The sequence below is a fragment of the Microtus oregoni genome, unplaced genomic scaffold (assembly GCF_018167655.1).
Source record: "Microtus oregoni isolate MIOR12 unplaced genomic scaffold, Mior012 000012F_ref0000307, whole genome shotgun sequence".
Taxonomy (NCBI): domain Eukaryota; kingdom Metazoa; phylum Chordata; class Mammalia; order Rodentia; family Cricetidae; genus Microtus; species Microtus oregoni.
The window spans coordinates 30,887,405-31,000,071 of record NW_024543071.1 but is presented as its reverse complement, the minus strand read 5'-3'; the positions used below and the strand labels follow the sequence as shown (position 1 = coordinate 31,000,071).

At 44.1% G+C, this 112,667-nt stretch overlaps 1 protein-coding gene across 1 annotated transcript; it reads left to right on the top strand.

Annotated features, from left to right (window-relative positions):
• The first annotated feature begins 15,487 nt into the window (after window positions 1–15,487).
• On the top strand, window positions 15,488–60,718 carry Rcl1 (RNA terminal phosphate cyclase like 1). Its single transcript, XM_041661463.1, has 9 exons — window positions 15,488–15,700; window positions 33,132–33,203; window positions 35,257–35,432; window positions 38,246–38,320; window positions 38,805–38,929; window positions 44,564–44,689; window positions 47,256–47,412; window positions 50,368–50,471; window positions 60,016–60,718. The coding sequence occupies exons 1-9, from the start codon at window positions 15,565–15,567 to the stop codon at window positions 60,164–60,166; spliced, it is 1,122 nt and encodes a 373-aa protein (XP_041517397.1). The 5' UTR covers window positions 15,488–15,564; the 3' UTR covers window positions 60,167–60,718.
• The last annotated feature ends 51,949 nt before the right edge of the window (window positions 60,719–112,667 follow it).

The following is a 112,667-nucleotide window of genomic DNA, read 5'->3' as shown; positions in this document are numbered from 1 at the left end:
AGATTCCCTGGAACTGGAGTTGAGATGGTTTGAACCACCATGTGGGTTCTGGGACCTGAATCTAGGTTCTCTACAAGCAAATGGAACCATCTCTCCAGCTTCAAGATTTAGCAAAATCTTTTACTATATAGCCTTGTTTAGAAAATAACCATGTGGGGAAAGTGACCATAACCCAGTCTGAGAGCCAGTGCTCTGTGCTCTGTTTGGCTCTGTACCTCTCCTCTAGGAGTCTCCCCTTCCCACTTTCCTCTCCTAATGAAACAAAACAAAAGTGTTGTGGGGGAATCCATCGGAGAAGACCACTTGACATGGGTGTAAGCCAGTACAAAGTCTTTATTAGCAAGCCGGCAACTACACTGGGTGTTTGGGAACCCAGTGTAGCCTCGAGCCTTTCTCAGGGTGAAACACAAAAACCATGTTCTAGGTTGACACACTTCAGTTAACAAGAATGGTTAGCCAGAAGCAGAACTACAGAAGCAAAAAAAAAAAAAAAAAAAAAAAAAAAAAACTTTACCAGAACTACGGACTTTGATGGATTAGGCCTTTGTTCTGGTTTGGCAGGTGGTGCAGCCTACATGCTAAGATTTATAGCCTAAATGGCAGTTCCATCATGGAGTCAGTTGTGCTAAGGTCTGGGGCTGGGACACATTCCCCACTGGTCTTACTGAGTGAGTCAAATCATGGGTTCATCCTGCTTAAGTTTAAGGCATAGGGTCCTGCTGTTAATCCAATCAGAATGAGAAAGGCCTAGTCAGTATTGACAGCAGAGCAGTTAGCCAGGGGGACCAAGAGACCAGAGACGGCTATCAATTAATTTTTTAAGCATGGCAAGATTTTTTTCTAATTACTCCTGATGAATTAGCATAGAAACAACAGGTTTCTCTCAAAGCCAACTTTCCTTTATCTCATGAGAAGCAAGTCTAAGCCTCTCTGATTTTGTAGGGTCATTTTTGCAAGGAAATCTGTCGTCCTAATTTAGAAATGGAAAATTTTAATACCTCTATGTCCTGATCAACCTGTCTACTTAGTTTGCAAAGCGTCAGAACCATCAGTTCATGCCCCCCAAGTTGTCTTAGGGGCTCAGTAAAATTGCTGTTATCCAGATGAATTAACTCATAAGGCATACTTGCAGATATCAAGTAAGAAGTTAAAGGTTTTAGATATTAGACAAGTTTTAGCTCCTCACAAAATCTCTAATATTAATTTGAGCTGCCCCCAGTTACAGTGAGTTTTGTCGGTCCGTCGGCTAACAGGCTGGTTGGTTCATATCACTATGTAGGATGGGGGCCAGGTGGCTAAGCACAACCAGCATCCTAGCTGACTTTTGGCTGAGAATGATTAACTTTATCCCCAGGGTCCCTTCCTGTGGTGTAGAGTCTGATTCCCCTGGTTTTTCTTGTTTCCCTAGGCCAGAATCTTTTTCAAGGAATTTTTCTGGAAGCCTCAATTTTACAACCCCAATTTTTGTTTAAGGGAAACTCCCTTGTGTCTGACAACTAGGGGGCCTAGCCACAAGGCATGCATAGAATTGTAAACTCTGTACTTCTATCTCAAAGGATAGATTTCCCTATTTTTTCTTTTTTTCTATGTAACAAACGCTTAAAGTTGGTATCAAAAAGTAAAGGGCAGATGGAATAGGGACTGCTGGTCTGTAGTCACATTAGCTAATACCTTCCCTGTATCTGTGTTCTTTTTCCAGTCCAGGTCTGAGGGTGGTGGGGGCTGCACCATAACACTGTATTCATACCAAACACAAGTCTCAGGAGGTTGGAGAAGGGCAGAGAGTGAAAGGGCCTGAGGCCCAACGAAACCTTAATTTCAATGGGTCCATAGTCAGGAGATCATCCAGTTGCCAGCCGCGTCTGTGGCTTCCACTCTCTTGACTGGGGTGTGGTGGATCCATTGTGTAATGCCAGCTCCCTTTACAGCCGTGGGAGTGGAGAGTATCATCATGTAGAGTATTTCCCAGGTTGGTTTCAGTGCCCCTGTGACTACCTGCCTGGCCCAGACAGTGTCACTAGACCGGAGCAAGGGGAAACTGGTGATGGACTCTGGTGTCAGCTGGATCTCTCAGATCGTTCGATGAATAGCCTTTCTGGAGGGCTGGAGGGGCTGTAGTGACTTGAGAAAGCAACGGTTGGTTAGAGAGTTCTGCCAACTGCTGGCTTCTGAGCCTGGGAAGCAGTGAGGGAGGTCTTCCAAAAGGAGGTCTATCAATCCTTTGTTGGACGCTGATGAGAGTTTTGTTAGAGGTTTTTTGTTTTGTTTTGCTTGACCAGAGCTTTGAGTTCTGCACAATAGAGTTCTTAATCTATGTCTAAAGCTTTAGCTATTAATTGAGAGGTTTTTGGTCATGAGAGCCAGGCCATTGTTGGACCCCATGCTACAGGGAGACCAAATCATGGGACCAGTTCCTGGAGGAGCTTTTTAGCTATTATTTGAGCAGTTTCAGTGGGAATGCTTCTTTCTACCAGGAAAAGGAATCTATAAAAACTACCAAAGCATTTCATCATGCCACAGCAGGCCGGATCTCTGGGAAGCCAGTTTTGGCAGAGTTTGCTGGGGTGTTGGTCTCTCATTTTGACCCCTTCCTGAGTAAGCACTCTCTGGATTCACTTGAGCACAAACCTGGCATCTGGCTGAGGCATCCCATGCTAGGTTGTCCAGTCTAGGGGTAGCATACTTTGGTCTGAGCAACTCAGAAAGTTTTATGGACCCCAGATGAGTTAGTAGCCTGGTGAAGGTCAGGTCCCAGAGTCCTGCCAGGTGTTTCTGAGAGAAAGATCTTTCTCTTTGGTGTCCTCCATCAACCTGTGGATTTGAGTTGTCCATTTTTTTTTTTATCATGGAGTCTCAGGTAGCACTGGGTCACGGTGTGCTATCAGAATATCAGAATGTCAATAGACGGCATTGATCTTAGGGCCATTTGTCCGGCAGCCAGGTCAGAAGCCTAGCAGAAGACAGCCATTTGTCTAATAGCTTCTAGGAGGGCCAAGGTTTTTTAAATATCTTTTTGCCTAGTGATGAGAAGTCCTCTTTCTCTATAGATCACGCTGTGGACACGCCACAGTAAAAGAATAGCAACTGTCCATGTATATGGCGGTGGACTTGCCTCTTCCCCGTCTGAAAGCTTGGGTCAGATCAGGCTGACTTCTGGGATGAGGTACCTGGTTTGGGCCCAAATGGTTTCGGTTAAAGCAATTATTGCAGCTCCCACGTAGCTGGCTTCAGTTTTCATTTCCTGACAGACATGCTGGAGCTCCTGAGTCATTGGGCAAGAGGGCAGCTGAAGGGATGGCGGAGGGTTTCTCAAGCTGGACTCGAGTAGGGCCTGGTGCTGGGATGCGCAGTCACTGGACAGCCAGTGTATGGGTGCTCTTCGGAGGGTGTTTGAGTATGAGATCTTGATCCAGAGTCAGCTTGTTTCCCCACAGCTCTTAGACAGTGGGTCATCCTATGGTGACAGGGTCCGGTAGTCTGGACAGGTATGTCACGGGTTGCTTTCATGGCCCCAAAGTTTGTTTAAAGCCCCTTTTCTCTTTTGTTTCCTTGGCAAATGGTTGAAAAGGTTTGGAGACATTTGGAAATTCTAGGGGTGGAGCAGAAGTCAGAGCTGCTTTTAAAGCATCAAATGCCTTCTTTCAGTCCCGGTCTAGAGCAGGGGTCTAGTGCCCCCTTTTGTGATTGTGTATAGAGGCATTTCAATTTCCACAAACACTGGCCTCCAGAGGCAGCAATATCCAACTGCACCTAGGAACTCTCTTAGCCTGTCTTTTAGCCTTTGGAGTTGGAATACGAAGGACGGCAGCAATCCTTTTCTGAGACAGGCTCCTTGTGCCTCCCCTTAGCAGGCTGGCAAGGTAGCTAACCTCTGATGTACAAAACTGTACTTTCTTTTTTTGTTTTTTTTTTTGTTTTTTTGTTTTTTTGAGACAGGGTTTCTCTGTGGTTTTGGAGCCTGTCCTGGAACTAGCTCTTGTAGACCAGGCTGGTCTCGAACTCACAGAGATCCGCCTGCCTCTGCCTCCCGAGTGCTGGGATTAAAGGCGTGCGCCACCACCGCCCGGCTAAAACTGTACTTTCTTAGCTGACATTTTAGAGCCCAAGGTCTGTAACTCTTGAAGCAATTTCCCCAGTGGCCCTTTTATAATCTATTTTCCAGGAAACCTCTGAAGGAAGGGCAGAAAGTCTGCACTTAGCATCTTTAAGTCCTGGGGCAACCTGGTCCAGGTATGTCGCTTGCTGTAACCTCCCACTGGGTCTGTCCATTTAAAAGAAAAGATGGGTTGACTCACCTCTGCCCATGGGAGGTTGAAGAATGTGTCTGTCATGTCCAGGACAGTGCACATCTGCTTCTCTGGAAGAATCAGACTCATGAGAATCAGAGGTCAAGAGAGGAGTATTCCAGGGTGACTGGCTGGGCACTAGGATGCCTGTGTCTTCAAGTCAGGCAATACAAACTGCAATTTCCCCTTTTGTTTCCAGGGTCATTGGGTATTATTTAATATGGATGGGGGTAGCTGAACAATTATAGGAGCTTGGTGTTGGGCCAGTCCTGGGTGGGTTGGTTCCTTCTGACAGAGGCTATGACACCAAAATTTTGCCAGGTATCTGTAAGTCTTACTGCATCTCATCACCAGAGAATCTGACGGTGACTTTAACTTTTTTTCTAAAATCTGGGGCTGGCTGGGTAGCAAAGGAAATATTTTAGAAGTTGTCTTTAATCCTTTAAAAAGAGCCTAGTGAAAATTGTTGATATTCTTTTTGGTCAGTGTTAGACAAAAGGGAAAATCGGTTCTATCTAGGCTATGTTGTTTGGCTACGATCCCCCCCCCCCAGCCCAGGGGTGTTTGTTTGCTTATTTTGTTTTGTTTTTTCTTTTTCTTTTTTACTTTTTTCAGAGAGTGGTGAGTTTTATAGACTACCTGGTTAAAAGGAGATGTAAATCATGCAAGAGAAAAGAGTAGAGTTCTCTCTTTTTCTTTGGGCTCAGCCCAGAGGAACATTTTCCCTTCCCTGGTGTTTCTTAGAGTAGGCATTGAGCAGAGCAGAGAGTGCTCACCTGGCGGAACCATTCCCTCCCTGTGTGCATTCCCTTTAGACGGCAGGGGCCCTGGATGAGAGGCCAGACCTCTCCCTACCTCCATATGGGACCAACCTTGACCATAGGCAGGAAGCAAGCAACCAAACCAACAAGTGCTCCTGCTTTGGAGACAGACGGGTGGAGGATTTGGGTCCCTAACAGAAGAGGGCACAGGTTTTAAGCTGGGTGTGGGGAGGGTCTCACACCAGAGAGATGGAGGTACATAGAAAGACACACAGAGACACACACAGAAACAAAGTAAAGGCAGCCAGTGGTGACCACCACACACTCATACACCTGAACAGACAGAAGGAACCCATGATGTCTCACGTGGATCCCAGACACTGGATCAACAGCCACATCTGACCTCTCTTGTGTGTCCAAACAGAAGACACCTTAGTCAGACTTACACCCAAGGGTGACAGATGAGGCATCGTCCTAATTTCCTTCCTTTTCAGGTGAAGGTGTCAGGCCCTTCAAATCATTAGACAGTGATTGATTCAGAGGGAACCCTGGGAACCTGGGACATCTCAGGTTGCACAGTTCCTAAGAGTTCGCTGACCACCAACTACACTCTTCCTTGATCCAAGGGGCTCTGAGATCCCCACTGTCTTGAGGTTTGGTCTCTGGATATCACTGGGGTCTCTAGGAATGGTGTGGTGTATTCATCTCGGACATGGGTTTAAGCCAATAATAAGTCTTTTCTAGCCAGCTGGCAACTAAACTGGGTGCTTGGGATCCCAGTGTAGCCCAGAGCCTTTCTCGGGATCAATGTTTAAGCCCCAAAACCACGTTCTGAATTGACATATTTCAGTTAACAAGAATGGTTTGTCAGAATTGGAACTAGGGAAGCTAAAAGGCAAGGTTAGTACATTTTGACACTTTTCCAGAACTATACGGGCTTTGATGAATAAAACCTTTGTTTTAGTTTTGGCAGGTGGTGTTGTCTACATGCTGAGTTTTACAGCCCGACTGGCACTTTCATCATGGAGACAGTTGTGCTAGGGTCTAAGGGACTACCAAGGTCTGGGGCCCTGTTAGAAAAACACAGTTTCATGTTTGTGAAAGTAAATATGATAGTCATAGTGATTTGAAAGAAAATGGCTCCCATGGGGAGGAACACCATTAGGAGTGTGGCCTTGTTAGATTGGGAGCAGCCTTAAAGGAGAAAATGTGTCACTGTGGGGGTGGGTTTTGCGTTCTCCTGTGCTCAGCTACTCCAGTGACACAGTTTACTTCCTGCTACCTGTGAATCCAGCTGTAGAACTCCTAGCTTCTTCTCTAGCACCAAGTCTGCCAGCACAGCACCATGCCCGACCAGGATGATAATGGACTGAACCTCTGAAACTGTTAGCCACCCCAATTAAATGTTTTCCTTATAAGAGTTGCCATGGTCACGGTGCCTCTTCACAGTAATAGAAACCCTAAGTAAGGCAATAGATAATCACTTGAGAGAGTAACCTCAACCGTAATTGTTGAAACAGCCAAAACAAGACCCCTTCTTAGCTGAGAGCTGCCATTTGTGGTATTTGCTAAGAACGCAAAACTCTGTTAACACGTTTCCTTTTGTACAAATGACCAATTTGTATCTGAGAAGATGGGAGCTCTTGTGTCGTGTGTGCTGGACACGGAAAATCTTGAGGTAAAAGAGAAATAGGGCAGGAAACAAATTCATAAATAAAGTGCCTGTGTCTGGATGGTCTCATGCCTGATGTTCATCATCTCTGGCCCGGGGCAGTTCTTTGGGACGCTGCATTGGAAGAAGGTTCATTTCGACTTTGGGAGAATTAGGGAAGCCACATGTTAAAGAGACGAGTCTCTAACTGTTCTCGGGTTTTATCTGTAGCACCCAGCAGATCAAATTTTACAAAATCCATTAAGAGCATATTAACATCAGAATCATGACTAAGTGGGAGCTTTGCATGTGTAATAATGGTCAGTCCTGCCCAACATTTTATGTCTTGTGTTTTCTTAGAATTTCCTCTAAATTTAATGCCTTGCTTTGTAGAGCTTTAGTTATTTTTTTCCTAACCTTTTCTTTTCCTTTCTGTCTTAGTTAGGGTTTCTATTGCTCTGATGAGACATCATGACCACGACATCTCTTAGGAAGGAAACATTTAATTAGGGGTGTTTTAATCCATTATCGTCATGAGGTTTAGTCCATTATTGTCGTGGCAGGAAGCGTGGTGGCTCAGAGGCAGACATGGTGCTGGAGAGGTAGCTGAGAGTTCTATATTTGAATGGACAGGTATCAAGAACAGACAGTGAGCCACTGACCTGGCTTGAACATCTGAGACCTCAAGGCCTGCTCCCAGTGACACACTTCCTCCAACAAAGTCACGCCTCCTAATAGTGTGACTCCTTCTGGGAAACAGTTTTGTTCAAACCACTGCACTTTCTTTTCCCTCCCTCCCTCCTTCCCTTCCTTCCTCCCTTACTTCCCTCCTTCCTTTCTTTTCTCTCTCTTCCTCCCTTCCTTTTTTCTCCCTCCCTCTCTTCCTCCTTTCCTCCCTTTCTCTGTCTCTGCCTCTGTCTGGCGCTCTCTCTCTCTCTCTCTCTCTCTCTCTCTCTCTCTCTCTCTCTGGTGTTTTTGAGACAAGGGTTGCTTTGGGTAGCCCTGGCTGTCCTGGAACTCCCTCTATAGATCAGGCTGGCCCCAAACTCAGAAATACACCTGCCTCTGCCTACCTAGTGGTATGTCTTCCTTTTCTTTTTGTTTTGTGTTGTTTTTGAGACAGGATCTTACTATGTAACTCTGGATGGAACTCTCTATGTTGAACAGGTTGGCCTCAAACACAGAGACCTACCTGCCTGTACCTCTTGAGTGCTCTAGCCAAGGCTGACTTAAACCTTTCTCCATAGACTGGCCTGACCTTGAATTCACAGCAATCTTCCTATTGCAGCCTCCCAAATTTCAAAATTACAGGTGTGAGCCACCACATCCAGCTGATTTGGGATATGTTTAATTAATAAATAATGTTATGTATTAGGATAAGATCTGATGAATGACTATATGAATACATAACAGCCAAAGTCTAAATATTTTGCATCTCTTATCAAGCCAACTCACAAATATTTAAATTGTGTTGCACTTCTGATTGGCAATCTAATAAAAAAGATGCTTCAGAGAAAAAGCAAAAAAGGCTGTGTACAAGAGCAGAGCCATAGACAATTTCTTTTCTTTCAAATTTATGTGTATGTGTGAGTGTATGCCACATGTATGTGGATGCCCATGGAGATCTCCTAGAGCTGGAGTTCCAGGTAGCTGTGTGCCATCTAACTTGGGTGCTGGGAATTGAACCCAGGTCCTCTGCAGGAGCAGCAAGTACCTTAAACCACTGAGCCACCTCTCCAGCCACGTCCATGGACAGCTTTAGTAGTGGTTGCTCTCTCTGTCAGTGGGAGTGTGTTAGCGCCTTCTGATCCAAAGGACATGTGGCATCTGTGCCATTCCTTCCCTCCCTCCCTCCCTCCCTCCCTCCCTCCCTCCCTTTCTTCCTTCCTTCCTCCCTCCCTCCCTCCCTCCCTTCCTTCCTTTCCTTTTTACTTTCATTTGCATTTATTTTATGATGAATTTATTCCCATTTTTGTGTCTTCAGGGATACCTTTTTCACAGTCTCCTCTTCTAGCTTCGGAACAATGTGCTCTTTTCAGCGAGGATCAGCTCAGTGTGGCTCGTGTGTGGGTTAATCCAGTCATGAGCTCTGGAAGTTTAATGACACATTTTGAATGATTCGTTCACCTAGCTACCGTCAATGACTGGAGAATCTACATTTCTGAATTTTAAAGCATGTGCAACAGAAATTCAGCACTCTATTTTGGGCCGCCAACCCTGCGTCCAGCCCCACAGTTTAGCATGTACACACCTACCGACTCCACCATCCTATCGCCAGCACACATTGCTTCTTTAAAGAGACACTTTTTCAGGGCTGGAAAGACAGCTCAGTGGTTAAGAGCACTAGAGTTCTGTTCCAGCGCCCACGTAATAGCCCCTTGCCTGCTTCTGACCTCCAAAGGCACCAAGAGCTCATGTGGTGCACACATGAGGCAAGCACTCATACCTGTAAGATAAAAACAAATCTTTTAGTTGGACAGTGGTGGCACACACCTTTAATCCCAGCACTCAGGAGCAGAAGCAGGTGGATCTTTGAGTTTGAAACCAGCCTGGTCTACAGAGCGAATGCTACACAGAAAAACTTTGTCTTGGAAAAAAAGAAAAAAGAACAAAAAATGCTCGGTGAGTTTTTGGATATGCATGTGCTTGATGGCTCGAACAGTTTCATGGGTTTCTTAAAGTGAGGACAAAGATTTGAATGTCTTTATCTGCATGATTTTATAGGGTTTTCTGGGTAAAGAGAGTAGCGAGAACAGTCCTCTCAGATCACCTCAGGCCACTTACAGGAAGAACTGTTCTTCTTTTCATTTTTATCATAAGACAATAATAAACATGGCCTAATTAATGTGACTCAACACCACATAAATACTAGCTGAGTACAGGATGTCTGTGTCAATACTAAATGCAGCAGCTTCTGGAGAATGCCTGCCCTCGGCAATGCCAATGTGCTTTAGGGCTTACTGACTTAATCAGCAAGGTTGTTGTGCCAATTGTCAGGTTTCTACTATTAGACTATGGTTGTCACTATTTTCTTTATGTCTAACTCACAAGTCACACACTTTATTGAGATTAAAGCCACATCATATACAACTCCCCGTTTTTAAAATTTCAAAGTACACATGTGGTCCCTGGCTTTAAAATGTATATTCCCAATGTTGTATCACATTTATGTTTTTTTAAATTCCAGAACATTCTGTCACCCCAGATTAGAACCTCACACCTCCCATCTTTCTCAACTTTCGTCCCCTATGAACTACTACCACTACTTGACTTTCTTTCCGTAATTTTTCTGTTTTGTACCTTTCATATACATGGAATCATAAATCTTGTGACCTTTAGTGTCTCGCTTCTTTCGTTTAGCTTAATGTTTTCTAGATTCATCTCTACTGTAGATATTCCTTCATCATTATGCGGAAACACCATTCTGTCTGTTCACTAGCCAATGAACATTTGAGTTGCTTCTAAGTTTTGGTTTTTACAAATGAGAGTGTGGTAATGGAGGTTGAACCTAGGCCCTTGCCTATCAGGTGTTTGGGACAGGGGGAGGGGGATGGAGAGAGAGAGAATATAGGGAGAGACAACTGGAACTGGCATTTGGGGGGTGGTGTGGGAACCTAGCAGTATAAACTCCCAGGATTCTACAAGGGTGACTCTAGTGAGGATTTCTAGTAAGGGAGGGTACTGGAGCCTGAACGGCCATCTTCTGTAACCAGGCGACTTCCAGTAGTAGGATGGGGACATCAACCCAAACACAAAACCTTCAATTTGCAATCTCTCTTGCCTAAAAGACGAGCTAAGGCAATGTAGGTGCAGAACTTGGGAGTGACCAACCAATGAATGACTGGTTTAATTCGAGGTCTATGCCGTGAGAGGTAGCCCATTGGAGAGCTTCTTCAGGTTCCTCCCCCTCAAGCTCTGGGAACCCCAATGGAAGAAGGGAGGAAGATTTGTAGGAGCCAGAGGACACCGGGAGAACATGGTCTACAGACATCGACTAAGTAGGACTCAGAGGGGCTCACAGAGACTGAACTGGTGACCATGGAGCCTGCGTGGATCTGTGCTAGATCCTCTGCATATAGTTAAGGTTGTGTAGCTTGTTGTTTTTGTGGTACTCCTTACATTGGGAGTGAGGGTGTCCCTGACTCTTTTGCCTGCTCTCAGGACCCCTTTCCTCCTAGTGGGTTGCCTCGTCCAACCCTGATATGTGAGGGTTTGTGTCTAGTCTTATTGTATCTTGTTATGTGGTGTTTGTCTGAAATCCCTGGGTGGCTTTCTCTTTTTCTAAAGGAAAAAGGATGAGGCATGGACCTGGAGGAGAGGAGAGGTGGGGGAGGAATGTGAGGAGTGGAGGAGCGGAAGGAGCGGGAGGAGCGGGAGGAGCGGGAGGAGGGGAAATTTCAGTTGGATGTATTGCATGAGAGAAGAATAAACTTTAAAAAAGAGGAAACAAACAAACAAAAAGTCCCAAACAAACAGAAAGACACCAAATGTGCATGTGTGTGGTGTTGGAGACTGAACCCAGGGCCTGGCACGTCCCATACAATTGCTCTTCCAATGAGCCAAGACCCAGCTCTTGGTTTTTAAGACAGTGTCTCACACTGTAGCTCAGGCTAGCTTTCAACTCATGATTTTCCTGCCTCAGTCTTCTAAGTGCTGGCTGATGAGCATATGCCACTGTATCCTGCTGTATGTGGCTTGGGTTTTTTTTTGGGGGGGGGGTTTGAAGTGTCTATTATGTAGTTGTGGATGTCCTGGAGCCTGCTATATAGATCAGGCTGGCCCTGAATTTACAGAGATCCACCTGCCTCTGCCCCCATATTCTGAGATTAAAGGCATGCACTGCATCACCTGGCTGTGTTTAGCTTTTTAAAGAAATACCAGACTAATTCCTACAGTGGCCACACTACTTTACAGTCCTTTCAGCAATGTTGCACCATCTCTCCAGTCCTGAACATAAATTTAATTGACATTTTTTCCTCTAAGTACTTTGAAAGCTTTCCCCTTTCTGTTTGGCCTTGATGGTTTCAGTAAGAAATCAGCCGTTCGTTCCACTGAAGACCACCTGTGAGCAGTGAGTATCTTCTCTTTTGCCACCCTCAAGGTTCTTTCTCTTTCCATAGTTTGGTGATATTACATCTTGACACACATCTCTGAGTATGTTCTACTTGAAATTGGCTGAGCTTCTTAGATTCGTGTATTTAATCAAAACTGGAAGCCATTGCCCAGATTTCTTTATAATTTGCTATTCCGTTTTCCCTGACTTCCCTCTCCCAACTCCATTCATGTGTAAGTTGGAATGTTTAGAATTTTAAGACACCTAATAAATCCTCATTTCTTTTACACTTCTCAAAGCAAAGTCCAGAGGCCAGAAACATCAATATCTCCTGGGAAATACAAATTCTCAGGCCCTACCCAGACATCCTGAAGAGCCACTGGTTATGAGACAACCTGTTTTGTTTTTACACAAAACTCCTCAAGCAAATTTTAAGCATATATTTTGTGTGTCTGTGTCTGTGCGCACGTGCACGTGTGTGCATGATATATGTGTCATAGGCACAAATGCTGCAGCATGCATGAGGAAGTCGGAGGACAATTTTGAGTTGTATCTCTCCTTCCACCTTTACACGGGTTCCAGGGATTAAGTACACTCAGGTCAGGTCACCAGACCTCCCTGGTAAGCCCTTTTACCAGCTCTCCCTTCAAGGCAAATTGACGAAGGCCAAAGTTTAGGAATCAATGATTTTGATGCTTTCTATTTTACTCATTTACCTTTCTTTAAATCAACTGATTATATATATTACAATTCTAGTCAAGCTATACTGTCATTAAACTACTACTAGGTGCTAAGCTTTGAGAATACAATGAAAAATATTGACCTTTTTCTTGTCATGGTAAACTGTCTCATCATAAGAAAATCTAGGACCTGCCTTCCCTGGCTGCAAAGTGTGTTAGAGAGACTGGCATGACCAAGTGATAATAAAGGGCTATAGAGTATATGCCCAAACAGAGTTTAACTAGTCATTGTAAGGGCTTGAGGAGGACTGGACACAGAAACGCACCCTAAAACTGGAATAGAATAAGCATTAGTTCCAGACTGAGGGAGAGAAAAAGCCCTGAGATCCATGACGACTTGAGGAAAGGAGATGATGAGATAGCAGGGTGGGTGTGGAAGTATGGTTTTTGAGCAACTTTTTTGTGTAGTAGGAAGAATTTACTTCTACCCTGGCTCCTAAGCCCAACGCCCTATGACAGAGTCCAGTAGGTTCTGTCCTTATTGTCATAGAAGTGGCCACAGAGTGAGAGATTTGTGTCATTTGTCATTTACTTAGGCAGAAGGATCTATGAACAGATTAATAAACTGTACATGACAATGTAAATAGAGGCAAAATTCAGCAGAGCTTCTGCCTATGCATAGTCCAACTTGCCAGCTAGCTTGGTGTGAAGACAAAATCAGATCCCATATGCAAGACTCTTCTTGTGGAAATTGGCTGCGGGCATGCAACTCAGCAATATCATAGGAGTATTTGTTGTGGCTTGCTAACCCCCTAATGCTCAGGGATGTGTAGTTAATTATAGCTTATCTAAATTGAAACAACACATTTCTACCACAATCAATCATTTTCAGTCATTTATTATTGTGTAACAAAACTTCCCAAGCCCATAGCCTAAACTAGTGGCAATACTTCGTTTGTGGCTATGCAATTTAGGCAGGGCTCAGTGGAACAGCTCATCTGTGCCTCAGATGGCACTAGTTAGGGTGGCTCCAAAGACCAGTCAGAGGGTAGGTGACAAATGAAATCATCTGAGGACTTACTGGAGACCCTGTCTGGCAACGGGGGCAGCTAGCAATCTTCTCTCCATGTGACTTTGGTTGTATTTTCCAGCTGTGTTGAAGCCAGTTCTTCTTCTTCTTCTTTTTTTTTTTCTTACAAAAGGTTCAGAAGTCCAAAAGAATAGACAGATAAGTGGAGTTCCCATTTTGACTTTGCTATTTACTGTGTTGCTCACAACAAGCCCCTTCTCCCCCTTCTGACTCTCAGTTCTCAAATTTTATGTCTGGACTTAGTCTCAATTGCCCAGAAGAAGATGCTGAGGCAGGACTTAGAGAGGACATAATTTATTTGAGAGTTAATTCCAGCACATATCAGAAGGAAGTTGGGAAGAGATACAGGGAAAGAAGCTAGGAAATGATGCTTAACCAAGAAAATACCACAGTCAGTAACAGGAGCTTAAAGGACAGCACAGAGTTACCTCACCTAAGAGTAAAGGGCGCCTGGGTATAATTTCCCTGTCGACTCTAGTCAGTCATTGCTTAAAGACAGCAAATTCGAGGTGGACTTGAGAAAGTCTGGAGGCAGAGATGAGGTGCTGATGGACCAAAACTGAGCAGGTTAGCAAGGAAAGCGGTGAGGTCTGAACGAATGTGAACATTCTTCATTGAATAATAATGGTTTTCTTAAGATTATTGAATAATTAAACGAGATAACGTTAAAAAAGAAAGAAAAACATCCATTCCTGGTGCAAACGCACTCCTGGTGCTTTAGTAGCCCACATAACAGCATTTAGAGGAGCCCAGGAGGGTCCTGGAGCTTTTCCAACGCTGCCCACCAGACCGCTATCTGCCTAAGGCAGTCTCACAGAACGGCATTACCATAAGCCGGTTAGCCTCCACCGCGGACTTCAGGGCTGATCCCCAAACTCTGTGCCTTTGCTCTCACTGCCAACCTTCAGAGGCTCCTCCGGGGTTTCCTCATCACTCTCACCCGCTTAGGATGGTCACTCTCTTCAGCTCCCTTTCCCATCCTCCACTGTGCTTTCTGGGACTCAAGTTCTGGTGTTACCGCCCACAAACGGTTGCAAACCCAACATTAAGATACTGGGTTCCGAAATTGTTTGTCATTTGATAGTTTTTAATAGAGGAGTGAAAATAACTCAATATTTAGGAAGGTTTTGGAGCGCAGGCTTGGATGACAGGAAAGATGGAAAAAGCAAGACCTCCCCGCATGCATGCGCATGTATGTCTTGAAGTTGCCGCAAATGCCCATTTTGAGACGTGCGAGGTGAAGGATTAGTCTTGACACCAAACTCGAAGACTGTTAAACGAATGGGCAGATAAGAAAGGGACAAAGCGAGGCACCTCATTACAAAATAGACAGTGACCTCTGGTCTAAAGGCTTGGGTCCTAGTTCAGGCAGCCTCTGCCAGCTTTGCATTTTCCCGTAAATGCAAGATTGTAAAAAAAAGATTGTAGGCTGCACCTCCCGGATTACTGCTCAGACCCAGACTGTGAGAACAACAGGGTAAGCGCGCCAACCCTGTTCTCTCATGGATGCATTGGGAAAACGCGGGAGCGGCTAGCATCCTCGCCCAGAGGCTGCCGCAGATGCGATGCTAAGTACCAGGCAGCTGCGGGCACCCAAGCGGAGCCATTGCTTTCTCTAGCTCTTAGGCCCTCCCGGGAAGCCGCACACAGACAGACAGACCCCACCGCCGTCTGGGCGCCGGGCTTTCCCGCAGCGCTACGCGTCCTCCTGCCGCGCGCTGTTGCTGGGGCCCGGGCACCGCCCTCTTTCACTACCGGCCAATGGCGGAGGGGCAAGAGCACCGCCCAACTACAGAGCGGGCCAATGGTGGTGCAGGAGCGGCAACGCCCTGCTCCCCCACGGACCAATGGCAGTGTGCCCCGGCGCCCGGGCCGCCCCAGCCAGGCGAGGAGGCGGGCAGGCGGCCGCTAGCTCCGCCCCGCTCCCCTCTGACCCGGTGTCTAGTCGCTCTGTCTTCCTGTTCCAAACCACGTGGACGCGTCGGGGGCCGCCGTGGTCCCGGTGGCGTTCCCAGCTCCCGGCCCTCCGCGGACTGCGCGCACATGGCGACCCAGGCGCACTCCCTGAGCTACGCGGGGTGCAACTTCTTGCGCCAGCGGCTGGTCCTGTCCACCCTGAGCGGGCGCCCGGTCAAGATCCGGAGGATTCGGGCCAGGGACGACAACCCGGGCCTTCGAGGTGATTGGGGAGGGGGGCGTGGAGGGCAGGGATCCCGGGTCGCCGTCTCGAGCCGTCGCGGGGCGCGTGGGAGGGCTGGGGGTCGGGCGGAGCGAGAGGCGGGTCTGGTCGGAGCTGCGCCACGCGTGGAACGATTCCCTGCGGCTCCCGGGCGCGGGTAGTAAACAGCTACACGTTTTCCTGGCTGGCGTGTTGCTACGAATCATAGGCGTCACCCACGCACTTCCCTCTCTTGAGACTCTTGCTTTCGCCATAAACCTCTCAAAGGAGAAAAAAATAGTTTATTGGACCGACATATAGTAGTGAGTGAGTGGACGGACAGACGTTTGGGGAGGAAAGTATCCCTGGCTGGTTCCCCGTTCTCGTCCAAAGCAGGTCTCTGAAACCACTGCCCGCCTTGGACACCAGTTCTTGTCGCCATTGTTTCTCGGCCCCCCACATCTCTTCGGGAGTGGATTACAAGATTTTATTTTTAAATGATGTGCTTGTTTCTATTGGTGACTGATGTGCGCAGTAGAGGAGCTTTGAGATTTTTTTTTTTTTGGTGTGGTTTTTCGAGACAGGATTTCTCTGTGGTTTTGGAGCCTGTCCTGGAACTAGCTCTTGTAGACCAGGCTGGTCTCGAACTCACAGAGATCCGCCTGCCTCTGCCTCCCAGGTGCTGGGATTAAAGGCGTGCGCCACCACCGTGAGGCTGAGATGGGTTTTTGTTTTGTTTTTAAAACGTTGTTTCATGCTGCCCAAGCTGGGCTCAAACTTGTGGAGTTGAGGTTGACCTTCAACTCCTATTCCTTCTGCCTCCACCTCCCGAGTGCTGGGATTACAGGCCTGCTACATTTCGCTCAGCTGAGAAAATTTTAATTCATAAATCTAATTGTCTTGACTTCAGGAAAAGGAACACCAAACAGTAAGCTATAGACTTCAAGCTCTTTTATTTATTTATTTGCTCCACAGAGGCAGATGGGTTAAACCTGTCATTTGGACCCACATCTCATTAAATGGCTTTGGTTTTTAGCTGTTCCTCTAGTATTTATGTACACGTTCAAAAGTGTCTCTTTAATCTTAAGAGACACATTAAGACTATTGAATCAAAACCTTCCTGTAGCCTGAGGTAGAGAGGGCCTGGAGTTGGTTCAGGAGACTTTCTGGGTCAGGCTGATGTGTTTAACTTCGCAGAGCCTCTTGTGATAGATGGCTAGACCAATTTCATCATCTGTCTGAATCTGTTTTTTTGATAATTTTGTTTCTGCCACTCTTGAAATTTTGTGATGGAAACGGAAGGCTAGAAAGTAAGACACTAGAAGGCTTGGTAAGGTCAGGGTTAAGTTCCTGTCCTCCCTATATTGCTGGAGAAAACACTGGGCTTGGAGACCCACACCTATAATCCCAGCACTCAGGAGGCTGAGGCAGGAGGATCACAAGTTCAAGGCCAGCACAGGTGAGTTTTTGTCTCCAAACAAAAACTGGAAGGCAGAGGCAAGTGGGTCTCTGTGAGTTAAGAGGCTAGCCTGGTCTACACAGTGAATTCCAGGCTAACCAGGGCTACATAGACCCTGTTTAAAGAAAGAAAAAAACCCGAACAACAACAAAAAACAGATTAACAAACAAAAACTGAAAGCAAACAATAAAAAAAAAACCCTCAAAGTTGAGGTGGAGGCACTGAAGAGTTAGTGGTCTTTCCCTCAAATCTCTCACCACCCCCAGTTTTAAATTTGGTCCTTGGGAAAAGTTAATGCTTGGTCTGCTTTGCTGTGTTTTCAATACCAGATTAGCCTGGAGACCTTGTTTCTACTCTGACCACTGGGTGCAGAATTTAGCCCAGGTGGGCTTTCTCACAGATATAATGCTCATAAGATACAATTCCGAGTTGTATCTTATGCCCCAGTACAGTGTTGATGTTTCCACAAACTTGAATGGAACTCGCGTAGGAGCCTGTTTTTTTTTTTTTTTTTTTTTTTCAAAAACAGGACTTGACCCTGGCATTTTTCTGAAAGGGTAGGGGATCTGGTACCTGGGGAGGTGGTTTTTTTTTTTTGTTTTTTTTTTGTTTTTTTTTTTTTTTTCGAGACAGGGTTTCTCTGTAGCTTTGGAGCCTGTCCTGGAACTAGCTCTTGTAGACCAGGCTGGTCTCGAACTCACAGAGATCCGCCTGCCTCTGCCTCTCGAGTGCTGGGATTAAAGGCGTGCGCCACCACCGCCCGGCGGAGGTGGTTATTTTATGGGATGCGCCACTGTAGACTATTGTTCTCTTTACCTCATGTCTTAGGGTTCTGTTGTAATAAAAGACTATGTCTGAAAGGAGCCCGGGGAGGAAAGGGTTTATTACAACTTAAGTTGTAGTCTATCAGGAGGGGAAGCCAGGGCAGGAACTCGAACCAGAGACCAAGGAAGAACGCTGTTTACTGGCTTGCCCGGTTTGCTTTCTTACACACCACAGGACTACCTGCCCAGGGGTGGCATCACCCACAGTGAGGTTGCCACCTACGTTTATCATCAATCAGGTAGATGTCCCACAAGCTTACTGATAGATAGGCCAGCCGATGTGTTGGGTGCACTTTCCAAATTGAGAGCCTCATCTTCTCAGGTGACACTGGTTTGTGTCAAATTGACAGAAAAACCTAACCAATGTACTAGTCCTCAATGTACTAGTATAATAGAGACCGCCATCTAAGACCTTGTGCTGATTTAAGGGCTTTGGAACCTTCTAGCTAGATGCTTGTCTGTTGGGGAATATTATTTTCAGGTGTGTGACTTTTGTTTAACTCTGTGAAGCTGTGTTACTATGCCTGTCTAAAACTGATGGTCCTAATAAAGAAATAAAAGGCCAATAGCGAGGCAGGAGCAAAGATAGGTGGGACTGGCAAGCAGAGAGTATAAATAGAAGGAGAACTCTGGGAGGAGAGAACAAGGAAAGGAGGACGCCAGGGGCCAGCCACATAGCTACCCAACAACCCACGGAGAAAGAAGAAAGGTAAACAGAGAAAGATAAAAGCCTAGACACAAAAGATAGTCAGGATACTTTAAGAAAAGCTGGCAAGAAATAAGCCAAGCAAAGGCCAGGCATTTTTAATTAAGAACAAGCCTCCATATGTGATTTATTTGGGAGCTGGGTGGTGCCCACCCCCCAAAAAAGCCAAAAGAGTAAAACATCCTGTAACACTTGTCTGTCTGGTTGCTTACAGAGGGACCCAGATACATACCTCTACTTTTATTTGTAGACGTAACATGAATGTTGGTACGTAGACTGATTAAGTGTGCATAATATACACATAAACATAAACACATGTAGCCTCAGACACATGGTTTTGGTAGTCAAATCCATGGGAGCTTCATCTATCTCTGTCTGCCTCTTCTTGACTCGGATTATGGAATTTGGAAAATAACTTGAGAATAACCAATATAGTCTCCAGCTGAAATGCAAAGATGCTTGCTTAAACATTTCAAAAGGAGTGCATTTTGAAGGAGGCATGCCTCAGAACCATTCGGAAGGTTACTGAGCCTCATGTGCACGGCTTTGCGGAGTATAGATGTAGGTAGGAGTTGGTCGCTCAGGGAGCTTGTTCTCTACAAGAGGGACTTGAGTGGAATAGCATGAAGTAGCAAAGGTCTAGTGTGGTGGAGGGACTTGTTGGAGCCCAAGTTGTAAAGAAGACACACATTCTGGATGTCTTTCTATTGTGATAGTGGAAACGGTAGTGGGGATCATTATAGGTGAAAGAAACAGTTCTCTTAAGCAGTTTTTTTTTTTTTTTTAACATTCTGTATCTGTCTGTGTCTAAGAGTGTGCCACAGTGCTCTCTCAGATTGTCAGATTGTCCTGTGACCTGTGTTAGCATGCGGTCATATATACATACCCACCCCGTACACACATAAAACAAATGTTAAAGCAAGATCCATTTCTGAGCCTCGGGTTTTTTACCAGTAAAGTGGACTCAAATAGTCCTGCTTTGTGGGATTCTTATGGGGTCTAATACTTGGTTGTCATGAGCAGGGTCCAGTGAGCAGGAGGAACAGATGCTGATCGGTTTATTGTGCTGATTCTACTGAGCGGTGGGTAAAGTTGTGCTGTCTGGTGTACCAAGCCTTTCTCTCAACATTGGAAACTCCGAATATTTCAGAAGTATGTTGTTCCTTTGGAGTTCTCTTTTAGGTGATCAGTTCTACATATTTGCAGATTGTTGGTAGCTTTGCCCTCTATGATATTGACAGTATTTAGAGACATTTTTGGGTATCACTAGGGGAATTACCAAATAGGAGAGCCCAAGAAACTGCTAATACTCTGCATTAATGTACAGGATGGACCTCACAGTCAAGAATTATTCTGTATATTAGTAGCAATTCTACTGAAATGTCAGTACTGGGGTTTTAAAAACTCTGAGACATTAATAATTAAAGCTTTTGCATTATATTGCAAATTCTTAAGAGTAACAGCAGGTATTATTAGAACTGCCTAAGGAATTAGACATGGCAGTATTTATTTCTGTAACCTATCATAGAGAAGGCTGCAGAGGAAAACCCTGGGTTTCAGAAGTAGATGAGACTTGGGTCATGCCAAGCCCTGGGACTTCAGACAGAGAAGTTGATATGTTAAATAAAATTGCCCTTTTTCTGTGCATAGAAGTTTAAATAATGAGAAGAAATTGGCCTCCAAAGAAAGGTGGTTCTGGAACGGTTCCAGTTAACTCTTCAGATACACCTGGTATGGTGGCACTCAGAAACCCAGCACTCAGAAATGGAGCCAGGAGGTTAGTGGGGTCAAAGGCCAGCCTGGGTTTCTTGGTGAATTTTAGGTCAATTAGGCCAACGTTTCTCAACCTGTAGGTGGAAATTTCATGGAGGTAGGGGTCAAACGTCCCTTTCACAGGGGTTGTCTAAAACCATTGGAAAGCACAGATATTTACATTATGGTTCATAACTAGCAAAATTACTGTCATGAAGTAGCAACAAAAATAATTTTATGGTTGGGGGTCACCACAACATGTGGAACTGTAAAGGGTCGCAGCATTAGGAAGGTTAACAACCACTGAGTTAAGCGAAGTAGCTGGAACTTGTCTAAAAATACCAAAAAAGCAAAAGCAATGAAAGTATAACTATACTCAATTTATATTTCACTTTTGAACACAACCAGTTATACTGTCTCATTGTATTCTTCGCGTCAAAGAAGAAGTAATATTTCTGTTGTTGTTTCTGTCATTTTATTGAAAGTAAGATAGCCAGGATAGTTAAGTGAGGTGATGGGTTTAAGTGTTCAGCCAGCTCCAGCCAGCCTGAGGGGCTTCTTTTCCTGTTATATACTTGGATGTTCTTGATTGGCATGATACAGTACCTGTTCCAGCTAACTTTTTTCCCCCTCTCCCACCAGACAGACAGCATTTCTCTGTATAGCCCTGGCTGTCCTGGAAGTCACTTTGTAGACCAGGCTGGGCTCGAACTAAGGGAGATATGCCTGCCTCTGCCTCTGAACACTGGAATTACTATGTACACCATTACGTCCGGCTTGTCCAGGGGTCTTTACCTCTGGATCTCACAAGGGCGTAACGAGTTGGTCTAATGAGTTGGTCTAAGTAGAGAAAGCCTCATGAAAGGTAATTGTCAAATCTCCCAAACGACGCACTTGGTTTGGGTAAAATTGATAAGTGTAGGTCTGATAAGATTGCTGCTACCAGGCTGCTCATATGTTCGGCTTCGGAGTCCTCTTCTGGAAAGTTAGAAGAGTTACTTGGGCCGGTGGGAATGCTATACATGGCTTGAGCAGACATTCTGAAGTGGGAAGGTTAAACAGTTTTAATCAAAAGAACCCTTTAAGATGTGCCGAGGAAATGCTACATGCGGTTCTTTGAGAAGGAAAACAGTTTTTGATTAGCGGACACATTATAGGGGATAGCTGCTTGTAAACGAGATCTTCTAAAAGGAAGGCGAACCTATATATTTCTTTTCATTATGATTTGATAATTGGAATTGTTAATAGACAACAGGATTGGAGTGAGCCGGATGACAGATAATGACATGTAGAGGTTGCATGTTGTCCTGTTAATTAGTGCTTCTGTTGGTTGTTAATATGTGCTCCTAGGTGGTGATCTTTGGCTGCCCCAAACAAGACAGACCAAACATGTCAAGAATCTGAACGGCCTGTTTTCTATTCTTGCTTAGATGCTATAAGAACTGTATTTGGTTGGGAGTATGCACCATCTTGTTTTTTTTAACTAAATCTTTCTTTTTGAGATCATTGTAGGTTCATTAACAATTGTAATAAATAGAAGATTCTTGTACTACTTTCCTAATGGGACCATCTGTTCAAACGTCATACCGATAGTATCACAACCAGGGTATGCGCACTGACAAGGGGAGCTATAGAATGTCTTCAGGGCTGTAAAACTTCCTCTTACTACCTGGTTTTCATCTGTCCATACAGACCACCCCAGAGCTTTTGGCCTGGTATGAGAATGACACCCTCCATATGAACCAGGGTCTGAATTTGGTACCAGAGCTTGTGGGACAGGCCAGTCATTCACACAGTAGCTACTTTGTGGACCTCAAGAGTGTGAGGTTCTCTACTACCACCAATTAAAAAAGGGTGGGGGGAGTTATGAGAATTCTCAATGGATGAGAACTAGACGGGGCTTCCCCCACCCAGCCCCCACCCCTGTACTGTTCATGAGGTGGGGTTTCTGAGGCACATAGACCAAGATCTGAGGCATAGTTGACTGGTCTAGGAACCCCATCGGTCTTGCCAGCTGAGACCCATCAAGGAGCTAATAACGCCCCAGTTTTTAAAACACTTAGATTCCTTCATGCCGATTACATGGTTCACTGAGACTTGGAACCAAAGAACATCATGACAAGTGGTGGGACAGTCAACTGGATGGCTTTGGTTTGGTCAGAAGCTGCCCAGTGGCTGTCATACCTGAGTTTCATGGTGGCAGCTAGCTGAACTTTTGCCGTCGGCCTTGGCAGCACCTGGGCAGCACCTCCTGTACAAAGTGAAGCTGACTTGTCACACAGAAGCTTTGATCTCAACAGACTGTCCGCAGAAGATGACCAGCCTTGAGATGTTTCTCTGCCCCACGGGGCCCTTGCCAGTGTAGTCATTAGTATAGATGGAAGGGTCTGAGGCCTAGCTGCTGTGCAGTACTTGGTAATCAAACCTCTGCCTCCGCAGCCCTGCCTCCCTGACATAATCTACATGAGGTAGGCAATTCCCAGTCAGTGGAATGGCTACCATTCTCCCTTCTCCACACTTGAGTGCTGTGAAACCGTTTGAGAAGACAATCCTGCCTTCCCCTGAAGCCACTGACTCCTTCGGCTTCTTACAAAGAATATTTTTACTGCCTTGAATGATACCCACATCCTTCCTTGTGAGATTTATCCTCCTGGCTCCCAGTTCACTGTACTGTACACTTGAGAGTGTATTCTTCTCCTTACCTACCTGACCTGTCATCATGCTGCCCCTCCCTCAGGAAACTAACAAATCAGAGGGAAAGGGGAAAGTTGCTGGTTGCCCCTTTGTGCTCACATCTATTTGTCTCCCTTCTCTCATTCCTTCTACTCTATTCTCTCTTCCCGGTTTCGTCGTTCAGAACTGTTATATAAACTGGTGTGATGTAAGCCTTTAGTCCCAAAACTCAGGAGGTAGGACTCTTGTGAGTTCAAGGTCTACAAAGCAAATTCCAGGACAGCCAGAGCTGTTACAGAGAAAGTCTGTCTTGAAAAATCAAAAAAACAAAATATATAAAAAAAGTTTATAAATGAAATTATAGAGTATACAGGGTACATACTTCATTCAGCAACAACCTCTCAGGGGTTTCTTTTTGATACAACAGTGTTGTATGCAAAGTTCATATCTTAGAATCTTTATTGGAATTGAGTTAATAAAAACAAAAATCATGATGCTTTTGAGTTTGTTGGGTTGTATTCATTATCCTTGGCAGCATACATCTTGTGGATTGTAGCATGACCATTAAGTTTTTTAATCAAGTTTGATACTTTTTTAAAAAAATTCCTAAAATGGGCAGTGGTAGGGGCGCACCTTTAATCCTAGCACTTCGGGAGCAGAGGCAGGCTTGATCTCTTGAGTTCAAGGCCAGCCAGGTCTACAAGAGCAAGTTCCAAGATAGCAGGACTGTTTTACAGAAAAACCCTGTCTTGAAAAACAAAAAACCAAACAAAAATTCCTTAGTACAAAAATGAAATGAAAGTATTCCTCTCTTGTTCTCATTTTAAAATTACTTTTGAAGAACATCTGGCTCACTCCTAATTTTGAACTATTCTACACAGTTGAAAGATGGTAGGGTTTGTTTGTTTTTTTGTTCTCACATGTGGGTATTTTTCTTTTCTGCATGTATGTCTGTGTATTGCATGCATGCCTGGTGCCCTCGGAGGGCAGAAAAGGGCATCAGATCTGGAACTGGAGTTACAAATGGTTGTGAATATTTATGTGGGTGCTAGGAATTGAACCAAAGTCCCCGGAAGAGCAGCCAGTGCTCTTAACCACTGAGCCATCGCTCTAGTCCCATGTAGACTAGATTTTATGAAGGCTCAGTCTTTTTTTTTTCTGGTTGCATGCTAGTTTCCTCTTTCATTCTTTTAAGGCGATGCCAGGTTCTTTCAGTCTGGGCACCATTTTATATTCTCATCAGCACTGTTTCTCACTGGCAATTGAAATGCTTTTATTTTAGTCATTATGGGCCATGCTTATTATGTAGTCATTTTTCATTGTATTAATTTGCATATGCCACCATATACCTAATGTTTTCTGTGAAATGTCTTTTCATGCCATTGCCCATTTTAAAATATAATTGTTTGTGTGTTTTCTTGAGATTTCTGGATATAGCTCAGTTATGGAGCATTTGCCCTGAATATTTGAGGTTCTGGTCTTCAACACTCACCCCCCCCCGCCCCCCCGCCCCGCATCTATGGTTGTAGAAACGGGGGAGGGGGTGGACTAGGTCTTAATTTCAGTGAGTTTCTCTTCCTTTAATTTAATTTCTGCTTGTATTTTTATTTTATTCTCCAGTTTTGGGTTTGTTTTGCTTTTTTTCCCCTAGCTTCTTGAGGTGGAGTTTTGAGAAAGATGTCTCTTTTTCTAATAAAAGCATGTAGTACACAAAAATGTACATAACAATAGTACTTTAGCTGTATCCCACACATTTTGGTTTGTTATATTTTTGTTTTCTTTCAGTTTAGTGTGATTTAAAATTTTTCCTTTGAGACTTCCTTTGACCTATGGATTTCATTAGCATGACCTATTCATTAGCGTGTTTGATTTCCTAGTGTTTGGATTATTTCTTGCTTTCTTTGTGATACTGATTTTGACTTTATTATGGTATGAGGATATCACTATGATTTCAACTCTTAAATTTGTTATATTTTAAGTCTATTTTGGTATTACTTTTGTGGTCACTTAGAACAAATCATATTCTGCTGTTGTTGGTAGACTTTCTGTTGATAAGAGTCTATACAGTGGTAGGTCAGTGTTAGTTGGGACACACCTTGGCCAAGAATGCTTAGCTGTGCATAGCCTTGGCCCTCTAAATTTTGATCTCATTTTACCCCTTTTCCCAATGTAGCCACATGAATAAATCTCCTTTTCTGCTGTCCCTTTTAATTTGACTCTTTTTGCTCAGTTTTGTTTTTTGAGGCAGGGTTTCACTGTGTAGCCCTGGCTGTGCTGAAACTCACGTTAGAAAGGGTTGGTCTCAAACTCAGAGATCCACCTGCCTCTGCCTCCAAGTGCTGGCATTAAAGGTGTGCACCACAACCACCTGGCTAATTTGGCTCTTTTAAGTGGCTTATTGAGGATGGGTGGGTGGACTTGACTTGGGTAACAACTGTGACCCCGCTCCCACATTCAGTGACAAAGGTATCATAATACTTGTGTCCAAGTACCCCTTCCAGCCCAGACCTGTGCCACTCCACGGCCATACCACGTGAGCAATGCACTGTCAGAAAGGAAGACATTTTGAGAGATAGCACATTCATGGAACTTTCAGTATTTTCTTGAAATCATTGTTTTATGAGTCATTATTGTTGGTCTCTTACTTAATTTACAAACTAAATATAGATATATAATATATAGAGGAAAAATCTATTACATTCAGAACTCAGCACCGCCTAGGTGTTTTTACACTGATTTCCCCATGGCTGTGGAAGATTTCTCTGTTCTGGAACTAAGGCTTCTATTTTAGAAATAACCCTTTTGTTAAAATTAGTAAACTCACCATACCTTTCAAAACGGAATGAATAGATCTGAATTTTGTCAGGTTCTTTTCACACTAGGCTATTTGTGTGATCAGTGCTGTGGTGACCTAGACGTTCTTGTGTTTCATCGACAGCGTTTCTTTCTACTAGAAAAGAGACATTTCCCGCCAAGCTGACTAAGATGCATCCTTAGTCCCAATAGGTAACTTTAAAAATACAGATGATGTTTGTGCATCTCTTTACTTATTTGTTATTTGGGGGTTTTGATCTGCTTTCATTAAATGAGATTAGCTTGTACTTTAACTTATTTTTGAAAATTAATGTTTGTTATTGTCTTGCTGGAGCCCTCTTTCTTTATATGTTCTTTTTTGTACTTTGGAAGATGCAATTTGCCAATTTATTTTTCTTTGAATGTTGAAAAGTGTCCAAGGCCTTCACCACTGTTCTTCAATATTGGTACCTTTTCTCCTTCTCTTTGCTTTGTATCTTTTTTTAAATATTTATTTATTTATTATGTATATAATAGTCTGTCTGTGTGTATGCCTGCAAGCCAGAAGAGAGCACCAGACCTCATTACAGATGGTTGTGAGCTACCATGTGGTTGCTGGGAATTGAACTCAGGACCTTTGGAAGAGCAGGCAATGCTCTTAACCACTGAGCCATCTCTCCAGCCCCGCTTTGCATCTTTTTATGTCTTCTGTTTTGTTTTGGGTGCTAGCTTCATTAGAAGTGTGGTGATGGAGACTGGTTTGTTGTAAAAGCTCTCAGTCCTCGGGGAGCTTGGCGCTAGCTTCCTGGTGAAGTGCTTGTGAGCATGACAGCGTGAGTGTGATCCCCAGCATCCAGAACCAGGGCTGTTGGGTTTAGTTCTTTCATTTTATCTTATTTTATTTATCTGGCTTCTCTTTATTTTATTTCTTTGGTTTTCATATAAGAAAATAAAAATACACACAAAATTTGCATGTGTGAGACAAAAGTTGTGGTTTCATCTTTATGTTATAAAAGTAATAGTACTTTGGGGAAATTATTCTTATTGGTCAAAATGTAAATAATTGGTGTAGATTGCACACCTTAATTCGTAGACCACAGAACATCCCCCATTTCCCAGATTTTTCGATAGTGCTATATTTTCTTAACCATTTCTTTTTGTTGTTGATGTTGAAAATGTTTCTTTTTTTTTGTCTGAGTGTATTATGGTTGTTTTGTATGCATGCCTGCTACCTAGGGAGGCCAGAAGAGGGCATTAGATTCCCTGGACCTGGAGTCACAGACAGCTATGAGCTGCTAGGTGGGGTTGGGAATTGAACCCAGGTCCTCTGTGGGAGCAGTCCTTGCTCTTAACTGTTGAGCCATCTCTCCAGCTCTTCTTTCCCATTTCAGAGCTCTCAGTTCATCTTGTTTCTTGCTTTTCCTTCTTCTAATTTATAAAATTTTCGAGTGGTAACTTTTGCTATAGCAAACACTCCATCTGCTTTCCTGATTTGTGTCTCTGTTGAGGATATTCTGTTTTGTTCTGTAGCTTTTCCTTTGTCTGTTTACAATTTAGGGAAAATGTCATTTTCTTTAAGAATTTTGCAGGTCAAGAAATTATAAAATGTTATCTCATGTATAAAGGAAATATTTTTTCTAAGTAATTATATACATCTCTTAACTGAGAATTGAGTGTGTGTTTGTAGTTTCTTCCTAACTTTACTTAACCATTTATTGTCTGTTTTCCCGTTATTTTCTAAAGAACTTGAAATCACATTGAATATGTTCCTTTTAACCCTTCTTTTACTATACTTTGAAGATGTCTTTGTGCAGTTGAATATTCCTTTAAACCTTATTTTCTTCTCTTCCCGTTTTTAAAAGAAACGTCTTTATCCTGTAGCCCAGGCTGACTTGGAACTCTTCTTCCTGCCTCAGCCTCCTGAGTTCTGAGATTATAATCACATCCTGCAGGTGAGGCTTTAAAACATTCTTCATAACTGAAAAATTAGATGAAATCATTTTTAAACTTTTAAATTATGTGAAAAAGTATTTGGATTTTATGTGAAATTTTATGCATTAAAAAAAAACCATGCATAGCCGGGCGGTGGTGGCGCACACCTTTAATCCTAGCACTCGGGAGGCAGAGGCAGGTGGATCTCTGTGAGTTCGAGGCCAGCCTGGTCTACAGCTAGTTTCAGGACAGGAACCAAAAAGCTATGGAGAAACCCTGTCTTGAAAAATCAAAAACAAAAAACAAAAACAAAAAAACCGTGCACATGATTCAAAGTTTAGGGAGAAGAAAGGAATAGAGTCTGTCTCCAACCCCCCCCCCCCCCCCCCCGTTTCTACATAGTCATCTGCATGATTTAGAGCTTCCCTTGTTGTACCTTGGAGGTGACTCATGCTAGTAGAGTATATCAGAGGTGTCTTTGGGTTCAAGGCTGCAGTGTGCTGTGAACACGCTGTGAGCTAGCCAGCCTGCTCTCTGCAGACACTTGGGTTCGAATACCTTTGAATTGAAGCTGTTAAGTACAGTTCATTGACATGTGCTCCTTTCAGGTGGATCTCCGTGTTTGAGGCCAGCCTGGTCTACACGGCAAATTCCATAGTAGCTAGGGTCTGTGTGTATATATATTGAGACACTGTCTGGAGATAAAACAGAAAGGGACTGGGGGAATTAGCTCCTTTTTACCTTTTGTTTATTTTATTTTTTGAGACAAGGGTTGTCAGTGTATCTCAGATTAGTCTTAAAGTCCTAGTCCTTTGGCCACAGATGAGGATGTGCATGACCCTTGTTTATAAAGTGCAAACCTGGGTCTTCAAGATGGCTCATTGGGCAGAACTGTTTGTGGAGCAAGCCTGGCGACCCTAGAATACTCATAAAGGTATGGAGAGACCCGACTCAACAGTTTCCTCTGCTCTTCACACACCAGGGCGTACATGCACACATGCACACACACACACACGTGGTAAATTTAAAACATTTAAAAGAACCCGAGAAATACTTTAAGACATAAAAGAGTACTTAAGAGATTATACCATGAACCGTGTGACCCCCACCCAGATAAAGAAGTAGAACCTAGTCAGTATCTGTGCACTGGTGTGTCTCTGATGGTGGCCACATCTTGCCCTGAGTTGTGCTGTGTATTCCCACACAGTGCAGTGGCATTGTGCTTGGATTTGAAATGTTTCCTCTAAGGTTTTCAGCCACCTAAAGTTTTAGACATCAAGGAGTGATCCAAAGGGAAGATTCCAGGCAGGGAGGTGAATGGGGAACACTCCTGGGCGCCTCTGCTTATGTGCCTGGGGAACTGACTCCGCTGTTAGGGAATTTGATCTTCTGCACCAGATGATGGAGCTGTATCTTCACTGCTGGGAAGACTAGAACTAGCTCGAGTCTGGCTTTCTGAAGCGTGTTTGCAGTGACCTGGGATGATCCTGCCTGGAGGTCTTTTGAGGTGCCATTCTCTTCCTACTCATGTTCCTGCCAAGTGATCGCTTCTGACTGAGGTCATGGTTAAGGGCACCCGTGGATTGCAAAACAAAATGATTTTCAAGTCCCTCCCTTCCTCCCCCTCCCCCCGCCACTCTATTTTTTTCCTTCTCTTCCTTCTTTTTCTTAATCTTAATCTATAAGATCTAAGGAACCTTTAATTTTAGGCTTAATTCGTGAAAGCCTCTTCTCTAGAAAGCTTGGGCAAATCAAATGCTTACTTATTTTTGAAGTACTGTGCATTTACTATAAACCTAACTAGAAAGTGGCATTGTAATACAAATTGTGCCTGTTTTTAGAATAGTGTTCTATAGAAGTAACCAATTCCATCCTTCACTTTCAAGTTTTTGTGATGCTACCTGTAGAAGAACTTATTGCATATACATATAAAACTGAATCCAAAGATTCTTGAATTCTCCTTGAGACATTTGTTCTAAAATATGCCCCATCCCCCGCCAAGCCTCCCATCCCGGTTGATGCCTGACCCACACGCGTAGTATTGAATTCTAATTTTGCATAGTTTTGTTCTTATTTTAGACAGGGTCTCACTGTGTAGCTCAGGGTGTTTGTTGTGTATTCCACACTGAACTCGAACTCTTGATCCTCCTGCCTCAATCTCTCTAGTTCTAGGATTGCCAGCACACACCACTATTCCTTGCTAAATATTTTTTCTCTATGCATGATTTCTGTGGTATACATGTGCTTCCCCTAGGCATAAGCACATTGCTAGCATCACTGTCCTTGTGCTTCAGGGTCATCGTTGGTTAAGATAGGGAAGCCTTGGACAAAGTGCTATGGTACTGCAGCTGTGGATGTAATGATAGCTGAGGTGACTTACTATACCAATGGGTAGGTAGACAATATGGCTATGCTAGAGAAATGTGGGATTTTTCTAGACCTTTCCATTTAATTTCACTGTCTTTGACTGGTAGTAATTTTTTAAAAACTTAAATATTTATTTTGTATGTGTGCATGTGGCGGTCAGAGGACAACTTGTTGGTCCTCTCCCTCCACCATGTGGGTGGGGCCCAGGGATCAAACTCAAGTCATCAGCCTTGGTGGCATTGCCTTTATCTTCTGAGATTTCACAGGCCTGATTGGTAGTAATTAAAACTGAAAAATTAAGCTGGTGTGGTGGCACACTCCTTTAATCCCAGCACTTGGAAGTTCCAGTTCAAGGCCAGCCTGCTCTACAGGACAGCTAGAGTCACACAAAGAAACCCTGTCTTGAAAAACAAAAACTGGAAACTTAAACCACTGGTTGGTTGGGGTTTACTGTAGTCCATTCTGTTCTTATTGAAAGGGAGTGCTGAGTGAGACCATTCAACTGCTTGCAGAATCCTTCCTTCTGAAGTACAAATTCAGGTTTCCTAGGGGAAAGGCTTGGTTGTCAGGTGTTAAGTAGAGAGGCAACCTCGTCATGATGTGGTTAAGGACATAGTCTTTGGCAGACAGACAGGCTCAAATCCTGGCTCTGTGGTTGCTGTCATTTGAACAGGTTAGGCTAGTTGGCAGTCTTGGGTTTCAGCCTATTTTTTCTTTGAAGTGGTAATGACGCCATTGCCTTGTGATAATGAAGATTAAATGGCAATGTATGGTTGAAAGTAAACCTCCAGTAATACCAATAAGTTGTGTTCACCATTTTTGTTTGTTTTAAGATTTAATGGTGTCTTTCTGACTTTTGGTTTGGTGCTCTTTGTATAATTGCAGAATCTGCTATGTGAGGCGCTGTGGGGCCACGTGGAGTAGCAGGGCAGGGCGATGGGAGCTGCTGAGATCTATGACCTGCTCTCCTTTTGGGATCAGTTCATGTGACTTCTGGGATGCTGGTTCCTTATAGGGGTGGAGTCTGTCTAGGAGGTTAAATTAGAGGAGAGTCAGGGAGAAAGTTCGTCCTCTCTTCCACTCTGCTGGTGGCTTTGTTTGGTCTCACCGAGGAGTTGGCTGGCCTGGAACTCACTCTGCACCTAGGCTGACTCCAACCTCACAGCAGTCCTCCTGCCTCAGTCTCCCAAGTGCTGGAATTGCAGGTGTGAACTCGTTGTGCCTGGCTTTTGACAAGTTACTTGGTTTTAGATAATAAAAGCAAAATTGAGATGCTAGGCTGACGGATCAGCAGTTAAGGGGACTTGCTGCTCTTACAGAGAACGGTGTTTGGTTCTGAGCACCCACATGGCGGCTCACAACTGTCTTTAACTCTAGTTCCAGGTGATCTGACATCCTCTTCTGGCTCCAAGGGGATGCAACACAAACCTGGTTCATGTACATACATGCTGTCAAAGCCACACATACACACGAAATAAAAATAAATGCTTAGAAAGAAATTAAAGAAAAATTGAGCATAAAATGTAAACATTTTATATAAAATTAAATCTACCCACCCTTATCAATAGAAATCCATTCATTAACATTCTTTTATGTATTTGAAAATAGATGGTAATAATACTTTATGTTCAAGTACAATTTTAAAAAATTACTTAGTTTTGCAATGTATGGGTGTACATTTGTTTGCATGTGAAGGCCAGTGGTTGACATTAGGAGTCTTCCTGACTCACCCTTCCCCTTACATATAGTTAGAGGCAGAGCTCTTAGTTGAATCCAGACCTCACTGCTTTGGCTATTCTAGCTTGCTTGCTCTGGTGACCTGTTTCCATCTTGCACACTCTGGCATTACAGGTGGGTTCTCACCATTTGCACAAACAGACCTGAACCTGGTGCTTGCTAGAGCAAGCACTTCACCTACTGAGCCACCTCCCCAGACCTTCAAATATCTTCAGTAAAAAACAAAACAACAACAACTCCCCCGAACTGAACTATCCAGATAGCTGTAGATCAGAAAGGGAGAGGGGAAAAAGGGAATTCCTCATCTGTGAAACTGAAGGTGGCCTCTACTTAATCTTTTCCTAGACATTCTGGAGAAAGGACAACGTCTGTGCTTTCTGCTCTTTCTTCTTTGGCACACTAATTACTTTTCAACCATCATGATAAAGCAGCGTGGCCAGAGCAAGTCAGAGTGTTTGGGCTTAACAGTTCCAGAGTGGTGAGAGCCTCTTGTCATGGGAGGCATGGCAGCATGCAGCAGACATGGTGACTAGGGCAGAAAGCTGAGAGCTCACACGTTGAACTGAGCTGGAAGTAGAGAGCATGAACTAGAAATGGTACAGGTATTTGAACCCTTAAAGCCCTTCTCCAGTGATGTATTTCCTCCAACATGACCAAACCTCTTAAACCTTGCCAAAAAGGGCTATAAGTGTCCAAATGCCCAAGAGTATGGATATGAGGGACATTTCTCATTCAAACCACCACATTTGGTGTGCCCCCTTAAGGTTCTTTACAGGTTGGATAGTTTTGAGGCAGAGTCTCACTATATGTCGCCTTGGAGCTCACTGTGTGGATAAAGCTGGCCTTGAACTCTGATCCTCTTGTCTTAGCCTCTCAAGTGCAGGGGTTAAAGTTGTGTGCTGTCATACCAGGCTTTTTTTTTTTTTATAGGTTCTACGTGGGTAAAAGAAGCATCCTATTAGATTGATAGAGTGCTGGGTGTGTATATATATACACACATATTTGCTGTTGGATATGAGAGCTGAATTGTTCTCGTCAGTGCCCTTTCATGCCTCAGGTCCCTCAACCCATGATTGAGGTGTCAGCCAGTTCCAGAAGGAACTCAGATGTGACGCCAGAAGCAAAGGTTCCTCTTCTCAGGACCTGGATGAGACGTGTTCTCTAGAAATGGTGCCTGACGGAAGAGTTTATCTTTTTTTCCCCTCACAGATTTTGAAGCAAGCTTTATAAGACTGTTGGACAAATTAACCAATGGTTCTCGAATTGAAATCAACCAAACGGGTAAGTGTCTTCCCTCTGTTCCTAAAAGCCCTTACGTGTACTACATAGGCATTCCTCTGCTTCTCTTTTGAATGGTATAAATGCTGGATTATGTTGAAACCACTTTACTAACCATTTTCCGTTATCATCATCATGAATGTTTAGAGAGGACCTTTGAAACTAACCCAAGAGAGTGCTAAGTGGAGATTGTAAGAAAAGTTCATTACGCTGAATCATTAATATATTAGTTTCAAATGGAAAGACCCAGCATGTTTATGGTATACTTATATACATACATACATACATATATATGCATACACATACAATTATACCATAAATATAAGCATAAATGTATGAAATCTCTCAATTCTTAAGAGGCATAATAGAACTAAGGCTGTAGGTTAGTGGTACAGTGCATGCCTACCTTGCTTAAGGTCCTAGGTCCAATTCTTAACACTGGAAGAAAAGAAATAAGGGAAATACACTTGATTTAGAATAATGGACAAGTAACTATTTCAGACAAAAGTGAGCATTCAGTTTTGCATATACTTGCCATATATGTAAGCATTTTGAATTTAGTATGTACAATCATGTTGAATTTTTACAGCAAACTCCCAGATATTCTGTATTGTAAGTACTGAAGTCTTTATTTTAAAAATTTGATTCAAATTTATATAAATAAATTTCAAGAAATTTGACAATCCCTTCAGCTCCTTCCTCTTCTAGACTTTTCCTTTAGGTAGTCTGTAATGAAGTATGCACGTTTGTTTCCCAGCCGCTCAGATCTGAATAATCACACAAAAGCTATATTAATTATAATACTGTTTGGCCAATAGCTCAGGTGTATTCCTAGCTAGCTCTTACATCTTAAAATAACCCATTTCATAGGCCACTATGAGGCTGTGGCCTATGGTAAGGTTCCAGTATCCCTCTTTGGCAGCTACATGGCATCTGTGACTCTGCCTACTCTCTCTATATATCTCTGTTCGGATTTCCTACCTGGCTTTACTCTGCTAACTCATTGGCTGAAACAGCTTTATTCATTATCCAATAAAAGCAACACAGATAGAGAAGAATATCCCGCAGCAGTAGTCATGTTGCAGTTCAGCGGGATTGTGCTTTTGCTGTTGTGTTGTCCTATGCTGGGCTCTCTGTGTTATTGTGGGTTATGGTTTAGTACTTTATTGTATAGATGGGTAGTCATTATTTAACTATCCCCTCTTGATTGCATTTGAGTTCCTTGATGGTTTTTCCTTTTTTGTTTCTAGAACCATTATCCACATTGAGTAGGAAGTAGGGCAGACACTAGTTGACACCAAGAACTATCCACCTACATTCCATAAAGGCTTCTTAACCTTTTCTGGATGCTCACTCTCTTAAGGAAGAAGGCAAATTTGGAGTCACAGGTGTCACTGTACCATGTAGATGTGCTGACCTCTGTCTGCATTCAGCCACACCTAATGGAGAACTGGCCCCGGATGATATGTCCACCTGCCCCTTTCTAGCTGTGCTTCCCTTGATAAATGCTGTGCGAATATTTTTGGATTGCATGAATATGTGAAAAACTGAACTAGAGTAATGATGAGGGTCCACTGACAAAATAAGATGAGATATTTCACTAACTAATATTAAAATAGCTCCCACTAATGATGTTCAATATCTCAAGGACCTGGGTTATGTGCGTTGTGTTTGGTAACGGGGTGAGTGACAGACCTCATTTGAGGGGTGTGTGTAGGATGTAGACCACTGGTGCTCTGAGACATTGGTCCACAGATGGATGGAAGCATGGTGTCTGTCAGGAGCCTGCTGTGCTCCCCTGTGACTGTGGCAGCTTACATGGTGTAGGGAGGAGTTTGTATATTACTGGTATTAAAGTGTATCCACAGTTCATTATTGTTCAGAGCCTAGGAGCTGGTGAGTCAGCTCTTGACATAAGCTTTGGCCTCTCAGGAATGACATTTGAGGTTCCTGGAGGCCTTGGATCAGATTCCCCTCGGAAGTCACTGTGTTTGTTGTCTTGATAATTAATTTTGTTTCTGCTGCATCGTTTGTTCTTTTCTTCCTCTCGGTTAAGGAACAACCTTGTATTACCAGCCTGGCCTCCTGTATGGTGGGTCTGTGGAGCACGACTGCAGTGTCCTCCGTGGCATTGGCTATTACCTCGAGGCTCTGCTTTGCCTGGCTCCATTTATGAAGCACCCATTAAAAATCGTCCTGCGAGGAGTGACCAATGACCAGGTTGACCCTTCGGTGAGTATTGATGTCAAACCATAGTGTGATTTTTGTTTTGTCCGTTGTCACAGCCCAGTTTCTTAGAAGAAAGTCTTTTGTAAGTACAGTTTTGTTTTCGCGGGCATTTCTCCTGCCGTTTGACTTGAGATGCAGAGTTGGTTAACTTACTCCAAGACCCAGCTGGGTCAAGCCCCGTGATCATCAAGATGGAGATGATGGCTAACATTCAGGTGCCTTTCTCTGTTGTGTCTATGGACCTGCAAAGCAGATGCTTGCTGTCTCATCTTGACATGAAGCATGGCTCCGCTGGCTGCAGTGTGGGAGTCTGGGCAAGGCCCATGTGAACACTGAGGCTATAGGGCAGGAAATGACATCTGGACTCTGCCACCGTACAATCCTGTAATATCTGGGCCTCGACCATTAACTCAAGGACTTTTCACTTAAGTTTCAGGCAGAGTGGACATGAGGGTGGCAGAGGAATGTGTGAGTGTTGGTAGTTGTGGGAAATAGCAAGCTTCTCCCTAAACATGTTAATTTTCCCATAGATAGGAGGGAAGTGGTTTAATACCTAACAAAAATTTTTATTTTGCTGAGCACAGTTGTCACACAGATTGTGTTAATGTCTTGTGGGGAGGGAAGGAGTCCACACTTTAGGACCCCTTGCTGTCTGGAAGAGGTTTCATACAGCAGACAGCATGCACTCGTCACCGAGAGGCATCTGTCGTCTCTGTAGATACAGGCCACGCTGTCTTCTGAGGGCAGCTACAGGGTGCTGCGAGTCTCCTGACTGGAAAGGAACAGTTAGTTAATGGTGACTGTTCATGCTTACCCAGGTTCCCCCTGTGGTCCCATTATGTAATGTGTTTCTGGGCAGTAAGTCCTCAGACTTACTCCTCAGTTCCTGGAAACTCAGCTATGTGGACTCTTCACAGGACGCTGACTCCAGGGCACAATCTGCCGTTTTCAGCTGTGGGTGAGGGTGCTCTGTCACCTGTGGAGAATTGTAAGTCAGTGCTTCTTGCCTGTCTCCCGCATTGTCCGGAAAGTCTAGGAAATGGTTCCCTTGGCTAAATAGGACAGGAGGTACTGGCACTGTTAGAGTGTAGGTAGGTAAAGTGTCTCAAATAATGGTAAACACACTGTGCCCTCCCTCGGTTTCATACCCATTCTATAACTGCTAATGCTCATAAACACTGATCTATACAAGATTTAAAAAACACTTCATGTATTAGTAAGAACAATCAGTTGATGAATTAATTTCCCCAGAAACAGTGCTTTAACCTTTACACAGCCTGCTTAAGCAAATCTGTTCTCATAGGGGATGCTTTATTTTTGCCAGCTATAATGATAATGACCTTGTTACCTGACTAGACTAAAACAGAGGTGTCTGATTTGGGGAAAGAGTAACTTCTTCAGCCTGGAGCCTCAGGCATCTTCTCTACTCTCTTCACCTGTGGCACTGCTCCCTGCACAAAGAATGGATTTCATGAGTAATTAATTCTTCCTCATTCTCTTGGGGTATGTAGCTAGAAACTGGAGGGCAGAAGCTGGCCCTGACAGAGGTGTGTGTGCTGCGTGGAGAGTCTGTCTCATTCCGATGGGCTTTGCTACTACAAAGTACCTGGGACTAGGTAGCTGGTAAATTAAAAACTTTCTTCTCTCTGGAAGCTGGGAAGTTCAAGAGATGGTTCACTTTGTAATGTGGTAGAGGGACATGTGAGAAATTGAACCAAACCTAACCTTGTATCACAACTTTGTTTCAAAGAGAAATAAGCCACTTTCCTGATACTGACCATTGTCTGTTAGTGAAGGCTGCATCTGATTTACTAAAGTGTCTAAAAGGGCCTGTAAATGTTACAATGACAAAGTTCAACTTAAGTTTTGGAGGAGACTGTCAAGATAGGGCAATTAGGGAGAGTTACTACAGGAAGGGAAACCAGTCACTGAGTTTTAGGGAAACTCTGGAATAGACTAGTGTTTAGGTTTGCATAAGCGCTCTATATAGTTTCCCACAAGCACATGTTTCTTATGATGTCTCCCTTGTTAAGTGATGCGTGCCTCTTGTATTTGTGGATGTGTTTAGCATTAACATTTAATTAAATTAGCGAACCTTTAATAAATTTGCTGGATTCTGTCCCTGCACACCCGGTCCATTCTAAATGTGTTCCTAGGCCTTCTACATCTTTCTCCTTCTGACCACTTGGAGGATAACTATTGAATCAGCCTATTAGACTGTGGCGTCGTGGAGATAGCAAGGCTTGACACATGTCTTAGGGAAGGGAATTTAAATTGCTGTGATATTTTTGACCGGGATCATGTAGCTCATTAGAGGCTGAGCTTGGGACCAGAACTAGGGCTCTGGTTTCTTCTGCTACCACCCTTGCCTCCTCTCATAGTGTAGCCTCCCCAGGCCCTTTGGATATGGATCAGATAACAATAATTGGCAAAGTCCTGCTGCGAACTGTCGGTGCTTTTGTAATTAGGCTTCATATTCCGCCTAAGCCCTCACATGTGCGGTGAGCACCTGTATCAGAATTCTTAGGGCTCAACATTGAGGAGTTCATTTGGTTCACTCTGACCTGGAGAGACAATGGCTCTAAGTGTTAAAAAGAGTATGCATAAGTATTGGGAAAAGATTAATGTATTAATGTTATAATAATATTTATTAATAAACTAATAAATAATGCCATGTGATACCTATGAAAATGAACAGAGATCCCAGTTTGTTTTCTGTGTGAGTCATAGCTGTCTCTTGAGTTTTGTTTGCTTCTTGAATTCTTATGTACATGTTCAAAATTTAATTAAAAATTCTTATTTGAAATAACTTGTAGGTTGATGTTCTTAAAGCAACAGCACTCCCTCTGTTGAAACAGTTTGGGATTGATGGAGAGTCATTTGAGCTAAAGGTAAGAATGTGTGAGCTGCTGGCTGTATATACCTAAGATATTTTTTTTTATTTAACTATTTGGAAGAAACATGCCACATTTCAAATCATCATATATCATGATGGTTTACAGGAGTGATGCTTCGAACCTTGAACTGAGAGACCTTTAATAAATAATGGCACCCTTTAATAATGGCAATGGCACCAGTAGCCAGTGGCACATGATACTTACTCTGCAGTAGGTGCTGTTATAAACACTTTACATGTACTGAGCCCTTCACACCACACCACAGCTCTTGATTAGCCGAGGACTAGAACTACATGGAGTCTTTCCCTTTGCCTCTTTTGTCTGAGTCACCCTGGTATAATTTGTGTCCCAGAGGTCCTGAGAATCCTTGGTGTCTTCAAAGCACAGTGGGGATGATTTAACCTTCCTGGATTTGGTGTCGAGAAGCCACGTTTTCTGTGTCTACACTGTCCTGTGTCCCCCTCATTGTTTTGTGCAGATCTTGCGACGGGGAATGCCTCCTGGCGGAGGAGGTGAAGTGCTTTTCTCATGCCCTGTAAGGAAGGTCCTGAAGCCCGTTCAGCTCACAGACCCAGGGAAAATCAAGCGAATCAGAGGGATGGCGTATCCTTTGCGTTGGATCCTAAGTCTTTTCTTGCCTCGTGGAGTGAACAACTCCACTTGTTTCCACTATTTGCATCTTAGACACCAATCTCCTAAAAGCTGGGGATCCGGGACAATGGAGGATTTTGGAGAGGCTGGAATCCTAGCACTCTGTTCTGTTGTGAAGTGCGTCTTCTGTGTCCTTTGGGGGAAGATCACTTTGTACACCTCAGTGTTAAACTTCAGAATGTTTCCGTTAACTGTATCCTGCTTTGCAGATAAGGAAAAGCTTTGTTTTGCTAATAATGTCACTTAGCTAATTGGCACATCTGGGATTTAAACCTTGTCAGTAACCCCAGGCTTTTAACCTCTACATTTTTTTCCTGGAGAAAAGCAGGGACATTTGAAAGTCTTAGAGGATGGAGGCTTGTGAAGTAGGTAGGGCAATAAAGGGGGCTGCTTCAGTGAGAAAAGGGAGCCTTTGCAGAGGAAGTGGTACTCTGGGGCATGGCTAGTAATGCAGGCCAGCAGGACTTGGGTGATCAGTGGCCGTTGATGCACACAGTGGGGTAGGAATTGAGCAGGAGCCGGTGAAGAACTGAGGGCCATTTTCAGCGGTTGGTCTTTATTTAAAAGTGATTTTCATCTGGAGAACAAATTTGCATATTAGGAGGACACCTTCAGTGGTCATGTAAGAACTTGGGTGGAATATTTGGAGAGTATGGTTGTGGAGGAAAATCACCTAATGGCAGCCACTTAGTGGTAGTGGTGACAGAAGTATTGTGCCCTACAGCAAAGATGGGCGAGAGCTGCTACTGAGAGGCCGTAGAGGGAGAGCACATGGCACACACGGAAGAGGATCGGGATCATTGGGAAGGGCTTTGATGCTTCTCACCGAGGCTTGCAGGTAGGGGTGTTGCTATGACAGTAGCTACAGCAGGGTGGAATGGGGCGAGGGTGAGTTCCGTGTTACACATGCTGATTTGATGGCTCCTGTGAACAAGTCTAGGAAGGACATTGGAGTTGAGGATCTGTAGCTCTGGGGCAAGATGAGGGCCAGAAGTGAATGCTTTGAAGTCAGCAGTCATGAAGAAGGCAGAGAGGAGACTGGAACCCCAGGAGGCCTGCAGAACTGGAAAGTAAAGACTGGACCTCCTGGAAGCCCAAGCCAGCACCCGCTAAGGCGCTGAAGAGTCCGTCTTGGCAGGGAAAAACTGAAGGCCTGGAAAGAGCTTTTCTTTAGAGGTGATGGAGGCGGAAGATACATGACCTGTTCTGGGCTGTGGGGGGACAGGGAAGCAGCTGAGTTAGAGTTGTTCTGTGTAGAGTCTCCACAGGAAAGATGAGGAGAGGGCTCGGTGAAGAGATCATGCAGAATACACTTCCTTTTGAAGACAGGTTGTGCCTAGGCAAATGGCTTGGGCTGTGAAGTGCTTGCCTTGCAAACATGACCTGAGTTTGGGTCCCCAGTTGTTGTAGTGGCCTGTGTATAGCTCTGCTACTTGGAAAGCAGATACGGGATCACTGGGTGTAGTTGGTTATTTCACTGTTTTGGCTCATTGCTCTTACGGGAGGCCCACCACCCAGCTCACAAATAAATACATTGAGCAAGTACTCTGTGACTTGCTGTGTAGCTGGTGACTGGTCCCTGAAGTCTCCTTCTTTTTTCACTCCTAGATCTCTCTTCCCTGATATCTCCTTTTTATTCTCTCTGCCTGCCAGCCCCTCCCATCCTTTCTCTGGCCTAGGTACTGGCCGTTCAGCTCTTTGTTAGAGAGAGCAACCTGGTGTTTTAGACAGGCAAAGTAACACAGCTTCACAGAGTTGAACCAATGCAACATAAATAATGCAGCACATCTTTGCTTCACTAAAACAAATGTTCCACAGCATGAACAAATGTAACACATCTTAAAATAATATTCCACAGTACCCAGGGCTTGCTAGCTAGCCAGCCTGTCCTAATAAGTAGCCCAGGGTTAATGAGTCTGGTGAGCTCCTGATATGGATGGGATTGGAAGGGAGTTTTGGATAAGTTTCAGGTTAAGGTAAAAGGGGGAATGTGGTGGTGTTCCTGGCGTTGTCCTCTGGCCTCCACATGTGAGTACACATATGAGCACTGCTGCAGAAACAAACTAGAAAGGTTGTTCGTGATTTGAGCGTTCTGTAGGCTGGAAAAAGTGAATTTAGGGGAGGGGACTCTGGGACAAAGTGACAAGATGATTCGGGTCCCAGGGGCGGGACTTAGTGGTCCTCCTGCTCGCTGCTGCTCACCCTTTCGTTGGTTGACTGATGCACCAGACCTGTTCTGTCTACCACATGGGCTGTCACGAAGTTAACTGAGGTAGGCATGTGCAGTGTAAGGACTGCAGCTGTAGGTACACCGTTGGTAGGTGGTGGCTTCTCTTGTTCATAGGGTGTATGTTCACATTTACGAGCACACAGCAGGGTTTGTTCAAGGTAGAACTTTGTGGAGGTGGGTAGGAAGGGTTGGGGTGAGTTTTCAAATTGAGATGTGCTGAATTGAGGCCAAAGACGGGACAGAGATTGGGTTGGAATAAAGGTGTGACAGGAATGGCAAAGGTGTGCTGTCACAGTGTGGGGTGGTGACTGAAGGTGACAGCCGCAAGGGTTCAGATGAAGTTGAGATTTTTTTTCATGATGGCAGCCTGGCAGGAGATGCCGATGAGCAAGAGGGCCTGTTTCCTCCAGGGATGGAGCATCTGGCAGGGGGGGGGTGGGGGGGTGGGTAGCGCAAGATGGAGGTGGAGAGGCAGGATGAAGCAGTTGCCAGGATGGGCATCACTTAGTAAGGTGGCAGAACCCACACTTTCTGGAGAAGGCAGAGGTCAAGGGATTGGAAGCCTGAGATTGAAGGTCAGGCCTGGCGGACATAAGTGTATGTGCTTTAAAGAACGAGGGATCGAATGGAAGAAAACTGTTGGTGTTTTGTCTCGGGAAGTGGTAAGGGTGAAACTTTGTCCTCCCTGACTTTCCCTACTAATGTCCTTTGAACCTTCCCCATGTGGAATCTGAGGCAGGAGATAACTTGTGAGGTGCCACGTCCCTCCCTCCTGAGTGAAGCCGACAGAACTCCTAACCTGGCACAGATCCGCCCATGGAAGCACTCCTGGCACCCTGGGTCACATTCCTGTCTAGCCCAAACTCTCTAGCCCCCAGTTATCCAAACTGTCATTTACCAGGCCGCTCAAAGCAATGCAGGCTTGCTTTTCTACCTTGCCTGTTTCAGAACCTGAGGAAAAGCTGTAGTTAATTCTGTGTGTTTTGCTTCTGTGGGCTGGTTTGGCTTTTACTGAGCGCCTCCTTGTTCTCACATTGGGAGATCTGTGGTTTTAACTGGTACCCTCTCATCCCACTACTCCCAACCCCCAGTGCTGCTTTTCCCTCTTTGAGGTCTGTGACTAAGGAGACAGGTCCTGGGAAGGAGCTGCTGGTGGCTGCAGCTGTGACTACAGAGTAGTCCCCTTTTATTGGCTGCCTTCCGCCCACTCTGACAGGAGAGAGGCCACTGGCTCTCTGTTTCATGCTGCTGATCCGGAGCTCATGGTTCAGTGTGGAGGAGTTAGGTACAGAAGCTCGGGGCACGCAGGAGAGCCTGCTGGGTTGGGAAGACAGGCAGAGCCGGGGAGGTTGGGATTTGTGGCACAATCTGACTGTTTCTCCTGTCAGTAGAGAAGCTAGTTTGAGTCTTTTGGTCTTTTTTTTTCACACATGTATGTACGTGCAGTACAGCCCAAACACAGCCTCCGCTTGTCCTCTGTTTTCCCTGTCTTGTGAGGGGTAAGAGGACGCTGATTTGTTTTTTTCTGTAGTCAGATCTCTTTAGCTCTGAGCAAGGGTCTCTCTTGGTTGTACATCCCATGTACCCTGTAGTAAGGCCCCGTCACAGGGTTGACTTGAGCATAGAATAAGGAGATATGTATGTGAAAGAGCTTTGGGATCCGTGAGTGCTCTGGGGTTGTCTCGGGGTGGGGACATCTGAGCTATCCTAGGGAGAGTGGGTAGACTCAGATTCCAAAAAGATGGCACCCTCTCAGTTCAGAGACTGAGATCTGAAGTGTTTGTCTAAACTGTCCAAAGTGCATTCTGGACAGAGACATGGTGATGAAACTGGGTTCTTTGTGTACTGAAAAATCCCCTTTTCTGCTCTTTCCCCATTTTGGATTTGTCCTTTGAGTCAAATCAAATATTTATTGAGTGTTTCTGAGTACAAAAGTGGAACTGTGGAGAGTTGTGTGGGAATCGGCAGTAAAGCCCCTGCCCTCATGCAGTAAGGACAAGATGTGTCTGAAGGGAGACGTGGTACGTTCAAGTCGGGTGCTGGCTGGAGGGCTGCACGCAGGAGGCGTCTGTGGACTGAAGAGTGACGGAAGGCAGTTGAGGTGAAGACAGCGTGGATGGAGATAGGTGAGCAGGCTGGGGAGGCTGGACAGCAGGATCCAGGAGGTTGCTCTTTAGCAGTGTTCAGACCCAGACAAGGAGAGGAGCTGGCGACAGGCCAGGCCCCATGCCAGCATTTGTTTCTTAGTTCTAATGAAAATTGAGTGTCTTATTAATAGTAATTATTGAACAGCTTTATGGGAATGGGCAGATGACACTGTGCTGGAGTCCATATGGATTATCATGGTGGTGGGAAGACAGCGTGTTTTTGTTCTCATTGCTTAGTCCTGCACCTGTATCTACACATCAGCTCTAGAGAGGATGCACTGCACCTTGGAAGCAGGGTCAGGGAGAGTCTGTCTCTGTTACAAAGTTTTAATTTGGGGTTATGGGTCCACATCCTCAAGCACTGACCCTTTCTGCTAATTTCTTCCTCCATTTTTGGGGTTCCTTGTAGGAAGCAGGGTAGTAGTTTTCTCCAGAGAACAGCAAGTAGAGGCCCCTCTGTCCTCACAGATGCAGTAACTAACTCTTAAGTAATAGAAAATTTTATTGGAAAACCTGTGGTCTTTCAAACAACAGACTCCTTGGACTCTCACTTTCTGCCTCTCTGTCCCCTCTGTTGACATCCTGGGCAGTGGGCTGGGATTGACCCAGGGCCACCCCACTCTGGTATCTGGCCTGACCTTATGTTCCTAGAGAGGCTTCTTATAGCAGTCTGGCTACACAAAGATACCAGAGTGTCCTCTGGTCTCCACAGGGAGCCTGGCTGTGGTTTGAAGAAGCAGACATCGTCACACTGTAGAGTGGAACAGTTACAGAGAAAGGGTTGTTCGGAAGTCAGGGTTGGGCTGTGGGAGCTGACTTTTAACAAACAGATATATTTGGTTTTTCAAGACAGGATTCTCTGTATAATCCTGGCCGTCCTGGAGTTCACTCTGTAGACCAGACTGGCTTTCAACTCAAGAGATCCTCTTGCCTCTGCCTCCCGAGTGCTGGGATCAAAAGTGTGCACTACCACCATCTGACTTGACTTTATACTTTTCATTATAGGAGTCTAGATTCTTTTTCATCTTGGCTTTTAACCATTTTTTATAATAATGAAATATTGAATGATGGAACTATTAAGCTAAATAATAATAGTTGTATGACAATGGAATCATAAGTCCCAGCATGACATAAACCCCCTAGCCTTCTAACCTGCATCCCTCTGCTCCGTCACCCAAGTATCATGACTTCCTTAACCCTGGGCTGCAGGTACTCAGTGCGCGTATCCCCTCAGATGGCAAACCGGATTGTGGACTCTGCCAGGAGCATCCTCAACAAGTTCATACCCGACATCTATATTTACACAGACCACATGAAAGGCGTTAACTCTGGCAAGTGAGTGCCCTTTAAAAGAGGTTTCCAATGGAGAAGGCTGCACCACTCCTTTCTGGTTTTTATTTATTTATTTTTTCACTTCTCATTTTACTGGTTTGAATCTAAAGTTTTCAGGTTTCTCTCCCGAAAATAAAAACATTGGATTCTACAATTATCTACTTGGGTTAAGAAGTCGCTTTTCTTCTAAGGGGCAGCCCCTCACAGCTGTCTGAGGTGAAGAAGGGGGGATGAGTGTGAGTGAGCAGTCTGGCTTTCACACAGCCCAGTGGAAAGTGATGGTGTCAGAGGTCAGGGCTGGAAGGATGTGTACACAGAGCTGGCCCTTCCCCCTGGGGGTAAAAAGGTCATTGACATTTCCATACCTTTTGTTACTCAACCACCAGAACATTCTTCATTGAGTGTAATGATGTATCCCCAGGATAACTGTAAACATTATATTTAAAGAGAGTGTATGTGTTCTATCAATGTGTGTAGCACTCAGTGCAAACGATAGAAATGGTAACTCCTAATGTTGGCCTTTTCTTCCTGCCTTCTACCTTAGCTGTAGGTGTGGAATAGATGGGTCAGTTCTATTTTGGAGGGCATTGAGAGGGCTGGGGAAAGATAGTGGTAGCGAAGCTGAGTGTTCCAGGATAGTCTGTTCTCAGATCTCTCGCTTTACTGGAGTGGGCAGGAGGGAAACAGTGCAGGCCTGGAGGCCGTGCTGCCTGCCACCAGCTATAGTATAGTGAGTAGCGGCCATACATATAGATCAGGGTATGGACGTGATGTTCATTAGCTTCAAAGTCCATTAGAAAGTTATGTATAAAAGCAATATGCGATTTTCATTTATGTTTAGTCTTTAAACTCCAAGTTACTGGTCATAAATCATTGTTAAATCATGTCTGGATTACCCCAATCTGATCAAGTGATGGAGCCACACAAGGAGGAAGGGTCATTACAATGTGGTGTTCAAGGCCTGGAGCCCTGGGAGCCAGCACCTCTTAGTAACAGCTGTTAGTACTTAGACCATCATGCACATTGGCCCAGTTTGGTACATTGTGACTTACACAGTCATTACTTAAAAAAAAAAAAAAAAGTAATAAGTGATTTTTTTCTGTGTTGGGAAGCTGAGCTTTGCAAATGGCCAGTGTGATCCTCAGTGATGCTGTGTGCACACTGCCTCCAAGCTAGATGTGCAGGTTTGCCTTGTGACTCAAAGGCGTCTTGTATGTCGCACTAGAATTTTATACGTGTCTCTAGTGATGACTGATGTTTGTTAAATATGAGTCAGATGCTCTGGAACCTTGGCTTTGGTAGGTGGTACAAACCTCTGACTAAGTAGATAATTGTTTTCAAGAAGTTAGAATCTGGGCAATAGAATTCTTCCACGTAGGAAGTCACTACCGTGCGTGCAGAGCATCATTAGCCAGCTTTGGTGGTGCATGTCTACAATCCTAGTCCTCCTTGCAGGCTGAGACAGCAGGATTGTGAGTTTGAGGCCAGCTGGGGGCTACATAACTGTCTCTAAAAAGAAAAATGAAATAAACATAATTATTCTTCTAGTTTTTCTGGAATCATTTTGGCCAGTGTTCTGGATATAGAAAACATTTTGAGAACAGCGTTGAGCACTGTTGCAATTGTGTATGGACTGTGCCATTGAGAAAGCTTTTTGAGGGGTGTATTTACTTTGCAATGGACAAAGTTCATTTCAGCATCAAATCTGGCAGATTTGTGGAGAGGTGCTTCTTTTTCTTGTTTACGGGCTGGTTATTTATTTATTTTCCATTCTTCTGGCTAAATTGGTTGTCATTTTTTTGTGAGGTCAGGATCTTAGGTGCTTACCCAGCATACTTCCAGTTCCTGGCTGTGGAAGCTTCCCTCCACAGGGAAGCTTGCTTATTGGATGCATGAGCCAGCTGTGGTCCTGGACAAGATGATTAGGTTTTAGCTGTTATATTGTAGAAACCATGGCAGAGACCACAATGCTAGCTCATTGACTATAGTTAGTTAAATTCTCATTTTAGTGCTTTCTCCAGACAAAAGTGCAAAGGTGGAACTCCTTTGCCTCTTCTGGTTTCATGCTTGTCATTATGGAAACATCTAATATTTCTCAGGCTTTGAAGGCAGATGGTTGTAGTAAGTTCTGAATGGGCTCTGTAGTTGAGGGTCGAATGGACACTGGAGAACTTCCTTAGACTCTGGAATCTGTAGGGCCTGCATTTGAGACTTACCTTTGTCACTTTTGAACAGAGTGGACCTGGTTCAGGCTGCTTATTCCCAGCATATTCTCATTCGTGAAATGAAGGCAGTGGTAACTTCTCAACAAAATTGAAATAGCCCTGGTGCATGCTCGGTACCTAGAAGCCTGTTGACATCATATTCTGTGATCGTTATAAACACATTGAGAGTCTTTGCAAAAGGCAGGGAGGGAGAAAGTACGAGATGGAAATGCAAACTTGTCTCTTGCCTTGATTCTGCTTTGTGCACCTCGGTAGTCTTATTTCTTTAATGAAGAAGGCATACCCGTCGCTGTCTGCTGCCATGTGTGCCTTTACTTACTCAGTGTCTGCCTTTGAATCACTAGGTCTCCAGGCTTTGGACTGTCACTGGTGGCAGAGACTACCAATGGTACCTTCCTGAGCGCTGAACTGGCCTCTAATCCCCAGGGCCAGGGAGCAGCAGTTCTTCCTGAGGACCTCGGCAGGAACTGTGCGAAGCTGCTGCTTGAAGAAATCTACAGGGTATGCCCCTGCCTCTGCAGATGTGGGGAAAGGAGCAGTCTGAAGAAGGGAGCGGATGTCTTTATAGCCCTCTTTATTCCTTCTAAGCACGTACACTAGCGAGCTAACCTGTGCTTGTGCACTAGGTGTTTAGAATGCACTAGTTTGAGGGGTTCATTGAATTAGTCCATGAGCAGAGATCTGTTGGGACATAGAACAAATAGGTTTTAATGGAGACAGGAGAGAAATGGAGCAGTCAGAAAAGTGAGTGAAGTTCAGTAGGACACAGAAGCGGGTGAATGAAGTGAGATGGAGACCGGCACACTGACTTCTCATTCTCTCTCTCTCCCTGTCTCTATCCTCATCTGTTTTTATTTTATGTGCATGAGTGTCCTGCCTGTATGTATATATGTGTGTCACATGCATACCTGTGCCTGCAGAGGCCAGAAGAAGTTGTCAGATCCCCTGCAACACACAACTCTGAGTCACTGTGTGGGTATTGTGGTTAATCTTGGTTCTCTGCAAGAGTAGCAAGTGTTCTTAACCACCATGCCACCTCTTTAGCCCTAGGGGTATTCTCTTTTTATGCCCCTCCTTCCCCTGCGCATGCACCAAACATTCTTATGGACTCACCTTCAGATTTGTCAAGGTAGAAATCTGGATTTACGTGGATAATTTGCAGTATTTCTAGAGTACTGAAGACCATCTAGAGGAGACCCAGGCTGTCACAGCATGGAGGAGGCTGTGTGAGAACTGGGCAGTGGGAAAGACTTCAGCCAGTTACCATTTTGCATCTGCCGTTCTCTGGGTAGATGCAGCACAGGTTGACTGCATTCTTCGTGGCCACAAACTGTTGATCACAGGCACAATAAACACAATCATAAGTGAGCACACATTTCACTCTGTCATGTCTGAGGTGAAGGAGGTTGTGGGGGAAGAGAAGATGCTGGAAAAGGAAAATATGTTTCTAAGGGAGCACGTTATGGGTACAGTCCGCAGAATGACCACACAGTAGAGGATTGTTTAACATTGCAGTTGCTCACCTGAGCCAAGCCTGGCATTGAAAGCTGCTCAGTGGTCATGTGACAGAACGTCGGCATTCTCACAGTGGCATCAAGGGGACTGAATTGCTTCAGAATTAAGTAAGCACTGGTCCTTAGTGGCTGTTTCTAACCTAATTAAAGCTGGGAGTCTCCTGAAGAGCATGGCATAGCCTTGTGCTTGCTTCTGGGAGCAGGGAAGGCAGGAAGTGAGGGCCTCCTCAAGACATGGCCTGTCAGGAATCTTGTGTAGCCAGGTCTGGTGCAGGGTTTTTTTTTTTTTTGTTGTTGTTTTGTTTTGTTTTGTTTTTTGCCACATCAGCTCATTTTTGATGACAGATTTAGCATTGGTTTTGAAAGACAAGTGATGATTAGATATTTGTGGGTAAGTAATGGAGCCACCGATTCACCAGTTACTCAATCATGGTTTCATTAAATGTTCTGTCTGTATGTTGGGTTGGGTAAAGGTATGGTGATAGCTGTCTGTCTGTCTCTAAAGTACTTGTTGGCTTGTATAGGTCTTCATTCCTGACCTCGTGGCTGATTTGTCCTCTCTGACTGTGGGGACACTTCTGTTCCTTTCTAGTAGACCGTGGGAGAATGAAAAACCTTGTGTTCCAGAGAAGCTCAGCAGGAGTCCATGGACACAGCTGGAGTTTGGGTTTCATATCTCATTAATAGCAGACTCGAGCCCTGGAGTAAAAACATGGCCGACCAGTTCCAGGAGGAACACATACATCCTGGATTAGATATTGGATTCTTATCTTTTATTGAGATCTTTTAAAAGCCATTATTCCTCAGCCAAATTTGTTTTAGTCACTAAGAAAACTTTGTGTGATTGTCTCTAGTCTTTAGTAAAAGGATGAAAATACACTGCTTTTTTGACCAATTCTCTGTACGTCTGTGGTGTGACATGGGTGATAAAAACCCTCCCATCTGAAGATGCTCTTTTTTTTAAAAATCAGAATTGTGAGTCTCTGACCCAGCTCCTTTTGCCCGTGGGTTACCATGCCCTGCTGGTTCTGTCCTGTTCTGTCCACTGCCCTGCTTTCTTTCTTTCCGCCTCACCTCACTTGGCACTCCCATGGGAGCTGCTCTCCTTGTCTTCAGAGGGGCCTCTTTCCCACATCCTCCTCAGCCTCCCTCTCTGAGTCTGTGTTTCTCCCTCCAAACTTGGGCTTGGTCTCTTTCTGTCTGTGAGCAGAGCCCCTACTCTGACTGCTTACCTTCCTGGAATACAATGGTATTTGTGAGCAGTTAGAAAAGCCCCACCTCAGGTACTGCTCACCCCTCTTTATCCTGAGAGTACATGTGTCTCTGTAGAGCCTGGCCGCTTCTCATTGGCTGTGGGCCATTCCACCATGCTGCTCTTCTCTTCTTTCCCAGGCCTGCCTATCCCTCCAGGCCATTTCAAATGCCTGCTTCTGTTGTTGGTCAAGTAACACCCGTGTCTGTGCCCTCACATCTTGTCTTCAAGATGCCGCCACCCCTCCTTCCATGTTATCCTGTACATGGACCCTGGCATATTTACTGTATTAAGATCTCTTCAGTACCTAATCCAAGTCAGCTGAGGATGGTGCAATAGCAGCTTGGTCTAGGAAGCAGGCGGAAGAGAAAAGTTTAATTTTAGTCAGGCTCAGGAAAATGGAACAAGAGCCGTGAACCAATTAGTTTTGTTCATCAGATTTCCTGTTTTGCATGGAAAAGGAGCTATTGTCCTAAAAGTTTGCTGAATGAAATGAAAAATGATTCTTGTTCTTTATTAACTTGAGCGGGATGGGTTTTCAGAAGGCCAACTACCTACGAGTGTTTGCACTTTAGTCCACTATTCTGGAACCTCTGGTATTCTGAGTGTCTCTGCTCCTCTCTCTCTACCTGTTGGGTCCCTTTTTCTGGTTTGTACTATGACTAATCATTAGAGTGTTTGTGTTTACAGGGCGGATGTGTGGACTCGACCAACCAAAGTCTAGTTCTGCTGCTCATGACCCTTGGACAGCAGGACGTTTCCAAAGTGCTGCTGGGACCACTCTCCCCCTACACGTAAGCTCTTTTCATTTGGTCTCATTGTTCTGTTCAGTTTGATTTTCTGACCAACAGAATGACAAGGTGTGCAGTGTGTAGCCTGTGACCACAGCAGTGTGCCTGCTTGTGTTGATCTTTAACCAGCCACACTGTGACTGCTTGCCGGCTGGTGTCTATTTAGTCACACATGGGTTTGTGCCTTCCCTTCTTCCGTGACAGCGTTCTTACTGTGGCAAATGGGCCATTTTTCCAGTGATATAACATATTAGCTGGCTGGGAGAGATAAATTCGTAGGAATGGAACCAAACCAGTTGGGAAGTTACCGAGGTGAGTTTAGGCAGTATCAGGTGGATATTAGCAGAAATTAACTGCTAAGGTATAAAAATTTGCACACTCCAAGAATAGTAGCTAGCCAGAAGACTCAACTTACAGAGCTCAAAGCGAAAGAAACATTTCTAGTCAGGAATAAATGATCAGGTTTAGAAACAGGCGTGTGTGTGTGTGTGTACACGTGTACATGCTTACAGACTTAAAGATAGCTGTGTGGTCAGCTAGGGTGGTAAATTGGGGGGGTGCAGGTAGATCTGAGACTGAACTGTCCTTTTTCGGTTATCATGGTACCGATGCTGTATGTCTGAAAGGTACAGTACTGTGATAACTGAAGAATGGTGGTGCCATCACGTTGGGGGCGGCGCTTTGGGAACTGGAAGCTTGAAAGAGATTCTTTTACTTTTCGAGTTGGCAGTGTAAGTTTTTTGGAACAGAAGATGAGAGAGAATACACTGTTTTAGCAGAAGGGGAGACTGGTGAGCAGGACCTGAAAAGCCACACTGATAATATGTGTAAAGTGTTTCACAGGCCAGGAAACCTAGAGTTGAGCAATCTGAGTGGTTAGCATTGCTCAAAGAGAATGGCGCTGGGTCATTCAGAGAGGGGATAGGAGCACAGCACCCCTGGTGCAGGATTCGCCTCCCATCAGGGCTGCATGAAGCAGCTGGTGGTTGTGTGAGCATGCTGGGGCTGTCAGCTTCTTAGCTGGCCAGTGCTGTGTTCAGCTTCTGCCCCAGGGCAGTGGAGGCCTTGTGGCTCTCCTGGAGACAGCAAGAGGCACTGTCTCAGTGTATGTGGTCCAGGGCTTGGGCCTTGGCAGAACATCATGTGAACATGGAATGTATGTTTTATCTTTTTGTTTTATTGAAGGTTTTTTTAAGAAGTTGTTTCTGGGGAGTGATTCGGTTTGGATCTGGGGTCTTGTGTAATCTTTTAATGTCTGCAGCCTCCCTGGAGACAGCTAGGATGTGACTGTTCCCTCCTCACTATGTCCTTCACCATATAATCCTTCAGATTTTCTTCCTTCTTCCAGAAACCTAAAATTACTGCAGCTCCTGGGAAAACAGTAGTCTGCTCTGAGTGGAGATTTAAAAGAGTAGACCAGATAGGAGCATTCTGTGCCTGAAGATTTGGGCCTGGGGCATGGCCACACACAGGGGCTTTTCACAGGGTGGGAAAGTGCCCCACAAACCCTCCCCCCACACGCATACCCCACCTGCCCCAAGCACTTAAGGTGTAAGCAAGCAGAGACGAAGGAAAGGGAGCTATGATAAGAAAAGACGTTCTGTGCTTGGGACCCTTTTGTTCTTAATCTTGTGGGAAGTTCTAGCATCTCAGAAAGATGAAGGTGAGTATGGGCCCTTACAGGCATAATTGCCTGTATCTGTTAATGGGACAGGCTCCATGATTCATCGTGGGGATGCGGAGTACCATGTGCGTTTTATTGTGCCATTAAAGTCATAGTAATACAGTTTTTGAACCTCACTTTCCTCAAGGAAAGCAGAAAGAAGAGAATTCGTTTGGGAAAAAAAAATGTGTATTTCTTCTGGCAGTTTGTGTGTGTTTGATTCACAGCAGTAGTGTCTTAAGTGACATCTTTTTTTTTTCTTGAGAAATACTGATTTTATTGAGCTATACATTTTTCTCTGTTCCTCTCCCTTCCTCTGCCCTCCCCTTCAACCCTCTCCCATAGCTCCCCCATGCTCCCAGTTTACTCAGGAGATCTTGTCTTTTTCTATTTCACATGTAGATTAGAGCCATGTATGTCTCTCTTAGGGTCCTCATTGTTGTCTAGGTTCTCTGGGATTGTGTTTTGTGGGCTGGTTTTCTTTGCTTTATGTTTAAAAACCACTTATGAGTGAGTACATGTGATAATTGTCTTTCTGGTTCTGGGTTACTGTTTTCTAGCTCCATCCATTTGCCTGCAAAATTCAATACATTGGGTTTTTTTTGTTTGTTTGTTCTTTTTGGTTTTTTGAGACAGGGTTTCTCTGTGGCTTTGGAGCCTGTCCTGGAACTAGCTCTGTAGACCAGGCTGGTCTCGAACTCACAGAGATCCGCCTGCCTCTGCCTCCCGAGTGCTGGGATTAAAGGCGTGCGCCACCACTGCCCGGCGACATCGTTATTTTTTTTCTGGTGTGTAGTACTCCATTGTGTAAATGTGCCACATTTTTCCTTATCCATTCTTTGGTTGGAGGGCATTTAGGTTGTTACCAGATTCTGGCTGTGACAAACAGTTCTGCTATGTTGAGCTATGCTATAGTTGAGCACGATTGAGCATCCTTTGGATATATACCCAAAAGTATTATTGCTGGGTCTTGAGGAAGGTTGTTTCCTAATTTTCTGAGAAATCACCACACTGATATCCAAAGGGATTGTACCAGCTTGCACTCCTAGCAATGCAGAAGTGTTTCCTTTTCCCCACAACCTCTCCAGCATAAGTTGTCATCAGTGTTTTTGATCGTGGCCATTCTTACAGGAATCTCAGAGTTGTTTTGATTTGCCTTTCTCTGATGGCTAAGGATATTGAGCATTTCCTTAAGTGTCTTTCAGCCATTTTAGATTCCTCTGTTGAGAGTTTTCTGAGCACCAGGACTAAGAATGTTTTCTCTCTGTGTTTAGGCCCTTGTGAAGTCAGGGGAGCTGTGTCCCTTCCTGCCCTGTTCTCCCTATTGCTAGAGGAGGTTGCTATTTCCGTCCCTCTGTACTATTTGAGAAAAATAGTCTACATGTTTGAAAAGTCTAGAAGTTTGAACTTTTTGAGGCCAGACAGTTTTTCTCAGTAGAATAAATATTATTGGATATAATAGACTTGTGAAGGAAATCTCTTTTGAATTTGAATATTGCTGGCTTCCAGTTGGTGACAGTATTTCTACCCTGTACCCACAAGCTTAATTTATAGTTTAGGGAGAAATTATACTTTATCTAGGAGTTGAAGTAACATCCACAAATTATATATATATATATATATATATATATATATATGATCAATCAATCATCAGGTGTCTTAGAACGCTCAGAAATCGAGACAGAAGGTCAGAGCTGGGCTTCGGCAGTCTGTGCATAGGCCTTGGAGTCCGACCTGTCTGGACTTAAGTTCTGTCCGTGCCACGCAGCCCCAGGGAGGCCTATGTTGAGCATCTCCCAACCTCTGTCAATAACGTGGATGTTTGGGTGTTAGCAGCATTCATGGCACCACCTGAGGAGCTCATCCTGCCTGGACCCCCCTTGTCTTATCCAGTTCGTTCCCCCATCATGGCACTTTGGGCACCAGGAGGTAAAATGAGCTGTCCATTAGCTACCGAGCTGTCTCTAAATCTTTTACTTTTAAGATTGCAGCTGACTCCTAGTCATACTCCTTCACAAACTGTGCGTTCTTATTTATTCCTCCCCAGAATCGTGCAGGGAATGTTTGCTTAACAGACGTGGTGTTTACTGTGAGTAGAGCACTTGTATGATTGGTTTTTATTTTTATTCTTTTCTATTTCTGGTACTAGAGAGCAAACCCGGTAATATATGCTGTTCAGCCAAGCAAGTGCTCTGCCACTCAGCCAGAGAGCCTCCACCTTCCGATAATTTTTTTAAAACTACTTCTTTACTTCCTTTATTTTTTTGAGATTGTAGTAGAATTACATCATTTCCCTTTCCTGCCTCCAAACTCTCCCATATACCCTTCTTTGCTCTCTTTATTCATGGCCTCTTTTTCCATGAATTGTTACATACATAAATGTGTACACACTATTCCTAAATACGTAAATGTACTCTGTTCAGTCTGTATAATGTTACTTGTATATCTGTCTTCAGGGCTGACCATTGGTATTGGTATTGGATGCGCCCTTCCCTGGGGAAGACTTATTTCTCCTGTTCTCAGCGTTCCGTAGTTATCTCTAGTCTTTGTACAGGGCTGAGGCCTTAGGGGCCTCCCCACGCTCTTCCACTTTACTGTGTCTGTTCTTCTCCTTGTCCAGCTCATGCTTAGGCAGCCGTGTTGGTGACACTCTATGGGTGTAGCTTCTGACATTTCTAGAAGATAGAATCTCCTTTGGCTCTTAAAATCTACGCTCCCAACCCCCCTCTAAAACGTTTCCCAAGCGTTAGGTACTAGAATTTTAGTCATATCTATCAGCTGGGACTGGGTTCCACAACTCTGCGCTTTGATTCGTCATGGTTTTCTGTAATGGTCTCCATCTGCTGCAAAGAGAAATTCCCTTGATGTGTGAGGACTATATTTATCTCTGAGTATAGGACAAATATTTAGGATGTAGTTAGGAATTAATGCTGGTTTAGAAAAGTGGTGGTTATCGGTTCTCCTCCAAGACCCACAACTTCATTAGCCCTGGATAGTTGAGTGGGTTTCCAGGACCAGGCATGGTTTCTCTTGTGTTAGACAGAAAGATGTCCTTTTACATCTTTTAACTCATGTAGTTTTCAGCCTAACCCTGTGTGAGTTGACAAGGAAGGTGCCGTTGTGAGCATCATCTTAGATGATAAGACATGTCACTTGCCGAGGTCACACAGAAAGCAAGTGGGGTTCTGACTGGGACAGTTCTATTGGGGGTGCTGCTTCTCTTCCCACTGTTAGCTCATGTAAGCTGGGATCCCGTCCACTGTCTCCAGCTTCTGCCACACCTTAGACCATGCCCCTTTAAACTGTAATAATGACTTCTTTCCTTTAGTTATGGGAGTGCTGAGGTGCAAAAGCCTTTTTAAACCTCAGCTGCTCAGGGCTTCTTGCGCATGTGGCTAAGCACACCTGTGTGACAGTCTCCTGATTATTGGCTTTGCTGCCTGCCGGGAGCCCCTGCAATGTCTTGTCATACTTCTTAAATCTCAATCTGTTTGCATTACAGTAAGATAAAATGGCACCCGCAGCCAGCCTGGTTCTGTTTCCTGTTGCCTCTAACCGAGTTTAATAACGTTATTCTCTGAGTAGAGCTTAAATGTTGTTGGCATCAAATACACCACTGATCGCAAAAGCTTCCGTGTACTGACTGCAGGGGACCATGGGAAGCAGTCTTTCCTCCTCTCAGATCTTGTCCCTCAGGCTCAGAGAGAACCCTTACACCTAACATGTCGCTGAAGCTAACTCTAACCCCCATCCAGGTTCGAGAAACCTGCTGGATTGGTGGAGCAGGAGGCAGGATTTTCTGCTGAGTCTAGCGAGTGGCCAACCTGTTGCTGCTCTCTCTCCTTGTACTTCCCAGGGCACTTAGAGGGGCTGTGTCTGAACCTGTTCGGTCCTGCTTGTTGGGATTCTCTGGGCAGATGGTCCTTACCTGTTGACAGTGGCAGTGGGAACAACCAACCTTTGGAAATCTACAGAGACAATTATCTCTGTTTCCAGAATTCTCTGAAACCTGCTTGTCAGATAGACTGGAGTCTTTCATAGAAAAGTCTTGTTTGTTTTGACACTGAATCACTTAGTTCTGGGGGAAAAAATAACACTGCAAGTCATAGATCCAGTTGTCAAGTGAAGAATTAAGATTCTTTATTTAAAAGTTGTATAAAACTACAGTTGCCTGGATTGGCTGACCTATAAGAAAAGCTGCTCCTTGCTCTAAGGTCAGTTTTCCCTTTGTTAAGGAAGCTGTTTGGATTTGATACATCCCTGGTTATTTTTCAACTTCAGTTGCTTTTGAATACCCCAGCTACAGAAGCTGTGGGGAGGAGGCTGGAGATGAGAGAAGGCCGTTCTTATACACACCTCAATCCCATCCGGTATAGCCTTCCTCAGACAGCTTCAGCAGTTGGCAGAAGACCATGTAGAAAGCCCAAACAGCCTTTGCTTTTCTCAACTGTTCCAGAAGCTACAAATCCCTCAGGGCTGCACACACACAGGCCCACACACTCAGTTCTGCATCCCGCCCACCCTCCAAGACACCAAACAAGCTGAAGTCCTCAGGAGTTCTGCCAGCTTGTGAGGGCATCTGGTTTTTTGAGCACAGTTGAATGATTCAGAGTGAAGTAGCTGGGAGAGACCCAGAGGGATGCTTGCCTCAGGCCCGTGTTGGTATACCACAGCAGTGAGGGACAAGTTTCCCTTTGGCGTGCAGAAGAGGAGGGAGGGCGGGCCTGCTGTTTTCCGTGCTGTTGCCAGCTGGAAGTTTGGCCACAGATGGGGCTTATTTATCTGTGGGGGTCATGTCTTTGTCTTCTTTTTCCTCTAAGAGAGGAAGGTGGTGCGATGGATAGAGAAAGGGGATGGATCCCATGGTCAGTAAGACCAGAAAGCCAGCAGGGGGAGAACTGACTTCCTTTAGTGACCAAGAATGTTGAAGTCATTTCTCAGTTACTTCTACCTAACTCTTCAGTTCTCTTTGGTACTTCATTATTCAGTCCCTTCAGTAGCACAGAGAGCGTCATGTATGCACCGCAGATGACGTGTGCAGGGGTCGGCACAGTTGTGACAATAACAAGTAGTTCGTAAGCAGGGAACACTGAAGTCCACATGGGGGGAAAAATCACACAGATGGGTGTTACTGCTGAGAAAGGCTCCATGGAAGAGTTAACAGTGGGCTTGGATTATGAAGATGAAGCCTGTGTCTTTTGATGGAGGGACAGCAAAGTAGATTTTCCCTGAGCTTAGGTAGCTTAGTGATTGGTTCCTTTCTTGTGACATGCCAGGTAGCTCAGATGGGGTGAGTTGTTCAGCCACCCTCTAGTCTCTTGGTATCTTTCCCCTGCTGTGATGGGATCAGAAGCAGGGGAGGCTCATTACCACAGCAGGCTTTATCCTTACTTTCATACATAATTGACGAGGGCTAAGACCCAGGATCAGTACATTTTTTAAAAAATCTCATAAATTTGTATTTATTTAAACAGCCATATCTTAGTATAATTTACATGGCCATACAGTCTACCCATTTACAGTGTACAGTTTAACAGTTTTTAGTATGCTCATAAGAGTTGAATAACCACAGTCTAATTTTAGAACGTTTTTATCACCCGGAAAGAAACCCTGTACACATTTGTGGTCTCTGCGCACTCTGCCCACTCTTGCAGCTCTCTGCCTCATGATGGAGGTTTGTTGTAGTTGTTGTTTTGCTTTCTCAAGGCAGTGTTTTTCTGTTTAGCCCTCGCTGTCCTGGATCTCTGTAGACCAGCGTGGCCTCAAACTCATATAGATCCGCCTACCGCTGCCTCCCAAGTTTTGGAATTAAAGACATGTACCACTAAACCTGCAGAAATAGGGTTTTTATTTTGATCATTTCATAGAAAACAAGTCATATAATGCGTGTGTGGTACTTCGTGACCACCTTTGACTTAGCACGGTTTTCAAATCTTGTCCATGTTGTAGCATCTATGTAACATAGCACTTTATTTAGAAAGCTGGGTAACATCCCATTGAATTTGACACATTTATTCTCTCATCAGTGGTGGCCATTGGGTTGTTCCTGCTTTCGGCTCTTATGAACAGTGCTGTTACAGATGTTTGTGTGTGCGGCTGTTCACTCTCTCAGGCGTGTGTCTAGGTGGTGGGTCATACCTAGCTCCTGCTTCACTTTGAGGGGCTCTCAGAGCCCGTGAAGCACTTTGTTCCCGCTCCACCACGCTTGTGACCGTGTGGCTTTCTTAGTGCTGCCGTCCAGCTGAGCATAAGGTGGTTTCTTCTAGCGGTTTTGCCTTTTCATTTCCCGGATGGCAGGAGATCCAGAGCCTCATTTCACGTGCTTGCTGCTTACTTTTCTTTAAGGGGATTCTACTTGGATCTTTTGCCTGTCGTTTTAATTGCTTTCCTCAATTGTAGTGATTCTTTATCTTTTCTCTTACTGCTGTGATTTTGGTGTTTCTGGCAGCGGTTGTTAAACTGCTCAGTATCTAACAGTAATAAGGTTTACCCTATGGTTTCAGCTCTTACCGAGGCCTTTGAAGTGCTTGAGTTCATTTTTGTGTGTGATGGGAGGAAGAGGTAGGCACAATTCTTTGCTTGTGAATAATCAGTGATTCCCATATCATTTATATAATTTTTTTCCTGATCAAGCTGTTAACTTGGCCTTAAATTTGAGGGTTTGTTTCTTGACCCTCAGTTCTGTTCCACTGATGTGCACATCCAGAATCAGTATTTTTTAAGTTCCTTGGGCAATCCATGTGCACTTAGAATTGAGTGGCTGCTAGGGAGGTTGGCTGGGTCAGGAAGCAGCACCCCACAGGCGGCGTCTCGCTTTATTGCAGATGAATAGGTGTTTCTCTTAGCGGTGTTTCTTCAGCTTGCTTGATGAGACCCAGCAGGGATGCTTGGAGTAGTAGATTCCTGGCCCTTTGCTCTGACAGCACAGAGTGAAGGAAGGAGAAGAGCATGCGTTTGCGTGTGCTGTGAGTCTAGGTTTTTCCAGGAGGACACTTCCTCCAACTCCTAGGAACCTCCTATGTATTTGGTGAATGTTCCAGGTGAGCCAGGTCATACTGAGCTTATCAGGGCTGCTGTTTGAGGTCCTGCAGCCCACCTGAAAAACTGCTGCCTCAGGTCCCCTTGACAGGAACGCTGTTCTTTCTCTTATAGGGATGGTAAGAAAGAGCCTCATGAATCTTTGACAGTGTTCACTGCGAGCTCCTCCCTGGTGCCTTCTTTTCCATTTGTCTCCTGCTAACTGCACAAATGCAGCTGTTCCCTCTGCTAGGCGAGGGCTCTTCCACAAGCCACATCCGCAGCCTCCCTTCTCCTCTGTTGCTTTATTTAAAATTCTGTAACTGTTGTTAAAACTGAACTTACTTATCTAGTGTATGCCAGCAGATGGAAACTGTCACGGGGAAGCATTTCTTTGTTCATCCTTTCATTTGACTGCAGGAGCCCTAGTACCAGTGCCCGTAGCTAATAGAGACACTCAGGAAATATCGTTGAGACAGTGGAAGGCAGTTCTGGAATTCAGTCTCAGAAATAGTCTCTGTTCATCTTTTTTACCCTATGAAGCTTTGACTCGTGGAGGTAAATGTTGTACGGACCACTCAAAGTTACCTCCATATTTATGTCCCCTCTAACAAGCGTGTGGAACCAAGCGGCTGGGTGTCTGCACTAACCTTTAGCCTCTGTTTCCAGCCAACTTAACCTTGCTGGGTCATGTGTCTCTGCAGGGTGCTCTAGTCCTCTTGGGAAGCTGGCAGCCTTTGAATATTATTTAAGCAGTTTTGATTAGATATTTTTAGTTTCAGTCTTCTTATTCTCAAAAATTAAAATCTTGGCTTGTAAGAGGGCAGAGTTTCTTTTAAAATGAATGTTTTCATTATTTTCTTTTAGGATAGAATTTTTGCGGCACTTGAAGAGCTTTTTCCAGGTTATGTTTAAAATTGAAACAAAGCCGTGTGGTGAAGAACTCAAGGGTGGGGACAAAGTGCTGATGACCTGCGTTGGTATTGGCTTCTCTAACCTCAGCAAGACTCTCAAGTGATACTGTTGCAGCATAAGGCTCCGTTGTGTATGGACGAAGCAGAAACTGCGAAGGACCAAAGGGACAAGTCCAGATGTGTCCATCCTGGACATGACAGCCTCGTAACACTGAGGGCTGAATTACTAATTTACCACTGAAAATACTGATGTGCAGATAAAAGACGTCTCTACCATGTGACCTCCAGCTGCTTCTCCAGTGACAGTGGCATTCCTTAGAGGTCCACGCTGTGAGCCTCCCAACTCACCTGGAGGAGGGGCCCTCAGGAAGCAGTCATGCTGCCAGAACACCCCTGTGTCTTTGGACTGTGGTTTTGTGCAGGATTAATGCTGCAGTGAGTGTGGAAGCCCTCTGTTGATCGTGACAAACCCTGAGGATGCCGGGGGCTGGGGCATTTGTTTATCTCTTGTCTTGTGAACAAGTTGTGTGGGCACTTGCTGAACTTCATCTGGTACACTGTGTTTGCAAGGTTGGGATGGGGGAGGACAGTTATGGGTGTCTTTAGAGGTTTTCTGTATCCCGGGTATGGCATAAATTTTGTTTTTATTCTTCTAATATCACTAGAATGTAAATTATTTCTATAAGAAAATTCAAAAGGATTTTTTATTTGATGTTTATAATGCAAAAACTTTAGATCTGGTTTAAAGCCATCACAAGCAGGGTCTGGGATTTTTCTACTTTAAGCTAATATTCCTGTTTCATGGAAGCCAGCAGAGTCCTAGCTATCAAAGTCCTGGGTCAGAGACAGAACTTTATAGCATAACAGGCAGCATAAATATATTTCAACTGAAGTTTCCTACTGCCAAATTCTGCTGTAGAAGCAGCTTGGGCAGGTGTGTGTGCAGTAAAATTTGCATCACAAGCAAGGAACACGAATGCTGAGGACTCTTCTTTTTCTTAGCAAGTCTGTTTTTTATTCCACTGAAAAGACTTTCAACCCTTAAGACTGCTTACTGCACAGTTTTGAGAAGGGACTTAGGCAGAGACCGATGAGAATGTACAGAGGTCCCAGGACCATGGCAGATCCCCGCCCCCGCCCCCCCCCATCAGTAGATTCTATATGTGACGTGTACACGGTATGGGACCAGTGGCGTTTTCCCTGTTGGGACAGGCTTCGGAAGTCAGGGCAGCCTTGGCCTCGCTCTTCTTTCTCAGGACCCTTTCCTTTTCATTGAAAGGGCAGTGTCCTTTGCTGCTGACTGAAGACGCAGAGCTGAGATCTGACCTTGAGGAACACCACCAGGACATTCTGGGCGAGGCCCTGAGCCCAGAGTTTTCCATGTTATAGTCATGTTCTGTTGGTGCATAACGGTTTACAACAATGCTCACTCACCCTCCCAGAATTGGTAGGTCAGCAGTGTGGCAGGTGCGGCTAGCATCCCTACAGGACATCTCACAAGGTGGTTGTCAGGGTGTCAGCCCCTCGGGCTCTCATTTGAAGGCTCTGGGGATAAGTGCAGATTTCAGGGTGTGGGACTGATGTCCATTTCTCCTCTGGCTGCTGCCAACACCTCGAACCTGTGAGCTCTGCCAGCATTCCCTTTCTCTTGACCCCCTCGTCTTCAAGCCTGCAAGGCTGTGTCAAATCCTTGACATTTAAGCTGCATCTGACTTCCTCTCAGGACACCAGCTGGAGAGAATGTTAGCTTGAAACAGTATGTGGTCCAGCAGCCCCACCTGGGCACCCCTCCTGCCTATGGTTAGGCAGTTATGACACTCTGAATTAGTGTTTGGTCATCTTAGAATTGCGTCTACCGTATATTTTGAGACCACTGTTTTAAATCAGACCTGCTCAAACAGAACAAAGTAGCTGTGTTGCTTTGAACCTGCCGGGTTTTCTCCGATGGGGACCTCCTGTTTTTTCATATTGCTTTGGAAATAGTACTGTTGCTCAGTATCAGGGAGCGGGTAGGAGCCCGAGCAGATTGTCGCAAGCGGCAGGGAGGACATGTCTGTCTGTCTGTAAACACTGGAGTGTCTGGAGAGTTCCAGCCCTCTGCGACAGCTACTTCTGGAATTGGAACATCTGGGAGCAGGGGTGAATATGATACTGAAAAGAATGGTCCCCCCCCCCCTCCCCAGTTTGGACAGGATCTTAGTAAATAGTCCAGACTTGCAGTGCCTCAGCTTCCGGAATACGATGATCACAAGGCTGCATCCCCACAAACACAGGGTTTATTTAAACAACCATTCTTGGTCCTTTTTCAGTTTCTCAAAGCAGCGCCCTTCTATAGGCAGGAGTCATCTGCCGGCTGCTGTCTGGAGCCGTTCGGCTCTTGCTGTCCACTCTGGTCTTGGTCTAGCTCTACTCACCAGGAGTTGTTTTGGAAGTGCTTAGTTCTGTGTTTGAATTCTGTCTGGGCAGATGGGAATTCGGCTGTCTTGGCCTGTCGTGTTTGGTTTCTATTGCTGTGATAAAACACTGTGACCAAAGGCACCTTGGGGAGGAAAGGGCTTTTGTTAGTCAGAAAGTCAGGGCAGGAACTCAAGCAGGAACCTGAAGGCAGACACTGAAGACCATGGGAGTGCTGCTTACTGGCTCTGCTCAGCCTCCTTGCTTACAGGACTCCCAACTACCTTGCCCATGGGTGGCCCCACTCACAGTGAACTGGACCCTCCTATGTGAGTTCTTAGTCTAGAAAGTGCCCCCACAGACTTGCCCGCAATCCAAGAGATTTTCTTACTCAGAGTTTGCTCTTCTTAGATTATCCTGGCCTTGGTTAAGGTGACACAAAGCTATGCAGTGAGTTTATCTTTTGAGATTATAGGCCACTCTTAGGTACAGAAGGTCACTGGAGTCCATTGGAGAAAGGGACTCTGAAGTTTTGGTGATGTAGTAGGAATGACTTACCCGGCTGAGAAGGGAGCAGGGTAGGCTGAATACGTGGATTTACTGGGCTTTAATCAAGGATGTGAGAAGATGTAGAGTTGCCTCTGTGTTGGAGACTTGGGGATTTAGCATGTGGTTGTAGCAGGTCTGAGGAATTGGGGATTCAGCTCTATGGTCTTTGTGCCCAACCTACGTCTCCATTGTTTTCCACTCATCCAGCAGCTAACGACAAGAGGCCAGGACTTAGTCAGAACTACACACTCAGGTGACCCCAGTCTGTTCTTCAGAAGTGACTAACAGTTAGTGACAATGTCAGGAAGCAGGCCAGGCCTTTATGTGCTGTTGTTGGCCACAACTAAGAAGTCCTTTGAGCGGAATGATTTATCAGTATTTGACATCTGACAGATAAGCCACATCATTCCTTTCTCAAACAGAAGCTGTCATTTTGTCGGGGTGCTGGGTGTAGGACTGCCCTAGGTCCTTGTCATATTTGTCTTATGCTTGTCAAGACGGTCTGACCCAACCCGGAGGACAGGTCCTGACTGTACCTGTTGGAAAACATCCTAGGTGATTCTGACATTGGCTTCCCAGAGAGCTTAGGATAGGTTTTATTCCTCTCTCCACAAACTCCAGCCCTTCAAAGAAACCTCGCATTCAAAAACTATTAAGATTGGTTAGATTGTGATTTTTTTTCTCTGCTACAGTTTGGGAGGAAATGGTGTACTTGTTAAACATGAAAGTACCCAGCCCAGTGATAGCACATGGTGCTCTTACCTGTCCCCTTGATGACCTGGTCACCAAGGCTAGGACAGAGGAGCAGGGCGGCTTGCTGGTCTTGAAGTAAGGGCAGTCATGTTTCCCGCTGCTGTGTCTGGGTGTGCCCGGCCATCCTGAAGCTCTGAGTTAGTCTTCACGGAAGGATGTTAGAGGCCGTGGATTTTGCAGTGACTACCTATTTTGTTATGTGAAGGGATCCAACTTTGGTTATGACAAGCAACTTGAGGCTGTTTGGTTCCTGGAACTCCCTCCCCAGACACATGCTTCCCTCTGTCTTGAGCTCTGTGGGTCACTGCTGTTTTACCCGCTGGGGAATGAAGGCATCATGGCTAAGATTTATAACTATGAGAATGTTGGCAGGAAATGGTGGTTGGTGGGGGTAATACTGGTGGCAAATTGCAAAGAACAAAAATATTTAAATACCCAGAAAGCAAAATAAATGCTTTCCAGCTTAATCGTAAAAATCCTTGGAAAGCAGCCTGGAGAGATGGCTTGGTGCGGAAGAGCACTGTCTGTTCTTCCAGAAGACCTGGGCTCAATTCGCAACGCCCACATGACAGCTCACGACTGTCTGTAAATCCATTTCCAGAATTTCTCACACCTTCACACCAATGCACATAAAATAAAGTTAAATATTTCTTTAAAAATTAAAATACAAAAAAAAAAACCTTGGAAACCATGGTCACAGGATTTGTAAGGACACTGATTGTCAAGGAATTAAATGTCTGGCCCCCCAGTCAATTTTCAAAGGGAAAACTATGAAGTTGTAGAGGTTTGGAGTGAGGCTGCATTTTAGTGTGTTGTTTGATGATGCTCAGGAATTTAAACCAAGCCCTTCCCTCTTCTCTTTGAGCCTCCTCAGTTTTAGCAGTTCCTGGGAGAGGCCCTGGGTCCTCTACAGCCTCTTCTCCCTGTTTTCACAGATGCCCTCAACCCCTTACGTCATCATGCTGGTAATTGCCTTACCATGTTTAACTCACAGTATTAAGCGCTGGGTATGTCTTCTAATATTTGGGGTGACTAGTAACCTGACAGTGTTTAAGCCTTTTTTAAAGGTCATTTTGAGGGAAGCCTTTGGCTTCTGAGATTGGGTTGCCTCGACATCCTTCAGACCCTTAGTTTCTTCTGAAACTACAGAGCATCTGCCTCACCCCACACCAGTGTAAAAAGCATTTATGAAGCAATGATCTGAGATTGGGATCATTTTTTGGCTGTTCAGTTCTTGGTGTATATTCCAAGTAGTTTTTCATCTAACAGGTTAATGTCAACATGAGTCATAGGGCTTATCTTTACATCTAGTCCTCGGATGTGCTCAGCTAACAGACCGGATATAAGCTATGGCACCTGCATGCAACTTGAGGTCAAACTGCCCCGTGATAAGGTGACAGAGTTAAAAAGGAGGCCTACAGACATCCCAGTGAAGTTCTGTGTGTTCCGGCCAGTAAGGCAGAATGACAGCCCTGGCTGGCTCAGGACTGCCAGGTAGATCTAAAGCTCCCTCTTCATTTTGCCAGACAGCAGTAAGGAACAACCGTTTCCACCCAGAAGGAAAACTGTGTGTACAGTTCTAAGACGGCATAAGTCAGTATGTTTTTTTTCTGAGCCAGTCTGGTGCCTCATGAAACATGTAATAGAAAAAGTCAGCCAAATCCAAGAGTCAGGTTGGATCTAATAGCCGAGGCCTACATTTGAGCACTTCACAGAGTCTTTTTGAGCCTCAGTTTGCCCATTAAGATATGAACAAACCCTACTGCGGAAGGCAGTGAAGTTCAAGCACTCATTTCATGAGCCTTTGTGGTGATATTTTGTTTATGCTATAAAAAAAAAAGTGTGTGGAACTAAGCCACTAGTTACCCTTAGAGGCCAGGAGTGGTGGCACACACCTTTAATCCCAGTACTTGGGAAGTGCAGACAGGAAGGGATGTGACTGGGTGGAGAGAGGAATATAAGGTGCGGGAGGAGACAGGAGCTTAGTGCATTCAGTCAGGATTCCTGGAGCCCACTTTGGTCTGAGGATTTTGTAGAGGTAAGAACTCTAGTGGTGGCTGCTCTGCTTCTCTGATCTTTCAGCTTTCACCCCCTAATATCTGACTCCGGGTTTTTATTATTAAGACCAATTAGAATTCGTGCTACATCTGGTGTGCAAGTTTTTGGGACACAAATTCACAAAAAAGAGGTACAAGAGACCAGAGTCACTGCTCTGCTGGCTAGGCTTTCCTTCTCTCCCAGTGGACTGTGGGCTTCTGCCAGAGTAGCAATTAGCCTCACCTCTAGGACTACACTAGAGTCATTGGCCAAGCGGTGTTGGAGTTAATATAGTTTCAGTGTAATTATTGTGGGTCTGTACAGCCAGGGAATGAGCAAGTGGCCTCTGGCTACAAGAGAGGAATAGCCTAAGGTTTTCAGACAACCAGCCTTAATATATCCAATCACCTTACAGGAACTGACAAATGGAAAATATCCCAAGGCTGTTTAAGTGCTCACTGGAATCCTGTGGAAATGTTATATATAAGGAGATTCATGGAAGTGATAGTCTTCACCTTTTGTGAAGAAGATGTTAAACTCGTGGTCAACTTGTGATACAATTTTCCCTCAAGACTGGAGAGATAGCTCAGTGGTTAAGAGCATTGCCTGCTCTTCCAAAGATCCTGAGTTCAATTCCCAGCAACCACATGGTGGCTCACAGCCATCTGTAATGAGGTCTGGTGCCTCTTCTGGCCTGCAGGCATACATGTAGGCAGGATATTATACACATAATAATTTAAAAAAAGACTGGGGAGACTTGGTTATAGCAGTCTTAGAGCCTGGTCCTCAACTACAATGGATGGCCATTGAACAACAAAATGGGGGTAGAGGTATGGAAATCTCCCAAGACAACTTCTTGGAGGTGGAGATTATGCAAATGTACAAAGACAGTCTCTATATGATGACCACACCTGGGCTTTATGTTATATAGTAGCTTTGAATGCTTGGGACAGAATTTGAGAAGTGGGAAAGAAAATTGAGTCACTTACTAAAGTTATACAAGGCCCAAAGGAAACCTTCATAGATTTCTTACAAAGACTGACTTTAATAGTAAATAGAATGATACCAAATTCAGAAGTTAGACAAATAACTGAGTCTCTGGCTTTTGAAAATGCTATAGGGGATAATTACTGATCGGTCAGTAGCCAGACAGAAAGTATAGGCAGGGCAGCCCGACTAGGAGAATTCTGGGAAGAGGAAAGACAGTGAGTCAGTTGCCACCCATAGAGGAAGCAAGATGAGAATGCCTTACTGAGAAAAGGTACCAAGCCACATCCCTAAACATAGATGAAAATTATGGGTTAATTTAAGTTGTAAGAACTAGTTAGTAATAAACCTGAGCAATAGGCCAGCCAGTTTATAACTGATATATAAGCCTCTGGGTTTATTTGGGACTGAATGGCTATGGGACTGGGTGGGATAGAAACTTCCATCTACATCAAAGAGTCAGAAACAACCAACAACAGTACTTCCTGCTGACCCTTGTTTTCCCCATCCAGAATCTTCTAGAACTATAGTAAGGAATTGGTTGGATAAATGGATATCAGTTTAGCAACTTAAAACCAGCAAAAATATTATATCCGGAAGGCTAATGCCCAGAGAGATACTGAATAAATTTTGTGACCATTTGAGCCAGTAGTATTCTTGGGCTAGAAAGAGGAACAAGAGTGTGGATGGGGACCATGACCAGTTCATGATATGGGAGCATCCCGTGGAGAGTGTACCAGGAGGAGGTAGGACCTCCTACAGACGTCAGCTCATGCTCTCCATGATGGCTCGGCCTTAAAAAGTGCCCTACCGACTTACCTACCGCCAATCTTACGGAAGCAGTTTCTCAGCTGACCTTCCCTCCTTCAGTTGACTCTAGTTTATGTCAAGTTGATATTAAAAACTAGGCAGCAATTAAGAATTTAAAGTCCCCTTTGCCCCATCTTCAAAGAAACAAAACAAAATCTGCATATCCACCTTGATGTAGGATTCCCCTCTGTATGCTGTGAATATCATAGGCTAATAAAAAAGCGTCTTTGGGTCTATTGCAGTGCAGAATAGGGCAAGGCAGGAATTCCAAGCAGATGGATGGAGGGGGGGGGGGTCGGGCACAGAGTCAACGAGAAACCATGTAGCTGCTGAAGGAGAAAGATGCTTGCTGGAGTCTGTTTAACCCTGCCAGTAGGCCATGACCTTGTGGTGATGCACGGACTAATAGGGATGGGTTGATTTAAGATGTAAGAGTTAACTAGAAATATGCAGAAGCTAATAGGCCAAGCAGTGTTGTAATTAATATAGTTTTTGTGATTATTTAGGGTCAGTGCAGCCGGGAACGAACAAGCTAAGTCTCCGCCATAGCACCTTATTTAGGAAGTGGCTGCAGCCTGGAAAAGATACTCCATGGATGCTGGTGCAGTGATGGTGGCCAAGGGGCTTGCCCTGCCGGTTTGCTTTCTCTCGCTGGTGGCAGTGTTCTAGACTAGAAGACTGGGCTTGATGTGGGGTCTCTAGTATTCCCAAGAGGTATAGTGTTATTTATGTTTTAATAAATTAAGGTTGCCTAATGATCAGAAGGGCAAAACTAAGTCACTTGAGGTCAGGCAGTGTTGGCACACACCATTAATCTCAGGATTTGGGAGACAAGGGCAGATGGATCTCTGTGAGTTCAAGGCTACCCTGAGCTACACAAGACCTTTGCAGGAAAAAGTCCAGTTAGTTATGACTCACACCTTTAATCCCAGTACTAGGGAGTCACATGCCTTTAATTCCAGTGCTAGAGGGAATATAAAATGGGAGGAGAGAGAGAGAGGCTTAGTCTGCTTAGTCTGCAGTCATCCAGCCTTGGTAGAGGTAAGACTTTATTGGCTTGGCTGCTTTGCTTTTCTGGTTTTCAGGTTGAACCCCGATGCTGGGCTTTCCCTGGAATGGGCTTATTATAGACAGACCTGGAACACTTTGCAGCCCCCACCCCGGAAGTGAGTACATTAACATTGTGAAAGTTTGTAGTCATGCAATTGAAATGCTCTGTGTAACTTGCCACCTCGAACTGCTTGAACCTGTCCCCGGTCTGAAAAGAGAACCGTTAACGTCTGTGCTGGCTAGTTTCACCAACTGGACACAAACTAGTCACCTGAGAGGAGGGAGCCTCAATTGAGACAATGCCTCCATGAGATGGGGCTGCAAGCAGTAGGGCATTTCCTTAACTAGTATTTGGAGAGGGAGGGTCCAGCCCCTTGTGGGTGGGGTTATCCCTGTGTAGTGATATTTTGTTTGCATTCTGACAAGTTTGCCTGGAGGTCAGAGAGTGGAGCTAGCCACCAGTTAACCGTAGAGGTCTGGAGGACTGCACAGACCAGAAGTGATAAGGCTGGGTCAAGAGAGGACGTGAGAAAGCAGGGCAGAGAGAGACAGGAGCTCAGCCCTTTGGTCTGAGGAGTTGGAGAAGTAAGAGGTGGCTAGCTGGTCCTTTACTTCTCTGATCTTTCAGCTTTTACCCCAATATCTGACTCCGGGTTTTTATTATTAAGACTAATTAGGGTAGGATTTCATTTCATCCCTGGGCTGGTGGTCCTGGGTTCTATAGGAAAGTAGGCTTGAGCAAGCCAATCAGCAGCACCCTTCCATGACCCACCTCCAGCTTCAAACCCTGTTTGTGTTCCTGTCCTCCCTTCCTCCATTAAGGGGCTACAATGTGGAAGTGTAAACCAAATAAGCACTTTCCTCTGCAACTTGATTTTGGTCATGGTGTTTCATCACAGCATTAGAAACTATAACTAGACAATGCCACATATTGTTTTATTCTGAAGGTGGAAATTTAGGTTTTCCTGGCACAGTAGTATTGTTTTAGAAAAATAATCTTACATTTTCTTTTTTCTTTTCTTTTTTTTTTTTTTTTTTTGAGACAAGGTTTTACTATGCAGCCCAGGCTGGCCTTGAACTCAAAATCTTCATGCTTCAGACTCTCTAGTGCTAGATTTACAGGTATGTGTCACCACAATGAGTTCTTGACTGAAATGTTTTTGAGAAGCTGAGCAACCTAAGGGACTTGAGGTGGAAAAGCCAGGCTTTATCCCCCCCCCCCCCCCCACCACCACCACCTATAACATCGACAATCCATGTATCTGGGTTTCAAACCAATAGCTACTTACCCCATCAGAACCCAAGCTATATCCCCTTGTCTGGGCTTTCAGGAATTAGAAAATTCAGATGTGTGTGTAGGATGGGACTTCTCTTTTTCCAATTGTGTCATTGTTAAAAAGACCCCAGTTTTCTGAGCGTCTCATTGACTATTCATCAGTGTGCTCCTGGAGCCCACTTTGAGTCATTGGCAAGCTGAGGTCAAAAGAAGTTAGGGAGAAATACCTGGGGAAATGGACCCTGGAGAAAGGGAGGGCCTATTATATGTCTATGGTTGACCTAAGTCACATCTGAGTCCTCAAATGCCTGTGTTTTAGAGAAGTCTTGACTTGGGTGTTCCTTGTTAGCATGTCACTGAGACACAAAGCTGGGCGTGCTGGGCAAGTGCTCTACTACTGAACTCCATCTCTAGTCTTGTGTGTGTGTGTGTGTGTGTGTGTAAGTGCATGTGCGTGAGTGTGTATGTGTGTGTGCACACATGTGTGTGCATGCATGTATGTGTGCGCGCGTGCGTATGTGCATGTGTGTGTGTGTGTGTGTGTCTGACAGGGACTTCTTAAGCCCAGGCTGTCTTTGAGCCTACTCTGTAACCCAGAAAGGCTCTGAACATGTCTCATCATCCTAAGTAGCTGTGTTGACAGATCTGTACCACCAAACTTAGAAAAAATATGGCTTTTCAGGGCAAAGAACCTGGTTTCTGGTAATGGGAAACAGGGCTTGGGCCTTGTGAGTGGGTTTCTGGAAAGATGCTTTTGTACATAAAATGAGCTCTTGTCATGAATGCTGTTAGCCTGTTCTCTGGATGGGCTCTCCAGCAAAGAGAGTTCTCTAAAATGGAGAGTTCACATGGGTGCTTCTTGAAGCAGTCACTCCTGTGTGTGTGTACACTCTTGGAGCGCTTTCCTGCCTAAGTGGATGCTATTTTCAGTCCTGAATTTTGTGCTGTTGAGCATGTAGGATTCAATCACCCCCTGTACAGCTCAGGCTAGGATATCTGAATCACTGAGGGCCCCGTCCCTTTCCCTGAAAAGAGAGAAAGAACATATGGCAAATACCCTCAGGTAGAAGGGAAGGCATAACAGGAACCTTCATTACAATATGAAAAATAGCTTTGGCAAAAGAAGGAGGACTCAGGCGAACAGGAGAGGGCCAGCCATTCTAGTCCCCTGTGGACCATCTGACTTGTCTGTTCTGTTTGCCAGGATTCTGTGTGGCAGAGTGCAGGATAGGCCATGTGTATTGTGTGGAATTTTCCATCCAAATGCCAAGAACCACTGCTGTTGTGAATAGTGTGCAAATTCATGTTATGCCTGTAATCCCAGCACCAGGTGACTGAGGCAGGGGGATTGCAAACACAAGGCCAATCTGGGTGTGGTAGTTTGAATGTAATTGACTCCCATATAGGGTAGTAGGGGAGTGGGGAGGGGGGATTGGGGAGGGGTAGAACATGGGGGATTGGGAAGGTTGAGTTGGGTGAAGGACAGAGAGGGAGAGCAAAGAAAGAGATACTTTGAAAGAGGGAGCCCATCATGGGATTAGCGAGAAACCAGGTACTAGGGAAAGTCCCAGAAAATACAAGAATGACCCCAGCTAAGAATCTAAGTCATAGTGGAGAGGATACTTTTGATTATTTTTTTAAATTAGTGTATAGAGTAAGGAGCTTCAGTGTGGTATTTTATATGCACTTTAGCTGTCCTTTCTCACTCCCCACCCCTCTTCTCCTTGCCCCCTTTTTCAGACACTCCTTGCCCTCCATTTCTGTTTTTTTGGTCATATATATTCCATTACTAATCTACTATTGTTTGGTGTGTTCCTGCCAGATTGGTTCCTCCCTACTCTTGGTCCCCTTTTTAGTTTCATGACCCATCCTCCTTCTATACACACACACACACACACACACACACACACACACACACACACACACACACAGAGAGAGAGAGAGAGAGAGAGAACTCAGATCTATATCTAGAGATCTATATCTAGAGAAAAAAAGAAGCAAGTGTCTTTCTAAATCTGAGCTATGTCACTTCATACAGCACTTTTCCGTTCTGCCCATTTTCTTGTAAAGCACTTCTTTTTTTCTGTAAGGCTGAATGAGAAACTGTTGGGTTTAAGTATCATTTTTCCTTCATCCTTCCATTGGTGGTCATCTAGGCCAGTTCCCTTTTCTAGACGCTGTTAATAACATAGTATAAATATGAATGTGCATGGATCTCTGTGGTGGGACTGAGAGTTCTTTGGGTCTTTTCTCAGAAGTGTATAATGGGTCATATGGTAGTTCTTTTCAGTTCTGTTTAGAGGGAAGTTGACTGAGATTGCAGACTGAACGATGTGGCACCAGTCTGGGTGTCAACCTTCAGTAGAAGCCATTTGTGGACTGAACTGGTGTCCCAGTCGTGATCCGGAGCCAGTGGCACCAGCGTACTGATGGGATATGTAGTCCATAACCCTTGAGAGTGAAGGGTGTCGGTAATTATCTAGTGAAATAAGGAGGAAATGGGAGGAGGTGAAAATGGCAAGTAAAGTGTGAGCCGGAGGAAAGGGTATGGGTTGGGGATCAGAAACAGGGGAGAAATCCTTGTACAGAAGGTACTAGACCAGTCATGGAGTGTACTCAGGGGAGATAGAAATGTAAACACAGCAACAGAATAATTACAGTTATTAAAATAAGACTTAAGAATGCAATAGAAATCATAGAGGCTTAGTCATATTCCTTCCTAGCTGAGAGAGCGTTGTTGCTCCTCCCTGCCTTGTCTTTTGTGTCAGTCTCAGCAAGTGAGGGATGGGCTGCTCCTTTCAGTAGTTCAAACAAGTTAAGTCTCTGTGTTTCCGTCCTTCCTAATGACGAGGATTTCCTTTTTCTTTGTTCTGCCTGCGTGTGTATTATATGCATAGGCGGGGTGGGGGAGTGGAGTGTTCGTGCCTGTGCTTGTGTGTATGGAGGCCAGAGGGCAACAACAGATGTCTTCCTGTTCTGCACTCCACCTTATTTTCCAAGTGTCTTGGTTACATTTCTGTTGCTGAGAAGACATACCCTGGATGTGGAATTCTCCTTTGCATGCTGTGAATACTACTAGTTAATAAAGAAGCTGTTTTGGGCCTGTGATAGGGTAGATCAGAGCTAGGTGGGGAAAACTAAACTGAATGCTGGGAGAAAGGAGGCGGAGTCAGGGAGAAGCCATGTAACCCTGTCAGAGACAGATGCCAGATGGAATCTTGCCGGTAAGCCACAGCCACGTGGCAATACACAGATTAATAGAAATGGGTTAAATTAAGATGTAAACGTTAGCCAATAAGAATCTAGAGCTAATGGGTCAAGCAGTGATTTAAATAATATAGTTTCTGTGTGGCTATTTTGGTTCTGGGTGGCCGGGATGAATAAGCAGCCTCCTGATATAAATAAATAAATAAATAAATAAATAGATAGATAGATAGATAAATAAATAAATAAAGTTTCTGTGTGGTTATTTCGGGTCTGAGCTGCTGGGCAGTCGGGAAATGAACAAGTGGTCTCTTACTACACATCCTGACCAAGGCAACTTAAAGAATGTCTTGGTGGGGGGGGGGGGTGCTACAGTTTTAAAGGGTTAGAGTGCATGAGCATCGTGGCGGGGAGTATGGCAGAAGACAAGCAGGCATGGCAACGAAGCAGTATCTGGGAACTTATAGTTTAGTCCATAAGCACAAGGCAGAGAGAATGACCTGGTAATGACATGGGCTTTTGAAACCTCAACGCCTACTCTCAGTGACACACTTCCTCTAAGACTACACCCCTAATCCTTCCAAACAGATCACTGACTGGGACCAGTATTCAAATATGTGAGCCTATGGGGGCTGGTTTGAATAAAAATGGCCCCCATAGACTCATGTATTTGAAGGCTTAAGGAGTGGCATTAGGAAGTGTGGCCTTGTTGGAGGAAGTATGTCATTTGGGGGTGGGCTTTGGGATTAAAATGTCCAAGCTAGGCTCAGTGGCTCTCTATCTTTTTCTGCTATCTACCAATCCAGATGTAGAACTCTTTGTTCTTCTCTGGTACCCTGTCTGCCTGTGTGCCCCCATGGTTCCCACCATGGCAATAATAGTCTAGACTCTGAAGGTCATGGTGTTTCTTCACAGCAATAGAAACCCTAACTAAGACATCCTCATTCAGGCCACCACACAGGGACTCTCACTGAATCTGGCACTCATGATTTGAGTTAGACTGGTTGGCCAGAAAGCCCATGGGATCCTCTCTCTTCCTGCCAGGGCCCAGGTGGCAGACACATACCTACCTTACGCTGTGTGCTGAAGATCTTAACTCGGGTCCCCATTTGCCTTTTCCATGAGCTGTCTCCACGGCCGTGATGACAGATCTTTATGCGAGAAGTTCCTCTTTCTGCTGCAATCCTCTAGTCTGAGACACCAGCCTTTGTCTCTGGGGTCCTGGGGACTGTTATCTCATTGATGGGATTTTCTGAGGGGCTGTGGAAGGCCCTGCCTACTGTGCCTACCTTTGTCACCAGGAGTTGCTGGGCTCAGCCGTGCACTTCCCTCATGACAGTGGCAGGGTGATGTCTGTCAAGTGCCCAGAGTGCCTGTGGTGAACCTCAGCTTCTGCCTCCATCTCTTCAGGCTGCTTTGTTCTAGCCATTTCCACGCACCCTGTAGCTAGCCAGCCGGTGGTCGTGTCTCCTCAGCCTGGGCAGTTTTTCTCCAGCTTGTTCCCATGCTCAAGAGAAGTGAGTGTCTTTCCTGCAGCTGCTGCTGACCCTCGTCCATTGTGACAAGTTTGGTATGGATGGGCATGGGTATGGCTTCTGCCTCACCCACAACAGGTTTTGCACACCCTTCAGTGTGTGCAAAACTAAGAGCAATGGTTCCCCCGTGCCAAATATCACAGACCCAGAATTTTATGTCTTTCCCCTCACAGGGAGGACTCTCCGGTGGCCTCAGAGCTCCTGAATGGTCTGAAGTTATAGAACATGGTGCGTTATGAGCCTGTGGGGTAGTGTGCTCATCTTTCCCACATCCAGTTCTTAAACGCCAATGGCTTAGACTATAGGATGAGTGAAGAGAGTGGGGAATGAATTGGACTCTGGGTATGATGAGGACTGGGTGAGAGGGTTGGGGCAGCTGGAGAATGGTGGCTGCTGGTGCCCGGTGGTCTAAGGAGCCTGATAGAGCACAGAGCAGCCTGACCCCAATCCAGTCAGTGGTGCCTGTGCAGTCTCAGTCATCCAAGCCCGGCTCTCCTAAAGGCGGGCACTACATTTTGGTGCACTTCTTGATGCTGGCCTCACTTGAACAGTAATCCCACACACCCCCCACCCCCCAACGCTGGGAAATCCAGGAGTGCCAAGCATCTGCAGAAGGAGGCTGCTTGGTTGTTCTGACGTGCCCTCGGGTTACTTCTCAGAGGAAGGTACTCTAGCTCCCTCCCCGCTGCACGCTCGTCCACTGATGAGGCTTGTACGGGCAACCAGCAGCTGCTCTCACTGAGTCAGAGGCTGCGTCCCAGATCCTCTCCATCCTCTCGGCAGGAGGCTGGAGCTGGAGGGATTAGTGATGAGGCTGTGCGCAGGGTCTCACCAAAGGGAAGCTCTGCAGGACTGCTGGGGAACAATTGCCAGCTCATCGCCCAGACCTCTCCTGCAGCTTGCAGAGACTCTATTTCCAGCAGGACAGCATTGGTCTCAGCATGGGTGCCTCTTATCCCCTGTGGGTAGTGTGCCAATCTTCTCTGTCTTCTATTAGCTTGTTGGCAAGGCCAGACAGCCTTGCTGGGGGCTTGTCTTGTGTGCAGCTCTTTGGGGGACCAAAAAAACAAAAACAGCCCCCCACCCCCGGAAAAACTTGTATGTTTGTTTGCTGCCCTTCCTGAATGTCCTCCACTCTCCCACTTTCTGTGCTCTGGGCTGGCCCTCCCAGGTCCTGTTGATGGGTGAAAGAAAGACAGTCCCTATGTTCTCAGCATGGCTGTCACACACTGCCCAGACACCGTAGAAATGTTGAGTGCCTGCCTTGCTGCAGGCTCTGCCAAAGTGTGTGGCTGTCATTGTGTCCTTTTTCCTTTCTCACAGCTAGTCACAAATAGTGTCTTCTTCAGATGTCTGAGTCCCTTGGCAACTGGGCTCTGAGCTCAGTTCCATGGGTGTTGACTGTGGGCTGGCCTATCGGAGTTTCCACCCAGGCCTCCAGTTTCTTTAGAGCAAAATGAAAACCAATTGTGCGAGTGTAGGGGTGGAGTGGAAGGTGGCTAGAGATAGCTGCTCTGACCCAAATAAAACCACAACCCTGGTGGGATGCCAGTGTAGTCCCCACTGTGCCCAGGAGGCCTTCATGGTGTGGGGATGTCTCGGTTTACTAAAGAAGCGCTCCTCATTGATGCCTTAAAACTATAATATTTGATTGTCTTCCAGGTTTGGAAGTCAGAAGTTCAAATGAGGGAAGATCTGTTTTGTTCCTGTCTCTTAGCATCTAATAATGCTAAACATATATATCATATATAATACGTATATAATATGTATAATATATGTACACATTAAATATGATATGTGTGTTTACATACACACACACACACACACACACACACACACACACACACTCCTGTCTCCTGTCTTTCACTGGGTCACATAAAGACAGCGTGTAATCTGCCACATCCAAGAAGCTGATTGTCTTAATTTCAACCAGTTTCCCACCAGGAATTCCCACAGGTCAGTCAGTGGTTTGGGGGGCGGGAAACACTCCAGAATCATGGCAAATGCAGAAAAATCTGGCAAGCATCCAACATATATCAATTAATCTTACAGAGAGATCCTTAAAGTCACCCAAAAGGTAAGTTTCTCCTGATTTTATAGATGAAGAATTGGAAGCTCTTTAAAGTCAAAGATCTGTTTAAGATCTTGTGCGTAGGCCAGTGTGGGGATACACAGCCTTAATCCCAGCTCTCAGGAAGTAGCGGCCGGAGGCTCTCTTTACTTCTTCATGTTTGAGGTCAGCTTGAGTTCCAGGCCAGCAAGAGCTACACAGTGAGACTCTATCAGGGCATTCCTAGGAGAAACATCCTAACAGCCACCCCGCCCCCGTGGTCCTTTGGTTTTTACAGTCTTTCCACTCTCTCTCCCACAAGGGTCCCCGAGCCTTACATTGTAGGTGGATCTGTCTATTGGGACGGGGCTCCACAACTCTGCCTTTTGATTGATTGTGGTTTTCTGTAACGGTCTCCATCTATTGCAAAGAGAAGTTTCCTTCATGCAGGGAGGATTACACTTATCTGTAGGTATAAGGACAAATATCTAGAATGTAATTAGGGATGATGCTGGTTTAGTAAAGTGATGGTTGTGGGTTCTCCTCCAAGAGCCGTGACTTCACTAGCCCCGGGTAGTGGTCTAGGTTTCTGGTACCAGGCGTGGCTTCCCTCTTGTTGAGCGGGTCTTAAGTCCAGTTAGAGACCCATTGGTTGCTGCCAAGGCATCAGTGCCACTGCTGCACCCTTAGGGTTATGGCGCCCTGCTTGTTGCTGTGGGTCACAGGCATCCTGGCTCGGCAGGATCGCTATCTGCTTCCCGTCTTCTGAAGCCTGCGTGGTACTTTCTGGTACCGTGAAAGCTAGTCCTCAGGGAAATAGACTTCAGGTTACTTGAATGTCAGAAGCTACACCCATAAAGTCTCCCCAGTGTGACTGCCTAACCATCAGCTGAACCAGGAAAACAACAGACATGCTGACATGGACGGGGGAAACACCGTTATGACACCCCAACCCTACACAAAGAACTAGAGACATCTTAAGGCCTGCTGAGCCGAGGAAATGGTCTACCTCTGGGAAGAGGACACCACGTGGTTATTCAGTAGTAAGTGGTCAGCCCTGAAAATGTATATATACAGATAAATTATACAGTCTGAGCAGGTTGTGTATGTATGTATATGGCAACAATTAATGAAAAAAGAAGCCATGAAATTGCTAGAGAGCAAGGAAGAGTACACAGAGGGTTTTCAAGGAGGAAAAGGAAAGGAAATGATGTAACCCTACCATAACCTCAAACAAAACAATTCAAAGCAAATAAACAAAAAACTCATATGCACACATAGGCCAGTTAAGGTTCAACTTGAACCAAATGTCAGGCCTCAGGGTATTCATTCCAGATCCTACACCCCAATAATTAGGATTAATCATTGGGTTTAGTTGGGCAGTGATGGCACAAGCTTTTAATCCCAGTACCTGGGAGGCAGAGGTAGGCAAATCTTCAAGTTCGAGTCCAGTCTGGTCTACAGAGTGAGTTCCAGGACAGTCAGGATTACACAGAGAAACCCTGTCTTGAAAAACCATATGGTTCTAATCTACAGAGAAGAGTAAAAAAAAAAACAAATATAATAATATACACATATGGATGTATGGAACACACATACACAATGGAAAAACTCCAAACCTAGAATCTTCCTTCACAGTCCTTACTTCTGATGTTTCCTCTGCCTAGAATAGTCCTCCTACCTTCTTACCCAAGTCACGGCTTTCTCTATTCCTATCCTCTTTTCAACATTTTTCTCAGCTGTGAATTGCTCACAGAAACTCTCTTGGTCCCTCAATCCAGGATAGGCAGTGTGTCGTCTTGTATTTTCACAGTCCGTCTGTTCTTTCTCTTCGAATGATTAAGTATGAAGATTTGTGTTATGGTTGCTGAGTACAGTAACTGCCAGGGTAAAGACTATGTGTGATCCCCGTGTTTACCATGATCCTTTGCACATGGTAAGTCCTTGGTGCTATGTTTTCTTGGAAAATCAAAAGGAACAATGAGAAAAAGAGAACAATGAGAAAAAGAACTTTTATCTTTAAAAGAAAGTCATCTTTAAATTCTTAGGAATCGGGCTGGAGAGATGGCTCAGAGGTTAAGAGCATTGCCTACTCTACCAAAGGTCCTGATTTCAATTCCCAGCAACCACATGGTGGCTCACAACCATCTGTAATGAGGTCTGATGCCCTCTTCTGGCCTGCAGGCATAAACACAGACAGAATATTGTAGACATAATAAATAAATAAATATTTAAAAAAAATTCTTAGGAATCCTCAGAGATGAGGACAAAAACTTCTGAGACAGAAGTCAGTTTACAAATCAGTTTTCTTTGCTTAGCTGTAACCAAAATACCCAAAATGACAGCTACAAGGAGGAAGGGCTGATTTGGGCTCATGATTTCGGAGCTCAGGCTGTGGTTGCTTGTACAGGAGACAGAAGTAGCAGGAGTATGTGATGGAGGAGGCTCTTCATCATGTGGTGAACAGGAAGGGAAGAGGTGGATGCCTTCCTCCTGTCGGAAACCTCCAGTATGACCTTCAGAGGTACCCCCTTTTCTTCCAGTGCCCTTCTTCTTCCGGTCAGACCTCATCTAACATTCTATAACCTCCTAAAGCAGTTCCACCAGCTAGCCACCCAGCATCCAGCACATGAGCCTATGGAAGATATTTCGTAATAGTCTACCCCTGGCCTCCAAAGACCTGTGGCCATTTCTTCTGTTGTTTATGTGACAGAGTCTTATGTAGTCTAGGCTGGCCTCTAATCTTGCCACATAGTTGAGGATGACCTTGAACTCCTGGTCTCTTACCTCTGTCTCCTAAATTTGGAATAACAGACATGTGCCACCACTTTCCACCTCATGGCCATCCCATAATGCAAAATACAATTGGTCTATTTCTAAGTGTTCAGTCTTAATAGTTGCGGTGCTGTCCAAAGGCTGGAATCTAACTTCCAGGGTAAGATGGCAGATTAGAAACTTCCTCTGCGTGATTCCATGAATGAAGAGTCAGGGTGACAATATACATGGTACTTGGCGTGAAAGAGAACATTAAGATCAACAGACTTCAGCTCTAAACCAGGACTCCTGTTAGAGAAGGGAAGCTGAAGTCACAGTACCAGGTGAACCCTGGTGACGACAGCCAGCCAGTCTAGATCCAGAAGAAATGCGCAGTTCTTGCATGTCTTAAATCCAATGGAAGGGTTTGGGGTGGCAATGACGCCCTGTGTGGCAGGCCAGCTCTTGGTATCTCAGAGTGCCTTAGCCAGGTACCACCTTGAGAATGGAGCCTGCTGTATGAGACAGATATTCTGGGCCCCGCGGACAGTAGTACGCATGTCAGTAGTACTGCTAGTCAAGGAGCCTGATGGTGCCTGGCCACAGTGTCTGGGTGATGGGGAGGGTCAGAAGGAAGGTACATTGAAATGTGTAGGCAGCAGAGGATCCAGGCTATAGAGGGCAAATGGGCTTCTAGGACCACCTTCTGGCAGGGGTATTAAGCCTCTGGAGTGCTACAGAGACCAGAAGATCCAAGTCTGTGGCTAGCAGATTGCACAGCCTCTGGAGGCACCTTCTTTTCAAATATAATTTGTTGCTGGGTGGGCTTTAGAGCACAGAACCCAGGTCTAATGGGTCACTCCGTTTGCGCAGCTTCATACCTCCGGCAAGCAGCGCTGGCCAGGGTCTGAAAGAGTGAGAGTAGCTGGCTGAGTGCCTGTGTCCTCCCCTCCAGTGTAGCACTCAGTGTTCTACGTGTTTTTCTGTTATGATTTTCTCAGGACATTTGACTTGGACATTTGCTACTCCAGGGTGCATAGATGGAGGTGGAGGTGCTCGTCAGTGAATGGTAACCCTCCTGGCCTGCAGGCACTAAAGCTTCATAAGGTCCGCAGTAGCTCCTGGTTTGAAAGGAAGAGAAGCTTCTAAAGTGAATAGAACCCTGACAACATAACTAGACCTAGCCCTCAGCCTATATACAGGTTCAGTTTGTATAGTGGGGACAGAGAAGAATACAATAGACTCCAGCTACGACTGACTATGCCCTGATATGGTAGAATAGAATGTTAGAGGACCCGGAAAGATGCTTCTCTTAAATCTTTGGAAAAAAAAAAAAGTAAACCTTGAAATATTTATTTACCTTTAAGGTGTATGTGTGTGCCTTCATGAGTTTATGTGTACCATGTACAGGTAGAAGCCAATTGAAACCAGAAGAGGGCACCAGATCCCTGGGAACTGGAGTTGCAGGCAGTCGTGAGCCACCATGTGGGTCCTGGTAGTCAAACCTGAGTCCTCTGCAAGAGCAGACCTGGTCTCAACCACTGAGCCATCTCTCCAGCCCCTAATTTAAAAAAACAAAACAAAACGTGTTTTAGTATTAATATTTTTCCTCCTCTTACTATTATTTTATTTACATATTTTTCATTATTTTGTAATTTGATGTTTTAAATGTGTTGTTCTTCTCATTTCTTTTCTTCTTATTTAACACCACGGCTTCTTTCTCTTACTGGCCCCACTTTTACTCTGTTTCTCTGCTCTTCTTTCACCTTTGCTAATTTCCATGTCACGATTTTTTCTACTTTCTACTCCCTGCCCCCACTGGTGGTTAATTGGCTCCATTGTAATTGTGTTTCTAAATCCAGTTTGATTTGGTGGCGTTGTTCTGGTTGTCTGCTTTTACTCTGAGCAATACTGAGAGTGATCCCACAAGAGACTAGTCAGTGACCCCAGAGATTCATTAAGAAGATGAATATAATAAAATTGTCAATTCAAGATTTTGGTGAGTAATTTCAGCTGCTTGGATGAGAAAGTTAACAGGTCCAATGAGAACTTCAACCAAAAATAATTGAAAAAAAAGAAAAGAAATATAAACCTTATAAATAAAAAGGTGAGTAAATAAAATAAAAATTTAATGCAAAGAACCAATGATCAGTCAACCAGGTTAAAGAAAGAATAGCACAGATTGAAAACAAAATTGAGGAATTACTATATTCAGATAGCAATTAAGAATAAAATTAAGTACCAGGTGTAGTGCACACCTTTAATCCCAGCACTCGGGAGGCAGAGACAGGTGAATCTCTGTGAGTTCGAGGCTAGCCTGGTTTACAGAGTGAGTTCCAGGATAGCCAGGGCTGTACAGAGAAACCCTGTCAAAACAAAACAAAACAAAACCAACCAACCAACCAACCAAGCAAACAAACAAACAAACAGAAACGAGTAAAATTGAGTGATCATGGCTACAACATCTAGGATGTCTGGAACAAACCAAGGCATCAACCCTATGAATCTGCAATGTTGGAGAGGAAACCAAGATGTGAACAAAAGGTGTAGAAATGCTTTGGTTAAATTAAGGCAGAACTTTTCCAAAATGAAAAAAAAAAGAGTGTGCATTCCAGTGCTGGAGGCATTGGAACCTCAAATAGGCATGATGGGAAAATAAATTCTCCATGTCTTACTGTAGCTAAAATGCCCAGAGTACACGACAAAGAGCAAAGGTGGAAATCAGGAAGCAGGAGATTCCAATTCTCACACAAAAACCCACCTATCAGAGTAACAGCAGACTTCTCAGTTTAAACACTGAAGTGTTGAGGGATATTCGATCACATTGACCCCAGAGTTTGTTTCACATTGATTTAAATAGAATTAACTTTGGGTCAGGAGACTGAGTTAGCCACTAGTTGACAGAAAGTAACCATAGAGCATCGCAGGGAATCTGGGAGCGATGGACACAGGAAGTAGTAGGGCAGGGTTTGGCTTGGCTTAGTTTTTTCTGGTTTGGCTGAGCAGAAGCATGGGTCTTTCAGAAATGCCAGCAAGGAGAGAAAGTTAGCCAGTTGAGATCCAGGCTCTCTGAGCCAGCAGCTTTTCACTCCAGCCTTTGAATCTTGAGTTTTATTTATAAATAGAATGATAGAGATTTAATTAAATTACCGTAGGGCAGCAACAGAACTGGTGCCTGCAGGAATAGAATTCCGCCAAGCTGCAACATGAGCGGTCAGACTGCTCCAAGAGAAGCAGGCCAGCAGCTACAGAGTTGCCACTGCTGGCACAGTCACTGAAATTAAAACAACACTGAGGACCAGGAAAAATGGGGTCTGACCTGGTGTATTTTAAATCCTGGAGCAAATCACTGCTACATCCAGCAGTGTTGTCCTTTAAAGTTGAAGGGGGCTGGGTGGGATAGCCCAGGCCTTTAATCCCAGCACCCTGGGGTAGAGGCCAATGGATCTTTCTGAGTTTGAAGTCAGTCTACACGGTGAGTGCCAGGTCAGACAGCACTATATAATAAAAATTCTTCCTTAAACAATAATAGTAAAATAAAATTGAAGGGGAAAGAACTCTCATGATAAACATACACTAAAGCAACCCATGACCTCTATTGCAGAAGACCCTTCAAATAACACTCTAGAGAGAAGAGAAGAGAAATATCAGTAAGCATTAGAGCTTTGAGAAAGAATACATTTTAGTAGAAAAATGGGTTGAAAAGTGAGAAGTGGGACAGAATTCAACATTATTAACCCAGGAAACCCAGAAATAGGATGAAGTAAGAAAAAGTTAGACCATGATTTTTAATCTAGTTAGTCATCTTACATTTCAAAATAGAAAATTACAACCTGCAGTACAAGCCCACTTGTTCTTCCTGGCTGCCCAGAACCAAAATAACCACACGGTATTATTTGCAGTATTGTTTGGCCAATAGCTTAAGTGTATTTTTGGCTAACTCATATCTTAAATTAACCCATTTTTATTCGTTTATATTTTTTTCCATGAGGCTTGTGGCCTACCGGCAAGGTTTTAGCTGGCAGCTCACGTCTTTTCCCTCTGGCGGCGACATGGCATCTCTTGACTCGGCCTTCTTTCTTCAGCATTTAATTTAGTTTTCCCTGTCTAGCTCTGTGCTACCCTATCACAGGCCAAGACAGATTTTTTATTTATTAACCAATGGCAGTAAAACATATTCACAGCATACATCACCTCCCACATCAACAACCATCCAAATTTGGGGTTATTATTGGAAGATATTTCTAACTACTTTCTGTCTTGGGGAAACTTGCCTCCCTGGGAAAGACACAGACTGAAAGTGAAAAGATCCATATAATATTCTAAGCACGGAGAATTTGGAAGAAGCACTGCTGCTCCAGAGCCAAGAAGTCTTTACCATCAGAAGCTGAACTGAAGGGCCCATGTGCTGTTCACTAGCAGAACGGACCCACTGAGGACGTTAAAAAGAATGCTTGTTTCATTGTCTCTGTACAGGAAAACAACCAAACAGTGACCTCAGCAACAACTATGTTGCGTGATTCTGTAGCCCAGGATGGACTGTTATTTTGATCTGTCTCCCTATCACAGCTACATTCACCAGGTATGTCCACCTACTGTCTGGTTCATCCCACACAGAGTGAGATATCTGTTTCCATGACCAGCTTCCCGCAGCAGTGTGGCATTCCATGAGAGAAAGCTACAGTGTGTGATGGGTATTCAGCCTTAACTGGCTTGTATCAGGTTGGCAATGTCCACTGGCAAAGAAAGTTTATGATCATACTTGGGTCCAATCTAGAAAAGTACAACCCTAGGGTTCACTGGGAGTTTCATTTGGAGCCCCCACAAATTTAACAATCTACATATCTAGAAAATGTGTGTCTCAGAAGCAGTAGGTTCTAAGTGGGGTAGCAGAGAAAAGAAATTAATAAGAAGATTAAGGAAAGTTCCAGTGACATCAGAAAGGGTCTGTAGGGGGCTGGAGAGATGGCTCAGTGGTTAAGAGCATTGCCTACCCTTCCAAAGGTCCTGAGTTCAGTTCCCAGCAACCACATGGTGGCTCACAACCATCTGTAATGAGGTCTGGTGCCCTCTTCTGGCCTGCAGACATACACACAGACAGAATATTGTATACAGAAAGGGTCCGTAGAGATGCTTTTAGAAGGAAAGGTCCAAGTTAGTTATCTGTGTGGACTCCACAACTCTCAGGGGGCTTTACATATAGTTGGTTACTAGGTGCTCAGTAAATATTTGCTCAATTGAACCACTTATCAGCAACACACTGAGGTGTGAACAATGGGGCCTAAGATGATATCGTACTTAACGAAAATAAAACCCCTCAACTGGCAGTGCAAATGCTAATAGAAAAAAAAAACTATAAAACAAAAAAGACACAATAGAACACATTGCCATATAAGCAGAAGTTTCTGTCCCACAAGCTACTGCCAAATAACCACACATAGGCTTAATATTAATTATAAATGCTCAGCTAATAGCTCAGGCTTGTTATTAGCTAACTCTTAGATTTTCAATTAACCAATATTTTTTTTTTTATCTACACTTTGCCACACGGCTTGGGACACTCAGTATGTCATATCATTCTTGCTTTTCTCTGTATCTGCCTGCTCCTCCTCTGACTCCACCCTTCTTCCCAGCATTCTCTGTTGGGTTTTCCCCCTAACCTTATCCTACCCAGCGATTGGCCAGTCACCTTCTTTATTAAACCAATCACAGTGTAATTTACACAGTATACAGAAGGATTATCCCACAGCGTCACTGCATGCTTGTTCTACAAACAAGCCAGTGTTTGTTGTTTGCTAGACACTATACAATGTATAGATCTGTGTTTCTCAGAACAGAGATCACCAGAGCCATGGGGAATACTTATCAGAGCCACATGAATTATTTAGGTAGGTGATTAGAAATGGCTTACAGAGAGGCCTGGTGGACAGGCTGGAGACAACAACACACACTTCCTGTTTTCTAGGGGATACGGAAGTCGGTGGAGATCACAGATAAGATCTGCATCCTAGCCAGATCCTCTTGCTTTATTACACCAGTGCGGTGCAGAGTACCCACCAATTCCTGATACCTGAGTGTTCTGCATAGGGACTTTCACTAGCCATCCTCACTGAGAGAGTTATCAAACAAAGTCTGGCCACTGACGTATTTGCTTCTGAGTCATATTCAAGATGCAAATATGGGTGCTATGCTTTGTGAGCATAGAGATGGCTCTTGGGCACCTAGTAGGCACTCAGTAAGTATTTGCCAACTGCATACTGAGGAAAACTCCCAGCTCATGAGTAGGTTAGAGCCCCAAATTTCTCATGTAAAGAGGCCTTTGGAGATTTGTACTGCTTTTGGCCATGATAATGATAGACAATTTTTAACTTGTTGGTCTAACTTGGAGGACTTAAGTTTGCTCATAATAGAGCCTGACCCCAGTCTCAGCCTTCTAGGATTTTCCAAAAGAAAACAAGGTGAGGAAGAGTAAAAGGAAGACAGCTAAGCTGCAAGAGCCATGGGATTGGGCAGTGTGCAGTAAACGTTTTTTTATAGCCTTTCCACCTTTGCATGTCTCTGTTGCTATCTGAGAGCCCCCCTTTGTTGTCAGCAGCTTTGTCTGAGAAAGAAACACATGCTGCACCCAAGAACACTCCGACCTTTGGCACGTTAAGGCATAGTATCTCTGTGTGCGGTTGCATTTGATCAAAACTCAGCACTGGAGACACTCTGGATCCTTAGAGCTCCTTCCATCCACTTTGGGTCCCCTGTGTCCCCTGCTGAAAGTTCACGTTGTGGACACTGATTCTTTTGTGGGGGACTGAGTTCTGTTCCCTCTGGCAAGTGGCATCCAAACAGAGACATTGATTGGTGAGTCACTCAGTTCACCAGATCGTGGCTTGATGGGGGATTTTTCAAGGTTGGGTAACAATGGGATAGAATCATCTTCACATCATTATTTGGCTCTTTAGTGCTGTCTGCTTAACAAGCAAAGGCTGCGGTTAGTCCTGGGGCTTTACAGGAACTGTCAGTGAGTAATGCTGGCATGTCCGTGGTTTCCAAAAGCAGATGTGCTGGCTGTGGAAACATGGGGCCAGATTGGTGAGGTCCTGAAGAAAGCAGCGTGCACGTATTTAAATTCCTAATGCTGTTTTTAAACATGGGCCCTGGTAAAGACCACCTTGGAAACATTTTGGGAGTGTTTAGTGCAGGCTTTTGTAAGATGTCCGGCTAGCTTACACCCGAAATAATCACACAGAAACTTTATTCATTAAAACACTGCTTGGCCCATTAGCTCTAGTTTCTTATTGGCTAATTCTTTTTTTTTTTTTTTTTTTTTGGTTTTTCGAGACAGGGTTTCTCTGTGGTTTTGGAGCCTGTCCTGGAACTGGCTCTTGTAGACCAGGCTGGTCTCGAACTCACAAAGATCCGCCTACCTCTGCCTCCTGAGTGCTGGGATTAAAGGCATGCGCCACCACTGCCCAGCTATTGGCTAATTCTTACAGCTTAATTTAACCCATTTCTATTAATCTGTGTATCGCCATGTGCTAGTGACTTACCGGGAAAGATTCAGCATGTCTGACCCTGGCGGCTCCATGGTTGCTCTCCGACTCTTTCTTCCTCCCAGAATTCAGTTCTGTCTTCTCCGCCTACCTAAGTTCTGCCCTATCAGGCCCAAAGCAGCTTTTTTTATTCATTAGCCAATGAAAGCAACACATGAACAGAAGAACCTCCTACACCAGCAAGTTGTTCTGGTTCCAAGGACACAGGAAAGCAAATGTGAGTACGAGACGTCTGGGCCCCCAGCTCCTGCATTTCCTCCTCAAATTCCTCAGCTGGAGCATCCCTTTGAAACAAGATACAGAAAATGAAAGTAAACTGCCGCCATTTCAACACTAACTTGTCTATCTGCCACAAACTTATGGACAAATGTCACTTGCTGTCTGGTGACTATGGCACCAAATCTGTCTGAGCCTCGGGAGCCAACCCAGATTTTCTAAGGACATTACAGGACCTTTCAGAATCTTTTGATGACTTTCTTGCTCACCTTACTAAAGCAGTAAGAAGCTAGGTGGTTGGTGCTCAAGGTAACACACATATTAACCAGATGATTGGCTTTTAATGTGTTAGCGTGGATGCACAAAGGATTTTGGCTCCTAGCTGACAAAAGCACACTATTAGTGATTACACCAGAGTAGCCCAAAATGTTGAAATGCAGAATCCTTAAAATAATGTCTGTGCTTCAGCATTTGTTTATGGCAAGCACTTAGACCAGCTAAGCCAGTTTGCTTTCAGTGTGGGAGCCAGGGACTGGAGGTGCTCTGTGGCACCTTGACAGGTTAAGGTGTGGGAGGTCCTTCTGTCTATGTATTGCTTTTATTGGTTAATGAATAAAGGAACTACTTTGGACCTATAGTAGCGCAGAACTTAGGTAGGCAGGGAAGATGGAACTGAATGCTGGGAGGAAGAAGGCAGAGTCAGAGAGACGCCATGGAGCCACCAGAGTCAGACATGCCGAATCTTTGCCGTGAGACATATCTGCTCCTGGCAACACCAAGCTACTTCAAGAGGAAGATGGGCATCAAAGAGGCTCCTTATGGAGCTGGTTAGCCATTTGCACAAGAAACTGCTTTTGCCTGGACACACGGGATCTACAGAGAAAAGATCCTTTGAGGTCCCTGCTTCATGAAAGAGTTTGCCAGACACTCTGCAGGATACAGAAGAAAGTGACTGGCAAACTGCCAATACAGGCAAACCTGTCTTTGAAATTTCCTGCTTTATGGAAAAGTCTGCTGGATACTATGGGCCTGTAGGCTGAAGGTGGATGCTCCAATGGTACGGAAAAACTTTGGGTGACTGTCTAGGCAGTGAGAGGTCTTTGTCAATTCTAGAGTTTTGGAAGTTGCTTACAATTCACTTCCTGTTTACTTAGGTAATATTATATCCTTCTGGAGTCTTTGATGGAGTTGAAGAATAGATAGATAAAAATAAAATTCCCTTAGTTATGATAAAGGATAAAGTAGATATAAATATTGTAACTATAATTCTTGCTTGATGACTATTTTGTTATATGTAATTTTACTATGTTAAAGTTAAAAACCTTCCTTTTTATTTAAACAGAAAAGGGGAGGTTATGTGGGAGACCCTTCTGTGTGCTATGATTACCATTAATGAATAAAGAAACTGCCTTGGCCTGTTGATAGGGCAGAACTTAGGTAGGTGGAGAAAACTGGACTGAATGCTGGGAGGAAAAAAGCAGAGTTAGCGAGAAGCCATGGAGCTGCTGGAGACAGGCATGCTGGAACTTTGCTGGTAGGCCACGACCTTGTGGTGATGCACAGATTAATGGAGATGGGTTAAATTAAGATGTAAGAGTTAGCCAATAAAAAACTAGAGCTAACGGGCAAAGCAGTGATTTAATTAATACAGTTTCTTTGTGGTTATTTTGGTCCTGGGCAGCTGGGATGAATAAGTGGCCTCATTACAACAGTTAATGATAATTTTGACATGACAACTCTACACATCCTCTACCAGGCATGTGTCCCAGGTGTTATAATGGGACGGATTAGGATAATCAATGTATATCCAAATTTGATAAGGGCAGTCTCTTGCCTCTCTACCCATGGTATCGGGGAAACAACCATAGGGGTCCTCTCTGGGGATCCATCAGCAGTTTAGGTAGCATATCTAGTAAACAGTAGAGTGTTCTATTTCTCAGCAGCAACCTAAGGGAGCACAGGATTAGACAGACCTGCCAGCAGCTAGGAATATGGTTCTTGTATGCAACAGACATACAAACCACATCTACAGAATCTGAGGGCATACAAGCCATGCCTGCAGTAAGTTAGAGGCATACAAGCCATGACTACAGAATCTGGAGGCATACAAACCATGCCTATGGGAATCTGGGGACATATAAGCCACATCTATGGTAATCCGGGGGCGTATACACCATGACTATGATAATCTGAGGGGGCATACAAACCATGCTTATGGGAATCTGGGGATCCATTCTCCCAGATACAGTGGGATTAATTTGAAGAGAAAGTAGGCTAAATTTGAAGGGTGTTACTGTTGCTTTCCTGGTATAGTTGATAAAGATTATTTTAGAAAAATTAAGTCACTAATGTCTTCAAGAGAAACGTATTGATAAAGAATGTTCTCTCAATTGCTGTTACTACCTTATGTCCTCATGAAAGAGGAAACCAGGGGGTTGGAAGCACAAAAGTATCACATCGTGTGGTCACAACACATTTCAAGGGAATGACCCTGTTTAACTCCTTACCTAAATAGTAAAGGCTTTCTGGTGTTATTGATACTGGCACTGGTGTTGCTATCATTGCTTTTAGCTTAAGCCATGAAAATAGCCTATGTGGTTACCTTCCTCCACTTTGATTTGTCATGGAGCCCCAGCTGAGGTAAGACAATGTTCTGAGAGACTAAGATGAAGAGATCATGAAGGGTACACAGCGTCAGCGTGGCCACTGTGTCTGCTGGTCCCTGTAAAAACATGGGGTTGGGACTGCTTGTCTCAAGCAGAAGTTAGTAGCTCTTATAATGGTATTAAGGTGCCCATGCTCCTAAAATAAGAAGCAATAAAGATGATTGTCACCACTTGAAACTTTTCCTAAAAATAAAAATCAATTTTATTTAGGATATCCAAATTTATAGGAATGGTTGCTGATAATGCATCAATCCAGACACATGGTATTTCTATGATAGAGCTGACTGATTCCCCCATTGGGGTTGATTAGTGGTCAATAAAAGGAAAAAAAATCTTCTGCTACCTTCCTCAATTTATTTCTTCAATGTCTTAAACTTTTTTTTATCATACTAGTCCTTTACTTTCTTGATTAGAGTTACCCCAAGATGTTTTATATTATTTGAGGCTATTATAAAAGGTGTTTCCCTGATTTCTTTCTCATACCCGTTGTCATTGGAATAGATGAGGGTTACTTATTTTTGTGAGATAATTTTGTATTTGGCTACTTTGCTGAGAGTGTTTATGAACTGTAGGATTTTCCCAATGGAATTTTTAGGGTCGCTTATATATGTTATTATATCATCTGCAAATAAAGATGATTGAACTTCTTCTTTTCCTGTTCGTATCATTTCCTTCAGTTGTCTTATTGATCTAATTGAGGCTTCGAGTACTGTATTGAATAGGTTGGAGAGAGTGGACAGCCTTGTCTTGTTCCTGATTTTAGTAGAACTACTTTAATTTTTCTCCATTTAACTTGATGCTGGCTATGGTCTTGCTGTAAACTGCCTTTATTATGTTGAGATATGTCCCTTGTATTACTAATCTCTCCAGGAGTTTTATCTTGAAATGGTATTGGATTTTTGTCAAAGGCTTTTTCTGCATCTAATGAAATGATCATGTGGTTTTTGTCTTTTAGTTTGTTTATATGGTGGATTAAATTTACTAAGATTCATATATTGAACCAATTCTGCATTTCTGGGATGAAGCTTATTTGATCATGGAGGATGATCTTGTTGATGTGTTCTTAGATTTGGTTTGCAAGTGTTTTGTTGACTACTTTAGTATGTATGTTCAGAAGGGAAATTGGTGATTTGTTGGGTCTGGCCTGATGGGTCAGTATGTTCCAGAGGAGGGGAGTGTAGATTGAGAAAAGAAATAGATGAGAGACAGAAGATAGACTTGGGAGGACATTCAGTGAATACTGAGATCCGCCTCAAGTTTATTGTTCAAAGTTCTTATATATCCTAATCCAAAAGGCGGGGGGGGGGGGAGGGGAGATGTCTTTACCACTATACAAAGAACAAAGTAATTTCCTCAATAACTTGAAACATTAAGTAACCACACCCTAGGTCAAAATACCCTTTTGTCTAGGTCAAGCATCCTTGATGTGGGATTCTCCTCTGTATGCTGCGAATGCTATTGTTTGTTCCTATGAGTTTGTAAGCTGTCTGTGTTTCCATTGTTGATGATAATCTAGCTTTAATCCATTGTGTCAGATAGAATGTGGGAAGTTATTTCAATTTTCTTGTTTCTGTTGATACTTGCTTTATGTCTGAGTATGTGGTCAACTTTGGAGACAGTTCTATAAGGTACTGAGAAGAAGGTATATTCTTTTGTGTTTGGGTGAATCGTTCCAGAGATATTTGTTAGGTTACATTTGTTTGTAGTATCAGTTAGTTTCTCTGGTTTTTGTCTGAATGACCTATCTATTGAAGACTCCCACTCCCAGTATGTGAGGGTCAATATGTGATTTAAGATGTAGTAGTGTTCTTTTTGAATGCCCTTGTATTTGAGATTTGCAATGTCCTCTTGGTGGGTTTTTGGAGTATGTAGTGTCCTTTCTTATCTCTTCTGATTAGTTTTGGTTTAAAGTCTATTTTGTCAGATATGAAAATGGCTACATCAGCTTACTTTTGGGGGTCCATTTGCTTGGAATATCTTTTTCCTGTCTTTTTACAGTGAGGCGATGGCTATCCTTGATGTTTAGGTGTGTTTCTTTGATACATCACAGAAGGATGGATCCTGTATTCCTATGCATTCTGTTAGTCTGTGTCTTTTTCTTGGGGACTTGAGAACACTGATATTGAAGATACCAATGAGCAGTGTTTGTTGATTCCTATCATTTTGTTGTTGTGATGCGTGTATGTGTTTTCCCTCTTTAGATTTGGGATTTAAATTCTGGACTTGTTTATTCCCTGTATTTTCATTGTGTGATTAATCTCATTAGTTTGGTAGTTTCCTTCAAGTGCCTTCTGTAGGCTGGATTTGTAGGTAGATATTGCTTAAATTTGGTTTTTATAATAGAATATCTGATTTTCTCCTTCTATTGTGTTTGAAAGTATTGGTGGGTAGAGTGGTCTGGAGCGACATCTGAGGTCTGTTAGAGTATGTAGAACATCTGTCCATGCCCTTCTAGCTTTTGGTGTCTCAATTGAGAGGTCTGGTGTTATTCTACTAAGTTTGACTTTATAAGTTATTTGATTTTTGCCCTTGCAGCTTTTAATATTTTTTTTCTGTATAATTAATGTTTGGTTTATTATGTGGCAAGGGGCCTTTCTTTTCTGGTACAGTCTATTTGTTGTTCTGTGTACTTCTTTTACCTTTATAGGCACCTCCTTCTTTAGGTTAGGAAAATTTTCTCCAATGGTTTAGTTGAAAATATTTTCTGTACCTTTGATCAGGGTTTCTTCTCTTTCCTCTATGCTATGAATTGTACTGTAACTATCTGACATGCAGGATGTTTGATGTGCAACCCCCACAAGTTTAGAACTGCTCTGGAGACCCTGGAACTTCTCATATGCACTTTGGGTCCCTAGCATCCCTGGCTGAAAATTGATGCGGTAGACTCCAAGTCCTGTTTCATGGACTGAGGCTCGCTATCTGTGGCACCATCTCCACTTTTTTCAAGTCAGAGAAGTCTCAATCTGTGGGTCACAACTTCGTCGGGGGTCGAATGACCCTTTCACAGGGGCCACCTAAAACCACCGGAAAAAAAACCAGATATTTACATTATGATTCCTAACAGTAGCAAAATTACAATTATGAAGTAGCAACAAAAAAACTTATGGTTGCCAGTCACTACAGCATGAGGAACCGTATTGAAGCATCTCGCATTAGGAGGGTTGAGAACTTCTGGGTTAAGACAATATCTAATTAGAATTCACAATGACAAAATAGAAGGAGAAATGGCAAAATATGATGGAAGATATTTGAGGCGGGCACACCCCATCAAGTTTTTAGTAGTCCTGCTTTCATTGTTTGTTCTTTCCCCCAGAGCTAATCATCAGATTTGTGTTACTCTTTCCTTACAGCTATTCCCATAGGCCTGACTAATAGGGAACATTTGAGTGAACACAGCCACGGGCAAGCCTGCAGACCAGATCCTTCCTCCCTGACTTTGTCGCTGGCTTCATCCCTTCTGACTTTGCCCCACTTCCTCTCCAGGACTCCTGCCCTAAGTAAGTGTGAGCCTTTAACATTCTGCCTTTGGGGGACACTTAAACCAAACTGTGGTCAAATACTTAAAGAGCAAGAAGCAGAAAAATTGGAGGGAATTTCTAACTGGGCAGTGTGGGAATTTCCATTTGTATTTGAAATTCTGTCTTGCTCTGTGTTTTTAAGACACGTTTATATTTGACTCCCACCACAGGGAGCTCTGACCAGGGGATTTCTGCTAGTGCTGCTGGAAGAAAGAAATCAAACTTAAAAGATTAAAGTGGCCCTTACTCAAGGCCACAACAGCCAGTTAAGAGGGAGACTATCCCTGGCTTCTTGCCCTGTGTTCTTTTGATTAAAAGGATGCTTTGGGTCACTGAAAAAAATAAGGTCTTCCCCCATAAGGAAAAGGACTAAGTTTTTCCTCTAGAATTAGAATATATATAAATATATATAATATATAACATGAACATATAATATAAAATACAACTATATATTTATTTGTTTACATTTCTCCCTTGTCTTGAGATAGTTTTGAAAGTATATTGTTTCACTGGACACTGGCTAATTTACAAAGGGTTTCAAATGCAAACCCGCCATCTTTGTGTACTTAGAATCTCCACTTTCTTCCCCTCTTCCCTTTTCTTGAAACATCACTCCCGAGTTGTATATTTTGGAAAATATCGAGGTGAGCAGAAATGAACATAAATTTCCAGCAGGCCATTTGTTTTCTTCTAAGAGCAAGAATTTCCTTGATGTTTGGCTTGGTCCTCGGCTATGGAGAATGTCACCAAACATGAACATGTGTCTAGAAGTTTGCACCTTCTGTAAGGTGTTTGACCTGGCTGTTCCCTTGATGACTCTGTCACTGTATGAAAGGTAATTTGGTGAGAGGGGAGCAGGCATGGAAATCTCAGGTTCCTGGCGGGAAACTGACAGGTGGGCCTGTTTGTGTTATTGGAGAGTAAGTCTTGGAATTCAGGAACTAAAGTCCTCCACCTTTTTTTTTCCTCTTCATAATTTTGTTGACTTTTCCAGAATATTTTCACTTGCATATACATTTTAAAATTGGATTACTAGCTTTTGAAAAACCTAGATTGCCACAGTTTTCATTTGATTAGAATGAATCTGTTGTTAAATTTGAAGAGAATTGACATATTAAAAATATCGAGCCTTCCATGAACGTGGTGCATTTTCCCATACATTTGAACTTTTAACGTTTTCTGTTATTTTTGTCATTCTAACATAAAAGACTGTGTTTTTCATAATTTAAACTCAGATGTTTGATCCTTAGGACTTCAGTTTACTTCTTTCCCCATTTCTAAGACTCCTGTTTGCTTTCTTTCTTTTCCGACAGCACTTATGGCTCCAAACACATTAGATAACCTTACAGCTTATTTTTGTAACCAAACCATATTTTATTGTTAGGCTTATTGCGTATGTTCTGTTTGGTTCTGCAGTGATCCAGGTTCCCTGAAAGCTCAGTCATCTGCTTTGTTCACAGATGTAGCCAAGCTCTCGAGTCAGCATCTGGCACATCGGCTCCCAACGAATATTAAATACAGGTAATGAATACAACTCGGTAAGGAAAGCCAAAAGGCATTTTTTAATTTTTTTTATTGATTTTTATTGAGCTCTACATTTTTCTCTGCTCCTCTCCCTACCTCTCCCCTCCCCCTTCCACCCTCCTCCAAGGTCCCCATGTTCCCAATTTACTCAGGAGATCTTGTCTTTTTATACTTTCTACTTCCCATGTAGATTATATCTATGTAAGTCTCTCTTAGTGTCTGCATTGTTGTCTAAGTTCTCTGGGATTGTGGTTTATAGGCTGGTTTTCTTTGCTTTATGTTTAAAAACCTATGAGTGAGTACATGTGATAATTGTCTTTCTGGGTCTGGGTTGCCTCACTCAAAATAATGTTTTCTAGCTCTATCCATTTTCCTGCAAAATTCAAGCTGTCATTATTTTTTCTGCTGTGTAGTACTCCATTGTGTAAATGTACCGCATTTTCCTTATCCACTCTTTGGTCGAGGGGCATTTAGGTTGTTTCCAGGTTCTGGCTATGACCAACAATGCTGCTATGAACATAGTTGAGCACATGTCCTTGTGGCACAATTGAGCATCCTTTGGATATATACCCAAAAGTGGTATTACTGGGTCTTGAGGAAGGTTGTTTTCTAATTTTCTGAGAAATTGCCACACTGACATCCAAAGGGGTTGTACCAGCTTGCACTCCCACCAGCAATGCAGAAGTGTTCCCGTTTCCCTACAACCTCTCCAGCATAAGTTGTCATCAGTGTTTTTGATCTAGTCAAAAGGCATTTTTAAAGTTGGGATATAATGAAGTGAACCAAAACATATGCCACAACAATGCCTGACATAGTTCCTATTATGTTTTCTCAGTTTCCAAACCCAGTTCAATGTCTGATCTCTCTCTCTCTCTCTCTCTCTCTCTCTCTCTCTTTCTCTCTCTCGCTGCTCAGTTGACCTCAGCGCCAGATTTTTATTTCTGTCATGGCATCATACGGTTCTCAATGTTCCCAATGACAGGTCGAACTTTTTCAGCCCACGACAGGCTCCTTAGAAATATAAAAACCAGGCAGTACAATGCTTTTATGCATTGAGAGACGTGTTCATGGTTTGTGCGCTGGTTTGAATAGGAGTGGTCCCCACAGGCTCATAGGTTTGAATACTCAGTCATCAGGGAGTGGCCCTACTTAGAAGGATTAGGATGCGTGGCCTGGTTGGAGGAAGTGTGTCACGAGGGGCAGGCCGTGAGGTTTCAGAAGCCCAATCCAGGCTCTCTTCCCCCTGCCTATGGATTCAGGTATAGAACTCTCAGCTACTTCTTTAGCACCATGCCTGCCTGCATGCAAGCATGTTCCCTTCCAAGACAAAAACTGGTTAAACCTCTGAAACTGTAAGCAAGCCCCAGTTAACTGCATTTTTTTTCTAAGATTTGCCACTGTCATGGTGTCTCTGCACAGCAACAGAGCAGTGAATAAGACAGTCGATTTATAAGCAGATCTTCTGATGAAGAAAAGGAGCTAAATAGTCATGGGCACAGTTCCGAAGAGCAAAGGAAAGAAAGGTCTCGGGAGCAGCCTTGGGCAAGGCCTGATGAGAAATTCCAGAAGAAGGCCTTGCTCTCACAGATGACACGGTTGATAGCTGCACGAAGATTATTGCCCCTGAAGACAGTCCAGGAGGATGAGATATGGAGTGGAAACCAGGGGTGACAGACGAGGCTGTCCCTGTGGAAGCCTAGGTGTGTGTGTGTGTGTGCATGTGCATGTGCACATGTGTGTGTGTGTATGCGTGTGCATGCGTGTGTATGTGTGTCTGTGTGTGTCTAGAGGAGGAAGCCCTGGCTGAATGTCCATTGTTGACACATGACCATGTCAAACACTAAGGCCTCAGGCCAATGGAAGTGTCAGAGACCTCCTCCGGTCAGGCTCAGAATGGCAATACCTTTCCCTGTTCCAAGGATGAGCGTTTGCAAACAACTGACCAATGCATGCAAAACTACCACCTTCATCCTCCTGGCTGTTTCTAGCCCAGACTGTTTGTCTACAGAGACTAGCGAACTCTTCCTGCTGCGCTGTACATAATAAACACACTGAGGTTCTGTGTTGTGTATTATGTCATTTATTAGAAAAAAAGTTAGATCCCCTCCTTATGCACATATCCAAACAGATTCCAGGAACACAGAAGACTGAAATGTAGAACTCAAGACCCTAAAGAAGATATGGGTGAACACACAACCTTAGGGACATAGAACTTTTCATCCTACATCATTAGTTACTTTTGCTGTGTGCAAATCCCTAACAGAAACAACTTTCCAGGGAAAAGGCTTGTTGTGGCTCATGGTTTCAGATAGATTTCAGTTGCTCTTCTACAGAAGACAGGCACGGCGGCTTCATTTGTAGCATCAGGAGGGCAATGCAGTGAAGCTGTCTGTACCACGATGACCCAGGAAGAACCTTCAAATGACTTTCCTAGCGATCGACTACCAGCCAGATCCCTCCCCTAAAGGCTCCACAATCTTCAAAATAGCACCAGAAGCCTACGTGCTGAAAGCATCAGCCTAAGGAGGACATTCCAGGCTCAAGCTGTGACATGTGATGTGATACCGTATAGAGAAACCACATAAGCAAATTCCAAACACCAGTAATAGCTAACACCTTCTTAGGGATTATTATGTGGGAGGACTTATATTGAGGCCTTGGGTTACCTCATTTTTGTCTTCACAGCAGTGCTGTGAGGTGGGGAATTTTATTATCACTACTGTTTTAAGAACAAGAAAGATGAAACACAGAGAAGTTAATGACTTATGGTTACAACGGAGCTAGGTGTGGCAGTTTATGTAATCTCAGCAGCTGAGAGGCTGACGCAGGAGAATTTCTGTGAGTTCCATGCTGACCAGAGCTACAGACTGAGACCCTATCTCAGAAAGGGTCAGGGGAGGATTGTATAGCAGGAAGCGATTGCAGTGGTCAAGTTTTGAACCCTTGTAGTATGACCTCAAAGCCTGAAAGCTCAATTAAACACGACACTCGATACACACCTGATGTTTCTTCTCCAAGGGTGCTGAGATAGCCCAATAAGTTCCTAAATGTCTGGAGTGTGTGGTGAACTGGGAAGGATGACACAGTGCTTGTCAACAGGGGTTCATCCCCACTTGCTAGAGTAGGGAAGGGAGGGAAGCCAGCATCCTCTGTCTTCTCTTTGTCTCTTTATATTGTTACTATTCATTTGCCCTCCTGGAACCCCTTCAGCTAATCTAGGTGCTTCTCCAGTCTATATCTATCTATCTATCTCTATCTCTATCTCTATCTCTATATCTATATAGATAGGTATATTCTCACATATATGGATACACATATAACTATATATATAGTTATTCATATAACTATATATATAGCGTGTGTATGTATTATGTATATCCTCTGAACTTCATAATGTATAGATTCCACACTTGAAAACAAGAGAATTTAATCTAAAATGAACAGTAACAGATGTGGGTGAGAGAAGGCTCAACAGTTAAAAGCGATTGCTGCTGAGTCCAGTGACCTGAGTTCCATTCCCAGTAGCCATGAGAGAGAAACAAATCCTTTAAGTTGTCCTCCGACCTTCACATACACACCATGGCATATGCGACCCACCCCCCAAATTAAGAGAAAAGATTGACAATAGACAGGAGCTATCCATCACCTGGCCGTCGGCTGTGTCCTTCCTTCCCAGTGTCTCAGGGCTGTTAATAAGTGTGGTTAACCTTCAAGGCTTGCGAGGAGTTGCACATATACGCAGACTGAAACCAACTAATAGTTAAAACCGTGGGGAAATAGTTTGTGTAATGTCGTATTTAGTTGTGTGATGCTGGACACTCCACACATCTTGCTCCACCGTACTTCTCGGTGTTTACTTTGGAATGTTATCGCTATCACAGATGTGAAGGAAAAGGAGCCCTGCCCGTTTCTGGAACTAGTTTATAGATGAAGATTTTTGCCATGGAATTCCCAAATCTGCTACTTCCTGGTGAACAACCAGAAATCGTGAGTGGCTCCCCAACGGGAAGAAAAGGCTGGGGTTACTAACCACAAAACGTAATCTTCAAACTTTTCCACTATTTATTACCTCAAATTGTGTTTCATCTCAGAGAAATTCACTCTTACCAGCACCAAGGGCAATTTCCAAGGAAAAATGGAGGGGGGAAAATCAGCCTTGGAGAACAGTATCTCTTCATCTTTCTAATTGCAGCAAGAGGAATGTGTGGTCGCTTTCTTACTAGGATATGTGGAGTGTCCTGTTTCCCCTTATGGGCCGGAACTGTCCTGGAAGCTGGGCAGACCGCAGCCCATCTCCACAAGTTTGCTCAGGTAGAGCCTGAGGAAGAGCCAGGGCCTCCTCTGGGCATTTCCAACTACGTTTCACCTCTGTGGCAGACTAAGTAGTGACATTACAGGCAATGGACTTTCTTACTCTTTAGACATTCGTACATAATGATTTTACAAAAGTGGTAGGAAGTTTAGTTCATGACTATAATATACCTCTTTTAGATAAAATAGTTCATTATTATTATATGGAACCTGATTGTTACTGGGCTTGAGATTAAGACTGCATAATGTAAGGTATATTTGAGGGGAAAAAAATCTTCCACTCTAGGCTGGGGAAGAGGCTCACGGCTTAAAGGGATCGCTGGGTTCGATTCACAGATCCCCAGCAAGGAGAAAGACTGGGTCTGTTGGGTTTGTGCCTGTAATCACTCATGAGCGAGAGGCAGGGGGATCAAAAACATTGTTATTACCAGCTCTGGGTAGCTGAACTTGTGAATGTGGACCAACATGAGTGGATCCCTGAAGAATTTGTCTCCTCCATGGAGGCGAAGAGAGGGGGATTCTGTCTGGAATCCCTGAGCAGCCTCCTGTGAAGGTTGTGGCTCTGAAGGTTATCACCTAGTTTTCTTTTGGAACTGGTTGTAATCATTAAAACAGTATCCAAACTCGACAGGCTCAGCAAATGCTTATTAAATTGACTGTGTCTGTAGTGATGCCAGCCTGTGACCTAAGAGATTTTTTATCCTGGACAGACCTGAGGATATCTGGGGAGTGGTCTCCATTAAGTGAGAAGAAATGACTGTTTGAGATGGGTCAGTGTTTTCCTTTTTACCATCCTGTTTGGGGTACCCTTCTGTAGCATTGCCAGATAATGGAAAATGCAGCGATAGCTTCCCTGCCCGTCATCTGCTAATACAGGTGGAAAATGTAGTCTGGTTCCAGTCCAACAGTTATCTGTTGATCTCCTGCCTGTGTAAGACACTGTTTGATATGTGGGGGCCGCAGGAAGAAAGGCTACATGGCAACTACTTTCAAATCACGTTAGTTCAGTGGCAGCAGATTCGACAGAAAGAAAACACCATCCTAACTGAATATAGCCTAAGTGTCTGTCATCGGATTGATGACAGGAATGAATAAACCGCTGATGTCATGACAAAATAGATTTCACACACAAAATATTAAGCAAAGAAAGCAGAAACAGAAAAGTACAAATTGTATAATTCTTTTAATATGTAATTCGAAAACACAAACCCCAGGTTAGACTGTTAGCACCCATGATGTTGGCACCTGGGGGAGGAGGGCAGCATTTGGATTTAAAAAAAGGAAAGGATTTCTGGGTGCTTTGTGTCTCTTGATGCTGTTTCATTACGTGCTTACGTTTTCTGTACGTTTGCTATCCATCATTAAAATTAATGGCAAGGGCATGTAGATTTGAAAGCCTTACCCCAGACCCTCTAAACTGAAATATCTACCAAGAATTTACTTATGAGAATCTGTGTTTGGCAAGCTTCCCGGGATTTCTGGCAAATTTAGACGCGAGTATTTGATTTCCAACTGCTGCTTTTAGAAACTCAATGAGATTTTATTTGACTTTTCTGCCCAAGGCCTCCTCGCTTTTCTTTCTGTCAGGGAAAGATCCCTGGAGATTATTGATGTCTTTATCATTTCACCTTGGTGTTCACCATAGTGCTATTAATGAAAGCCATTGCTACCTAACCACTGACTCTCACAGTCCCTGTAATTTTGGCAGGTACCGTCTCAAAAAAAAAAAAAAAAAAAAAAAAGAAAAAAGAAAAAAGTTTTTCCTCAAATCAGCATGAAGAGATGGATAAGCAGAGTGGCGGGTGTGGCAGTTTACTCTAGAAAATACATTCCATTCTGGTCTTTAAAGAGAACTTTGTATTGGAGCCAACAAGGGTATAAATACTAGACCGCAGCCTCTGAAGATCATGTAAATCATGCATTTCCTGAGGATTTTGCCTAAATACTGAGAAGTCAGGACAAGCAGAGATGGTCATGAGATGATAGCTTAGGTAGATTTCTTCTCAGATTGATTTCTTATTCATGGAATTACGTTGAGCAAAGCTGCTTTTGTGAAATATTAAAAGACAGATGACAATCTCCAAGAATCAAAGAGTAAAGCATGTTCTGAGAGATTGCGGTATGATAAGAGCTGACTATGTACAAAAAAAAAACATTTTGGCTGCTGAGACAGAAGAATGAGAAACAGACAGAAAATGAATCATTCCTGTTTTCCCAAAGTGGTTAATATTAAACAAAGATTTAAAAAAAACTGGTTAGTGTGTGAGTTTAACTAAGTCCAAAAATGCACAAACTTCCTTTTTCAGGAGTCAGTGATACCACGTCAACGTTACGTTCTTTTTCTGTCCCAAATCACACGGTTAAGGAGCCCCTAGAACAAGAGGCTTGGATCTGGCCTATCAGTGAGTTCAGACAACACACCTCTTGTATTTCAAAGTCACGATGGGATGGATGGATAGTCATCACCAAGAGGATACTGTGACCCTTGGATGCACCGTTAGGGTATACTAAAGCTGCCAATGGAAAGACTGTCCTAAGCACGTCACACTCTGAGGCTGGATCAAGTGGGGTCAGCATCTCACATCCATGGCTCCTTTCATGGGTATTCACAGGCGCTTTGGAAGGCTCCAGGAAACAGCTTTGAAGGAGAGATTCTGAGAGACTAGACTGCCTGTGGTCAAGCAAATTAAGAGGCTTACGGCTGATGAAACTTGAATATTAATGCTAATGTCATTTATTGTTCTAAAGGCTAATGAAAGCTGAGCTATTTTGGATTGCTTTTTTTCCCCCTCATAAGTCTCAGCATCAGAGGACTTATAAAAAGAATGCTGATTTCTTTATAAAGAAAACAACATATTACACACTTCAGGGCCAGTCATTGCGTCCTGCAAAGCCAGAGCAATGCAGGGACATGGCAGATGCTAAAAGAAGAATTAATAATGAGATGTATTGCTGATTGTTGTTCTGGGCCCGGAGGTTTAAGGAGCTCATTAGTGGATTGTGGTTTCTTCTTGCAAGCACTGGATTCTCTGCCATGACTCATAGTAACAGGAAGACTGATGAAATAGCTCTAGCGGTAACTGGAATGCGCTCTCTTTATGACTTACAGTGTCTCACATCAGAGTCAGATATGATCAGGGCTGAACAGTAGCCAAAATGGTGAAGCTTGTTTGCGGTAAAATGATATTTTACCCTTTTGAGCCCCCCACCCACCCCAAATCAGAGAATGATTCAGCACACAGTACCCGTGCAGATGACTGAGACCCCGAAAGGGGCCCGTTCCAGGGAGGCACAACCCCTTACCGCTAGGACGGGTATCCAGGCATTTCTGTTTCTATATTTTATGGAATAGTTAGAAGATAGCTGGAAATTTGACTAATTAGGTAAAACTCTTCTTGTGCCTTTTTTCTACAAAACTCCTGTGAGTTTGGGGAGTCTGTTGTGTTTACTTATTGTTTGAGTTTGAGAGCCTCTGTTATCTTCTGGGACCCTGGAAATCCCTTGTCACTGGAGCCAGGAGAGAAATGACATTACCAGGTTTCCGCTCCTCTTGGAAAGCGGGTGATTAGTCTGAGTGGGTCAGCTTCAGTTGAGATTTTTTTCCCTGAACACTTTCTCTTTGAGGTTCCCTCCCCTCCCCCCGCCAAATTCAGTGTTACTGCTTAGATAATTTCTGTAATAAATTATAAAATTGGGCATCTGCAATAAAAGCCATCATGTCTCCGAGTCCTTGAATTTTTTGTAAGAGGGTCTAGCTATATAGTCCAAGCTCACCTTGAACTGTCTCAGCCTTTCTGGTGCTGGGATTACGTGGCCAAGTAAGCTCCACATTGTCCTTGATTTTTAACTTGGTAGCTGTGGTGGTTTGAAAGGAAATGCCCCTAAAGGGTAAGGCACTATTAGGAGGTGTGGCCTTGTGTAGTAAATGTGTCCTTGTTGGAGGAGGTACATCATGATGGAGGTGGGCTTCGAAGTCTCATGTATGCTCATCATACCATACCGTGTCTCACACCATTTCCCTTTGCTTGTATATCAAGATGTAGCCAGCAGAATGTCTGCCTGCCTGCGGCCATGCTCCCCGCCATGATGATAATGGACTGAATCTCTGAAAATCTAAGCAACCCCATTGAAATGTTTCTCCTTTACAAGAGTTGTCATGGTCATGGTGTCTCTTCACAGCAATAGAAATCCTAAAACAGAGCAGGGTTTGTATCTCAGTGGCACAATGCTTGCTAGCATGTGTGAAGCCCTATGTTAAATCCCAAGAGCCACAGAATAAAGTAAAAAACAGTTGAAATCATAGTGTTGCTTTGCTTGTCTCTTCTCTCCTCCACCTCCACCCCCCATTGTAAAATGGGGGTGGGGGGGACTGGAAAGGGAAGCTGGAATAGGCCTTACTACTCCTTTCCATGCTTCTCGTAGTTCCCCAATGAGTGTTACTTGCCAAGTGTCTACCGTGAACCAGGCAAGTTGTCAGCAGAATCTTATTTCATCCATGCAATAACCCTCTGCGGGAGCTGGTACTACTGTCCTGGTCCTCGTCATGACTACATGGAGGTCAGACCTTTAGAAGCCAATTTACCCCCAGTTCTGTTTTACTCCTGCACCTTAGAGAACAAGACTGAATTAGACACACAGTCGAAGGCCTTCTCAGTCCCCTGGCTTCTGGCAGAGCCATCTAGTTTTAGGGGAGGAAAACAGAAGACAAGAAAGGTCAACATAGGGATCTGAGCAAAGAAAGAGCAAGAAGTCTTTGGGAAATGTAGGGAAGATGTTTTAATTTCATTTCTGTTGCTGAGATAAAATACCCAGACTCAGAGCCATGTTGGAGAGAAAAGGGTTTGTTCAGCTTACAGTGACAAGATACAACCCACTGTTTTGAGGAAGTCAAGACAGGAACTCGAGAAGCCAGTCACATCACATCTATAGCCAAGAGCAAGCAGAGAACAAATGCATCTTTGCTTGCACTAAGTGAGCTTTCGCCTCTCTCATTCCCCACTGCCACACCTAGGGAAAGGTGTCACAATGAGCTGGGTATTCCCACATCAAGTAACGATCAAGATAATCCTCCTCAGGTCAACCCATTCTAGATTGTCAACTAAAGTTGACAGTTAAAACCAACCAGCACAATGCGGGGGTGGGGTGGGGGGGTGGGTGGGAGGAGTCCAATCAAAATCACATAAAGTACCAGAATTAGCCCCCATGGTTCAACTGTTTTGTAAAGGGGGATATTTTCTGGTCTTCACTGGAAGTTGGCCAGATATTAATATGTAGAACTCTGCTCTAATAGTGTTGCTTTCTCAACGACTTCGAAATACAGACTTTTTGGATACAGAGGCTTTCCCAGGAAAGGAGAGGACAAGACTCTTATCTTGTCTCCACCAGTCTGCTGGGGGAACAGTCCCTTTTTCCCCTCCTCAATCTCCAGCCCCTTACCTGTTCCACAGTCTCTGTTGTATCAGAGTGGATGACCATGCTGTACCCAAGGTGTGCAAGATAATGTGGGGTGCAATACAAAGAGGGCATTGCTTTTTCTGTAGAGCCGTGGCTCTCAACCTTCCTAGTGCTGTGACCCTTTAATACAGTTCTTCATGTTGAGGTGACCTCCAACCATAAAATTATTTTCATTGCCTCTTCATAACTGTAATTTTTCTGCTGTTATGAATTGTAATGCAATTATCTGATATTTTCGATGCTCTTAGGCGACGCCCATGAAAGGGTTGTTTGATTTCCAGATTGAGAGTCGGGACCCACAGGTTGAGAACCGGAGTTCTGGGGGGCTTGAGCTGTATACAAAATATAGGTTTGATACAAAGGATTAAGGGTGCAAATGGGTTTCATGAGAGAATCTCTCTCGCCAAAGAGAAGAAAGTTTAAGAAAGAAATCACATTTGTGGCAGGTGGGGAATGACATTTGTAGTGGTGTCAAAATAAAGGCTTTTATACCTCCACCTCAAACATTAATTTTTCATATTCCATATTGTATTTTCATGTGGAAATCTCGACTCCTAAGAATTGGCACCCTTTGGGATTCTGAGTGGTTGTAAGAAACTCTGTCATGTCACTCTTGAATCTTCGGTGTTTGTCACTTCCCACCTCCCCTGCCCCTGTGGGCGTTGCAGCCACACAGTTCCCAAACATGAGTACAAAGAAATGTTCATACACAGAAAACAAAAATAGACAAGTCTCTTTTAAAATTAAAAAGTAGAAAATATGATGAAATCTCTTGACACAACTAAATAGTTTTTTTTCTCACCTAATCTGTCAAGTATGGTAAACTGTGTCCACAGTCTGTTAGGATAAATCTCACTGGGTTGAGCCGTGTTAGTCTGCTCCAGGCTTTTTCGTGCCTTATCGGACTTGACTTTGTAGAGTCTCTGTAAGAACTTTTGCGACTCCAATCACACGTGAGATTTGCCTGCAATCTTCTCCCTTCCTGCTAGCTCTTCTTCTCTGGCGCTGGTGAGAACGCAGCCTGGGTTTTGTTCGGTAGCATACTCTTTCTCTTTCTATGGCGATGGAGTGACTTACACAACTCACAAGTGACCTGCTCTTTGTCAGTTTTATGAAACAGCCTAGAATTGTGCCTTCTTTCCCCTAGTTTTTCAGGACAGGGTTTCTCTGTGTAGCCCTGAAACTCACTCTGTAGACCAGGCTGGCCTCATACTCAGAGATCTGTCTCTGCCTCCCAAGTGCTGGAATTAAAGGCGTGTGCCACCAGGCTTGGCTTTGAACTGTAGTTCTTCAAACTGTACTATTTTTTTTGTAGTAGATAATAGATAACTTCCTCAAATTTAATTTGAGGTTGGCAGCATATTCAGATTTTTTTTAGCCCCTTTTGATAAATCACATTTTGGTCATAGTGGACATCGGTGATTTTGACCAGCCTCAGACTTCCATGCTCTATGGAGGTGGCTTCCATTCTCAGTGGCCCAAGAGGACAATTGGTCAAGATGCTGTACAGCCTGCTTACCACAGGCATGGGTACCAGATCCAACTAGGAACAACTAGGGTCCTTCCTTGGATCGATGTGAAGCTATTAGAAGAGAAAGGGGACACTTTACAATTTTTCCTTTGACTAATAAACTTGCAAGATGTAGTTGTACAAGATGGGTACTGTGGGTGGCATTTTCCCTTGGCACATGAAGAGAATGTGGTTAAGCTGAGAGAAAAGCTGGGTTGAGGAAGATGTAGTGGGAAAAGAGGAGGGAGGAGGGACTCCTCAAAGGATCCTCAAAGAAATTGAAACTAAAACTGTCCAGCTACTCCACTCCTGGGAAAATGCCCAGAGAACTCCTTATCCTACTTTAGAACTATTGACACACCCATGTTTATTTCTGCTACGAGAGCCAACTTATCTGTCCACCAACAGAGGAATAGATAAGGGAAATGTGGTGTTGGGACTGGCTGACTTGTCCTTACGTTTCTGAGAAGGGGATTGTGGGTTGAGGAAAGAAACAGACAAGAGACAGAAGATAGAGGTGGGAAGGCTTCCAGTGAAGACTGTAGCCCTTACATACCCGAATCAAAAGGGGAGGGCACAGACTTCCGCGATACTAAGAACAAGCCAGTGTCACTACCTCCTTACGTCTCAAAACTCCTAGTAATCACACCCAAAGGCAAACATCCTGTTGTCTGGCCTTTGAGGGACAAAGCATCCAGTCACCACACCTTTGGTCAAACATCCTATTGTTCGTCCTTGAGGAGCAGGAATAGGTTTGAACTCTCTGACCTTTAGTCAAGATGGAAGGGATTCAAAACCGTGAGCTCTTACAATGTAAATATGAAAATGGGATATCATTCAGCTATAAAGAAAAATTAATCCATGAAAATTGCATGCATGTGGGGTCCAGCCATGATAATCTAAGCCTGGGCAGGTCACCCAAAGGAAGTTCTTTACCTCCAATCATTATCACCTGGGACTCTGGCCATTGATAAATTTAAATAAGAGGCCCTTCTCAGTAGTTTATCCTGAAGAAGCAATACCTGGTAGCAGGAAAACACCACAAGCTGAGAGTACCCAACCCCCAACCAAGAGCAGACTATTCAAAGGAAATCCCTGACATTCCAATCGCTGTAGATATGATCACCTGCCAGGGCACTTCACCATGACACCCCTAGACCTGTGTCAGCCAATCAGGGGTCCTGAACCTCAGAAACCCCTCACCTCCAGTTTTACTACTATAAAAACCTAATTCTAATTGAGCTTGGGGCTCTCTGATTATTCCAATACGTTGGACATGCAGAGAGACCGAGTTTGCAAACTTGATTAAAATAAAGGCTCTTTGCTTTTACATATGGGACCCTTGGTTTTCTTGTCGGCTTGCAGGGATTGCGGATTTGGGCATAACATGAAGATAGATAGACTGCGAAAGTATAATATTGAGCAAGGTTACAAAAACTCAGAAAGGCAAAAGCAAAAACACTTGTTCTCCCTTATCTGCAGATCCTAGCCTTAAGGTAGACTCGGAGGTGAGGCTGTATAACATTTAGAAAGGAAGGCTAATATTAGGTGATGAGGAAGGCTGGGTTGTAGAGTCATGATGTATAAAGCTAATTGTTTTTCTAGTTTTAACTCTGCCATAGTTTTCCCATTATTTTGTTACATTACATGACTGGATAGTGTATAAAGATACAGCTGATAACGAGCCCAGCAGTGGTGGCACACACCTTTAATCCTAGCACTTGGGAGGCAGAGGCAGGCAGATCTCTGTGAGTTTGAGGCCAGCTTGGTTAGCGAGTTCCAGAACATCCAAAGCACAGAGAAACCCTGTCTCAAAAAAGTAAAACAAAATGAAAATATAGTTGATAATGGGAGATTAAAACCCTCAGATAAGCTCCCTGGCTTCAGAATGACTGTCCTAATTGTGTATTCACTGAGATACACAGTCTTTGGGGTGGGGCAAGTGCTTGAGTGGCTGCCTTAAACTAGCTGTGTGATATTTTTATTTATGATGCAATTATAATAAAGTGAATTCATTATTTACTATAATAAGCCTTTAAAGGGGAAATATCACTATAGTTTTGCCGCCCAGCAGTCAGTGTGCCCTTTCTTGTTGTGCCTGCTTAGCAGTGAATACCCCAGTGTTCGTCTCATAGTTTCCATTTCCAACTAAAGGGAACCTGGGTTCCTTAGGGAATAGTAGATCATAGTTTCCAATGTTCTTGGGATAAACCTGGAGCATTGTCTCATACTGAAAACAGGAAAGCCATCAAACACTAATGAGGAAAGTATGGACAGCAGAAAAGGGATCATTAATTGTAATGTATTGACTCATGTCATACGTGGAAAACATGATCAACCTCATTAGGCACCACTGATGCCTAACAGTCCATGCACGCATGCCTGCATATCTGCATATGTGCATACATACATAATTCATATACACCTAGTGTGTGTGCGTAGTGTGCATACCTGGGTAGGTGCTTGTGCGCTGTAATTCACACTTGGAGATCAGAGGATAATTTGCAAGAATCTGTTTTTCCTTACTTTTATGGAAAAATTAAAAATGCTGCAGGATCCCCGGCAACAGGAGGCAGCAGAAATGCTGTAGGTCCCCAAGCGGTGGTAGCAGGCCTTGTGGTGGCAGGCAGCAGGCCCTGAGAGCAGCCAGTCCCAGGCAGAGACTGCTGCTTGGGCTACCCATCCCCAAGTGGTGGTTGGTCCCAGGCAGGGAGACACGTGGTGGGCAGGCAAGAGACAGAGACATGGAAAGACAAGCCATGCAGAGTGAGGTTGAATATTTATTCAGAGGGTTATGGAGGGGAAGAAAAAGGGGAGAAAGGGGGGAGAGAGAGAAAAAGAGAGAGAGGAGGATGAGAGAGAAAGAGAGAGAGAAGAGAAAAAGGGGGGAAGGGGAGAAGCGGGGAAAGAGGCAGAAGCTGCCTCTCCAAGAGAGGGGACAGGAAAGAGAGAGAGCTCAGGCTGCCTCAGTGGATGGGGGAGGGAGTAGGTGTGCCTTGTCTCTTAAAGAGACAGAACAATCATTATACCTACCATGTGAGTCCCAGAATAGAACTGAGAACATCAGGTTTGGTGGCAAGCACCTTCACTTGCGGCTCTCTCACCAGGCACAATTTATCTTTAGTAAGTTAAGAAGTTTTAGGCATGGTGGTACTCACCTGTAATGCCAGCGTTGGAGGTAGAGATGATAGGATCGGGAATTTAAGGCCAACATCAGCTACACAGAGAATTGGAGGCTAATTTGGTCTATGTGAGATATTGTCTCAAATGAAAAGAGTAGAGCAAGAAAGAAGGGAGGGAGGAGGAGGAGAGAGAGAGAGAGGAGAGAGAGAGAGAGAGGAGAGAAAGAGAGAGAGGAGAGAGAGAGAGAGGAGAGAGAGAGAGAGAGGAGAGAGAGAGAGAGAGGAGAGAGAGAGAGAGAGGAGAGAGAGAGAGAGAGGAGAAAGAGAGAGAGGAGAAAGAGAGACCATTAGCCTGCCTTTTCAATTCAATTCAAAATGAATTTAGGGTAACCAAACAATTGGTTGTTAAAGGTTTTTTTTTTTATAGTTTTTGTTTTGTTTTGTTTTGTTTTGTTTTTTATGAAATGGTCCCATTAGTAAATGCAGGGGGCGTGACAGACACAGAAAGCCACACACATTTGTAGTTCCGTGTCACCAAGCAGCATGCTCATCGATCAACATCAAAGCCACCAAGTGAGGGTTTTGTGGTGCAGAATTTATTTTGGGGGTGGTGATGGAAATGTTCTAAAATGGTGGTGGTTGCGTAACTATGAATATAGTGAAAACCACTGAATTACACATGTAAACACAAAGAATAACAGCCAGGGCAAGCAGTTACTGTGAAAAGAAACAGAAGAATCAGATGCCATGTAAGAGACTTGACTTTTTTAAAAAGCCCAGGCTAGTCTCAAACTTTGATTCTTTGCCTCTATCTCTGTAACCCTAGTGCTGAGGTGTGTGTGTGTGTGTGTGTGTGTGTGTGTGTGTGTGGTGTATGCACACTCCACATGCACATACATACAAGCATGCATACAACACACACAAATACTCCTTTGTTGTTATGATGATTTTTTTCTTGTATTTTGCTTAGTTGTTTTCAATTTACATATAAACTGAAATGTTTATCATTTAAATAGTTATTCAAGTTTCATAAATAAAGCCATATCTAAATGCAGGCAGCATTTAGAAATGTTTAGCACATTAATAGTAAGCTTGCAAGTGGGAAGCAGTCTTTTTTTCACATTTAAAGTTCTTTGCCTCAAATTCTCTTAATTTTTCTAGTCATTCTCTATTATTTCCATCTTGTGCAAACTGGAAGAGAAGTATCATGGTTTGAAGGAGAATTTCCCACATGCTTAGTTCCTAACTGATTAACTGTTTGGAAAAGATTGGGAAGTGTGGCCTTGTTGGAGGAGGTATGTCACTAGGAATGGACTTTAAGCTTTCCAAAGCTCACTTCAGACCCAGTCTCTCTCTCCCTCGGTCCCCTCCCTCCCTCCCTCCCTCCCTCCCTCTCTCCCTCCTTCTTTTTCTCTATCTGCTGCCTGTGGATCAGGATATAAAGCTCTCAGCCATCACTTCACCACCACGCCTGCCTGCTTCCCGCCTTAATGATCATGGACTAACCTTCTGAAACTGTAAGTAAGACCCCAATTAAATGCTTTCTTTTACAGAAGTTGCCTTGGTCACGTGCTTCTTCATAGCAATAGAACAGTGACTAAGACAAGAAGATTGGGCTCCATGTCCTCCTCAGATAGCTATGTGTTGACCAAAAACTATCCAAAGAAAGTTATGTCCCAGTGAGGCCTAAGGCTGAGGGTGCCACTCTTGAGAGGACCCAGGGGCTAAACCCTAAGTCCTTCTTTTTCTTAAGAGGCACCTGCATTAGGCTTTTCAAGTATGCTATCAACAATGACTTACAAGTAACTAGAATGTTTATGAATTAGCTTTGCATTCTTTTTCTTCTTGTTTGCAGGTAAATATTTTAGTCAAAGTTCAGACTGTTAACTTTTCCAGGCCCTAATTGTTTAAACATGGTTTAATTTTGCCCACAGGCTTGAATGGTGGCTTGCTAAATATAAAATTATGGGCTCAAAATTATTTTTCTTAGCACTGTCAAAATGTTCCTTTGTCCTCTGTCATCTTTCTATGATGAAACAGCGCTAACTTCACTCTCATGCCTTTAAAAGTATTCCTTTCCCAGTCCCTTGCTGCAGACTTTCAGATTTTTTTCCTTAGAATTCAGACCTCTCTCCTCTCACCTGGGTCTAACTGTATTCTTCCTCATGAGTGATACTCCATGTGCCCTTCTTTTAACTCAAAGACTGGAGTATCCGCTCAGGGAAAATGACCCCTGTAATTCCCTTGATAACATCTCCCTGTTCTCTATTCTACCCCTGTTATACCAACAGCATAGCTTGTAGATGCTTCTGTCATGGCTTGAGTCTTTCCCATTAAACCTCTGCCTCTTGCCTTTTTCCATTGAATCCTGGGAAAATCCTTCTGCTTGATCTGCCAGCTCACTGGTTTACTATTCAGCTATCTTCACGTAGCTCTTCCGACCAATAGTGAGCTTTTAATTTTGGCAATAATGTGTTTGATTTCCATGTACTCACTTGCATTTTATTCCATTTGGTTCTTTGATAGCAACCAATGTTGGGAGCTATTAATTAAATTTACATTTTCTCTCTGGTACCCACATTGGTAACTATAGTGTTTTCTCTTATTCTGTCAGGAAGCCCTGTTGCCCTGACAATGACTGCAAGACTTCTGCTCCAGCATTTGCTTGCTTGCTTATTTGTTTCTTTTAATGTGTTTAAAAATTTATCATTTAAAGTGTGCAATGAATTGACAATACGTACAATCACTGTGCTGTGTGATCATCACCAATATCCATCTCACATTTTGTACTCATTGGATTATAATATCCTCCAGCCACTGGTACCCTCTATTATACTTCTGGGTCTATATAAGTAATCTGTTCATTGAGTGCCTGCTGTCTATTCAAAAGTATAATATTTGTCCTTTGTGTCTGGTTTAGTTCATAAATTATAATAGTCTTGTTGTTGATCCATGCTGTAGCATGTATCAAAATTTCATTCCTTTTAAAAGCTGAATCTCAACCTCTGATTTCCCCTTGTGGTTTCTCCTTTTCCCCTGGGATCACCTGGAAATGCTTTGCTCAAATTAAAACCTGGACTTTAATTCGACTTGATTGGCTTATTGCATTGATGGAGAGACAATATCAGGGTACAAAAATCTGTCACCCATATCCTTGGTTTAGAGTACTTTATGTCCTCAGTATCTTTTTTTTTTTTAAGTCTTGTACACAGAACTAATCTACTATCAAGCATGATTGTATTCTGTACCATTCTTACAAAAAAATTAGTGATTTAAGGAACTCTTGATGTTTTTCAAAACATTAAGTCTTGTATGGTCATTAGTCTTAGTCATGACTGTGG

Bases quoted from the DNA above. Each gene is read 5' to 3' on its own strand.
- Rcl1 (XM_041661463.1), top strand. From the start codon at position 15,565: ATGGCGACCCAGGCGCACTCCCTGAGCTACGCGGGGTGCAACTTCTTG. The intron at 35,433-38,245 runs GTGAGTATTGAT...AATAACTTGTAG, and splicing joins ATGACCAGGTTGACCCTTCG to GTTGATGTTCTTAAAGCAAC. The intron at 38,930-44,563 runs GTATCCTTTGCG...CCTGGGCTGCAG, and splicing joins AAGCGAATCAGAGGGATGGC to GTACTCAGTGCGCGTATCCC.